General features: G+C 40.9%; 3 protein-coding genes and 1 long non-coding RNA gene across 7 annotated transcripts; 2 read left to right on the top strand and 2 right to left on the bottom strand.

The window, feature by feature from the left end:
• The first annotated feature begins 23,107 nt into the window (after positions 1 to 23,107).
• LOC122493044 (protein FRA10AC1) lies at positions 23,108 to 59,737 on the top strand. Of its 2 annotated transcripts, none has more exons than XM_043597009.1 (15): positions 23,108 to 23,214; positions 23,402 to 23,465; positions 25,205 to 25,281; positions 26,613 to 26,708; positions 26,835 to 26,880; positions 29,250 to 29,326; positions 30,618 to 30,701; positions 31,295 to 31,379; positions 40,404 to 40,449; positions 42,943 to 43,056; positions 44,523 to 44,565; positions 46,820 to 46,938; positions 51,486 to 51,524; positions 57,290 to 57,368; positions 59,568 to 59,737. In XM_043597009.1, exons 3-15 carry the CDS (start codon positions 25,205 to 25,207, stop codon positions 59,608 to 59,610), a joined length of 948 nt encoding a protein of 315 aa, XP_043452944.1. In that variant the 5' UTR covers positions 23,108 to 23,214; positions 23,402 to 23,465; the 3' UTR covers positions 59,611 to 59,737. The 2 variants fall into 2 exon arrangements, with proteins under 2 accessions (XP_043452944.1, XP_043452943.1); XM_043597008.1 differs by having other exon boundaries at positions 23,119 to 23,293.
• Positions 59,738 to 63,402: 3,665 nt separating this feature from the next.
• Positions 63,403 to 108,296, bottom strand: PDE6C (phosphodiesterase 6C). 3 transcript variants are annotated; one of them, XM_043597004.1, is made up of 22 exons: positions 107,468 to 108,291; positions 101,504 to 101,656; positions 101,312 to 101,401; positions 100,239 to 100,379; positions 98,895 to 98,969; positions 97,885 to 97,949; positions 97,714 to 97,780; positions 94,941 to 94,988; positions 92,295 to 92,444; positions 91,570 to 91,713; positions 90,193 to 90,261; positions 85,130 to 85,276; positions 84,783 to 84,890; positions 84,274 to 84,383; positions 78,760 to 78,847; positions 70,859 to 70,959; positions 69,019 to 69,141; positions 68,810 to 68,873; positions 66,591 to 66,665; positions 66,392 to 66,475; positions 65,885 to 66,041; positions 63,403 to 63,743 (listed from the first exon to the last, which is right to left on the bottom strand). In XM_043597004.1, the coding sequence occupies exons 1-22, from the start codon at positions 107,900 to 107,902 to the stop codon at positions 63,682 to 63,684; spliced, it is 2,556 nt and encodes an 851-aa protein (XP_043452939.1). In that variant the 5' UTR covers positions 107,903 to 108,291; the 3' UTR covers positions 63,403 to 63,681. The 3 variants fall into 3 exon arrangements, with proteins under 3 accessions (XP_043452939.1, XP_043452940.1, XP_043452941.1); XM_043597005.1 differs by having other exon boundaries at positions 69,019 to 69,126; positions 107,468 to 108,288; XM_043597006.1 differs by lacking the exons at positions 63,403 to 63,743; positions 65,885 to 66,041; positions 66,392 to 66,475 and having other exon boundaries at positions 66,537 to 66,665; positions 107,468 to 108,296.
• Positions 108,297 to 115,725: 7,429 nt separating this feature from the next.
• LOC122493042 lies at positions 115,726 to 117,518 on the bottom strand. The gene is made up of 2 exons (XR_006299807.1): positions 116,824 to 117,518; positions 115,726 to 116,680 (listed from the first exon to the last, which is right to left on the bottom strand). It is a non-coding gene; the product is annotated as an uncharacterized LOC122493042 (long non-coding RNA).
• A 26-nt stretch (positions 117,519 to 117,544) lies between these two features.
• Positions 117,545 to 126,819, top strand: RBP4 (retinol binding protein 4). The gene is made up of 6 exons (XM_043597003.1): positions 117,545 to 117,675; positions 117,822 to 117,950; positions 118,052 to 118,188; positions 118,334 to 118,440; positions 124,315 to 124,527; positions 126,524 to 126,819. Exons 2-6 carry the CDS (start codon positions 117,840 to 117,842, stop codon positions 126,559 to 126,561), a joined length of 606 nt encoding a protein of 201 aa, XP_043452938.1. The 5' UTR covers positions 117,545 to 117,675; positions 117,822 to 117,839; the 3' UTR covers positions 126,562 to 126,819.
• The last annotated feature ends 364 nt before the right edge of the window (positions 126,820 to 127,183 follow it).

The raw sequence follows: 127,183 nt of genomic DNA, 5'->3' as shown, positions 1-127,183 counted from the left end.
AGCACCCTGAGATGATTGTTAAGGTTTTTCCAGGAAAACAACACTTTCCCTTTTGTCATTTTTAAGGCCCAACACTGAAGTGAGGTGTGACGGACACAAGCCTTGCTTAAGTGGAGTGCCCATCGGCTGACATTTGACTATAATCGTGCCACTCAGATTAGATTGCTGGATTGTTTTTTGTTTTTGTTTTTGTTTTTTTACTCTAAACAAATGAATCTTATTTCTTACTCAGCATGTTGTCTAAGTTCACTCATTCAACACATGTGTGCTAAGTGTGTTTTCCATGTGAGGCACAGCACAGCACTGGACATTCAGCACAGGGCAAGCCCCACAGAGCTGCTACCTTTGAGCATCATGTAGTCTAGAGGAGGACACGAGAATTAAACAAGAGGAAGCACAGTGTGGGAGAAGGCTGTGTCAGGGGACAATCAGGTTGGCGGAGCAGCGATAGTAGCACCGAGTCCTGACTAAAGTGTTAGGAAAGTTTAAACTAAACCTGAAAGGCCCCATCTCTATTTCAGCCCACGCTGGCAGCTTCCTCAAGGTCCCCAGATTCCCTGTGGATGTCAGATGGCTCAGTAGTAGAGAGTATCCCACTGTAGTCCTTCTGCTCCCAAAGATCTGGGAAATGTCTTCTCTCCTTTGCCTCTGAATCCTCCCCCAAATGGCGAAGGCTTCTGAGAAATGGTTCTAGGGTAAACCAGGGAACATTGAATATAATGTGAAACAAGAAAAAAAAAGTACAAGAAGAAAAAGGTTTTATGCCTCTGTAGGGAAGGAAAAACTTTCTCCTCTACTTTGTTATGTTCTGTACCTGAGTCCTGCAAATTAAGCTGATGAAAGGCAGATTGACAAGAGATTTTTAAAAACAGGATTTAATTACACACTTGTGCACAAGAGTTCACAAACAGATGTGACTTAAGGAGGTGTAAGAATTTGGGACTTGTATGTCATCTTAACAAAGGGTGATACTGTTGGGGGAGAAAGGGGAGACAAAGGAAGAGGGGCTTGGGGCTTCTGGAATGTGGGTAAATTATGAGAAGGGTCTAGGAAATGTATGGTAAATAAGACTTGGTTTAGTAAGGTTTGTTATGCAGATAAGTTTCTCTCAGGTGATAAGAATTGTCTCAGTATTTCTTTTCCTGGTACTGGAGAGAAAGGTGTGTTCACAAATGAAAATTTACATTACATTTACAAAGGGAAATGTGTGTTTTATTTTAGACAAGAACTGAAAGGGCAAAGGCTAAATGCTTTCAGCTCAAAACAAACCTTATTTCAAAATGGCATTTTTTGGGTGACAAACTCTGATCCCTTTCACTGGGCCCTGTGTGAGTATAGAGCATTGTGCTAAGAACTGTTTATTTATATTTTGTTTTATCATTTATTTCTCATTACAACTCTCTGAGGTAGGTGTTGTTATGCCCATTTTTCACGTAAGGAAACAGGCTAGAGAGGTGAAATAAATAGGTCGTAGAGCCAGCCAACAGCAGAGCTAGGATTTGAGTCCAGGAAAATGATAAAATTAATTGATCCTTTTTTAGTAAAGACAAATCTTTGCAGGAGTGAAGGTGGGAAACACCATTGTTCCTCAAAAGGGGCATTTAAAAAGAATCAAGAAATGGATCCTTGGCAGGAATTGTAAATCCTCCAACACCTTGTGGTGCTGGCCAAGGAGGATCTCGATGAACATGAACTGAGTAGAGCAGAGGGAAGACATGGAGATGAGAGTAAGAGAACAAGGGAAGCCCCTCAATTAGTATCTCCCAACGCATCAGGACTCTTCTCTCACCAATTCCAGTCACAGGCCAGCTGCCCACACCCTCTTCTCTTGCATTGTCCTGCTCCCAGGAATTTGGAGAGCTTGGTGGCTGGTTTCCATCACTCTCTCTGGCCCCCAAAATCCTGATTCTCAGAGCACTTGATAAATACAGCACTTTAAAGCATTAGCTTTAAACATCAGTGTTCAAGAAGCACAATAATCTACCAGCAGCAGCAGAAGTCGATTCCCTCCACAGGCAGAGTAAACCTGAAGTTGGTTTTCATCCTTCATTGGTTGCCTTCTCTCCTTCTCTCCTTGCCGTACACTGACAGGTCCCTTCATCCTGGGTTTGCTGTTTTATCTCACTGTGTCAGCCAGTAGGAAGTTATCTGATGGGATACAGTGTATGAGTGACACTAAGTGGTTCCTCCAAGGCCATTTGTATCAGAATAGGGGACAGATGCTTTAACCCAGTGGCTTTTAGACTGTACTTCTTGGGCTTTGCATCTACTTCCCTGAGCTTTCCCTCTCCCTGTCTCTCATTCCCATAAATACACTTTGACCAGAACCACTCCACTTATACACTAAGATTCGGGTGAGATTTCATTTGAATGAGAAATTCCTTAGGAGATGCACCGAACCCAAAGAAGCGAAGCTTTAATAATGTCAGAGGCAGTTGTGGTGGGGTCGAAAGAACTCTGAAGCCACTGAGCATATGAAGTGTCCCCTTTCTGCCCTTTACCAGCTGTGTGATCTTGTGCAAATCTCTTGATTTTGTGGAGCCTTGGGGTCCATACTTATACCCCTAACTTGCAGGAGAATTGGGAGCATTAAAGAGATCGTGCAAAGTGACATGTTTGTGAAAGGTTGTTATGAACCACTGGTCAGGCATTGCTGATGCAATGGAGGAGATGTCTGGGGGCCGCAGGAGGAACCCCTGGAGCTCCTCAAATCATGCTAAGTGGCCACCTAGTCACACAACTATTGATTTAGTACCCTGAATTCCTTGAAGTTGTCAGAATTCCTTTTGCCACCCATCTGGTTCTCCAGTTTCTAATCACAATCTGGAAGTTTTGTGAAAACTCAGCAGGAACAGTTTTTATGGACTGTTTTCTCCAGTGGAGCAGATTGTGCTGCTTCTCCAGGTTAGCCCTCAAACTAATTGAACTCTCAGCCCGGTAGCCTTCATACGGAAAGACAGGGAAAGCAGAATGGAGCGGTGATGAATGGTGCCAATTGGACTGCCTCATGCCTCTGACTCATTTCAAAACCATTATCATGTCAACAGAAGCATCTCCTCTATCCTCATAGTTTTTGCAAGGAAATGCTATTAGTAAAGCGAAGTCCAGAAAGAAGTATTGCATTGACATTTTGATCAGGCTTAAAGACAGAGCAGAAATAGACATCCAGATATGCCTTGGTCACTGGCTCAAAGGGAAGAAATAGCATTAGAAAAATGGGAAGGGAAAGTCTACGTACCTAAAGTAGGGTAAATATCACATAATAACAAATAGCTATTACTTACTAAACATTTGCTATGTTCTTGACATTATGCTTGACATTATGCTTGTGAATAAGTTAACTTGTTTGATCTAGGACTGCTGTATAAGTCAGGGTAAGCTAGCCATAACAAACATTCCCTGAAGTTCAGTGACTTCACATATGCGGATTGACTGCTTATTCATATCCCACCCTCCCCAGGACCTTGGACTCCTCCACTGAACTCTGCCTCCCACCAGCAGACGAAAGGAGAGGGAGAGAGTGCACATGGGGAGGTTCTCAAGCAAGGTTTCTTCAAGGCTAGGCCTGGATGTGGCATGTAGCCCTTCTGCCCACATTCCATTGGTCAGAATTCAATCACATGTTCCTTTAGCAGAAGAAAGGGAGATAAGATTTGGTGAATACATAATATCTGCCAGAATAACCATTGTACCCTTTCTCAAAGATTCTTTAAGATTCCCTTGTTTAATAGCCTCTGCTGTGATATGGCTGCAGGGACATCTACCATATTTTAGACTTGGAGACAGCGAATTAAACTCTACACCACTATCTCCATGTCCCACTGAACAGTGGTGGCCCCAGTATGTCACCTGATGCCTCATTTCCCTATTCGGTGTTCCAGGCATGTAGAACTGTGAATATCCCCATAAACTTACCCTGTTCTCCAGGCCTTCCCACTCGTTGCTCCGTAAGCCCAGTTGGGTCTAGAATCATTGGTGTGGGGTCCAGACATTGGGAATTTATTTTAAAGCTCCCTAGGTAGTTCTACTTTACAGCCAGGGAAGAGGACCAATGAAAGGATTGGTCTAAGCCAATCATGGCTAATCACACTCTCTTTGGCCAGATCAACAAATGAATATACTCCTTACCAATCTAGATTGGTAGGATTTTGAGGAGTCCACTCTCATGACCAGGATTATTTCTCTGATTGTCCTAGACTGACTTGGATATCTTTTCAAGGGTCTTTAACACCTTTAACCTATTTCTATCATAGAGCTAATTAGTCCATGTTATGCGATAGACCGACATGGGCAATGTTACCCCAAATGTTGGGAAGACTGTCTAATCCCAATATGCTGTTGTAGTTCTTTATGGCCTCCCTGGAACCACCACTGATTTTCAGGATGCTGAAATGATGGCAGTAGGTTCTAGTTTTTGCCCCAAGTCTAAAATGTGGTACAAATAGCATCTTTTAAGGTATATTTGCATTCCAAGGAAAGAATGAATGCTTCTTTAAATCTTGACACTTCTCTATTCCACCCACCCTTGCAATTGAAGAGCCCCAAAATGGCCCTTCCTTTCTATGGCATCTCCTACCTCCCTACCCTTGTATGAATTCTGTGTCCAGACAAATGAAGGTTCCTTGAGGCCGAGACCACCCAGCTCCTCACCAAGGAGAAGGCCCAGACTCCCCGTGGGCAGCCCCTGTGAGGTGCAGGTGCCTAGGCAGCCCGCTGCCATGGCACAATCATGTACATAGGACTCACAGATTTCAAACCTAGCTACCAAACTGGCACCCACTATAATGAACACGTAGAGGAAAGAGATGACAGTGTGAATGGAAAATGCTACTGTGAATTCTGGCCAGGTACAGTGCCTTCATCAAGCCATCAGTTGTGACAGTGGGGGACTTCCCTGAGGAAGACTATGGGCTGGATGAGGTGTGCTGCCCCAAAAAAGGCATCCCCCTGCTCCAGCTCCTAACTTGTGCACTTCTTGCCCCTCCCTGCGTGTGCCCATGGCCCTCTTCCCTGACTTCATTTTTATTTTATTCACCTTGCCCTTGCAAAATGCCATTGCATTTTGAGAGCTGTGCATTAAATTTGCTAGAAACCTGAGGGAAAACAAAAAACAAAAAAAAACGACTCTGTCTTTGGAGATACTGTTTGCTTTCCTAGTATGCCTTTCTCCTCTTTTCCTTTCTATCCTTGATGGTCTGCTCAGCTGTTACCTTCTTGAACTCAGACTCAGGGTTTCCAGGCTCTGCAGGGGAAAGACTAGTCAAGACAGCTGGACCTGCTGATCTGGCCACCCAGGTACCATAGACATGCCTTAGGGACAAACTGGCTGTGTGTGTGTGTGTATGTGTGTGTATGTATGTATGTATGTATGTATGTATGTGTAAACCAGCAAGTGATATAACACTGCAATCACTGACTTGTTTGGTGCAGATGTTCCAAGGGTGGGCATTGTCCCAGAGAGAGAGAGAGACACCATCTCCCCACAGTCCCTAAAAATCTCTCAGGATTGTCAATGGCTGTCTGTCTTGGTAGTGAAGACCACTATATCTTAAAAAAAAAAAAATAAAGGCTCATTCTATACAACTTCCTTTCTTTTGCACCAGTGTAAATCTGTTCCAACAGCAGATGGCAGAGCCCTTTAGTAGAATGACCAGACTTTCTGTTTTCTTCTTCAGTGAGGCCGTATTAGCTAATTAACAATTAATAGGTTGACCACTTTGGACTATGTACTCCTGGAGCTCTTGCTCTTAGTGATGGGATGAGCACACCAGTAAGACTAGGATGGACCCTTGATCAAGACTAAGACTTTGGAATCATTATGTTTTTCTTTTATTAAAGTATAATTGCCATATGGCATTGTATTAGTTTCAGGTGCACAATATAATGATTCACTATTTGTGCACATTGGGAAATGAATACCATAGTCAGACTAGTTCCATCCGTCACCATGCGGAGCTACGGAATTGTTATGGTCTGAGCCCTAACACAAATGTGGCCTCATTCTGAACCAAAGGCAGAGGAAACAAGAGTACCAATACATTGCTGAAATAAAGCACCTTTAATTTGAGACCGTATTTTCTTCCTCACATCTCTGATGTGCTGAACTCATTGAATGAATGTGCCCTGAGGGATTGTTAAGCTCTGGGTACTCCTGCCACCTCTGGGTCCTCCTGGCAGGTCCCTGCCCTCAAGGAGCTGCTTGTTTGCAGCTGGAAGTTCTTGTTCCATTCTCAGAATCGCTCTTTTGTGGGTGTCTGGCTATGTTAGAGGGACTTCAAAAGCAGCTTTAACGTTTCCCCCCTGGAGAGCAGAGCACTAGTAATCAGTATGGGAAGAAAGGAATGGATACTTTGGCATCCATGAACTGAAGGGTTAATGTCTTGGTTTCTCCATGTGAAAAGTAGTCAGCTTCCTGATTCCATACTGTTGAGGGTGACCTTTTTTCTCTCTTGGAAACGATTTAATGCGGAGCATCTATTGGTGGGCTGCAAGTACGAAGAATTCTCAGGATCGTGTGTTCAATTTCCCCTTGAAATCAATTCACATTTAAGTGTTTTTTATATACGAGGCATGGAGTAAGGTGCTTCATATACATTATCTCATTTAGTCTCCTGTAAGCCTCCCAATCTCCTGCGAGTGAGACATCATTAGCCAGCTTTTACAGAGAAGATAAAAGGGGAAGGAGGAAATGGTAGCTCAGGGCTCTGAAAGGTGCTAATTCACTTCCAGGGGATGAATATGCTTGCTGTCTAGTTTCTATTCGATGGATTTCAATAAGCGTGTTTAATATTAATACCTGCCTCTCATTTGCATAATCTTTTCAACTTTTCAAAGAACTGTCATCTCTTTCATATGTTGTTTGATGCTCTTGCTAGCTCTGCCCTGATAACAGTCTAGAACTACTTGATGGCGTCTCTTTTCAAGCCTGAATCTCTGCAGAGAAACTTGCTTTTGAAGCCAATAGAAACCTTGCTCCCAGAAACCAAATCCACATCTTCATTTGCAGGGTCTCCCTGGGGTGGCATAGTGTGCTGCTTTGTACAAGCAGCATACGTGAGCACTCATACTGGAGCTGATTGCTATGGTTACATCTGCCCCCAACATTGTAAGAAACTCTAGATTTTAGAAATTTAAGTGCCTTTACTACCCTGCCTTTGTCTGGATCTTCCTGCCACTCGGTTTGCCCCAGTTAATGATAGCCAAAGCAAATAGAAAGAAAGAAAAAGAAGAGAAAAGCACATTTGTGTGCTTGTGCACTGAGGTGCATTTATTCTCAAAAAACCCAGAAACCAGCCTAAATGAAGCCGGGAGGGGATGACGGGAGATGAAACACAAAGCAGGTGCTTGCTTAATTGCTGCAGCTGGTGTCAAGCGTTTGGCATAATTTTTCTCCTCGTTTTGTTGGCACTGGTGCTCATTTAACTTTTTAGCTGAAGCATTGGAGAAGAGTCTAGGAACCCACTCTGTTCTTAGTTTTACAGAAAAGCAAGCAAAGCAGTTTTCTGAAGTAAACACAATCCTGAGGACTTTTATTTTATTTTATTTTATTTTTTTTGGCTTCAAAACAACTCATTGATTATAGAAAGGGAAATTGGCTTTAATGCAGTTTGACATCTTATTTGATCCTGCCCAATTTGCCATGGGTCAAATTTTTCATTCGTGTCCAAAGACTTGATTCAACTGTTCAGACCCAACTGTACGATATGGATTTCAGAACTTTATGTGTGAGCCCAGTGCTTCCTAAGGTGTTTTCTTTGGAAAAACAAGTTGTTAAACTCTCCAGTTAATGTGGCATATTCATTTTGCTGTTTGACTTTTCTTCTTTCCATGGTGAAGGGACATGTCACAAAAATATTGGCTGCAAGTTTTTTATACACTGTTATCCCACAAATGTTTATAAAGCCTGAACGCCATGCCCAACCCCTTTGAAGAATAAACAATGTGCCAAAAACAATATAAAGAATCATGAGGCATGCAAAGATAAGGTCTTTTCCTTTCAGCAGATTGGGCCACAGAAGGAAAGGGAAACAAGGACAAGGAATAACATAACGCAGTCCCGAGGGAAGTAACAGTCACGTGCCAAAGAGAAGCACATGTAGACCAGTTCTTTTTTGTTTTTAAGTTTATTTATTTATTTATTTATTTATTTATTTATTTATTTTGAGAGAGAGAGCATGAGGGGGAGAGAGGCAGAGAGAGAGAATCCCAAGCAGGCTCTGCACTGTCAGAGTCGAGCCCCATGCAGGGCACAAACCCACAAACTGTGAGATCATGACCTGAGCGGAAACCAAGAGTCAGACCCCTATCCGACGGAGCCACCCAGGCGCCTCTGGACCGGTTACTTCTGATAGCCAATAGAAACCTTGCTCCCAGAAACCAAATCCACATCTTCACTTAAATCCACTTAAAGGAAGAAATTCTTCATTTTTCTCTTCCTTGAAGCAATTCAACTTAAAGAATGCTATTCAATTACTGCATTTAAGGTGATATTTGGATTTCTACACATTTACCGTAACTTTTTCCACCTTCTATTGATTTTAATCTGTATATATACGATGCGTATTTGTATATTTTATGTATAAATACATAATTACATTTTACATAAATGTATTTCTATTACATACCATCTGTCTATATGATTAGTACAGTTTTGAACTGAAAAAATTTTTTTTCTTTTGGAACTTTATTTCTGGTTGCATTTCAGGGATGGGGAAAGACAAGTGGTCGTTCAGAGGGGGCTTTAAGAGACCTGGGTTCAGTCTTGTTTTCTCCTTCGCCACTCAAGTTCCAGGTCCCTGAGGGATTAGCCTGGAAACTTGACCTTTCAGTCCTCATGTTAGCATGATGCCTCCTGTGGTCCTGGACAAAGCCAGCAGCTGTGCATGGAGCGAAGGAAACTGGAAACTCGAGGGAGCATCAGAGGTGCCAGAAGTGGAAGTGGGAAAGGAAGTGCGGGATTTGGGGGAGACGTTCCAGTGCCTGTCTGCTCTGTCAGCGTCTGTCTTAAGTACGACAGTATATGTAGAAGGCCACGAGGTCAGGGCCACTTGCAGTTTGTGGTGTGGGTGATTCCTTGTAACTACCAGTGGGTATAGCCCTGGCTCTGGAAGGTGTGGAGCATGGCATAGCAAAAAGTCTCTGAAAGACCTACAGGGTAGCTAATGTCTGTGCTGAGTGGTGTCCACAAAGCCTTGAAGGCAAATAAAATGAGTTCTGAGGAACGGACAGAAGGAAATTGGGGAAAGTGTGGAGAGAGGAATGCCATGGCTCTCTGTGGTTCTTTCTTAATTTGACAGCCAGCAATCTGTCCAGGCTGTAACTAAACACATGCCTAGAGGTTACTGCTGGTCCCTCAGTGATCTCCTTGCTTCAGACTCTTCCTGCCCAGGTCACACGTCACTGCCTTTCCTCAGACGCTCTACTCCCCATGTGCCTTCCTAAGCCATGATTTATCATGAATCCCTGTTACCTGTCACATCTCGTCTCAACTTTTTAGCTCAGGGTTTGGTATTTTAGCTCAGGAAGCACGGTATTAAAATAGGAGCCTAGCTTTTGCTTCAGCCTTTGCAGCTCTCAAGCTGTCTGACTCTGGACATGTTGTTCAACTTCCCTTGCCTTCATTTACCTTATCTATAAAATGACTGGGGACTGAGGTCTCCAGATATAAATGATTTCCTAGAACTGCTCGTTCAACGTGACCGCCCTGGTCTCACACATTTTCCAGGAGTTCCCAGATTCAGATATGCTGGCCCGCACTCCCAATAGAATCTATACTCAGCTATCCCCCATCACTTCTCAGCCTTTTGGCTAAGATTAAGTGTAAAAATGTCATCCCCCTCCTATTATTCTCTGTAACATTCCTCTACTACAGACAAGTGGGTGGCCTCAAGGACTCTGAAGCAACTTAAATGATTCCATCCTATCTGCTCTGGCTCTGAGTCACTGCTACTGAGGGAAAGCAGCTCCTGGTCCCTGCACCACCCCATGACTGTCAACTCCCAGATTAAAGCCCATCTTATCCAGAGGCCCTCTCTGACTAGTCATACAAATGGCCCAGCTTCTATGGTGGCAAGTTTAATAGCTCTATCTTTGGATCCAGTGGCCTTTGGCAATCTATTTTAAAATTCCAATCATCCCCCCCACCCAAAGTGCTTTTTTAAAAAACATAATTGTCATTATATATATGAACACTATTGTAGGCTTTTTCCCCCCCGTTGTATCATAGATATTTTCTCTCATTTTCTCATAATCTGCACAAGGTGTTAATAAATGCCTTGGGGCTCTGTTAACCCTTTCCCTAATGTTGGGCAATTAAGTGTTTAGTTTTCCCATATTATAAATATGTTGCTTTCGAATATTTTGAATTATTTTTTTAGTCACCTCAGATGTGTTGTTATTGTAGGACAGAAATGTTCTTACCTGCTTATAGCATCTTGTGGTTTGGAAACCCTTGCATATATCTTATCGAATCTTTAGCACCCTCCTATGATAGTTGTCCCAGCCTCCTTCCCTGCTCCTTCAGCCTTCGCTTGTGCCCTCTGCCACCTCCATACTCAGCGGATGGCTTGCACAGGGCACTACATAACTTTGTCTCAAAGATCCCTACCTCTTCAACTCTTGCCTAATCCAGTGGTTCTCAAGCTTCAGGTACATTGGAATTGCCTGGAGGGCTGGTTAAGGCAAAGATTGCCCCATCCTCCAGAATTTCTGATATAGTAGGTCTGTGATGGAGCAGGAAAACTACATTTCTAACCAGTTCCTGGTGGGACTGATGCTGCTGGACCAGGGTTCACACTTGCTAAACTCCTGTTATAATTCTTTCTTCTGATGTCAGGGGAAATGGTATAGCTTCTCTAACTAGTACCACCCAACTACCCATCCTCTGAACCTCCTTCTAATCTTCTCTGAGACTGGGCTCTTCTGCTTGTTTTCTTCTAGTGCCTCCTATATTTGTGCCATTGAACTGTCCTTACCTCATCCTTCAAGCACCCTCCCATCACCGCTCTTCCAATAGTAACCTTTCTCTCACCAACATCACCCAGTTCTGACTACCAAGCCAACTGTCTTTCCTTCTGCTGCACATTTATCTGAACTTGAACCTGATCTTCACCTACTACTTCTACTTCTTATCCATGTATTTGCTTTCTAAGTACCAGAAATTTCCCAGGGCACCTGGGTGGCTCAGTTGGTTAAGTGTCTGACTTCGGCTTGGGTCATGATCTCGCAGCTCATGTGTTCAAGCCCTGGGGACTATGTGCTGACAGCTCAGAGGCTGGAGCCTGCTTTGGATTCTGTGTTTCCATCTCTTTCTGCCCCTCCCCCACTCACGCTCTGTCTCTCTGTCTCTCTCAAAAATAAATATTTAAAAAATTAAAAAAATTAAAAGTACCAGAAATTTCCCAAGCTGCTCTATTGAGACTATCTGGAAAATTGAAAATCACCCTTCTTCCCAAATATAGCGGCCTTTCTTTATTAGGTACCCATAGCAGTTGATATTCATTGAATTCCAACGGCATTCCAGGCATTGCGCTAAGCACTGAAATATGTAAGCTATATATATAAATATAATCTCATTGTGAAGATCATCCTCAGATCCACCCTATGAAGCTGGTATTATTTTACAGATTAAAAATACTAGGCTCTGAGGGGTGCTCTGAGAGGTGCTCAGTTGGTAAGCATCCGACTTCAGCTTAGGTCATGATCTCACGGTTCGTGAGTTCAAGACCCGCATCAGGCTCTGTGCTGACAGCTCAGAGCCTGGAGCCTGCTTCAGATTCTGTGTCTCCCTCTCTCTCTGCTTCTCCCCCACTCACACTCTGTCTGTCATAAATAAACATTAAAAAATTAAAAAAAAATACTAGGCTCTGAGAAGTTCAACAACTTGCCCAACAGCTTAAGGGAAGAAACCAAAATCCAACCCAGTTCTGATTCCACATCCCATGTATTACATATTACTCCAGAACATGCATCAGAATTCCTGTGCACCTGTTAAAATGCCAATTCCAGGTTCTAGTGCCAGAGGTTCCAAACAAGGTGTGGCTGAGACCTTAGGAATCTGAATTCTTAATCATGCCCCAAATGATTCTGATATGAGTGTTCCCAGAACCACATACATTTTGAGAAACAGTCCCTCTGTATTGACATAATTGGCCACTTCCTTTCTTTAAACATTTCCTTTGGTTGCTATGATACAACATTTTTTTCTGGTTCTCTGGGCTCTCTGAGTGTGTTGTTCTCCATCTCCTTCTTCCTCTCCTGCCCGGATCAGTGGCCCCAGATTCTGCCCTCCGCCTTCTCCTCCCTCTGCTGTCTGTCCCCATGAGCCCATCCACCTGCAGCACTCCAACTCAGGCAGATGGTTCCCCACCCAGCCATTCTGGTGCCAACATCCTGGTGAGAGTCATGGAGCAGCATGAAATGATTTTGGAACAGCAATGAACTATTGCCCAGGCTCTGGATAAAACTGTGAGGCAGATGATACGTCGATTTGGGTGCCCCATCACCCCACATCACCCTTGGGTCTTTCCTCTTGCCCCTAAGGGCCCTGTGCTTTGCAGATTTGTAATCCAATCAGTTCAGCAAAAAGCCGATCATGTTACACAGTCACACTAACGTGTTAATTCTGCCGCCTATTTTCATTTTTAAAGTCTTTTATCTTTTTATGTGGGTTCAACCCTTGTTCACAAGTGGAAGACATTTCAGGCTTCACTTAGCAGATGGGGGTAGTTCAGAGGGAAACTGGGTCAGAGGAGGAAGGAGGGCAAGCTGGTTTGGGAGGGACCCTTCTCTTTGGCATTTTTTGAAACTTAGACTCAAAGGCAGCCAGTAACACCATTGGCTGGGGTGGTGGTGGGGGGTGGGGTGGGGCAGGACTTGGCCTTTCTTGCCTCCTGAACACCCGGGCAGGGATAAGCAATAACTGAGCTGCTTGCAGGCCCATCCCTAGAAGCACAGAGGGTGAAGACAGACTGTAGCGTTGGCTGCTCTGCTGGCTTCCTGCCACCGTCCACACTCGGAGTAGCTGCTCCTCTTCATCTGTCAAGTCTCAGCTTAAATGTTCCCTTCAGAGCGGCCGCCCTGATCGCCCTACTTACCCAGGCCCCTCTTGGTGATTCTGTGTTGGCAGCTATTTTCCTTCATTGCATTTATCAGTTTATAATTATTTTATTTGTTTATTTACTATTCTTCCTGTTCCCATTTGGACAGTAAGGCTCGAAAGGACTGAGATCAGTCTGCTTGATCCCCACTGTGCTCATAGCATAATGCCGGCTCAGTGTAGATATTAAGTATTTGTAGCAGGAATGGCTGGATAGCTGCACCTTCCCCACCTGGCACCCAGTGAGTAGTCCCTGAGCTCCAATAACTGTCCCCAGTAGCCGTCCCAGGGCTGAAAGACTTGAGGCAAGCTGAGAGCTGCTGGTTCAACATACTGGTGAGATAGTGGTGGTAGGGGTGCTCTGAGAGTGGCATCAGGGAAAATTATGAAAGACTTTGAAATAGGCATTAAAAAGTTACTAGGTGCTCTGTCTAGCACCCTATTGAGTTACTGGGACTTTCATCGTCTTTGAACTCTTTTACAACTATTCAGGTTGTATAAAACGGATAGCAATACAAATGATTTTTGTCACTAGAGATGTGAATGAATTTTGTCTGGTGGAAGTGCAACTGATTATTGCCCTTGGATATTGACCAGTTTTGCATCTATTCATAAGTTCATTTTAGCTTTCCTGATTGCCTTTATGCATGGATTCTTTGAATTCTTCTTTGAACTGATGGTAAATTCTTGCTGGTTGCCTCATAAAATAGGTAAATAAAATCTCTGATACGTGTTTTTATATTTGTACGAGAGTCATGATTTTGGCTTTTTAGAAAATTATCTTTTTAAATTGGACTTGTCAAAATCACCTTTTGTGGATTAAAGGATACCATCAAGAAAGCAAAAAGACAGGGGCGCCTGGGTGGCGCAGTCGGTTAAGCCTCCGACTTCAGCCAGGTCACGATCTCGCGGTCCGTGAGTTCGAGCCCCGCGTCAGGCTCTGGGCTGATGGCTCGGAGCCTGGAGCCTGTTTCCGGTTCTGTGTCTCCCGCTCTCTCTGCCCCTCCCCCGTTCATGCTCTGTCTCTCTCTGTCCCAAAAATAAATAAACGTTGAAAAAAAATAATAAAAAGAAAGCAAAAAGACAGTGTATAAAATGGGAGAAAATATGTGTGAATCATACACCTGATAAGAAATTAATATCTGGGGGTGCCTGGGTGGCTCAGTCAGTTAAGCATCTGACTCTTGATTTCGGCTCAGGTCATGATCTCATGGTTTGTGGGATTGAGCTCTGCATCAGACTCTGTGCTGACGGTATAGAAGCTACTTGGGATTCTTTCTCCCTCTCTCCCTGCCCCTCCCCATCTCACACATGCGTGCACACTTGTCTCTCTCTCTCTCTCAAAATAAATAAATAACCATTGGAAAAAAAGACATTAATATCTGGAATCTATAGAAACTAAAACTCAACAACAGAAAAAACTAAACAACCCAATTCAAAAGTAGGCAAAGGACTTGAATAGACAGTTCTCCAAAGAAGATATAAAAATGCCCAATACGCACATGAAAAGGTGCTCAATATCATTAGTCATTAGAGCAATAAAATCAAAACTATAATGAGCTACCACTTCATGCCCACTAGGATGGCCATCATAATAATTTTCTAAAATAACATGTATTGATGAGGATGTGGAGGAGGTAGGAATGTAAGATGGTTGCTGCTATGGAAAACAGTTTGGTGGTTTCTCAAAAGGTTAAACATAAAACTCCATTATGACCCAGCAATTCTACTTCTCTATGTATATCAAAAGAATTGAAAGCAGGGACTTGAATAGGTATTTGTACACCAATGTTCATGCCATCCTTATTCACAATAGCCAAAAGGTCTAAACAATCCAAATATTGGTCAACAGATGAATGAATGAACAAAATGTAATATATATGCAATGAGTATTATGCAGCCATTAAAAGTATATAAACTGGGCCACATCAGCAAATAGATGGACCTCTGAGCATGGCAGTGTCTGATATTGCAGGTAGTGAAGAACACCCAGCCTTAGCCCTGCAGAACACCAGGAGCCTGAGAAGGCATAGACTCTAGGGAAGAGGGAAAACAGAGTGTGGTGTTGCAGAAGCCAAGGCAGACTAGCGACCTTACCCTTGACATCTAGTAACTAATTCACTGTCCAGTGACTGGGGGCCACATTGGCCACCGTCTAATTCTTGTCATGTAAGAGGGCATCATCACCCAGTAGAGTAATACGTCTGGTCATAAAGAGAACCTTGTCAGTCACACACTTTATTTTCAGAAATTGTGCTAAACAGTCTAGCCTGCATAAGGTCATTGTCTAATAGAAAACAAATCAGGACGTAGTTAGGAGAGACTTTTTTTTTATTCAAAGATTATTACAAAGGAGGAAAGGGACTATTGCAACAGAGAGAACCTGCAAGTGTCTCAGAGGTCAGGGCAAATAAATGTCTTTTTTTGAAAGGCATGAACAAGGCTGGAAAGAACTGAGTGTGGGGAAATGGAGTGAAAGGCTGGCAAGATCAGATGGTAGATCAGAGACGATTTTATGCTAAAAGGCCAGTCCGTTCTCAGGAGGGGCTCAATGCTGGCTCATGCTGCAGGTGGGCCAAAGTTCAGGGACTTGGAAAAAGGAAAGAAGCTTAACCAAAGTTTGGTTAACAAGCATTGAGTTCTAATTGATCAGTGGAGTAAGCAGTTCAGCTCATCATTTCTGAGGCAAAGAATGGGAATTTGGAAGGTCTGGGTGTAACTTTGTCATAGGTTAAACAGGGGTCATCGGAGGCTTATCTAAGTCATATGGGAAAGAGTCATTCTTTGCAGTAAGCTGTTTTCCAGAACACAAAAATGAGGGGATTCCTGGGGCACCTGGGTGGCTCAGTCAATTAAGCATCCAACTCTTGATTTGAGTTCAGGTCATGATCGCAGGTCAGGAGATAGAGCTCCACATGGGACTCCATGCTCAGCGTGGAGCCTGCTTAAGACTCTCTCTTCCTCTCCCTCTGCTCCTCCCTGACTCTCCTCTCTCTCTCTCTCTCTCTCTCTCTCTCTCTCAAACAAACCAAAAACAAAAATGAGGGGTTCCTTTAATCATCACTATTTTCTAGGAGCAAAGAGCTCAGGTAAAATTCAACATTGTCAGCATGCTCTGGGATGTGAGTTCCATCTCCCCAATCTGAGGGTCACACTGGTCCTCTCAGCCAGCATAGATATTCCTGCTCAGGAACTTAGGGACCACCCTTTGCTGGGGCCCGAGCTGGAACCCCTTCAAGCCCCCTTTCCTGAGTGTTTAGTTAAGGCTTTTGATTCCTCCCTTGAAAGAGTCCTCCTGCTTGACATGCCAGGAACACATCTTATCCCCAAGACTTACTTACCTCCAAGATAGCCTCATAACCTTTTCTTCCAGACCACTGGCTCCAAAATGCCGTTCTGAGGATAATGGACCACTCCTTGGAAATTTGCTTCCTATGGGCTGAATGCAGTTCACAGAAGTGTTTTGCTCCAAGTGATGTTTTGCTTTGATTTTCAAACGTGAATTCGATGCCAATACTAAAAATCCGAATATTGAATCTAAAAATCCAGATTTCCAACTTCTCAAGAAAAATGGGGTGCGCTAGCAATTCTGGCCTGCATCTCTATTGTATGTTTCCTACAGTATTTAACAGAATTCCTGACAATAAACTGTGCCATTGAAAAAGTTCTATTTATGGATCCAAATATTACTTTGGGTGCTGTTGCTTTTTTTAAAGCCCTAGTCAGGAGAAGCATGAGCTCTCCATTTCCTGTTTACCATTGCTCCTCTGAACCTATTCAGTTGTTTATATTATTGTGTATGTTTAAGTGTTTCCATTTCCTACCACCAATGATCACTTCCAGTACCAGGACAACCAGTCAAAGAGGTTTTACTTTCAGAGAATATGTTAATTAAGGCATCATTTTGGAAAATTTCTTACTATTTACATATGATTGCCTGCCCACATAATAATGCTGACATGTATCCTTAACCATCCAGTAGACCTACTTCACTGGACATTTCACTTGATATACTAACATGCTGTCTACATGATCAACTTGTGTCCATACACTGAAATCATACGATTTGATCAACTCGTACTTAGTTCTTGCTTACACCTTATGAAGAGAAAGAGGCTGTTGGGGGTCACTGGTGAATGTGAGAGGTCTAGGAGGACATACTTCCCCTTCTTTTGGATGCAAAGTTAGTCCGATTTGTAGATAGAGTTAAACCTGTGGTTTAAGCATTTGGAACATAAACATCAAGTCTTCCGTCTCCTAAGCATTTCCAGTCTTCCTATTCTTAGGACTAGAGGCCCCTCCCTGGCGCTTCCACAGCCTTTTGGGTCTATTCCTATCACTGCCCACAGCACTGTACTCTAATGATCTGTTTCTGTGTCTGTGCCTCATGTAGAGCTTGAGCCTTGATGGGGGAATTATGTATTTTCCATGATTATAGGTCCCAGGCCTAGCCAGCTGTTGAGGCAGAATGCAGAGATACAACACCCATCCACCTTCATTATTATAGTGAGTCTCTCCACTTCACACGTTCCTGAGTGAGGCATGAAATCTTTATACCCATAGATATTATATGACAAAAAATAAGTGCACCAGTTTTCCGGTGACATTTAGTGTTCCTGGTGTCTGCTTCTCATCTCGCCTGATCTGGTGTCTCCCTATCTGTTAATCACAAGCCTCCTTATCCACGACTGCCTCAGGGAGGGGTTTTATAGACATCCTGTCTCTGTTCTTGCCTCCTGGGAGCAGGCCTCAAAATGACAATCAATTCATTTGGTAATTGATATATTGCTCAGTCTCTCCGCTTCACTTCCGTCCAACCACAGTGTTCATGCTCTGGCAGTTTCCTTCGGGCATGTACACAAGCAAGTGACCGACCTTTGACCAGCTTGCAAAAGATACCTATTGGACTGTGTCTCTGTTCATGGACTGAGCTCTACTTAGGGAGGCTGTACAGCTGCCTTCTGCCAGATCCTGACTTAGAAATGTACGGTAAATACAGGCTGACCTTGCCAAGGGATCTAGGCCTGGGTTCTTTCAGTCCTTTGGGTACTGACTAGAGTCTTTCTCAGCACTCACAAAGCTCCCCCTCCATGATCCACCCCTCTCCCCCAGTTGCTCCCATCTCAGTGCCTAGGAAATCTGTCTTTGACTATCTAGCATTTATATGACATGATTTCTGGGACCCCAGGAAATCCCACCTATCTACTCCCCAACCTGTTCTATTGTGCCTGACATTGCTTTGATCACCAATACTTGCATTTACCCATTGGAGTCAAAGTTTTTAAAAACCTCTGGGAGTAGTTAAATTTTTTAAATGTAAACTTTTTATTGACGTATAACATTCATACAGAAAAGTACACAAACCATAGGTGTAAATGAACCACTATGGTTCAAGAATGCAAGGATCAAGAAACAGAATATTGCTGTCTCCCCAGAAGCCCTACCCACCATGGCCTTGTGCCCCCTTCACCCCCCCTTCACTCACCAGGGAAACCATTATCCTGACTCATAAACAGATTACTTTCGCTTTTGTTCTTTATATAAAGATTGTGTTATATGTATTCTTTTTGCACAGACTGATGAGGGACACAAAGGCGAAAGAAATGTGCCTTAAATTAAATCTCCTTACAGCTTTGTAGCCCACTGATAGACACCTGAAACAGAAAGCATGACCTTGCTCAAGGAACTCCTGGTTGTCTTACTGCCTTAATGTTTATGTTTTGTTAAAAACTAAAAGTAACCTTACCTGAACAGCAGCTAGCCCCTCAAGGTCCTGAAAGCCTTGCTTCCAAAATTCCTTAGAAACTTACTTTATCTCTATCTCCCCTCCCTCCACCAACTTAAATATATATAATCAGTCACTCCTCACAACCCCAGTGCAGCTCTTTCTGCCCACGAGTTCTGTCCCCATGCTTTAATAAGATCACCTTTTTGCACCAAAAAGTCTCAAGAATTCTTTCTTAGCCATTCTCTCACAAACCCCACTTCAAATTTCATCATATACAACGTTTCTTCTGCTCAGCATTATATTTATGAGATCCACCTAAGCTGTTGTGTATAGTTGTAGTTTATTCACTTGTATTGTTCTATAGTCTTCCATTGTGGGAATAAACTATAACTTATTGAACTGTTCCATTGCTGAGGGACATTTGGGTTGCTTCCAGTTTTTTCCTTATAAATAGCGCTGTTATTTATAACTAGTGTCTTCTAGTTCAGGTCTTTCAATGAACATACGTACACTTTTCTGTTGAAAATACGCTGAGGAATGGAATATATGAGACATAGGATATATTCATCAGCACTAGATCTATCTTTTCTGTTTAGCCATTCTGGTGGATGTGTAATGGTATACCTCCTGTTCTTAATTCCCATTTCTCTGATAACTGGTAAAGATGAGCACTTTGTTTGATATGCATTGGCCATTTGGGTGTCCGATTTTGTTAATTGTTCAAGTCTTTTTGCTAAATTTTCTATTAGCTTTCTGGCTTTTACTTAACGATTTTTAAAGTTCTTCATATAACCTGATAATTTGTTGACTGTGCATACTGCAATATTTTTTCCCACCCCATGAATCAACTTTTCATTTTTAATCGTCTTTTAAATGCACAGAAACCTTTGTTTTATTTATTATTAATTGGTTGATTAATTAATTAATTAATTTAAAGTTTATGTATTTTGAGAGAGAGAAAGCACGTGTATGCGTGCAGGGGAGGGGCAGAGAGAGGGAGAAAGAATCCCAAGCAGGCCCTGGGCTGAGTACAGAGCCCCACATGGGGTTTCAATCCCAGGACAGGGAGATCATGACCTGAGCTGATATCAAGAGTCAGACGCTTCACCAACTGAGCCAATCAGGTGCCCCTATTTATTTAGTTAGTTTTAAAGATTTATTAAATAATCTCTATACTCAATGTGGAGCCCGAACCCACAACCCTGAAATTAAGAGTTGCTCACTCCACTGACTGAGCCAGCCAGGCATCCCTAAACAGAAGTCTTTAATTTATTTATTTTTTCCTTAATGGTTAGCCCCTTGTGCGTCCTGTCTAGGAAATTTTTTTCTGCCCTAAGGAAGATATGAAATATCATGAAGATGTTTTCCTGTTTTCTCTGAAACTAATTTTTTTTGCCATATTATTCGATTGACTCATCACTACTTATTGAAGAGTCCATACTTAAAACCATGCCATTAATCATGGGATTATGTATGTGTGGGTTTGTTTCTGGGCTATCTTCAAGAAGCAGTTAAATGTTAAGCTTATTCTCAAGAAAGAATGCTTGTAATCTGATTGTTTCCCCAAGTAGCATTTATTATGTACTCATTGTGAATTAGACATGATGCTAAGCATGTAGCTGCCTCATTTCATTTTAAACCTCATTAACCCCCTAGGAGATAGCTGCTATTTTAATCTCCATTTTGTAGATGAAGAAATTAAGACTCAGAGATTAAATAATTTTCCCAAGATCTCCCAGCTAGTAAGTGGAAGAAAATCTGGCTGATTCTGAAATGTGGCTCTTTACTATGAGCAGCATAGAGCGGGGAGGGTAGGCAATAAGAGTATGTATGTTGAGAGTGAAGGGTGATGGTAACGGGGAGGCGTGACACTAACTTCCCTCACTCCACCACATACTTATCATAGTATTTTGTTGCTTTGTTTGACTTACATGGCACTGGTGCACATTTAAATGTTCACATTCATTGAAATAACACATTTTATAGATTAGGAACCATTGGTTTATGCCATTTACTATGTACTTGGCATATGATAGAGTATATTGTTCTTTAAGGATTTTATTTGTTAAGTAATCTCTACACCCAATGTGGGACTCAAAGTCACAACCCTGAGATCAAGAGTTACATGCTCTACTGACTGAGCCAGCCAGGTGCCCCCAGAGAATATACTGTTGTCATTACACTATGTATTCTTTCTTGATTAGTAGTCAACCTTTGAGAGGAAGGAGTGACTTTTACATATTTGTAACCCTGTAACTAGAATAGTGCTCTGCCCAGAGCAAACAGTTAATAAATATTTGTGTTTTTAGAGTTGTTGAGCTGTGATTGCAAACTTGAGATTTTCTGTTCAGGGAGGTTTTCTATCCTGTATAAATTGTATTTAGTTCAGATCATGTGTTCTATCCCTAACATATATTTCCTATTTTTTCTCTTTCAATAGCTGTTGCCTCAAAGGGAAAAATGCAAATCTTTGACAGAATGGTCTGGAAGCAACAGATCTGAAATTCTTAAAATGTTAGAACCAGGAGCTACTTCCCACACAATGAATGAGTTAAAAAGAGAGAGAAACTGACAGAGAAAGACACAGAGACACAGAGAAAATTGAGTCTTGTAGAGAGACAAGCACTCCAAGTTCTAGACCTTCACCAGGTCTGTGGCTTTAAGTTCTGTGCTTTTATTTCTCAGGTGCAAAATGGGGCTTATTTTAAGAATAAAATGAAGCAACAGACAAAATGGACAAAAACATACCAAGAATAGTTGAAAAATGCTATTAAATGTCAAATACTGTGGGGGGGGGGGAGCACCTGGGTGGCTCAGTCGGCTGAGCCTCTGACTTTTGGTTTTGGCTCAGGTCATGATATCAAGGTTCATTAGCTTGAGCCCTGCATGGGGCTCTGGGCTGAGAGCACAAAGCCTGCTTGGGATCTCTCTTCTTCTCTTTTTGCCCCTCCCCTGTTTTCTTTCTCTCTTTCTCTCTCTGTCTCTCTCATAATGAACAAACATTAAAAATTAAAATAAATGTCAAATATCGGTAGAAAGTAAATTGAATATAAGGTACAGGTGTGCTTGGTTTTAATAATAAAAGAACTAAATATAGATTTTAGATATTTACTAAAAAAGGAACTGCTTGACAAAGTAACTCAATATAGTATAATGTTAAATTGTGAGGCTACCTATTGCTTTACATTTTTTGAATAAATGTTTTTATTGCGGTATAATCTGATTGTATTTTGAAATAATCGAATTTACAGTAATTTAACTTACAGATTTTTGAGATCACATTCACCGCATTGAGTAAAAAAAGATCTACAATTTACTCTCAGGAATAGAAGGGGGCCTTGAATATCATTATCTTCTGTTTAGTGCAAAAGATGTAAAAATGATATGTATGTTAAGTGCCAAGGTTTTCTCTAAAATGGGCCCGCTGTAAAAGTCAGTGGCATGCCAGTTCGATTCAACAAATATTTAATTAGCGCTTGTGATTTCCAAGGAACTGTGTTGGGTGCTGAGAGGAAGCAAAGATGAAAAGCATCAATCAGTTAGCTGGAGGGAGACAAGACGTGAACCCAGTAACTGGTCTGCAAAGCAGAATGGGGCATCATAACGTAGAAAAGGTAAAACACAGGGAGAACCTGGTGGAGCTCAAATAATTTAAATTTTCCTGCCTACGTTTTTGTCTTTTTCTTCTTTTGAAAAGGAAATATTTTAGATTCCTTTTCACGTGTGCCAGGTGGTTGCGGAGAATCTGCGACCCTGTGAAATCTCCCCTATTCCCTGTTCTTCCTTTGCTCCCATATTCCATGAGCTCCTCTGCCGCCAGTACTGGAATGGCATGTATTGTGTGGGTGGTGAAACGATGGAAAGTTATTTTTGTTTTAATTATGAGAACTGTTTTATGGAGGGAGGAGGAAAGGCAGATCGGAGACAGACGCTTCAGCGGGGATGCTCCGAGGAGGCGTTACTAAGGTTACTAGAAAGAGGACGGCAGGTGATATACAGGCAGGATTTTTTTCTAAAACAAAATATTTTCAAACGGGCGTGGGCGTAGTGCGAGCAGTACCACACGACATTAAAAGCTGCGCTCGCGAGGGGAAGGAGGCCGAGGAAAAAAACTAACGGTTCCGACTGTAGAAAGTAGATAGCCTTTGCCTACTCTCCCGGCCCTGGTTTCCGCTGCCTTTGTTTCCCGGGGCTGTTCTGGCTGTAGCACGAGGTCGGCGCGCCCGAGGACGGTGTCATTTAAGTGTGACACGCGGCCGAGCCGGACCGGAAGCGGCGCCCAATCGGGACCCGTAGAAAGAGGCGGGGAGCGGGCGGCGGCGGCCTTCGCTGCGGGGAGGCTGCGCCGCGGGGGTGAACCGGGCTGGCCCTGCAGCGGCTCGCTCAGGCCGTGCGTAGTCGCTGCAGCCACCGGGAGAGGGGAAGCGACTCCCGCGGGCGTACTTGGCAGAGCAGGGAGGAGCGAAGGGGTGTGTGATAAGGGCCTTGAGTGTATTTGGGGCTGGCTAGAAGGACTTCCAGAATTGTTCCTCATATGCTACTCGTTGATTATCTTTTGGTTGTTTTTTTGGTTCTAGAGAACACCCGGCGTCTGCCGTCTCGAATTTCTCTCGGCCCTTGTCATTTGATTCGTTACCCGAAGTGAGTGAGAGCTTTTCAGTGCAACCACTGATTTGAGATGAGTATGGGATGGATGAAGCCGCCAGAGGGGGGAAAATGGGAGAGGGGGAGCAACGGTAGGAGGTGGTGTCGCGGGCTGTGGGGTCAAGATGACATTAGACTCTGTTCTAAAACTCTTTATATGCTGTACCACATTTAACGTACAGTCCTATGAGATAGGAGACCGGCGCTCTTATTAGCCTTGTTTCATAGAAGGGGGAAAGAGGGAACTGAGGCTCAGAGAGGTTAAGGAACATGCAGAACAAAAGACAAATGAAAAGTTCAGAGCCAGGATTTGCACTCTGGTAGGTTGATGCCAGAAATACATCTCTAAGCTCCGCACAATGATTGACCCTCATCAAGATGTTTGGAAAATGAGGACATAAAGGGTGAGAAGTTGCTGAGATGTGGTAAGACAGCTGGAGCAAGGAGTTGACATGATAAAGGGTGGGAGATCCAGGTGATGACAGATGTTAAGGGAGGATAGAGTTGGAACTGTGGCCTTCTAACCTGTACCTCCAACCTTGGCTAGCACCTTCCTCTTTAGAATTTTGTGGGACAGAGAAGAGAGGTTTTCACCCACACACCTAAGTTTGAAAATGGAATCATAAAAATTCACAAATATGTAAGATTTAAGGTTTACATGATGTAGACACCTTATTTAGCAGATGAAGCCTAAAGAGATAAAGTAATTTATTCAAGGTAGCCAGGACTAGAAAGGTGTCTTGTCTTAGGTCCAGGGCAGTAAAGTTTAGGGAGTTCTTTCCTTTTTGTCCTGCTGCACTTGTAATAGTGAGTATTAAAGTTTAAAAATTTCGATATATCATTTGACCTGGACTAATTCCTTGTAGCCATATGAATTGAGTGTGACCTCAAAAGTCAAATAATCCACTGATTCCCCATTAATGTGTGTTCCAAATTCAATGTAATGCTGAAACCAGAGGCTTCTTCAAGTACAACTGAGTGACAATTGAGATCTTCCTGGATTTCTAAGAATTTCAGTTAAAAAATGAATTGGAACAAAATAAAGTTTACTAGACCAAAGGGCAAGGTTGTTTACTTTAAGAAACTAGGAAATCTCAACGTATGTTGTAAAAAGGCAAGTTTTAATGAATTGATAGTGTACTCTTCACAAATAGAGTAAGTCTAATGGAATATAATAATCAGTGGTAGCATATTCCGTAAAGGCAAATTGGAGTAGTTGAAATCGTGGGCTTAAGAGTCAAGTAGATCAGCTTAGCCACTTATTTGCTCTGTGACTGATTTACTTAACTTTGTCTTTGATTTCTTCATCTGTAAAGTGGAGATCATAGTTTCTAATTTATGGAATTAGAAGCAGTGTTTGTTAAGGACCTACCATAATGTCTGGAACAAAGTTGGTGATAAATACACTGAATCAAAGGTGAAGCATCGCTGAATCTTGTGTGCAGTCACATGGCAGGTTCTATAAAAAGAACCTCGTTTTCAGTGAAGAGGTCAAAGAGTAGCTTCCCTGGTTGGCTTAATAGTAATTAAGGTGGAAAATGTTGATTGATTCATTTTCTGAAGGGTAAGTCTGTTAATTCAAAGTGAATGAAAATTTTAGTTGGCTGGTGAACAGTGATATACCCACCATGATCCTTTACAGTTACTACAGCTTTTAAAGATAACTCATTTTTGAACTGTTTCCTGAACTATGAGCAATTTAGGTTCTAGGTAACTGACTTTATACTTCTTTACAGATGCATGGTCATGGGGGCTATGACTCTGATTTTAGTGATGATGAACACTGTGGTGAATCTAACAAAAGGAAAAAAAGGTAAGTAATTTATTGATCTGTGTTTCAGTCCTTTGGAGGCTGAGATGACGTATAAATAATACTGAAAGTTTCTGGATTATGTTTACATGTGAAGACAACGATGCTCTACTCAATGAATTTTTGTTCATTAAACTATAATGAATTGACTCGAGAATTTGAGAACAGTTATGTGAAAAATAAGAAAATGATGTTTATGCTGTGAAGAGATTTATGGAAGTGGAGGTGGGGGAAGAAGGAGACCAAACAAAACTTAGATTTCTCTGTTGCATCTATTTTTCATGCAACCGTTAAGGTCTTTTTACTTGTGAATGTCATAGCTAAGTACGGGCTTAGTTGGAGGTCCCTTTGCAAGTACTTGACCTCAAAATGAAGTTCATGTGGAGGGTGAGACTGTGCAATTTTATGGTTTTGTGAATGAGCAGACTAAGTGTTTAAAGGAAGGAGCTCATGGAAGTTTTTATTGAATTGGAAGGGACAAGAACTGTCAGCAAATAAAGCCTATGCTTTATGAGGACTCTGCATCCGGTGATATTGCTGTGTTTAGGTGCATTGTTTTCAGCTTTCAGTGGTTAGAAATTGATTTCAACTGTTAACTTAGAAGTGATTGACTGATCTATATTAACCAAACTTATAAAAGTTGTTTTACTATTTCACACTGAGAGCAATATGTAAGGCATACTGAATGGAACCGAACATTTTTGTTGGGTTCAGTATTCATGGGTGACCAAAAGAATAGAAATGATTATAACAAATTATGTTGTATGGTTCTTTATGTTTTTAAGATTTTTCACTTAAAAGTATTACTTTGTAAGAATAGAACTTGAGCAAATCTAGCTGAATAGTCTGTACTCTTCAGTTATATCTATCTTTATAACTAGGGCTGATCATCTATAGTCTATTATATCATTTATAATCAACCCTTATTCTTTTTTATATTATTGGTTACCAAAAGCATCAGTATCTCTACAAACAGGAAAATTGTGGCGCAAAGAGATTAAGTAGCTTAATCTCATTTAAGATTAAGATGGTGAAAAAAAAAAAGATAGTGAATGACAGAGCCCAAATTTGGATCCACGAATGTAGGTGGTCTAACATCAGAACCCATGCATTTGTTTGTTTCACCTTCTCCATTTTCGAAGTATTAAATAAAGTTAAGATATTAATTAAGTGATTTAAGGAGACCTAAAATGTCTCATTAAAGATCAGTGAGTCATTTTTAAGTTTAGACTTGAAATTTTAAAACATGTTCCAATTAGGAAAATAAAAAGAAACAAGAAACACCCTTTAAGAAAAATGAACTCTTTTAATAATTTTTCTTCTTCATAAACCAGGACAGTTGAAGATGATTTACTGCTCAAAAAGCCATTTCAGAAAGAAAAACATGGAAAGGTGGCCCATAAACAAGTTGCCGCAGAATTGCTGGATAGGTGTGTACTTCAGTGTAAATGTCCTTTTTTGGTTTAAGATGTTTTTGTAAACTCAGGGACTTGGGGGATTTAATTGTATTAATTAGAATATAGAAATTTGAATTTGCTAAAAATTTGTCTTAACAGGGAAGAAGCAAAAAATAGAAGGTTTCATCTGATAGCTATGGATGCTGTATCCTTTTTATACTTCTAGATTTTTATAACAAATAGAATATTTTTAAATCTACTTTTCTATTTCATAAAATCTTGTGAAGTCAGATAGACCTATATTATGTTTTTAAAGGTAAATGTTTATTGATGTGCAATCTTGTCATTTATACTTTTGAGTACAGTTCTCTTTTATTGATACATAAGAAAGATTTAGAGACAAAAATAATAAAACGTATTAGTAATGATCTATAAATAAGTTTATAAAATAGTCCATGAACTTGCAAATATTTTTCCAATCTGTTTTTGTCTGGCTCTCAAAATTTCTCATTTTAATACTGTTCTTACCTTTAATCTCATTTTAACTCTTATTCTCTTACTACCTGGTTCTTGGCTATGGAAGTTCTTTAGGTGTCTAAAGGTAGATCTGTCTGTGGACTGTCCTCAGGCTTCAACTCTTAGGTTCAACTCTTGTAGTTGCTTCAACTCTTAGGCATGACTTGGCTGTCTTTAAGCTCTTTCTTGCTTCCCTATTATAGTCATGTCTCACCTCAACTTTTTGGTAAGACTGTGGCTTATTACACTAACTGCTACCACTATCCATCCATACTACTGTTTGGAATATTGGGAGAATGAAAGAGAGGTCAAGCAAGACCTGAAGTATTCCTGGATGTTTATTACTATGGGCAGGATTAAGAGGAGACCATGGCAATTAGATACATCCCCTATCTATTGACGTCTCTTTCACTTTATCATTCCTAATCCTTTTCTATAAGTTATAGAAATCCTCTTATCACCGATTTATTTATTCCTCTTATCTTCTAATCCAATATCTCAGCTTTCCCATGGATTTATTCTCATCTGCCACTTGTTCCTTTAACATTTTGGCATCTATTGTGCCTTCGGTGACACCACTCTTTTGGGGGTATTGGGGCATCTAGTTACAGCATGGTAAGAGTGAAAGTGTAGGTCCCTTTTCTGGCATTGGTGGAGGTGGGGCCACAGTTATTTCTAGAATTTTTGGCTGGAGTAGAGTAATCGTTGTCTAAAGTTATCTGTCTTGCTAGGCTTCCTCTCTCTTGGTTATTCAGAGAGAACAGGCTTTTGTTGGGACTTTCCTTGTCTGTGCTTGTTGACATTTCCAGGTTGCCAGCTTCTTCACTTCCAATTCTGAGTTCATGAGGCAAAAAGAAAACCTGGGGAACTTACCGCCGTGTCAAACCATGGGTCTTGAACTCCCTAGCTATTAATGGATTCTCCTCCTCACTTTTAGAGTCTTTTTATATTTGTTTTAGATATAATTTCCAAGGCTTTTAGTTGTTCTTAATGAGAAAAATAGGGAAAAGTACAACTTTGCTCCATCTTCCTGGAAGCAAAGTCCCACTCAGCACCTGTTTTTATAAATAAAGTTTTATTGGCACATACCTGTGTTCTTTCATTGAGGTGTTATCTGTGCCTATTTTCATGCTAAAATGGCACAGCCAAACAGTTGTGACAAAGACACGTTTACAGGTGACAAAGAGACCATTTATAGAAAAAATTTGAAATAGACCAAAAGCTGGAAAACCCAAATCTCTGGATGTCTGGATTTTCTCTTTTTTCTTTTCTGGAAGGTTAACTGCTTTATTGCCAGTATCATATTCTGATTCAGTATTCTATCAGAACACATTGTAATGAGTTAGGTCATTATTTATCTTTGATATAATAGGATGTAGTCAGACAGTATTATGGATGAGGTTAATTTTATTTGCATATTCAGCTCTGGAGAAAATACCTTTGAGCTTTTTAAAACAAGTAAAACGGTCATATATCTTGTTGTATTGTGTTAAAAATAAACATGACTGAATTCTTTAAATATTAAAAGAAATATAAAAAAATAACATTGTTTTTGAAAGCTTAATGTTAGGATTTAATATTACAAAAGTTGTATCTTCTATTTTAGAGGCTTTGTCATTACTGGAATAACTAGATCTTATAGTGATCAGAGTTAAATTGTATTCCATATCTTTAATTTTGGACACTATAATTTATTTTTCATAGTATTATGTTAAAATATTGATGTGAGGCTGTATGTATTTCAGCAATAGGAACAAGAAGTTTTCCTTCTTCCCAGTTGGAGATGATATTTTATCACGAGTAGTATATGCTTGAAAAATGTTCAAAACAATATAAACAGTATTCAGTAGAAAGTGAAAGTCCTTCTACGCTACAGTGTTGACTCTTAACAGTTTAATATTTACCCTTTCAGATATTTTTAATTCATAAACATATATAGTATGTATTTACATATTTAAAAAACTAAGTAGATTCATACTGTTTGTCTCTACTTACTAGTATGTCATGGACACAGAACAACTCCTGAACAAATAAAATCCTTAATTTTTTGCATTTCAGTATCAAAGGCATACAAAGTTTGTAAATGACTACATTTTGTACTATGGTGGCAAAAAAGAAGACTTCAGGCGATTGGGGTAAGTGTCATGAAGTTTACATAGAATGGGAGGAAGATATGGATGTCTTTAAAGACCCACAGCTACTGTGTCTTCTGATTCTGTCATTCTCTCCTGCTCTCCATTCCAGTTTCCTTATCATATCCTGAAATGGAGAGGCTATCCATAACTTTTGGCTAAGTAGCTCATCATGAAGCCCATTATCTGGCAACAGGCCTCAGGTAGCCTGTGGAGCCAGATCTGCCTCAAGCAGTAACAGGATATGTGAGGAATACTCCGATGCCTGATTATGCAGTAATTTTTTTTTTTTTGGTAAGGATTTTTGAGATCATTAACTTTTTAGACCTCAGTGTTTGGGATTGCTTTTTAAAAGGTAGTGCAAACAGGAAAAGAAACAAAAACAAAAAGCAACTCCTCCCTGTAGTTGAGGCTCTTCTATCAGAGCCTCTTCATGGTGTGTGTTTTTTTTCTCTGACTTAATAATTTTCTGAGTTTGATAAAGCCCTAAAAAACTTTGTATTATCTCATCTACCTCAAATTTATCTCCCCTCTCACTTTAGTCTGTATTCCCCAACAATCCCTTGTTCTACCTCCAAACTGTTAACACCTTTTTTTGTAAGTTTATTTATTTATTTTTTTTGAAAGAGAGAGTGGGGGAGGAGCAGAAAGAGAAAGGAGAGAAAGAAAGCCAAGCAGGCTCTGCACTGTCAGCACAGAGCCTGACACAGGGCTCAGTCTCACGAACCGTGAGATCATGATCTGAGCCAAAATCAAGAATTGAATGCTTAACTGACTGAGCCACCCAGACACCCCCAAACTGTTAGCATCTTAAAAATATCATCCCCTCTCTTCTGTTCTGCCATTACTCAGTCTTTCTAGGAAGCTGTAGTAAAATGAGGTATGGAAAACTCTTCCATTTTTAAAATTTGATCTCTGTGGCATGGTGTTACTGACGTTTTAGATTCTAAAACTTACTTTCACTCATTTTTCCTTATCCACTTAGTGTTTATTTAGATTTCTCAAACTATCTTTGGTAATTTAGCACCATTTGTATAATTGAAACCAGTACTCGAGATGGATAAATGCCTTATTCATTTAACTTGTTTGTGTAGCAGCTCTCTTTATCAGTGTCTTTTGAAAAAACTGAAATCATTTTTATAAGTTTATGAACATATATACATATTCACACATAAAACTATCTTTATCTTCATGTATTTATACTCAGCTGTTAAAAAATCTCACAGAACTGTTTAATCTCCTAAATTTGACAAATTTTGTGTTTATATTAAATTGAAATAGTTTTATTTTCCAGGGAAAATGACAAGACAGACATGGATGTTATACGAGAAAATCATAGATTCCTATGGAATGAGGAGGATGAAATGGACATGAATTGGTAATTTTTGCCATCCAACACATAATACATAAACTGCTTTAGTCCTGTCTCTCCTGCTTGCTTCCTGTTTTCTTACCCTGTCACCTGTCCAGGTCATTCAGCCCCTGCGTGGAGGAGTTCTGAGTGGAAGACATAAAAACATGCCTTGGAGTAGTATTAAGTTTGGTTTGGTTCTTTTGGTAATTTTTAGCAGTTTTTACTGACTTGTCATTGCTTGACTTTGTCTTGAAAATATAGTTTATTACATTTTTAGTGTATCGTTTGTTGTTCCATAATGTGCTTCTTTTTAAATTTTTAAAATATCTTGGGAAAAAGTAATACCTGAAAGTAATACCTGAAATGCAAACATAACAAAAGACAAAAAGTGAGGAGTAAGGCTCCCCTTCTCTGACTGGCAGCCTTGCAGTTACCCTCCCTGAGAGAGCCACTATAAATAGTTAATATTCAGGTATTCTATGCACATGTAAGGAATAGGCCTCTTTTAAAACATTAATATTTATATCATATGTGTTATTTATTGACATTGCTTCCAAGTAGTAAACTGTGGTTGAATTTCTAAATGCAAAAGATGTATATATTTTTTATGGATCTAGGGAGAAGAAACTTGCAAAGAAATATTATGATAAATTATTCAAGGAATACTGCATAGCAGATCTCAGTAGATACAAAGAAAATAAGGTATGCCTTCCAAGTATTTATAGAAGGTTCTTATTTAAGTACAGTATTATTATTATTAGTAGTAGTATTATTATCATGCCCCACATTATTCTTTTAAAGGTGCTAATTCAAGTCTAGGTTGAATTAGTCCTGCATCTATGAAGAGTCATTTGGACCGTTTAACCTCTACAGCTATGAAATTTACAAAGGGTCTCTTAGTCAAGGGTCTCTTAGTCAAGCTTTGTGAACTGAGGCATGAATAGTCTAAGATTAAACACAAGTGGCTACTGGATCCTGTTTTATCCTGACTCTGGCCTAGAGCCTCTAGTGATTATAATGAATGATTTGACACTGCAGAATGATGTCTTGTCTCACAGATGATGTTTGAAATTGATAGACTTTTTTTTTTTCAAATAAATTACCATCTGTAAAGAGGCAGATGCACATCTTCTTTTATATAAATGTCTATTCTAGTAGAATTAAATCTTACCAGTGCTAATTAGTAATGGCAGATTTCTGTTCTCACTGCATCTTACTCTAGTTGATATTAAAGTGATTTTTATTCCTATCTCAAATTTCACATTTGTAACTAGAGAAGGTGACCCAGGAACAGATGATGTCAGTTTGAAATGGGTTGGTGGGGGGTGGGGGGGAGGGAATGTTGCATAAATCTGTATGTTTTGGCTAGTGTGCATTTGTATTAAGAAAGATAATCTATTTAAAAAGTTGTTTTAGATTTATTTATTATACGAATTTGTTTTTCATTTAAATAATTAAATCTCAGAATCATGATTGGTTTAATTTTTTTTTTCAGTAGTGGCTTTAATATGTGAGTTGCTTCACAGTATTCTTATAGGTAATAGTATCTGTTTTTACAGACCCTTGGTTTTTTTTAAAAACCCTGTTTACAAACCCATGCATGACATATATCCCAAAGATTTCCCCAGTTTCTTAGGAACTAGCTCTCCTGTCTGTACTAGTTATTGATCACATTAAATCCAAAAGGCATCACAGCAATTGGAGTTACTCAACTGCAAGTTGAGTATGAAATATAAATCTTTCTAAAAGCACATAATAAAGCAGCTTTTTCAATGCTGACTCATCTGTTGATTGTTTTTCAGTATTTATTAAGGACTGGGCAAGGTGTTGTGGATTAAAATGTGACTGCCCTTCAAAAAAACCTATAGTAATAATTGAGGGGAGAAAGTGTACATAAATCAATGTTAAATATTTGTATTCTCCATTTAAAAAACACAGTATATTACTAGAAATCATGCTTGAAAGAGGATAATCTTGAAATAAATTATATTTTCCTATTAGAACATGATGAGTAGTTAGATATGAGGGTAAATCCAAGTAAGAAATCAGAAATAGGAAATCTGGAGGGAGACAGATGTGTTGTTTTTTTTTTAAAGACTTCATTTTTTAGGGGCAGTTTTAAGTTTACAGCAAAATAAAGGGGGAAGGTACAGAGATTTCCCATATACCCCTCACCCCATACACAGGGGGATCTTTTCTTGGAGGAAAGATGACTTTTTTTGGCATACCACATTTGAGGTTCTGGAAAATGTTAAAAGAGTAGTGCCTTTGATTTCCTTACTAGGATGCATTTTCTCATAGTTTTATTTATACAAAGACAGTGTTTTATTGATTTTTAAAAAATCAGCTCCTAGCTCAGTGCCTAATATATATAATAGATGGGGCATTTTAGTGAACTCCAGCTTTTGTCCCACACACCTATTCCCTTCCTTATTACTTCTTCCCTTTCATCATTGAGAATTTGGTTGGATCATTGCATCAGGATTAGATTCAGCTGGAAGGACTGAAGCACTCCTACATAACACTGGCTTAAATGAGATATAAGTTTATTTTTCTCCTACGTAGGAATCCAAGTGGATGGTCACAGACTTTGTGTTTTCAGGAAGTTAGGATCTGTCTGTCTTATTACTTGCATGTGTGATCCCTTGTGCTAGTAGGTAGAGTAAGAGGCAGTGGCTCAGCACCAAATCCTTAGTAACTAACTAACTAGTAGGACATACTGTATTTGTTACATTTTTTATCCCCCTATAAGATTGTAACCTTCCTGATGACAGACAGTGTTTTTAAAAAAATTTTTTTAAATGTTTGTTTACTTTTGAGGCAGAGACAGAGTGTGAGTTGGGGAGGGGCAAAGAGAGAGGGAGACAAAGAGTCCGAAGCAGGCTCCAGGCTCTGAGCCATCAGCACAGAGCCCAATGAGGGGCTTGAACTTACAAACCGTGAGGTCATGACCTGAGCCGAAGTCGGACACTGAACCGACCGAGCCACCCAGGCACCCCTGACAGACATTTTAATAATCATTTTATATCTTCAGCAGAGTTCCAGGCCCAGTAAGTAGTTGCTTAATAATTATTGAATAGATTGGGACACCTGGGTGGCTCAGTCGGTTAAGCGTCCAACTTCAGCTCAGGTCATGATCTCACGGTTTGTAAGTTCGAGCCCCATGTCAGGCTCTATGCTGTCAGCTCAGAGCATGGAGCCTGCTTCGGATTGTGTGTCTCCTTCTCTCTCTGCCCCTCCCCCACTTGTGCTCTGTCTTTCTCTGTCTCTCAAAAATAAATAAATGTAAAAAAAATTTTTTTTTTAAAAATAATTATTGAATAGATTAATGAATGGAAGAAAAAGTTGGGAAACTTATTTTCATTTGACTGTGCTTCAGTGGACATCCTAACATATATGTTTTATGACAAGCAATCCTCACATACATGTATGGACTTAAAAGTAGAATTAAACAAACTTATTTTGAATGCTTCATTTTTTTCCTAGACTGGAGAGATTTTTTTGGGGGGGGGGGGATTTTAATGAGAATATTTTCAAATATTTTGAGCCCTCATTTGCATTTAAAATACAAAATTGCCTGATTCAAGTAATAGGAGATTAAAAAAAATAGGCAAAGTTAAACAGGCATTGAACACTTCATCTGAATTATCTTAATACAACAACCTATAATATTGGGGTTTTTATTCATACAAAGGAAATAGACTGAGAAGTTAAGGAACTTTCCAAGGTCACAGAGCTAGTTAGTGAATGGTAGAGCTTACATTGGGTCTGTATGATTCTAGAGCTGAGCTTTTAACCATTACAGTAAACTGAATAGAAAACTAAATAATTTACTATAATTTCAGGAAATTAACATGTGAATATGAAAGATCTTAAAAAGGCAGTGGAGAAAAAACATTTTTTAGCTAAAATACAAAGGTATATTTAGGAATCTGGAGGGAAGTTTAATACCTTTCCACTTTAGGGTCCACAGGGTCCCATTTCTCTTTCTTGTTCATTACTTTGCCATTGCAGTGAGGAAAGAGCCATTCATGAATGAATGGTTGTGGTTGTGTTCTAATAAAACTTTATATGTAAAACAGGCAGCAGGCCTGTGAGCCATAGTTGCTAACCCTTGGGGTAGTATGTACCAGGTACTATTCTAAGTACTTTATGTGTACTATTCCTATTTAAACCTCTTAAACCAAAGAAGAAAGAACTGTGTTCTCTCTGCATTACGTATGAGGAAACTGAGGTACAAGAATATTTAATACCTTGTCCAGTTATAACCTGTTAAGCGGTGGGGCTAAGACCTAAAACCTGGATAATTCAACTCTTTTGCACTATAGTATATTGTTTCTTTACTGTACTATAATCTCTTTTTTTTCTGTCAATGTCATGAAATAATATATATATTTTTTATTAAAGGAGGCATCTTGTGGCCTAGCACCTGTACCTTTTAATAAGTAGTTTAAAAGTAAAGATTGTTCAAGGGGCACCTGGATGGCTTAGTTGGTTAAGCATCCCACTTCGGCTTGGGTCATGATCTTGCAGTCTGAGTTCGAGCCCCGCATCGGGCTCTGTGCTGACAGGTTAGAGCCTGGAGCCTGCTTCAAATTCTGTGTCTCCCTGTCTCTTTGCTCCTCCCCAGCTCATGCTCTCTCTCCTTCAAAAACAAATAAAAACATTAAGAAAAATTTTTTTTAAGTAAAGATTGTTCCTTAGCATTGTTCAAATATATCTTTAAATAACTGGAATCCTATATGGAGAAAAAAAGCTATCATGTTTAAAATTAAGTTTGCTTTTTTTTAACTCTTTATTTTAATCACTTGTTGCTCATCACAAGTGCACTCCCCATCATATGTTTCATCTACCCACCCCCACCTCCCTGCTGGTAACCATCAGTTCTCTATAGTTAAGAGTCTCTTGGTTTCTCTCTCTTTCTCACTTTCTCTCACTCTTTCTCTCTTCCCTTTATCTGTTTTGTTTCTTAAATTCCACATGAGTGAAATCATATGGTATTTGTCTTTCTCTGACTGACTTATTTCACTTAGCATAGTAGTCTCTAGCTCCATCCATGTCATTGCAAATGGCAAGACTCCATTCTTTTTTATGGATGAATAATATTCTAGTGTGTGTGTGTGTGTGTATTTTTATATAACACATCTTTATCCATTCATGAATCTATGGACACTTGAGCTGCTTCCATATTTTGGCTGTTGTAAATAGTGCTGCATAGGGGTGCATGTATCCCTTTGAATTAGTGTTTTTGTATCTTTGGGTAAATACCAAGTAGTGTTATTGCTGGATCTTAAGGCTGTTCTATCTTTAACTTTCTGAGGAACCTCCATACTGTTTTTCAGAGTGGCTGCACCAGTTTGCATTCCCACCAACAGTGCAGGAGGGTTCCTTTTTCTCTACATCCTTGCCAACCCTTGTTGTTTCTTATGGTTTTTTATTTTAGCTATATTGATAAGTGTGAGGTAATATCTCATTGTAGTTTTGATTTGCATTTCCCTGATGATAAGTGATGATGAGCATCTTTTCATATGTCTGTTGGCCATCTGTATGTCTTCTTTGGAAAAATATCTGTTCATGTCTTTTGCCCATTTTTAATTGAATTATTTGTTTTTGGAGTGTGGAGTTGTATAAGTTCTTTGTTTTTTGGACTAACCCTTTATTAGATCTGTCATTTGCAGATATCTTTCCCATTCCATAGATTGCCTTTTAGTTTTGTTGATTGTTTCCTTCACTGTGGAGAAACTTTTTATTCTGATGTACTTCCAATAGTTTTTTGCTTTTGTTTCCTTTGCCTCAAGGGACCTATCAAGAAGAAGTTGTTATAGCCAATGCCAGAGAAATTATTCCCATTGCTGTTTTCTAGGATTTGTATGGTTTCAGGTCTCACATTTAGGTCTTTAATCCATTTTGAATTTATTCTTGTGTATGGTATAGGAAGTAGTCCAGTTTAATTCTTTTGCTTGTTGCTGTCCAGTTTTCCCAGTACCATTCATTTGTTGAAGAGATTGACTTTTTCCCATTGGGTATTCTTTCCCACTTTGTCAGAGATTAATTGACCTTACAATTGTGGGGTTATTTCTGGATTTTCTATTCTGTTCCATTGATCTATGTGTCTGTTTTTGTGCCAGTACCATAATGTTTTGACTACTACAGCTTTGTAATGTAACTTGAAGTCCAGAGTTGTGATGCCTCCAGGTTTGCTTTTCTTTTTCAAGATTGCTTTGGCTACTCATGGTCTTTGTGGTTCCATACAAATTTTAGTGTTATTTGTTCTAGTTCTGTGAAAAATGTTGGTATTTTGATAGAGACTGCATTCAGTGTGTAGATTGCTTTGGGTAGTACAGACATTTTGACAATATTTGTTCTTCCAGTCCGTGAGTGTGGGATGTCTTTACACTTCTTTGTGTCCTCTTCAGTTTCTTTCATCAGTGTTTTATGGTTTATGGAGTACAGGTCTTTCACCTGTGTCTATTTGGTTAGGTTTGTTCCTAGGTATCTTATTATTTTTGGTGCAATTATAAATAAGATAGTTTCTTAATTTCTCTTTCTACTGCTTCATTATTGGTGTACAGAAATACAACAGATTTCTGTACGTTGATTTTGTACTCTGCAACTTTACTGAATTTGTTTATCAGTTCTGGCAGTTCTTTGGTGGAGTCTTTCAGTTTTCTATATGTAGTATCGTGTCATCTGTAAATAGTGAAAGTTTTAATTTTTTTCTTACTGATTTGGGTGCCTTTTATTTCTTTCTGTTGTCTGCGGTACTATGTTGAATAAAAGTAGTGAGAGTGAACACTCTTGTCTTATTCCTAACCTTAGTTAGGGGAAAGGCTCTCAGTTTTTCCCCACTGAGAATGATGTTAGCTTTGGGTTTTTCATATATGGCCCTTACTGTGTTGAGATATGTTCCCTCTAAACCTACTATTTTTGAGGGTTTTTTATCATGAATGGATGTTATACTTTGTTAAATGCTTTTTCTGCATCTATTGAAATGATCGTATAGTTCTTATCCTTTCTCTTATTGATGTGATACATCATGTTGTTTGATTTGCAAATATTGAACCACTATTGGCACCCAGGAATAAATCCCACTTGATTGTAGTGAATGATTTTTTAAAATGTATTGTTGGATTTGTTTTGGTAGTATTTTTGTTGAGTATTTTTGCATCAGTGTTCATGAGAGATGTTGGCCTGTAGTTTTCTTTTTTTGGTGGTGTCTTTATCTGGTTTTGGTATCAGGGTAATGCTGACCTTATAGGGTGAATTTGAAAGTTTTCCTTTTTGTATTCTATGCAATAGTTTGAGAAGAGTAGGTATTAACTCTTCTTTAAATGTTTGGTAAAATTCGCCTGTGAAGCCATCTGGTCCTGGACTTCTGTTTGTTTGGAGTTTTTTTGATTACTGAATCAATTTCTTTGCTGGTTATCAGTCTGTTCAAATTTTCTATTTCCTTCAGCTTCAGTTTTGGTAGTTTATATGTTTCTGGGAATTTATTCATTTTTTCTAGGTTGCCTAGTTTGTTGACATATAGTTTTTCATCATTATTTGTATTTCTGTGGTGTTGGTTGTTATTTCTCTTCTCTCATTTGTGATTTTATTGATTTGGGTCCTTTCTCTCAGTTTGGCTGGAGATTTATTAATTTTATTGATTTTTTTCCCCAAGAACCTGCTCCTGGTTTCATTGATCTGTTCTATTATTTTTTTAGTTTCTATATCATTTCTGCTCTAATCCTATTATTTCCTTCTGCTAGTTTTATGTTTTATTTGTTATTTTTCTAGCTCCTTTAGGTACAAGGTTAGGTTATTTATTTGAGATTTTTCTGGCTTCTTGAAGTAGGCCTGTATTGCTATAATCTTCCCCCTTCGAACCGCTTTTGCTGCATCACAAAGGTTTTATTTATTTTATTTTTAAATGTTTATTTATTTATTTTGAGAAAGAGCAAGCAAGCAAGGGAGGTGCAGAGAGAGGGGGAGAGAGAGAATCCCAAGCAGGCTCGAACCCACCAACAGTGAGATCATGATCTGAGCTGAAACCAAGAGTAGGACAATTAGCTGACTGAGCCACCCAGGTGCCCCATTTTGTTTTTTTATAAGGGTTTTTAAACTGTTGTGTTTTTATTTCATTTGTTTCCATATACTTTTTTCATTACTTCTTTTATTTCCTGGTTGGCTCATTCATTGTTTAGTAGCATGTTATTTAACCTCCATGTATTTGTGGTCTTTCCAGAATTTTTCTGGTGGTTCACATCTAGTTTCATAGCATTATGGTCAGAAAAGATACATGGTATATGACTTTGATCTTCATGAATTTATTGAAGCTTGTTTTGTGGCGTAATACATGATCTATCCTGGAGAATGTTCCACATGCACTTGAAAAGAATATGTTCTGCTATTTTAGGATGCAGTGTTCTGAATATATCTGAATATATATCTGTTAAATCCATCTGTTCCAATGTGTCATTTGAAGCCATTGTTTCCTTACTGATTTTCTGTTTAGATGATCTGTCCATTGATGTAAGTGGGGTATTAAAGTCCCCTACTGTTACTTATTACTGTATTATTATTGATTAGTTCCTTTATGTTTGTTATTAACTGTTTTATGTATTTGAGTGCTTTCATGTTGGGTGCATAAATATTTACAGTTGTCATATCTTCTTCTTGGATTGTCCTCTTTATTAATATATAGTGTCCTTCTTTGTCTGTTGTTACAGTCTTTGTTTAAAATTTTTTTTTTTAATGTTTATTTTTGAGAGAGACAGAGACAGAATGAGAGTGGGTTAGGGGCAGAGAGAGAGGGAGACACAGAATCCAAAGCAGGCTCCAGGCTCCGAGCTGTCAGCATAGAGCGTGATGTGGGGCTCGAACTGAGGAGCTGTGAGATCATGACCTGAGCTGAAGTCGGACACTCAACTGACTGAGCCCCACCCAGGCGCCCCAACAGTCTTTGTTTTAAAGTCTGTTTTTTCTGATATAAGTATTGCTACTCCGGCTTTCTTTTGACATCATTTGCATGATAAATGTTTCTGCATCCTCTCACCTCTCACATCCTCAAAGCATGTGTCTTTAGGTCTAAAATAGTCTCTTGTAGGCAACATATAGATGGGTCTTGATTTTCTATTCATTCTGTCACCCTATGTCTTTTGATTGGAGTATTTAGTTCATTTACATTCAGTGTAATTATTGATAGATATGTATTTATTGCTATTTTATTACTCATTTTGTGGTTGTTTCTTTTGTCTGATCCTTTCTCATCTTTCTCTCATAAATGGTTTGCTGTTTTTCTTTAGTGGGATAGTTGGATTTCTTTCTCTTTATTCTTTGCATATTTAATGGTAGTTTCATTTGTGGTTACCATTAGCTTTATGTATAACATCTTTTATATATTGTGGTCTCTAGTAAGTTCATGGTTTAAGTTTGAATCCATTTTTCACTCCTCTTCTCCCTATGTTTTAGGTATATAGTGTCATATTTTACATGGTTCTTTAAGCCTTCAGGTTGATTTCTGGGGTATTTAGGATAATTGATAGTTATCTAGTAGTATTCATTGGACAAGGTGAGCCTAAGGTCCTCCTATTCCCTTGCCATCTTCCCCTCCTGGTGAATTAGATTTGCTTTTTATGTTGGTAAATATCATTATTTCAGTTACTGGCTCTGTGTTTAGATGTACATACAATTTAAATAATGTTTAAATTTATCCTAACATAAATGTAATTTTTTTCTCATTAGTTTGGATTTAGGTGGCGAGTAGAAAAAGAAGTAATTTCAGGAAAAGGTAATTCCTTTTTGAAATTTTACTTTTTAATAGGATGAGGTTATTTTGTTATACTATTGAATTGAAGTCATTTGGTAAGATTATTCCTGATTTATACAATAAATGCTTATCTATAAAAGTAAAATTACAGACAATGTATTTGTGATACATTAGCAAATGTCAAAATATAATGCTTTAAAGATTTTTCCCTCTAGAATTTTTGCTTTTAGAACATTTGATAAGAGTATAAGTAGAAAATGTTTATTTTTTACAAAACTTTTAAAGTGTATTTATTTTGAGAGATAGAGTGCTTGAGCAGGAAAGAGGCGGGGGGGGGGGAGGGAGAGAGAGAGAGAGAGAGAGAGAGAGAGAGAGAGAGAGAGAGAATGCCAAGCAGACTCCACACTGTTAGTGCGTGTCCAATGTGGGGCTCGAACCCATGAACCGTGAGATCGTGACCTGAATTCACATCAAGAGTTGGACACTTAACTGAGCCACCCAGGCACCCCAAAAACGTTTAAAGAGTTAAAGGAAACTAGTAAAGGATGAATACTTGAGTTTTTCTTTTTATTAACTTTTGGAAGAATGATTTGGTATTGTATTTCAGTCTAATCACATTTTGAAAGTAGAGATTAACTATCACTTTCAACCTAATGGAATTTTTGGATAGGCTAGTTCTTATTTTGGGATATCATTGAGATTGAGACCAAATATTTAGTCTTACAGCAAAAGACCAAACATTTGGGAGGCAGTTATTAAATGCTTTTTTAATGCATTGTTGTAATCTACTCATAAGTCTCTGAAAAATTAATATCTTTATCCTATTTCATGCTGTAAAGTTACCTCTTTTTTGATAATTGCATTTCAAACTGTTAATGCTTCTGAAAACTGCATAGGAGCATTTAGGAAATCATTTTAAACTAATAACTTAAAAACTTTAAAAATAAAGGTTGCATTTTAGAATGATTAAACTTTGACGCCATCCCTGTGGATCATTTCCATCTTCCATAAATTCGATGTCTGTGTGAAGTGTAAAACTGGATATGCAATAAAACAAAATTAAAGAGTAGGACTTTTTTTTTCTTTAGATAAAGGATCAGCCCTGAAGATACTCTAAAGGAGAAGGAAAAAGAATAAGTTTAAAGCTATTTTTAACTTTTCTTAGTATTACATTTTAGTTCATGTTTTTACCTAAACAATGAGAAATTTTGAAATGTTTCACAGTTTTAAAATTTTGTACTTTTATTAAGTGGAATTTTCAGGTGATGGTAAGTAATGCTGCTTTTAAAAAATTAAAGGGCATTCTCTGAACTAATATAAGTGAAAAAAGGATTGGTTGGTGAGAGAAAGCTATTGCTATGATTTAGAATTATAATTTGGTTGCCATTTTAACAATAGAGCCATTACTAAACATGCATACATTTCATAATGTATTCACTTGGAATGAGTGAAAAATGCCAATTTAGAAAAGTTACAGGTTCTTTGGACTGATAATTTTCAAAATCCATTTTGATAATTTCTTTTTAATGAAAAGTTTAGATTTGTTCCTGTTGGTGCAGATTATTGAGATATAAATTACTTTTTTACTGCACAAATAAAAGGTTCATTCTGTGAAAGGAAATAGTAGTTGGGTAGTTCCTTTCATTTTTTCCTCTTGGATTGTCAGTATCAGTCCTTTTATGCAGAATGTTTTCATACACAGCAGATATGATGTGTTGATTTTATTTTTTTTTCAACGTTTATTTTTATTTTTGGGACAGAGAGAGACAGAGCATGAACGGGGGAGGGGCAGAGAGAGAGGGAGACACAGAATCGGAAACAGGCTCCAGGCTCTGAGTCATCAGCCCAGAGCCCGACACGGGGCTCGAACTCACGGACCGCGAGATCGTGACCTGGCTGAAGTCGGACGCTTAACCGACTGCGCCACCCAGGCGCCCCTGATGTGTTGATTTTAGAGTCAAGTAACTCTAAAACATAGAACATTATTATTCTACTTAGTCATTTCATCTCAGAGTGCTACCATCTAAAACCTGCTTTAAATGCCATTTTATGCTGGTATTTAAAATAGATGGCATAATGTTAGAATTTTAATCAAGTTAAAAATTATTATTAAATATTAAAAGGGATTCGCCAACATATAAATACATGTATTATGGAAAATATATTTATTCTTTTAGGGTATTATTGAGTATACTCTTTTAGTACTTCCATTTTCCAAAGTAGAAGATTCCCTAACAGGGAGTTAGTAAAACTCTGATCTAAACAGTTTATCTGTTGAGCAAGAATTCTGTGACTGATTTTTTTTAAATACTTTCTTTAGCTCTTTGATTTAATACGTATTTACACATTTGTTGAGCATACTATAGTTATTACACTCAGTTATTTTTTAATGCTGACTTGCTAGAACTAGATTATATGTATGTTAAATTTCAGGAGTAATTCCAAATTGATATTAATATTCCAGATTAAAATTGTTTCCAACTATCGTAGCTAATATTCCTTTCTTTTTCACAGGCCAGTTTTTCTGTGGAAATAAATGTTGTGAAGAAAAAGAAGATTTGAAGAGTTGGGAAGTTAATTTTGGTTACATTGAACATGGTGAAAAGAGAAATGCACTTGTTAAATTAAGTAAGTTGATTTTAGGTGTTATATAATTGCTTTCTTCAAAGTTTATCTAATTGCTTAGATTTAAAAATATATAGGCTAATTTAAGGTTTAATTAAAAAATTTTAATGTGTCCTTCTGGAAGCGCTCTTTTTTCTGAGAGCTTCCCAAAGTGATAGATAACTTTTGAGGCTAAAATTTTTATGTGGTCACCATTATGGTGACATTTGGGTGAAACGGTTCTTTTTCTTTTTTAATTTTTTTTTTAAACGTTTATTTATTTTTGAGACAGAGACAGAGCATGAATAGGGGAGGGGCAGAGAGAGAGGGAGACACAGAATCTGAAACAGGCTCCAGGCTCTGAGCTGTCAGCACAGAGCCCGACATGGGGCTCAAACTCACAGACCTCGAGATCATGACCTGAGCCGAAGTCAGACGCTTAACCGACTGAGCCACCCAGGCGCCCATGGGTGAAACAGTTCTAATGACAGATGTAAACCGATAATTTGTAAAGTTAAGACCTCTTCCCATTAACATGAGTATGTCACCAGTGCACAATGAGATGCAGAGTATCAGAAAAGTCAGCATAAAATCTCATGTTACCTAGTAGCCATATTGTTATGGTGTGGACAATAAATACACTCTCTTTGTGTCAATAAGGAAAAAGATTTAGGTGGGCATAACTGTTTGTGACATCAGTCTTAAAATCTTGAGGTTATACCCCAGAATACAGCAACCTCTTGTAATATGCATGTTTTAGAATCTTTCATTCTTTCTTTCTTTCTCTTTCTTTCTTTCTTTCTTTCTTTCTTTCTTTCTCCCTTTTTCTTTCTTCTTTTCTTTTCTTTTCTTTTCTTTTCTTTTCTTTTCTTTCTCACTAAGCTACTCTTCTGTGTCAGCTTCTTCTCCTGTCATGTTAATTACCTTACCTAAGTAAACTCCTGGCAGTTTTCTACCCACTCCATATAGAAGTCAAGAATTTCCTCATGTGCTACTTAATGCTCACCAGTGCAGAAGTCCCTCCTGGAAGTACTCATGGGGACAATTCAGCTGGTGTGAACTGAAATTAAGTATAAGGCGAAAGAAGAGCCCACAACTGGAACTTTTTGAAATGCTCTTTTCTATTTGAAAACTCTTAGAGCACTTCAGACCAAGTGACTATACCCACACTATTGTTATTAGATACTTTTGATGTGAGACACACATTAATGCTGTGTATGAAACAGAGTTTGCTTTTAGAATAAATTGACAGCAGTTTTTTAAAGCAATGTTAGAATATTTTTAATTTCTCAAGCATTCTAATACCATTTTTACTGTGCATAGGCATTTTTTGAAGTGGAATCAGATTTTTTTTTCAGAGTTTTGTTTCCCCTCTTATAGTAAAGGGATATAAGGAAGAATGAGAATGTATGATATTAAAAGTAGAGTAGCACTACAGTTATTCAAATTCAGCCTTTCAGTGGTGTCACTTTTTTATTTTTATTTTTTAGGATTATGCCAAGAATGTTCCTTTAAATTAAATTTTCATCACAGGTAATATTATCTTTTGAAATGCTGTTGTTATTGTTTAGTAGTCTTGTATACTCACTTACCTGCACTCAGTGTCAAAATGTAGATTTAAGTGGTTGATGGTTTAATTAATTGATTGTGTAGAATGTCTGGGATAGACTGTATACATATACCAGGGAACTGGAAGTTTGCCATGCCTTACTCTAGCCAAGCAGTTTTAAATATGAAGGCCTGTGCAGGGTGATAGATATTAGAATTTTTAGTTTGGAGTCAGTGTTCAGATGTCATAATATTCTTGGAACTGTATTATAAAGCAGGTCTTCATAAAGTGATTTCATATGTCTCATTTAAACAGTGTTTTATTTGGAGTTTGTCATTCTTACAAGGGATTATATTCCTCTGTTCTCATTTCAAATATCAAAATCAGGCTCCTGTTGAGTGAGCTAGAATGTGCCTGTCATATTCAGTGGGGGAGGAGTATCCATGTTCTGCAATATGCAGTGTATATATAAATAAGGTCATGGGCTTGGAAATCAGACTCCTGTGTATTTCTCTCAGCTTCTCCACTTACTAGTTGTCTGTTTTAGGCAAGGTACTTAAGCTCTGGGGGGCACCTGGGTGGCTCAGTTAAGCATTAAGCCTCCGGAATTGATTTTGGCTCATGTCATGATCTTATGGTTTATGAGATTGCACTAACAGTGCAGAGCCTGCTTGGGATTCTCTCTCTCTTGCTTCCCCTTCCTCTCCTCCTCCCCTCTTTCAAAATAAATAAATAAGCATTAGAAAAAAAGGTACTTAACCTCTGTAAGACTCAATTTTATCAACTCTAAAAATGAGGATGCTAAGGATACACTAGTGAAAGTGCATGTAAAGTGCTTGACATGGTGCCTGGCATATGGTAGGTCAAGCATAGAGGGGTCCCTGATATTGAGGATGTTCAGACAAAATTGGTGACCTGCCATTATTGTGATGATCACATTTCAGGGCCTGAATAAGGCCCTGAATAAGTTAAAAGTTTAACAATGAGATTCTGCAACTTTATAAAATATATATGTCAGTATATTAAAAAAATTTTTTTGACGTTTATTTATTTTTGAGAGACAGAGCACGAGCAGGGGAGGGTCAGAGAGAGAGGGAGACACAGAATCCAAAGCAGGCTCCAGGCTCTGAGCTGTCAGCACAGAGCCCAATGTGGGGCTCAAACCCACGAACCATGAGATCACGACCTGGGCTAAAGTTGGACGCTTAACCGAATGATCCATCCAGATGCCCCAGTAGATTAAATTTTAAATCAGCTATGCTATGAATGTGCTGTATCTAGTATTTTAGTTGTTAAAAATAAATATTAAATAATTAATAATTTTTAAATTATTCAAATTAGTAGAATTTCTTAGATTACTTGAATAGCCTAACCTTTATTTCCCCTCTCCATCAGTGATACCAGAGGGTTTTTTTTACCTTGACTTTCGAGCTTCATTTCAAAATTGAAATGATTCTTATGAAAGGCAGAAAGTGATAATTGCCTTAAAAAGTATTATAGCATTTGGTATAAGTACCTTAATTTGGAAGGTCTGATGAGTAAATTTCTTGAAACTAATCCCCTGTTGTCTCTTCATTCTCCTTCTCGGTCCTAATTTCAGCATTATCACCTTTTCCTATCTAGTGTTTCCTTTCTTAACCAGTTAATATCAATTGCTTGCCAGCCATGGTACCAACAGCCTTGTAAACATGGCCTAGAAGAGATAAAGCTACAGCAATAAAAGGACAAATGGTCTAAAGTAGACATTTGAGTTAAAGTAAGCCCCTCCATCCTCATTCCTTTATGCCTTTACTGTATTCCTTTCCTCTTAGCAGAAGAATTTTCTATTTACAGATGATTTGGAACTGTTAGAGTGTTTCTTCTTGTTTTGTGTGTTTTTTCAAAGTATAAGTAGATAGGAATTATGTGGAGGGAAATGACATTTGTTTTTCTAATTTAAAAAATGGCTAAATGATAGAAAACAAGTAGGAAATGAGGAAACTATGATTTATATTTACTAAGGTTTGTATACAGAACTTACAAAAAATAATTTGTCTTAAAGTTTTAGGCTTCCTTCAAAATTGTCTCAATTAATATACTAGCCTGAAATATTTACAGACTCATTTAAGGGTTCCTTATGTAAATTACATTGTAAAAATATGTACTTTAACTGATTTGACTGTTTTGCTCATTGGTTCTTATTTTTCATAAAGGTCAGTTGAAAAAGTTAACTTTAGTTTTATATTGTTCAACATAAAGGAGAAAAGAAGTCAAGTCAAAAAAAAGAAAGGATAAATCCAAAAAAGATCATGAAGAGTCATCACATAAAAAATCCAGATCATCTTCTGTAGAAGAGACGTCTCAGAAAAAAGCAAAAGGTAAAAGGGAATTCAAATATAATACCTACTCACATTTTTAAACATGAAATGTAATCTGCTGTATGTATCAAATGTAGAATTTAATTGGTGAATGTATTTAGATTTCTGTTTTATAGTGGATGAAAGGAAACTGGTTGGGGAATTTAGATAGGAATTTATAGTAATTTACAGGAGTTTCAAAAACAAGTATGGTTTTAATTCATTTTGGGCAGACAGTAATAGTGTTGCAAATAGCATTCTCCTTCCTGACTTTGTCTCTTAGACACCTGTTACCTTGGGCAAGTTCCTGAGCTTTTTGAGTTTTACTTTCCTCATGTAAGTAGGGACGATGTGAATAACGGGCTTCTGTGCTGTTTGAGCTTATTGTGGAGAATCAAATAAGAATGTGAGAGGCACTTTGAACATTGTAAAACAGTACATAATCTATAAGTCAGTATAAAATTATAACACTGTGATTTCAATTACCTTGGCCTGTGTGATTTTCTTACTAGCTTATGAGCTTCTTGAAATCATAGAGCTTGATATATATGTGTCCTCAGAACCTAGCATGGTGCTGTTCACATACACTTAGTAAATAATTGTTAAATTCAAATCCATCAGTCACTTACTTCTTCCTCAGTAGTCCTTGGGCTCTCTAAGCCTTAATTTCTTCATGTGTAAAATTGTCATGATGATAGTACCTAGATTATAGGATTGTTCAGAAGTTCAAATGAGATAATGCATATAAGCTGTTAGCACAGTGCTTGGTGCATAGTTAGCTATTATGAAGGTTACTGCTAGTTTATTTTTCAGTCCATAATAGAGTAAATTGGCTATAACTTAGAGTGAATTGAACTTAAATTACGTGGTTAATGGAAGATTACATTAGATTCAGCCAAATGTTAACATAATACTTGGACAGGAGAGGGCTCCCTTGCTCCAGCTATGAAGATTATTAATAGGTTTCATTCTTACATGTATTTTTTTTCTTGTGAATCATAACATATTCAAGCGTATAGTATCACCAACTTACAGAGTTGGTGAAATTGATAGATGGTGAGAAGAAAATACTGTTCTGGGGTTTATTGAGAAATGGTATTTGAAGCAGAATTCCTTTTTGTGTCTATCTCAGTCATTTCCAAACTCCAAAATAAATGTTAATAAATGTGAAAATCCTGTTTGTGTTTAAAAAATTGTTTTAAAAATATTTAATGTATCATACTTGAGTTTTGTTAAATTCATTATTATAGTATATAATATTGTATTCACATCATAGTATGATACCATGTTAATCACTATGTATTCCAAATTAAAGAAGAACTAATCCCTACCTTGTAAAAACTTGTTTAGTACATTCAAAGCAGACAGTCAGATAGCTGGATACTCAGGATCAGGTATGGGGTTGGAACGCTCGGATTACACATAGATATGCGTGTGATCTTCCTTACAGATGTTTTTCCTGTAGTGTTCCATGTTTTAGTAGATGACATCTCTGTCAGCCTAAAAGCTAGTATCATATCTGGAACTTATCCTTGATGCCTTCTTTCTTCTCATTATTTATGTTTAATTTGTTACCAGATCCTGTCAGTTATACCCCAAGAGTGTATATTTCTCAAGTTCTCTCTACTCTAGTTCAAACCACCATGTTTTCTCATCTAGACCACTGCTGTATTATCCTCACTAGCTCTGCCACTATCTTGCCCTCCCCTTAATCCATTCTCCATAAAGCAGTGATTTCCTATTTTTCTTAGGATATAATCAAAACCTGCATAAAACCCAGAGGCTTTATATGATCCAGCATACAAAACTTGTGGTTCTCACCATGCTTCACCTCACTTTCATACTCCACTTTCACAGCCTTTCAGTTTCTAGACAATGCCAAACTTCTTTCCATTTAGAGGCTACATAGATGCTGCTTCCTCTCTTTCTAACCCCTCCCCCCACCACCAGATGCCATCCTAACTCATCCTCCAGGTCTAAGCTTAAATGTCACTTCCTTAGGGATCCTTTCCTGATTCCGTCCCTGACCATGAATTTAAGTTAATACTTCTAGTTATAATACCATCAACATTATAGACCTGGAACTTTTTCATTACATATATGACAGTTATATAAAAGCCCCAGGAAGGCAAGGGTTCTGTCTGCTGTGTTCATTGCTGTATCCCAGCACCCCACTAGCACATGTAAGGTGTAAGAAAGAAAGAATGAGAAAATGAAAGACTTTGAAGATTGTTTCGGGACAACTTCAGGGACAGAGAACCAAGGCAGAGTAGAATTGAGAGATGTGTTTCATATTTAGTCTTTATTCAGAGCCCCTGATAGCATAAAATATAGTTACTTTTTTTCAACTTCTGTGGCATAGAGCAGAAAATGACAGCATTTTAGCAAACTTAGGAAAACCATGTGGAACTCTGCAGTATCTTTGTATCTGGGATCATCTGGAACTAGCTTGATTTTTATGTGATACTTTATAGCCAGACTTAATTTGGCCCAAACTTGCATAATAATAAATACTTAATATCTCAGCCTCATTTTGAACTGTTGACAAAACTTCTTCAAAACAATCTACTTTCTTGATTTTCTTCCTGTCTTTCTGGCCTTTCCTCCACCTCTTCATTATAGGTCCTCCTCAGTCATACCCTTAGGTGTTGGGGTTGCCTAGGGCTCTTACATGACTTATCTTCTTTCTCTATGTTCTCCCTTTGTGGTCCCATTGATTCCCGTGGTGTCAGATTACTATCATACAAAATGTTAAGTAAGTGGATAGATGGATGGATAATTGGATAGCTAGATGGTTGAGTCAACGGATAGAGAAAAAAATCTAAAAGAGATCCATAGCTTGACTTTGAGGACTAGTCTGCTTTGGCAGGTCTGAGCAGAACACGGTACTTAGGTAGAGTGTCTTGGCAGAAAGTTGAAGATATTACCTCTCCCCCACTACCAGTCAATCCCCAAGCTCACTTTCTTGGGAAGGCCTTTCCTGGCACCCTTCACCCCACTCCTCCAAGCAAGGTTAGGTCCCTATTAAACATTTCAGTAGCACCATGCACTTCTCCTTTGGACATACATATCACCCTTGGAATAATGTGTTTTCTGTTAAGGAAGGGGCCATGTAACTTATTTAATTCTTTATCCAATTTCTAAGCACAGTGCTTTCTCCATATACTAGGTGTTCAATAAATGTTAGGGGAGTGAGTGAATCGGTGAAACAGTTCTCAACATTGAAGGGAACATCAGAGATCCCAGCCCTGGGATCATGAGCAAAAAGATGCTCTGTGGTTTTCTTTTCAAAATATGGTCCTTTGGTATTGTCATCTCTTGGGAGCATGCTAGAAATGCACAGTCTCGGACCCTTCCTGATCTCCTGAATAACAAGTACACTTAAGTTCCGGGATGATTCATAGGCACCATAAAGTTTGAGATGTACTGCTCTATATCAGGTACTTGTTCTGCTTTCACTTTGACACCTTCAGGGAAGAACTTAGTACTGCCCAAAATATTCTTTTACATTTCAGTTAGTTGTAATTGTTAGCAGATTTCTCCTTAACTAATTTAGCCCAAACCTACGATTTCTTACCTTTGGTTCCAGTTATGTCCTTAGGCCTCCAAAGTAAGCTAACCTCTTTTTGTACCTATAGACATTTGGAACCTGGTACTGTGTTCCTCATATGACAGAGAAGAATCATTTCATTTGTCACCAGCTTAGCTATGTTTTTATTTGCTTTCTGATAAGTAGGAAATAGGAGTGAAGGAACAATAACCTAAAAAAGAAAAGAAAAGAAACAATAACCTAAAGTGGTTACCACAGTCCAGGCCTTGGCTTCCTGTGGAGTCTTTACCCTGTGGTTGTGACACCCTCTTCATTGGGCCTGAAAGGGGCTATTTATGCATCAGCTTTGGCTTATGAGATCTTTGATCCAAGGAGGTTAGAGGGATTGTTGCTCTCCATCTGTTATCTGTCATTTTCTGATTTATCAGTCTTCAGAATTATTTTCCCTCTGGTCTTACTGCAAAAGATTCTATAGAGTTATGATTTTTAAAAATTGTGCTAGTAGATTTTTAGTACTTTTTGCTTTCTGTTTCCCTCACTGGATGACTATTGTAGAAATGAAAATGTTTGTTTTATGTAGTTAATATTTTGTGTGAATTTTAGTTACTAAGAATTCTCATCTGTATATGAAAAAGTATTGTGAAAAATGAGTATTTGTAAACTGCTTTGAAATGTTAAACATCTCTTGATAAAATATGATTATGTTGCAGCTAATCTGCGAGGGGTTTTTTTTTTTTTTGCAACATGAATTCATGTTGTTTTTTTTTTTTTAAAGGTGTTTATTATTTGTTTAAGCTTTGTGCTGTATATTTCAGGCATAAAATACCTCTACCTAAAAGACTCTAACATTTTAATTAGAGAGATAAGTCTGAGAAACATGAAAGATTAGAAGACAGTAAGGTGCTTTTCTGTAAGAGTTTAAAGTAAACCAGGCTCTTGGGAAGAATTCTGGTCACAGGTATAACTGTTACACTGTTGCAGAATGATTTTTAACAAAGCAATGCTGTTTTCTTTTCAGGGCATTCATCCTCAAAGAAATCAGAAAATTCTGTGAACAGTAAGTATTTAGCATTTTTTTATTTAACACAAATATATAGATTCAAGTGATTTGCAGTTTGGGTTTCCCATCAGTTGTGACTTGCTCATATGTATATTATTTTTTGGTTTTGTACTATGTGAGAAAAATCATAGAAAAAGTGCTAGAAGTGTATGATTTTTCCCCCAGTTTTAAACATTTTAAAGTTTCTTATTTTAAAATGGAAGAGCATAAAATTTTTTTCAGTAAATATAATGGATACACACTTTGATTTCACATCATGGAATATGAAGGAAGAAAAACAGATGAGGTTGGAATGGAAAAAGAATTGGGAAAGTAGATTAAGACTTAAGAAATGTCACTTATAGGGGCACCTGGGTGGCTCAGTCAGTTAAGCGTTCCACTTTGGCTCAGGTCATGATCTCACGGTTTGTGAATTCAAGCCCTGCGTCAGGCTCTGTGCTGACAGCTCAGAACCTGGAGCCTGCTTCGGGTTCTGTGTCTCCCTCTCTCTCTGCCCCTTTCCCTCTCACGCTCTCTCTCTCTCAAAAATAAACAAACATTAAAAAAAAAATGTCACTTATATTGTACGAGACTGAATTATCTCCGTTATCTTGTGGTTTTGACTGATCAAGTGAAATGTGTGGTTTGTGTATGGAAAGTAGAATTTGGCAGCTGGTTACTACTGATTCGTTTTTTAATAAGTACAGTGGTTTTCACCAAATTGTATCAAACCAGATTGGATTTCATTGAATATTTGCCACAAATTTTATTGTTCTTTCCCCGCAACATTCCAAAAAACATTCAAATGACTTACAGATATATATACAATAAAATAAGATTTTTAAAAGTGAAATCAGAATAATGGAAAAACAAGATAGAACAGCAAAATAAAGCTAGACAAACGTTTACCAAAAAGCCCTGCATAATTGCAAAGGTAGATCACACATTTGTCACTCTTCTTCTATACAACCAAACCAAATAAGGAAGCCACCAGTAGAATGATTAATTGTACCCATATAATCACACACAGTGTGTTCATCTTTTTCTAGGCTGAGTTCTGAGAGTGAGTAGACTCTCCTGTAGATTCATAAAAGGGGCGTCCATCTGTGATGTAACAAACAATAGCGTTGCATCTCAGTAGTAATACAGTGTCACATTTCTTAAAAGACATTGCAGTAGGGTTAGTGTAGTTCAATAGCATATCTAATTCATTTAGGCCTATTTTATAGAAATTCAGAAATTTGAGACTTGTAGGCTTAGAAATTTATAAACTTAAGAGTTAAGTTTTTTCTGATTTAAAGTAATACATATTACTGTGACAAAATCAGTAAAAGTAATTACTCCAAATCCCGCCTTTCAAATAGAAATATTACTAGTATTTTAATTCTTTTTTTTTTAAGTTTATTTCTTTATTTTTGAGAGAGAGAGAGAGTGAGCAGCAGAGGGGCAGAGAGGGAGAGAGAGAATTCCAGGTGGGGCTCCACGCTCTCAATGCAGAACCTGACACGGGGCTCGAACTCACAAACTGTGAGATGATGACCTGAGCAGAAATCAAGACTCAGATGCTTGAGTCTTGGCAGGCTGAGCCACCCAGGCACCCCTTAATATAATTCTGAAGGAGAATTTTTAAGCGGTCAGTAATCAGAAATTTTGCACTGGGAAAAATAGAGGAGTTTTAAGATATTTACTGTTTAAACATTTAATGGAGAGGGAAGTGTCAGTGGAGGCATTCCTCTAGTTTAGGAATACAACATACATCTTATAAATTAGTTTGCTGATACCTGTTTTGTTTTCAGCATTTTTGAAGTGTCCTAAAGCACTGATATTTGTTTCTCCCCACGTAAATCCTCATTGATGTGTAGCGCCTTTTCCTAAATTAGGTAAAGTATAGTAACAGTTTCTAGAACGTAGCCAGGCTTGATACTGAAAGACTTCTGCTATCTGGGGCGGAAGTAGTGTGTATATATCTATATCTATATATCTATATATCTATATCTATATCTATATTTATACATACATATACATGTATATGTCTATATAGAGAGATATATAGATATATGGGACATATATATCTCTATATATAGATATATATGGATTTATACATACACACACACACACACATATGTATATATACACACACACACACTATCTTTCATTTTCACTTGGATAATGTTTAGTTACTTTTACTGCTATTTAATATATGGATTATTAAAACCAAATCCATGAAGAAAAACCCAATTTCTGTGGTGAAAAAGAATTTTAACTTGCATTTGTTGATTATTTATTCTGTCAGCCACAATGGCAAGTGGTTTAGTTGTGTTACCTCATTTAATCTTAATAATGGGCATATAATAGCCCATTTGGCAGACAGAAGAACCAAGACCCAGAGATTTTACATAAATTGCCTAAGATCTAGTTGTTGTTTAATAGCAGATCTGGGATTAAACCCAGACTTATAACTCTACAAAGTCTACGCCCTTTTACCTTTATCATCAATAACTATTCATCAGTGAATCAAATGTAAGTCCACTCTTTATACCCCAATTTTGGCAGATACATTCCACAAATCTATATTAAATGGTTTGATCTGTGTCTCAGTTCTATCTGTAAAATGGATATAAAGAAACTTAACTTTGTTTTTTTATTATCAGAGCCAAATGAGACAATATACATGTAAAGCATGTGTCCAACACAAAGTTAACTTCTTGATAACCTATAGCTATTATTGTTGTTCAGGAAAAGAAAGAAAACCAGACATTAAACAGATTCTGTGTTTTGTTCTCTAGAATTGATCAAATCAAAAATTAAGTCTATAAAAGTTTGACCTATCCATTATGTTATCATAAGTGGAGACTTGCCACTTCTTCAGTAAGCCCAAGTTATTTAGTTATCATAATATCTAGAAGAACCAAGATGACAGATCTGTTTTCATTATTCAGACATATAGGGAAAATTGTATGCAGTTTGTACCACATTCTAAAAGGAACGTTGAAAACCAAGAGATTTTCGCATTGAGAGAACTTGAAATTGTCATAGGAAGAAGGTTGAAGGAACTATACATGTTTAGCTTGGAGAAAAGTGAAGGGTTGGGAGAGAAGGGATAAGGAGTTAGACATGGAAACTGTGGATGTTTGTAAAACTGCTTTTGTGTAGACTTATTTTTGGTGAGTATTTGGCAGAACTAGAGTCTATGGATAAAAATTGCCCAGAGACAGATTTTTGCCTTAATTTAAGGAAAAACTTCTCAATTAGAAATATCTGAAGAAGGCAATGGGGGAATGGGCTGCTTCAGGAAGTAGTGAGGTGTTTAAGCATAGATTGGACAGCCACTTGTTTGGGGAGATACTGCAATAAGAGATTGGATCACTGGATAACACCTAGATTAAAGACCTCTAAGATCCCATACAGAGAGTCAGTGATTTATATTTTGATCCTCACTTGGTAAAAACGGCTGCGTAGATTTGACACTGATACAAGAGTACCATTTTGTATTGCCTGTTCTCTTGTTATTTCCTTAGCAGTGCCCCTCCCACCTCGGGCAGGCTGTATCAGTTACCATAGGAATGGTTTCTAGTTACTGCCACTCTCAGGGAACTAGAATATTATAGATTCACAGGGTTGCACCTAAAGGTCATATAGCCCAGTCTTCTGGATTTGATTCTCTAATAATATTTGGTCACTTTTTTAGCTTGTGATCTTTCAAAGAAAGTTATTTTATAATACTCTAAACTGATTTACTCTTTTAGCAAAAAACTGGATTGTCTGGTATCATAAACCTGGTATAGGAAAGCTGGCCTATGGGAAGTACTCTTGACAGGGAAATTAGCTGCCCATTTTCAAAGTCCTTGTAGGTTTTGTTCTCTAACAACATTAACAGGGTAACACTGTAGTGTTAACTGTTAGGCCTGACTGGTTTTTCTGTGCTTTCTTTATCTCATGTTAGTGAGTTTTCATAAAAATAAAAAATAAGAGTAGAAGACTTTTATTCTCTTTTCTCTCATATTTGCTTTGGGACACTGGCAGTTTCAGTGCTGGTTGTAATTGAGTGGGAATCTTGTTCCCAAGGCTTTATAATTTTGTCATTTTTTATTGTCTTTGTATGTAGATCATTAAAAGTACAACCCCTTCCCCCACACCCCCCCTTTTTTTTTTTTTTACCATTTTTGTCAGAATTTGTGCCAGAATAGATTTCAGTTAGAACCGAAGTTCAGATATACATATTGATTCATGGATCAAAGTCCAGCAGGTAAAAGGCTAAAACCACTGTGGCAGATCAATGCTGTTTTATTTTTGTGTGTTAACTAAGGGACATTCTGTATTGACAGGCCAAATTTGTGTCAGTTCATTTTAAGACCAACTTATTGGAGAGGAACTATTTGCTATTAAAATTACTTTACGACATATACTTTTATTGTATTTTTCAGTATTTGATAATTTTTAGTTCACCAATATAGGGGGATTTACAAGAAACATGTCTGTTTTGTTATATTTTAAAAATAGAGTATATTCATTGTTTTGATTGATTTCTAAGGCAATACATGATCACTATTTAAAATATAAAATATTTGGGGAGCACCTGGGTGGCTCAGTCGGTTAAGCGTCCGACTCCAGCTCGGGTCTTGATCTCACAGCTCGTGGGTTCAAGCCCTGTGTCGGGCTCTGTGCTGACCGCTTGGAGCCTGGAGCCTGCTTCCGATTCTGTGTCTCCCTCTCTCTCTGCCCCTGCCCTGTTCATGCTCTGACATTCTGTCTCCCTCAAAAATAAATAAACATTTAAAAAAAATTTTTTTTTAATATAAAATATTTGGAAATGCTTGAAGTAGAAAGTATCCCAGGCCCACAGGTAATGTAATGACTGTTAAGTTTGGTTGGACCTTACAAACTTACAGTATATGTAACTACAAATTGGATTATACCATGCATGCTTTCTGTAACTTTTAAGAAACTTGATATAGCACAGATGTTTTTCCATGGTCATACATATAGATATGCTACGGTTTTTTTTTAAAAGTTGTATAGTATTAATTTAACCAATCCTTAATCCCTAACTGGTGAGGATATAGGTTTTCTTCTTTTGTTGTTGTTATAATGAACATCTTTGTACATGTATCTCAGGTGCTTATTTATTCTAAGTAAATAGTTAAATTCTTAAAAGCAGCATTGCTGGTCAAAGTGTATGTACATTTTAAACTGATCTATATTGCTAGATATTCCTCAAGAAAAAGGTTTATAGAAATTTTACTCCAGCAATGTATTATTAGTATGCTTGTTTCTTTGAAACGGCTTCTTCTAATTAATTTAATCAGCATTAATTTTTAAAAGTGTCTGACAATATTTGTACATAATTTAACTAACTTGTCCTACACACTAGTTCAATTCTTCAGGTCATGATCCTAATGTAAATAAACTCTCTACAAAATTCTTAACCTGCGTGTCCTTTGTATGCTGATAGAAAGAAGAAACTAAAGCGAAGACAATTATATTTCAAGAGATCATTCCTTTATAAGAGTTAATATTGGAATCACTACTTTAACTCAGTGTAACTTAGGGAAATTTCCCTTGAGACTTTCCTTGGTCTTTTTGCTGAGACTCTGGTATATCTCAGCTTATTTATTTATTTTTAAAAAGAATGTTATTGGTCTGGAAGAGTAAATTACATATTCAGAGCCACAAACGTTGAAGCTAAATTGCAGTTAACTCTGAAGTTAATTAATTGCATTGGTGGGTAGTTCAAAACATGTTTTAAATAAAACACATTTTAAAAATCTCTTTTAAATAAACAGGAAATTCTGATGAAGATGAAGGTACTTCAGAATCTGAACTTTGGAAGGGCCCCCTACCAGAGACAGATGAAAAATCACAGTGAGTCCTGATATTAACAGATAATGCATACCCTTTACATCAGTTAGGAAGCTGCAGCCACAGCCATTCTTGATAACAATTAATGAAAAAGCTCAGCATCATGAATGTCTGTTTAATTCCAAGGACTCTCTAGTCTGGTAAGATCAGAGTTTAATTCTAGTCATTGCTTATGGCCATAGACAGCTAACTCATCCAGCTTCCTCTCTGTCAGTAAATTTTTCTTCAGCTCACCTTGACAGATGGCCCTCTGGTCTTTGCTTAGAATCCATCAGAGAAGGGTTGTTTACTAGTTCCAGAGCAGCCTATTCATGATATTCTGATTATCATAAACCTGTACAGGGGAGCTCCTTGAAGATACGGATGGGTAAATTTCCAACAGCCACCTTAGCGCCCAAAGACAGATCATTCAGTGTGTACGTTGTTATCTGCTTTGGGTTGGAAGAGCTATCTGGGTATGGGCTGGGATGTTATCAGCTCTTGTCATATACTGGGAAGTTCAGCACTAGAGCTTTCTCTCCTAAAAGAGGGTAAAATAATACCTACTGCATAGAATTTATTGTGAAGATTTAATGAAATAAAGAATGTAAAGCACTTTGTGCCATACCTACAAATCTAAGCGCTCAATAAATTTTAATCCCATTTTGTTAGTCTTTAGGCATGTTGGTTCATAATGGAAAAACAATGAGCCAATCATTATTCACTAATTTAAGCTGATTACAAAACATCTTGCCAATTATGATATGTTCCCAGTGTAATAGAATTCAAGTGTATTGGAAAGAGTTTTTGTTAAATAAGATTACTTTTATTCTGTGACCTTAACTTTTTTTTCCAGCCAAATAAACAATTCCTACATGTAAAAGTTATTGCTATAAATAAAATATTGCTATCCTAGTCAAACTATTGACTAAACTTTCAACCGTGTAACTTCCCTTTGAAGAGCTTTATAGCTGAAAGTGATTAGACTAGGTCTTAGGATCAGCTCACCTTTTTAGGCAATGAAGATACTTGAGTAAATCCTAAGAAGGCTTTCATAATCCAGAACTCTTTGTGACCTCATAAATACTTGACATTGATCAAGTACTCAACATCTAAGTCTAACAGAGATTCAGCTAATTTCCCATATTTAAGTTTTGACTACAATTTGTAAATTTTTACTGCATTTTGCTGTCATGCTGGGGAAAAAGGGACAACAGCAATGGGGAGTGCCAAATTGCAGATAATTCTTAAATCAACTTTAGCTGATTCTGTTTGTTTGTTTTTTTTTTTATTAATTTGAACATGGTGTAATAGCTTTTTGCATTCACAAGTATTTAAAATCAAATGATGAAGGCCCATTGTGAATCCCTGATCTAGAAGAACTTTTCTGAAGAGACTGGTAGACTGGTGACTTTCCAGTTTGATTGCCTGTCTCAGAAAGAAAAAAGCAGATGTGTATACATTTAATCCTCTCATAGCACCTCTGTGAGGAAATACAATATCCTCTATTGCACAGATAAGGAGACTGAGCCCAGAGAAGTTAAGTAACCTGCTGTTACTAGCTAGTAAGTGACCGAACTGGAACTTAAATACCATCTGACTTGAAAACCTGTACATTTTCCTTCATCACTCTGGTTCCAAACATTAATTTTGTACTTGACAGTTTTCATAGTATTTTAACAATTTAATATCTCCTTTCAGACTTCAATTCTTTGTGTTAGACATGATTTTTACAGCTACAAATATATATTGACTATTCTCAGAGCAATAAAAACCTATAGCCTAAGCAGATTTTTTCCATTCCTAGGAGCAAGACGTGTATTTTGCTGAAAATAGTTTTCTTTTTCATTCATTTCTTGATCAGACTATAAGTTGAAATGAGAATGAACAGAGAAACTATAAAGTCAACCAAAAAAGTAAAGAGAAGCAATAACATTTTATAAAGTATGCACTTTAAAGTAAAATCTTAGGTAATAAATACATTTAGGGGGAGGTGGCTACATATGAAACACTTTATATTTAATCAGTCTGGGTATAATTGTGATTATTCAAAAAGTTAAGAATTATTTGATGGATGAATCATGAAATACATTGATATATAGAAGAATCAGCAAATTACATTGAGTGAAAATATTTTATTTTCATTAATCTCCTATTACGTGTCACCTAATAATTTCTTTTCGGTTGGTTTTAATCAATATGTATACTTTTTCTTTTAAATAGAGAAGAGGAATTTGATGACTATTTTCAAGATTTATTTCTGTGAGATGGAAGAGAGAAGCCTACGTTCCTTAATGTGAAAGTGCACTTTGAAACTCTCCACAACAATGTCATCTACAGGTTGCAGCTTGAGCGGTTTATCTTTGGAAATAAAAATCCAACTACTGTCAGGATGTCAGCTGCTTTGAAAGTTTTTCAGTTCCATTGGAGACATGTTTCCCTTTCCCTTCTGTGTCTTTTCAATTGCTTATATACAGCCGCTCCGCCCACAGCTCCTCAAGGGTGAAGCTAGTACACTGTACAGAGAGTCTGTTGTTCCTGTAATTTGTAGTTTTTGTTGTTTTACTCATTCATATTTATCTTCCCTTGCCTCAGTTAGTTTAAATTATTAGAATTATTGGTATCTCACAAAAAATTATAAAATAGAGTAAGTATGTCTCTCCAGCTTATTTATTTACTTTCCTTTCATCCACTGGCACCCTCTTTTTAGGCACCTGCTTTCCCATCACCACCTGTTTCTAGCTGCCTTTTTTTTTTTTTTTTTTTTTTTTTTTTTGCTTACCTTTCTCTTGCTTTCTTCTCCCCTATACTACTTAAGGGAGTTTGTTATGATCAAACTTGACTTCCCAGTGTGTGAGCAGTTTATTATAAAGTAAGTTAATACTATTGGGGGAGGGGGGCAAATGAGGTCCCAGAAGTCAAACCAGTAGATTAGGTTAAAAGTTGACTCGGGGCACCTGGGTGGCTCAGTCGGTTAAGCGTCTGACTTCGGCTCAGGTCACGATCTCGAGGTCTGTGAGTTCGAGCCCTGCATCGGGCTCTGAGCAGATGGCTCAGAGCCTGGAGCCTGCTTCTGATTCTGTGTCTCCCTCTCTCTCTGCCCCTCCCCCATTCATGCTCTGTCTCTCTCTGTCTCAAAAATAAAATAAACGTTAAAAAAAAAAATTAAAAATAAATAAATAAAAGTTGACTCTCCAACAGAGCAATTTTCCAGTAAGATAATTGAGCTGAGTAATAGTAGGTGCTAGAACTTGTCCCAGATATAGTCATGCAAATATGGGTGTACTTCCATGCCAAGATATATTATAAAATGTAAATCTTAATTTGAGGATCATACCCCTCCCAGTCACTGGATCTAAGCACTCCTAGAATCTGTGTAAACTTCTGTGATTGTGTGTATTTTGGGGGGAAAAGGGTCTATAGTTTTCATCAAATTTTCACATGGATGTGTTGATATTTTTAAAAAAAGGTTTTAACCCATTTTTATAGAGCAAGAGCCAAAAGATAGAGGAGAAGATGCATGATTTGGTGAAGAGAGAGGACCTGTAGAAAGTGATCTAATAGCATGTCAATTATTTTGTTGAAGATACACTTTTTTTTTTTTTAAGTTTATTTATTTATTTAGAGAGAGCGTGAACCGGGGAGGGACAGGGAGAGAGGAAGAACAGGAATCCCAAGCAGGCTCTGCGCAATCAGCACAGCCTGACATGGGGCTTGGGGCTCAATCCCATGAACCTTGAGATCATGACCTGAGCGAGATCAAGAGTCAGATGCTTAATTAGAGCCACCCAGGTGCCCTGAAGATATACTATTTTAAATGACATTTAAACATGGAATGATTGGTATTCAATTGCAGAATAAGTAGTTTAGTATCTTTTTTTTTTTTTTAACATTTTTGAGAGAGCTTGAGTGGGGGGGGGCGGGGGGGGCACAGAATCTGAAGCAGGCTCCAGGCTCTGAGCTGTCGGCACAGAGCCCAACATGGGGCTCGAACCCATGAACCATGAGATCATGACCTGAGCCAAAGTTGGACACTGAACAGTCTGAGCAGCCCACGCGTCCCTAGTGCCTTATTTTTAAATGGTTATCATCAGAGATTTTCCTTTTATTAAACAGTTCTTATTCATTGTATTTGTCAGACTTCTATATGTGAGGCATTATGCTGGATATTGCTACAAAGGAACTATCTACGAAATAATTATGCAGTCATTTCTAAACTATCAAAAAACGGTAAATCAGTATTGGTTTATTAATATTGAATATTGTTTTCATACCCCCTCTTAAAGAAACTGTGTTTTTTTTACTATCTCACTACTTATAGTGAATAAAAAGGAACCTTGATTCCTGAGGAAAAAGTGTTGAAATGTTCAGCAGCAAACTGAAATTAGGAAATATGTAGCTAAAACATTTTTATGATAAAAATATATTCATAGTTTGGCGATCATCAGAAAATAAAATTCCTGTAAAATTAAATGATGACTAGAAAAACTAAAGACTTTTTAAAAATAGATCCACATATTTGGTATTGCAAGTGTGGTTTATGGACATGAGGTTCATTTATAAATTCAGATCATTACATATAATCACAATACTTAATCTGTTCATACATAATGGAAGTCATATTTTTAAGGTGTCTTTGAAAAGGCCTCAAGATGATGAGTTTAAAGATTAATTCTCCAGCAGACCTGTCTCACATTTGGCTCTAGTGCAGTCAGTTTTCAGTGGACCACTGTTTTGGGATATGAAGTTATGCTTTCTTCTACTAGCTCTTAAACAAAGTTCCTATTTTTGCAGACCTTCAATGGTGGCACATCTTTGCTCCTCAGTTTGCTTTCTAGTGAATAAGGAGGGGAAGTTGTTTGAGCTGATATTTTGTTGTCAAAAATTACATAAAGGAAGAGTTTCTTAGGCAGTTTCTAAAATCATAAAAGTGGACTTTCAAAATTATTGTAAGTAATGGAAATCAGGTATACATGTATTACCTACTCAAGGTGATGAGTTTAATAGACAACACTCATTTGGGTGTATATATTCAATGAGTTTTTTACCCTCTAAATATATTTTTTTAACTTTTGGGCACTCCTCATTTGTACCTGTTTGTTATGACATTTATTCAAAATATTATTCATTCATATTTACTGAGCACCTACCTTGTACCAGGCACTACTCTAGGTGCCAGGATAGACTTAGGAACAAAACGACAAAAATAGACAAAAATCTTTTCCTCTCACAGACCTCACATTTTAGTGTGAGAGTAGCAATCCTAGGATTCTAAATCTTAAAATTTTTTAAATTGTCCTTAGTTTCTCTTGAGAAACCAATATTTAGAATGCCTAATACATAGCTATAGTAATCATTTTTTAAAAATAATCTCTGTTGAAGATTGTCACAGACTGTTACAACTGTCTCTGTTACAGATTTGCCAAAAGTGGGTGTGATGTTCACCTTTCCATTGTCAAGGATAAAAAGTAGTGGAAATAGATGATAAGCATTTCAGATAGAATAACATTTGATGTCCTTTTATTTTCTAAATAGTATTTACAGGCATTATAAATTCTATACTGTATTTACTCTTACCTTAAGACACGTTGATGAGAGATTTTTAGTTTAGGAAGGAATTTGAGGTATGAATTACAATTATTAATGTTATGGGGTGAATTATGTCCCCCCCCCCCAATTCATGTTGAAATTCAAACCCCCAGTACCTCAGAATGTGATTCTATTTGGAGACAGGGTATTTAAAGAGGTAATTAAGGTAAATGGAGATCATATGAATGGGCCCTAATCCAATACGACTGTGTCCTTATAAAAAGGAGATTAGGATGCAGACACACAAGATGGAAGGCTTTGTGAGGATACAGGGAGAAGATGACCATCTACAAGCCAAGTGGGGAGAGGCCTCACAAGAAACCAATCCTGCCAACACCTTGGTTTTGGACTTGGAGCCTCCAGAACTGAGAAATTTCTGTTCGAGCCACTCAGTCTGGTATTTTGTTACGGTAGCCCTAGCAAATGAATACTATTAATAAGAACCTTTAAAAAAAGAATTGGTGACTGGTTTCAGGATTGTATATTTTTAATTTAAAGCAAATTGGCACCAAAAATGCACTTGTTTTCGTCTTGTATTTTCCACTTCTGTTGAACTTTATTTTACCCTCGGGGTTTCATGCTAGCAATAGGTTTTCTTTTGGTGGTCACAAGGGTAGTTTATCTGAAGATCCTTTTACTCTCTTAGTTCGTAGTTTGCTGAATGAAATTCGCTGAAGTTCTTTTGCATGTTTTCTGTTTTTCTTCAGAAGTAGAAACAATATTTGAAATTTAGACCAGTTGGATTATATTACAACATTAGACATGTTTTGGACTTTTTGTCATCACTGCCACCTCCTGAATCTTCTGTGGCTAGCAAAAAGAAAAACAGTAGTATTGGGAATCAGTGGACCCAGAGTATTTTTCTCCTAACCCTCTCATGACCAACTTAATAGCCTAATTAATAGTTTTAACTTATAACAAGTACCAGTGGTTTGATCATTTAAAAACTTGAAATCACGTTCAGGGTTGGTCCTTTTGAAAAAGAGAATCTAATAAATGATTAACCAATTAACATCTGGTTCTCAAGGAAACCACTGATCTGCACAATCTGGGAGTCTAAGTTGTTACTTTGTGCCAGGTACTAATGTTGCCTGAGAGTACAAAATTATGTTCTTGGGTCACAGAGACTTCTCAGGGTAGCAGGAAAAAAAAATTCAAAAGGAATTTTTATGCAAATAAAGTATAATAGATCCATATCCAATATACTGAATACTAAAAGAAAATGTCAGGAGAAACTTAACCTGATATCCTGTTCATCATAAAATTGAGATAAGGATTAAATTTACTTGTACTAGGAAATACCTTTGCTTTTCACTTGGATAGTAAAATTTACCACTTCTGTTATCTTTTTGAAGTGCAAATCAAATCTTAATTGTTTTCCCATTTAAATCCTTTTAATGATTCCCCCTTGCTCCTGTAGAGGACAAATCCTCAAGCAAGGCCTTTAAGGCCACACTTTCCTGCAGAACTGTCTTACCAGTTCCCCAGACTCCAGTTACAACCGTTTTAAGTTCTACAATTGCATCAGGCTTCTTTCCACCTCAAGGCCTCTGTTCGTCACTTCCTCCCCAACCCCACCTCCTTTCTTTGCTTAGCCAAAGCCTGCTGTCTTCAGAATTTAGCTTAAGCATCCTTCTTCTGGAAAGACTTCCCCTGTGGTAGTTATAGATAGATAATTGTTCACTTATTGGTTTAATGTCTAGCTCCTCTACCAGGTGGTAAGCTCTGTGAGATAAGGACCCCAACTTTCCCCAGGCCCTGCCTAACACGGGGCCTTTACAGAGCAGATGCCCAATAAATACATTGCTGAATGGATATCCAGAAGTCATAAACTCCTACTTTTATTGTGTTGAAGGACCTCCTTAACCTTTTAAGCAAAATATTTTCTCCCTCTATGAATTTTTAAAAATACCACTAAACACAGTAGAATCATCTAAAAGGTATGTTGTATCTTTTGTTTTACAAGGCTCTTCCAGACACAGATGATTTCTTTGCTAAACAGAATTTCTTACAAAATCTTTTGAGTGCTGTCAAGACAGAATACAAAATCATGATGTTAGCATTCCAATTTCAAGATGACATTTGAGTCATGTGATAAACTCATAGTTGATCTCAAGCATCTTAACAGTGGTTTCCTGAAGATAATATTAAACCGAACAGAGTGACTTTAGGAGTAGAAACTTCATTGGGAAAAACAGCACAATATGAGAACATTCGAGGCATAGTCTCAAGTCACCCCATTCAGCTGTCCAGCTTTACTTCCATGTAGGGCTTCCTTAAGTCTGGAAGGGAGGCTGGAGATAAATCTCATTACATACACAAGAATTTTGAGCTCAGAGAGGTGAAGCAAATTGCCCAAAGCCTTATAGCTAATGCATAACGTTAGGACTAAAGTTGTTTTTCTCACCTAACCCAGATCCCACTGGTTCCATGACTCTTGTATTTCTAAAAACTCAGTATTCTGTGGATGTACCCAGGAGCCACCTACTAGAGTGGATAAAGAAGCCTAGCCCCAACCCCTACTTCAACTGGACCAGTCAATTCCTCCTGGAATTATTCATAAGATCTTGTTTTGGGGGAGGAAAAAATCTCTCAAAAGCACTAATCAATTTATTATTACTGGGAAAGCAAGTCTCCTGTTTGCATTTACTTTTTATGGTTTTGTCAGTTGAAATTAAGCTCAGCCTGACTTCTGGCTACTTTACAACGAGCAAAAACAGATACCATCTTGGGGTGCCTGGGTGGCTCAGTTGGTTGAGAGTCCGACTTCAGCTCAGGTCATGATCTCACAGTTTGTGGGTTCGAGCCCCGCGTCGGGCTCTGTGCTGACAGCTCAGAGCCTGGAGCCTGCTTTGGATTCTGTGTCTCCCTCTCTCTGCCTGCTTGTCTCTCTCTCTGTCTCTCTCTCAAAACAAACATTAAAAAAAAAAAAAAAACAGATTCCATCTAACCTTTTGCAGCCATGTTTCCTTCTTCCTGCTTTTTTGTCTCCTCTTCAATTACCTTCATCTTTGCATCGTATTCATCAGCTAGGGATTTCCATTCTACTCTGTTGTTCTGAAGACCAGTCAGCATTGGTGTGATTTCTTTGTGAAACCGTGAGAACTCCTAGCGAGAATTTTAGGTCAGAAACATAGTCATAGTTGATTTTCAGTACTTTTCATATGCAGAAAAGGAACTGTAAGGAATTATTACAGTGCTCAGAGCTGCTAGGATGAGCCTAACTCAGGGCCTTGGGAACAGGAAAGACAGGTGCTGTTTTCTAAGTACGTCTGGGTCTGTTCAGTGTGCTCACTTCTAAATTCTCTTAGTTTTTATTCCACCCCTGAATGAGAGATTAGGATAATTCCTCAAGCTACTTTGGAGAAACAAGGACACCCCTAATGGCTTTCCATGTGGGAGACTCAATTTTGGTAACAGTTTGAAAGAAAAACCCTAGTCCAAATTCGTCCACTTACCTTGTATACAAAAGTACAAACAAAATCAATAAATCCAACTTGAAGTTTGGGTAGTTCGTCTTTTTTGTTTCTGTCCATCATAGGCTAGAAAGAGAAGTACATTCTTTAAGGATAGTTTTCTAAGACTCGGGGAACAAAAGAGACTGATTTGTATCAACAATTTGTAATAAGTAGTGTGTTTCTATGTCAAAGTCTTTACAATAGGCTGTTGCTGCAGCACAGTCCTCTCCAGATCTCCTTGTTCCCAAAATTCATTTGCAACCAGAAGTGCCACCTGCAAGTAAGAGTAAGACTCGGTTCATGAAAGTGACTTATTAGTAGAGAATTTGCATTTTATCAGTGTGCGTGACATTTCAGGATAGCGTTTATATTAATGCTCAAGGTGTTGTCACACCATATGCTCTTTGGTATTAAAAAGATGTCATCTACAGATTATATTGAAATGGCAAAGGGGAATTCCTCTTCGTGCGTCAGTGTTCTAGGCCCATTCTTGGAGTACCTGTCTCCTATTTGCTATTGCCACCGCTTCTCAACAATAGAAAGGGGAGATGGGAGAATGTTTAATTCCATTACATTTTGCTCCAAGCTCTAAAGCTTCCCACGCCCTCCTTATGTCCTGCTTCTCTCTTAGCATCTAGCATTTGTGTGCACATACACGCACACACACGCACACAGATTAGAACACAGCTTTACTTGACTATAGTGTGAGGACATTTGAGGGAAATTTTATATAGCTTTAAAAAACCCAGTATCTATCAAGTTCAATGATTATCCACTAGCTGCCTTACATTGACATGAACCCAGCTTGCCAGGAAGAATAAGATGTGACCACCTTCTTTAAGATGCTCACAGTCTAGTAGAGACAGTTCTGTGAACTATGTGGGGAAGTGCTGTGGATCAAGAAGGGAGTAAAGAGTTTCAGAAAGGAGCTTGCATTTCTGTTGTATCATCAAGGATGAATAGTAGTTTTAGGTAAAGAGGAGGGGAAGACGATCTGCTGAGAGAAAATTGAACATGCAGAGCTTAGAGTGTGAGGCAGTGAAGGGGAGAGAATGACAGGAAATAATGTGGTGACTGTGAGTTAAGGACAGGTGGTGACAGGCCATGTAAGCTTTGTTAGAAAGTTTGATTCTCTAGACCAGTGATGCTTATTCCTGGAGGGGTAGGGTTCCTCCAGAATGCACTAGTGGCCCAGGCAGGTGGGGGCCAAGAGAGATTTAAGCGAAAGTAACTTTGTTTTTTCTTTTATATAAAGCGCTCTTTGTACAACTTCTGGCGGGAGGTGGGGGTGGGGGGTGGACAAAGCTTGAAAATCTCTGGCAAGGGGGAATTTAGAAGGCTTTGAAGCATGGGAGTGGCTGAGCAGAACTCTGTAAATAATCCCAGCAGCCACTCAGAGGAAGGCTGGGCGGTTCAGGATGAGGAAGGATCACTCAGGAGGATCCCTGCCACCACAGAGCTGATGGAAGAGGGTGGAAGTCTGACCTGAGGCTGTGGCAAGGGTGACAGGCAGGAATGGGGGAGATGAACTTCAAGCAAGGCCCCAGGTTTCTGGCCGGGGTGACTGTGCAGATAAAGAATAAAGGAGAAAGAGCAGGCACGTCAGGATGGAGGAGCACCAGTGTATGGTTCGGGATTTGATGGTTCCAATGATTCTGTCTTTACTAATACAACCCACATTTATAATTGGACCCAGTGAATTCTGGCCTTTCTTCTGCTTAGGGTTTTCCCTAGATGTCACTGAGGGAAAAAGAAGCTTCTTTCATCCAGTTAGTAAGAAATAAGTAGTAAACTAGTGGCTCCTGACTCCCACTCCCCAAGGTTGGCAGAGAACTTCCAGGGAGGGCACCCTTAAACATGAACTTATTACAGATGGTGCCTTGTGATAATTGACAGCACAGTGAAGAAGAGGTTGTGGGAGCAAACCACCCCTGCTAGGGGAAACCACTGATGATTCATCTTTGCCCTGTACTGATTGATTCTACTAAAAACTCAGACATTCCCTGAATAATTTTATATAGTTCTTGCAGCTTGTTCAGTGATAAGGAATTCTTTGCAGAAAGTATTTCTTTCTAAGGTCCCTTCTCTTTGCCTTGTTCTGGGCAAAGAGACCAAATGACCTATCGTGTTATTGACATCTGTGAGCTCTTGAAAGCTATTTGCCTTTCTTCATTAACAGAAATCCAACAGGGAACATTTTATTTTTGTCTTAACTTCTCAAGTTTCTTTTTTCTTTTCAAATTATAAACTGATGGTTTGTTCCAGGGTAATGAAATATAGTTGTATACAAAATACATAGTCATATAATTGCTAGCTATAATAAAATTCCGAGATTGCCAGAATCTTCACATTCACCCTTCCATGGGACCTAGACTGCATCTGAGAATGTGACAGAAAAGGAAACGTAACTGTACTCGCCTGACTTTGTACCTCCCAGGGTTTGGTTATAGCTGACAGATCACATGCAGTCATCATCATTGCCCTTGGAAGAAAACAAAAGTTGTTAAAATAGAAAGACATAAAAAATAAGGTGGGTTTTTGTTTTGTTTTGTTTTGTTTTGTTTTGTGTGTGTGTGTGTTTGTTTTTTGTTTTTTGCCAAAAGAGGAATAAAATTCTGACTACTCACATTATAACCTCTTTTTTGGTTGGATCAATAGTTACATATTTGACGGCCTCTTCCTCGGTTTCCATTTTTTCACAGGCATCAACAATTTTTTGAAACATGGTTCTCTTCCTAAAAAAGATACAGCTGTGCAACGATTATAGCATATAAGACCAGAGATTTAAAAAAGTATCTTTAATATGCGCTTCTCAGAGTTAAAGTTCCCACTTTGCATCAGATGTTTACATAGTGGATCTAAAGGGTCAGGGAATAAGAGACTAAATGGCTGCTAACCGTTGGCACAGAAAGGGTTTAAGACAGGAAAACCACCAGCCACAGAAAGGGAAAAAATTGGTAAGTTTGAATACATTAAAGCTAAAAGATACATGTGACAAAAGAGATCATAACATAAACATAAAGGCCACAGGCTGTGATGAGACGTAATGCATAAAAGCAACAAAAAAAATCAGAACCTAAAATACATGAAAAGATACTCAACCTCACTGGTAAACAAGAAAATACAAATTTGAACATCAATAAGAAGCCATCTCACTGTCAAATTAACAAGATAAATAAGTGTGTGCAGATCAAAAGTAGTCCAGAGAAGAGGTAACAGGAACTCTTGCACACCACTGGTGGGAGTTTAACTACTCAGGAGTGCAGTTTTGCAATGCAGTATAAAACTTAAGATTTGCAAATCTTGTCGCAATCCCACTTCTAGGTACGCACTTCAGAGAAACTCTCACGTGTACAAGGACATACGATGTGGTATTGTCAACAATAACGAAAAGTAGGAAATGATCTAAATGTCCACGAATAGAAGAACGGCTAAATTAATTACGGCATGTTCATAAAGCTGAATATACAGTTCAAATGAATGAACTGGATCTTCATTTACCACCAAGGTAAATCTTTAAAACATATTGCATGAAAAAGCAAGTTGCGGAAAAGTATGTACAAGATGAAACCATTTATGGAAAATTTTAAAACGCACGTAACAATACCATATGAAAACGTGGATGGAAAGGACAGATACACAGCATCAGGATGATGATGACTGTGAGGGGAAAGGGAGGGGTTTTTCATGGTAGAGTGGGTTCGGATGCCTCGATTGCATTTTTTTTTCCTTAAAAAAAAAAGACCTCAGGTGTGGCAAAATCTTAGCATTTGTTGAATCTGGGTCATGGATATTTGGATATCAATTATATTCTTTCAAGTATCTGTCTTCATCTTTGAACTATTAAATAGTTTTTTAATTAAGAAGGATCAGAGAGGCACAGTTTGATACTACCCATCTAAGTCATTAAATAGTTGGATATAACTAGTTCACCTTGTCCTAATCCATTTTGCCAAGCAACTCTATAGTTCACTGACAAAACGGGCAGAAGCTTGGAGTATCTGGTCTCCTTGGTCATTTCTGTAGTGCTCTGCTGTACATAACTCAGAATTATGTGAGTTTGGTTAACGTGCATCCGTATGATCAAGGTTTTTTAGCTCCGAGTCTCCAGCAGAATCAAATGTCTGAGCCTGCAACTCTAAATACCAGACTCTGGACCATGATGACTCCACCAGACCAAAATGCTCCTCAAAGGCTTTGCGGCATCACCCTTCTGGCAGGTACACCAACTTCACCGTGCATTCCTCAAACTTCTTCAATAACAAACTAATCAACAGCAGGGATTCGTTTTTTTAAATGTATTTTCAGATGTCTAGTAAACTCACTGTCAGTACCTTGAAGGTATTCTACTGATGTTCCAAAAGGAAAATGAATAACTGTGTGTGTGAATAAATGCCTTTTGACTTGAATGCAGTGGATCATTTATGTGAGGCAGAAACACATAGTGTAGGGGCGTTCTGTACTTACTTGAAGTATAAAGCCAGGTCAGTTGCTATTATTGCAACTTCAAACAAATGAATAACCGTTTCAAACTGGCGTTTATTTAGGTTCTGGAAGATGTTTAAACTCTGTAAGATAAAAATTCACAATAAAGTGCAATCATGAATTTGTCTTGGTTCAACAAATAAGCCAAACTATGTTTAACAAAATAAAGATTATTGGCACAGAGAGACGAAAAACTAGGTCTTTCTCTCACGTTTTTTGTTTTCAGCTTTCTCTTGGATTAAATTACCACTCTACTTTGAGTAAAGTAATTTAAACTATAAAAGTAGATACTATTAGCAAATATTCATATCAGCAGTGTATAAGTTTGGGGAGTAAATAAAAGTGTTTTCTCCCAGGATCACTTAAAAATATAACAGTAGACTTAAATTTTGCTTGTATTAACTGAGGAGATTTAATAAAGAATATGTGGTACATCCAGTTGTTAGACATGCTGAATTATCCAACGGATAATTTTTGAGTAATCACAGAAGTTGCTGGATGACTTCAGAAACTATAAATTATACTAGTACTCATGTATATATGGGAAAAGATAATGAAATCTCTCAAGTTGTTCTTTTTTTTTTAATTTTTTTTTAACGTTTATTTATTTTTGAGACAGAGAGAGACAGAGCATGAATGGGGGAAGGACAGAGAGAGAGGGAGACACAGAATTGGAAGCAGGCTCCAGGCTCCGAGCCATCAGCCCAGAGCCCGACGCGGGGCTCGAACTCACGGACCGCGAGATCGTGACCTGAGCTGAGGTCGGACGCCTAACCGACTGAGCCACCCAGGCGCCCCTCAAGTTGTTCTTAAAATGTTTTCTTGCAATTATATTTTACAAACAACTAGACCTTTCTTCAGAGAGTTTCCCAGTAATAATCTCTTCACAGATGGATCAGCTTAATAGTGTGATAGAAAATGAGAGTAAATTTGGCAGTGTGTGCGTGTATATATATGTGTGTGTGTATATATATATATATATGTATATATGTATATGTGTATATATATGTATACATATGTGTGTGTGTGTGTGTGTATATATATATATATATATATATATATAATGTTTTTAATTTATTTTTGAGAGACAGAGCAAGAGTGGGGGGAGGGGCAGAAAGAGAGAGAGAGAGACACAGAATCCGAAGCAGGCTCTAGGCTCTGAGCTGTCAGCCCAGAGCCTGACGTGGGGCTCAAACCCACAAACCATGAGATCATGACCTGAGCCAAAGTCGAACACTTAACTGAGTCACCCAGGGCACCCCTTGGCAGTGGTTTTTAAAAGGTTTCATATTCCAATATGTATCCTTTTGATGATTACATTATTTTAAGCAACAAACTACACCGAATAACCACTGATAATATGGAAGCCTAGTTAATAGCAGTGTAATAATATGTATTATTTGAAAAAGGTCTCATATTCCAAATAAATCACTTTAGGCATATAGGCGAAAGGACAGATGTATAGTAGTTTTGCCACATGAAGTTGATAGTCATGAAATACATACATATACCCGAATTGCATTCTTGTCTTTTTTTCCTCACTCATTTTGACAGTCATCTAAAAACATGGACAAGTCTCCAAACTGAAAAACCTGTCTTAATTCTATACTCTTTCTTTTCTTTTTTTTTTTCTTTCATATCTAAGGATCATAAAAGAAGAGCTTCTATGTGGTTTTTTTCTTTTTTAAGTTCATTTATTTTGAGAGAGCACGAGCGCATGAGCATGGGAGGGGCAGAGAGAGCTGGAGAGAGAGAGAATCCCAAGCAGGCTCGTCACAGTCAGCACAGAGCCTGACACAGGGTGGGGGGCTTGATCCCATGAACCGTGAGATCATGACCTAAGCCAAAATCAAGACCTGGACACTTAAGCGACCGAGCTACCCAGAGGCCCCTAAGTGGTTTCTTTTTAACCTATAGATACAGATTCATATTAAAAACCCTGCTCTGATTTATATTAGTTGGTAGATAGCTCTTGACCAAATTTGTGGCCCATCTCTTGTCCCTTTCACTGTACACATTTTGGCCTTTACTATGGCTTCGTCTTCGTTTTATTTTTCCAGTAACCCTATTTTATTTTTTTTAACCTGATATGTATTTTTGAAAGCTCCGATAAAACCTTTTGGGAACAAATTGAGTAACATACACACATATACACATGCCTTTTTTTTTTTTTTTAAGTAAGCTAAGGCAGAGCCAGTGATCAGAGCAGGAAAGATGATCAACACCAAGACATCAGATGACGTTACTAAAATATGAAGAATTAAGTATCAGATGAGAATCTATGCAGAAAAAACAAGTCACATGTAAGGCAAAAAGATTGGCCATATATACCTCTTCAGGGCAACACTTCAATGCCAAAAGACAGTGAAGCAACGTCCTCCAATTTCTGAGAATAAGTGTGACACAAAACTATATGTCCAGTCAAACTGATCTTCAAAAACAAATGTAACAAACAGTATTCTTTTTTAAGCATGTACTTAGATTAGCCTCTCTTAGAAAAACTACCATTTGACAAAAGTCTAGCCCATCAAGAGGTGAGTGAAAATAAGATACACAGGAATGGAGAAACCATAATAAAAGGATTGATTGTAAGTATTGGGCCCATTTAAATATAGAATTATGAATAAACAATTGTGTTAGAGCTAGAGAATATTATGCTAAGCGAAATAAGTCAGAGAAAGACAAATACCATATGATCTCATTCATATGCGGAATTTAAGAAACAAAACAAATGAGCAAAGGGGAAAGAGAGAGGGAGAAAGAGACAAACCAAGAAACAGACTCTTAACTACAGAGAACAAACTGATGGTTAACAGAAGGGATGTGGGCTGGGGGACGGATTAAATATGTGATGGGGATTAAGGAGTGCACATGTGATGAGCACTTGGTGATGTATGGAAGTGATGAATCACTGTATTGTAAACCTGAAACATAAAACACTGTGAACTAACTGGAATTTAAATAAAAACTAAAAAAAAAAAAAAGGTTAGGGGTGCCTAGGTGGCTTAGTCAGTTAAGTGTCTGACTTCAGCTCAAGTCATGATCTCACAGTTCATGGGTTTGAGCCCCACCTTACGCTCTGTGCTGACAGCTCAGAGCCTGGAGCCTGCTTCGGATTCTGTGTCTCCTTCTCTTTCTGCCCCTCCCCCCGCTCACAACGCGTGTGTCTCTCTCTCTCTCTCAGAAAATAAACATTAAAAAAATTTTTTTAAAGGATAAACAACTCTGGAAATTATTGAGCAACATATGAATTTATAAATATATAATGGTAAAAAATACTAATGATAATAAGTACCTTACAAAATGGAGGTGAAGATGTTGGAAGCAGTATTTTAATTGTTTCATGTTTCATAGCAGTGAGTTAGTACACAATATAAAGTTAATACATATAGTCTAAAAATATCAAACATCTAAATGCTGAGCTATGGTTTTTCACAATTTCTCATAGTCCTCTGTTCATTTTAGAGGGTTCTTTAAGAACTAATATGTCGTGGGGCACCTGGGTGGCTCAGTCAGTTGAGCATCTGACTTTGGCTCAGGTCATGATCTCATGGTTCGTGAGTTTGACCCCTGCGTTGGGCTCTGTGCTGACAGCTCAGATCCTGGAGCCTGCTTCAGATTCTGTGGTCTCCTCTCTTTCCTCCCCTCCCCAACTCAGGCTCTGTCTCTCTCTCAAAAATGAATAAACATTTTTTTTAAAATCTTTAAAAAAAAACACTATTTCTTGTGATAAAGACACAGTATCTAAAGTTCTGCAATTACATTTCTAAAATGTTTCTTCCATTAAATTTAAATAGAAGTACACAAAAATAAATGGAAAACTACTCAACAATGAAAAGGATTCAATTGCTGGTGTATACAATACTAATCTCAGAATTATTACTTTGCATGAAAGAAGACAGCACAAAAGAGTACCTGTATAATTGCGTCTATATAAAATCTACAAAATCTAAACTATAGTGACTAAAAGCATTTCAATGGTTGCCTAGGGCTGGGAGCAGAGAGAGGCCTGCACTGCAAATGGGCACGAGGAGTGGTTTGGGATCATAGGAATATTTTATATCTTGATTGTGGTAGTGGTATCCTAGGTACATAAAATTGTATAAACTCATATAATTGTACACACTGAAAGGATGCCGTTTATTGTACATATATTATACTTCAATAAAGCTGATTTTAAAAACATAACTCTGGGGGTGCCTGGGTGGCTCAGTCAGTTGAGTGCCTGACTTCGGTTCAGGTGATGATCTCACCATTGGACCCCCAAGTTGGGCTCTGTGGTGATAGCTCAGAGCCTGGAGCTGCTTCAGATTCTGTGTCTCCCTCTTTCTCTGCCCCTCCCCTGCTCTCTCTCTCTCTCTCTAAAATAAAGAAACATTAAAAAAAAAAATAACTCTCTGGGGCACCTGGGTGGCTCAGTCAGTTAAGCGTCCAACTTCGGCTTGGGTCATGATCTCACAGTTTGTGAGTTCAAATCCTGCATCAGGCTCTGTGCTGACAGCCAGAGGCTGGAGCCTGCTTTGAGTTCTGTTTCTCTCTCTCTCTGTCCCTCCATTGCTCATTCTCTGTCTCCCTGTCTCTCTCTCAAGTATAAACATTAAAAAATTAAAAAAAATAAAAACCATAACTCTGACTTTAAAAAAAAAGCTTGAATACTATGATCCCATGTTTCTAAAATTGTTTCTCTCCATCCTGCCTGCATACCTTCACAGGGTGGCTGATTAAAGTTCATTAAGTGTTAATGAAATAGCTATTTTTGAGTCATAGAATTTGAAATGAATGTTTTGTATTTATTTTTAAATTTTTCCCTGTCATTGAGTTTTCATAGTGAGGAAGTGTAATTTTTACAACCAGTATTATTAATTTTGAAAACATAGAAATGTATAATATTCTATTTGTTTTCCTGAGGATTGTGCTGAAAACCTGAGGTAGGGACAGGCGCACCACCACAAGAGAAGGGACCATGTCCCAGCTCATTCTGGCGGGGCCCCCACTTGCTCAGCTGGTTTCACTAGCTCACAGAGAGTCTATGTTCTCTCCTACTATTACAACAGCAGTAAACATATAAATTCCCAGTAGTGCATCCAAATAGGTAGGAATGACTCCAATTCATCCTGATTAGAGCTTCCTGGTGAGGTGAGGCAGGAGAACATATAGGCTATTCTAGTCTTCGGTGTGGTACCTGTGACACCCGTGGAGGAGACTGCTAATGTGTTCATGATTCACTGTGACCATACATTGGATATTTCATTGCTTCTTCACTCTTTTTATAAGATGGGGTTGATATGAAAAAGCATAAAGAGGATTATCATAAACTCTGTCAAGAAGTGTTTGAATAATAACAGGGGTCTGTTATTTATGCTGAGCCATTTGTGTTGTCATTTCTACGATACATTGTAGCATTAAGATGTATGCTCTTTCTAATCTGACTAGCAAGCTTTCCATCTATTCCCTCAGGTGAAAGGGTTGACTGCTGTCTGCTTTGGAATGCAGGTGGTTCTTAACCCTCAGAACGGTGAATCCCAATCTACTGGGATATAATGACATTTTAAGGCAAAGCTTCATAATATACAAAACAAAATACCAAAATTATCTAAATCATGAGGATTTCCCTTATTTAAATGCTTTTAATGCAAATATTTTCTTTATACAAAAAAAGTAAATAAAAGAGCAACATTGTTTCCCAAAGTGTAAAAAGAACATTTGATGGTTAAAATTTTTTTTTTTTTTTTTTTTTTTTTTTTTTTTTTTTTAGCGTTCCATTTGCCTGCTCATAAAAATCTCTGTGATTGCATTGCCTGGCGACTCTATTTACAGGCCTTCTAAGTCTGCAATTAGCAGGTTGGATAGCATGGTAGACAAGTCCTTGCCAAGGTGGTATGGATTACCGAGATGCAGTATGCCTTTTGAGAAAGAATAATAAGCCTTTATACAGCCATCAAAACCAGTTCAGACTCCAGAGTAAATAACATTTAAAAAATTAGGATGGAAAGCCACAAGTCCATTATAAACCCTTAAATCCCAGAAAGGAAAAACATATGAGTACAAGTACCACCCAAACATTTGTTTGAACTCACGACACTGAGGTCAAGACCTGAGTTGAGATCAAGAGTCGAACACTTAACAGACTGAGCCCCCCAGGCGCTCCTTGGCTGAAGTTTTTAAATATATTTTGCTTTAGTAGGTAAATGTAAAATTAAATAATAAATTATATCTGACAGTACCTGTTTACGATGTCACATAATCAGTGACACCACTGATTATGGAAAGTGGAGAAAATTCTTACTCGAAAATGTAAGATTGTCCCAACCAGTAAGAAAAAGACTCATAAAAAATTAAATAATAGCAATTTACTCTTATCTTCCCAAACTACTTTCAATTCCACTCCTTTTAATTTTCATAGAACAGATATTACCATCATTTTTATGTTATAAACCCTACTGCAGGGAGAGGCTCTGGCTATCCACCAGAATTATTAGCAGTCTTATTAAAAATGCAGATTCCCGGGCCAGAATCCCTGAGAACCCCATCAGTAAGTGTGAAATGAAGCCCAGAGTCTGTTTTTAACAGCCTGAGTACACTTGCCTGGTGAATTCTGATGCACTTGTCTGGGTCCCTCTCTCTGGGCGTGGCATCAATCACAGGTGATAACAACACTCAAGTATTGGGGCGCCTGGGTGGTGCAGTCGGTTAAGTGTCCAACTCTTGATTTCAGCTCAAGTCATGATCTCACAGTTTGAGAGATCCAGCCCCATGTCGGGCTCTGCCCTGTCAGCTCAGAGCCTGCTTGGGATTCTCTCTCCCTCTCTCTCTCTGCCCCTCCCTCGCTCTAGCGTGTGCTCTCTCTCTCAAAAATAAATAAATAAACTTTAAAAACAAACAAAACACAGTCAAGTACGTTTTTTTCTTTTTCCAACTTTTGGCCTGATCTCTCTGCCTTACAAGTTTCCCCACTTGGCTTCTCATTATTTGGGAAAATGTAGTGTTATCTCTAAATTTGGACATATTTCTGTATGTTCCTTCCTGAGACTTTAATAAAAGATTATCACAGAAACAGAAAAGCTCCACTCCCAGAGGGCTTATTTCTCCTGAGCATGTGTGATTCTAAACAAGGTCTCTGCTATGACAAAATTGTTCCCCTCCATCTAATAAAGACTCATTTAATTAGTTTTGATTTGGAACTTTCTCAAGAGATTTTTTTTTTTTTAAGTCTAACTAGATTATATCCACAACTTTTCCACAAGCCTATATGCCCCTTAAGTAAAAGTGTTAAAAGAAAGAATGATTGCTGCCTATGGAATGTTCGTAGTACCTGACGTGTGCAAATCCAAGTGAATTCAAGACCACGCCCAAGCCACTTCCAGCCCAAAGCTGTCGGTGACCCCGCCCCTCTGCTCTCCTATGCCACGCCCACTCCTGAATGTGGCCTCTCCCTGTCTCTCTGATGCCAGTTGTCTGTCCCTGTCTTGTATCCTGACTTCATGCTTGCCTCCACTACCAAAGCTTGCCTTCCTCAAAGATATGGACAATTCCTCACAGTGCGTGCCCCATGAATAAGAAAATCACTGGCTACCTAGCCTCGTTTCCCCTTTCCATGGATATACACGTTAGGGTGCACAGAGCCCTCTCACGTCCACCGTAAGCTTTTGCTTCTCTCTCCACAGACCCGCTGAGATTTTGCGACTTTCTATGCCTCTTTTCTATCTCAGCTCCTTCTAACTTGGTTGCTCAAAAACTGTTGCAAAATAGCTATTTCTAGCAATTGACCTCAGAGTATAGACTGCCAACTGCCACAACTCAAGGCCATCCTCTTTCTAAGCATTTTCCGTGGGTTGGTGCTTTGATCCAGAGCTTCTGGCTGCCCCTGGGAAAGCCTCACGTACCTCATCCTGCAGTAGAGTCTTACTGTACTCCAGGTGGTGCCTCTCCAGAATGGAAGATCCATGAAGCTTTGCTAATGGAGATGTGGATCTAGGAGGAAGAGGATATACCATAATTTTAAAGACTACACATATGCCCATAGAGAATAGAGTCTTTACCCTCTGAGGATGTTTTCCATTTCTCCTTTCTCCCTGTCCTCTAATGGCTGTGAAATGGTCGAAAGTAACATATTGGAATAGATTTTTTAGGCTTAGAACACGAGAATACACTCTTAAAAAAGTCTTTAAAAAACCTAATTTGTTGAATGCATAAAATGACTGAATTATTTAAATAAGGAAGTTTGGTTCATCCACTGCATCTTTCAGTTTAAAATCTTTAGGTTCCCTGGAGCTTATGGTAGTGGCCTATGACTTCCAGAACATGTAACAAGTCTGTTGAAGCCTCATCGACCATTTGCATGGAAAATGTTTATTAAGAATTTCCAGGAACCAAAATAAAAATGATTGTAAAGCAATCATTTCTTTCCTCCTCAAAGACAGGGACACAGAGTTTAAGTTAAAGTTCCCATTTGTTTTTTATTTTGTTTTGTTTTTGAGACAGAGAGAGAGAAAGAGGGAGAGCTGGGGAGGGGCCGAGAGAGGGGGACAGAGGATCCCAAGCTGGCTCCTCACAGACTGCAGTGGGTCCAATGCAGGCCTCGAACTCACGAACCATGAGATCGTGACCCCAGCCAAAGTCTGATGCTCAACTGACTGAGCCACCCAAGTGCCCCTTGAAGTTCCCACTTGTTAATGATTAGGTCACAGCTTTATATAAGTGGGGACCTCAGTCTTTGGTGCCTTGTCTTTCTTCAAGTCTTCCTGTTTAAGGAATGGGAAGCATCTGAAGATAAAAAGGTAGAAAGAGGAAGTGATGGAGAGAGGCTAAGGTCAAAGGCCTACACAGATAATGTGAAGACTTTGCTATAGAAATACAGAGTGAATAAATAATTTGAAGGGAGGAAGAAATCAGAAATATGGGTGGGAGCCTTAGTAGAGAAGTTTCATCTTATTTCAGCAAGAACAGAACTTTAGGGAGTAGAGGAGACAGTAACAGGTCACGAACAAGTCTGGTAAACCAAATGCTCCAGTTAGGGAACAATCAGACTATGCCTGAACAATATTATAATTGATTATAATTTTAGCACATATTTACATACATACTCTGTGTCAGCACTGGAGATTAAAAAAAAAAAATCAAAGCTTGATTCCAGTCAGAAAAGAGTAGTATCTTTAATTCCTTTTGTTTTAAAAATATCAGTCAAAAAAGGTTTCTGGGAGTTAGAGATACACCCAGTCTCAAAATAACACCTCACAGATTACTTAATACAAAGGAGAAAATGTACCTTTACATAAAGAGATCTCCTGGATATCACCCATAAATAATTTAACTAAACCTCATAAATAATGGGACAAATTGCTCTCATCGGCCTCCTGAAGAGCTGAGGAGGGCACAACATCATCAATGTAGAGTTCCTGCCAAAAATGTTTACTCTGGGCGTAAACTGAGCCTGGGTGGCTCAGTTGGTGAAGCGTGTGACTCTCGATTTCGGCTCAGGTCATGATCTCGCAGTCCGTGAGTTCGGGCCCCACGTCGGGCTCTGTGCTGACAGCTTGGAGCCTGGAGCTTGTTTCAGATTCTGTGTCTCCCTCTCTCTGACCCTCCCCTGTTCACGCTCTGTCTCTCTCTGTCTCAAAAATAAACATTTAAAAATTTTTAAAAAATAAAGCAAATTTCAGAGAAGTTATTAAAAGTTTCAATGGGATATTGAGGGGAAAAAATGTTTAAATCACACCATCCGTCAATAATTCTCTGTATTTTGGATGTCTGGCAACAGTAAGCTTCAAGTATGGAAAATAGCCAGTGTAGACTGTGATACTATCCAGGCACTCAGGGAGAAAATAACCAAAGGAGAGAAACTCAAGCAATAGAGATTATGGTATGGCTTGACTATTGAACCTATCAGTTTCCCTGGAACATTCCCCCAGAATGATTTTTGAAAATTAGAACTCCAGCAAGGGCAGTGTTGGTAAAGAAGCACTAAGGGGTTCTTTTGCAGTAGACTAGTAACATCCCAATTTCCTGAAGAAATTTGAGGATTGTAGTATGGGGGAACACCACTGTCAGTATCCCCTGGAGAATTCTGAGGTAGTGGAGGAGACGATTAAAGACTGGATCCAAGTAAATTTTACCCTAAAATGTAAGAAGTAGAAAATGGCACAATCTGTAGATGACAGAACAGGAAGATTGACCTTTATCTCTGAAACAGTTTAAACTGTTTTAGAGTTTGTGAGCGCTTACAGAATAATCACAAGGAGATTCCAGAGAAGGTTTACAAGGAGAAAATGATGCCAAGTTGATGTTATGGCACCTTCTGTGACAGGGCTGGTGGGAGCGGAAGGCCAGGACCTCATGTGTCTGGATTTCAGCCAGGTAATTGACAGGACACCTCACGATATCTTCGGTACAAGCCAGAACAGCAGAGCTCAATGAGTGTACTTAATTGGCTGTCTTCAACCCTGGGGGTACGTTTCCAGCCCTGGGCCCCAAAACAAGACCCTTGCTCTTGTCCTGATGCATAACTTTATCAGAGACTTGAATGAATATTGATGGAAATCATGAGTAACTTTCCAATGACAGAAAACTGGAAAAAAACAGATAATCCACTGGCTGACAGAGCGTGACAAATGAAGACTTCAAATAAGAGTGGAATAAAGAATCAAATTAAGAAGATGAAATTTAATGAAGATTAAATATAAACCACTTCAGGTCCTGTCTGGATTACTGTGTTAAATTCCAAGACCCGCATTTAAAGAATGACATAAAAACACCAGACAGGATTCACAGAAGAATAACAAATAAAATTACATGTGTGGAAACTGTTATATACGAAATGATTTAAGTAACCTGCTGTGTTCAACCAGGAAAGGCTGGGGGAAGTGATAATTCTCCTTAATATGAAGGAATGGCCTGTGGTTGAGAAATTACATATATTCTAGCAGCTCCAGAGACCTGAACCAGGACAAACAGATGTTCTCAGGAGACCGATTTCAGTTCAGTATCATGAAAAACGTCCAACCGTTAGAATCATCTACAAATAGAACTGTCTGCCCCGTGGGCCACTATGGGAAAAAAATCATATGTGGACTCAAGGAAATGGGGAAGGAGGCAGTAGAGAGGAGAGGTCTGCATTGAATGGGGGATGAGATAAATTCTAAAATTCTTTGTATTTTTGTCCCAATAACATCCTGTATTTCTTCAGGAACAGGATGGGGGAGAGTAAAAAGGCAGAAAGACAAGAGGGGTGAGAAACTAAACAAGGAAAGGGGGTAAAATGAAGAAAGAAATCAGTAAGCTTAGAAATGAGGGAAGCAGAAAACAAACTGGCTAGCAAAGTGAAGTGAACACAGGAGCACAAGAGAACTGGAGGGAATAATAGAAATGTGAAAATGGCCAGGTTTTTAGGGCATTGTCAGAGGGTAGGCTAGGGCTGGGGGATGAGGATGGAAACCAGAACCAAGAGGGCCAGACATGTTGGAGACAAGAAATCAGACCAAGGGCACAAAGAAGTGGACTCCAGCTGGGAAGTGGAGTCATCTCTGTCCCTGCTGCTTCAAGTCACCCTAGGCAGTGACCTGATTTGTAGCCATCAATGTGAGAATAATAATACTGTTTTATTCAAACTTGTAGTGAACTGCTTTTGCCAATTAATGTCTCCATGTCTTTGTGGGCTCCTGGGCGGCCTCCAGAACAATAAGGATGTGAAGAGACTCATCGAGCATCACTACTGAAGGACAGTGAGCAGAAAGACCGTGTTTGATCACAACGGTGCAGTGGAGCTACCAGAACCAGGAGCACATCTGTGCTCAGGTGCCTGCGGTGGGGAAACCCGTGCACGGGTCCCAGGCCTTCCGTGGCCACATATTCCTGCTGTCCGGTCTACGGAGAGAAATGCTGGGAGAAGTTCACCGTGCCCCCCCCCCCCACCAGCTGACAGCCAGGGGGACCCGCACAGACTCTGAATGCTGGACCAGAGCAGAGACCTCAAATATGGCTGCATCCTTCCTGCAAACTGGAGGCCAGACACCACATCCAATGTGGCTGCTTCCTTTCATGTAAGGCAAATTGGACTTCACCTTTTGGAGCTTGTTTCTTCATCAGTAAAAGGTGGAGTGCAGCAAAGATTAAATGAGACGATGAGTGTCAAGTTCTTAGCCTGGGTCAGCTCACGATAGGGGCTATAAATGTGAGCTCCTTTGGAGCTGAATTGGCTAATGCACCAGTGATCAGAGGAGAGGAAGGGGACCCGGCGACTGTCAGGAGACTTGTGAGTGAGGTGCGGAATAGCCAACGTGGGCCCGAGTCTCTGGGGAGGAAGACATCCCTTGCCCGAAACCAGGGTGCCATTCCTCTTTTCAAGGCAAAGCCCCATACGTGAGAAGTCACTGCTCACGATGTGCTTTTCACTCATTGAACACATTTTTCTTAAGCATTTACTATGTAGTTTCGTCTACATGTAATTTCATTTGATTCCCACAAGTCTTTGCGGGTAGATATTGTGCCCATTCTACCGTTAAGAAATTGAGTCTCAAATAGACGAAGGGATGTGCCCCAAGCTGCCTCAACCAGGAAGTGGTTGGACCCCACAAGCCCAAACTCCAAAACTTGTTGTCTCTAGAATACCTAGTGCCTCCGGTAGCTAGTGTGTCAGAGGTGAGGATACAGTATCTAAGGCACACAGGGCATCCTAAAAGCCATTATCAAGGAGCAAGGCTGGCCATGGGCATTGCTGATGAATTTTGAAGGGTGTCAGTGACATAATAATAATACTTACTACTCATTTACTGCCAAGAGGCTACCATGATATTCATTTGTTCATTTCATCTTTACAACGACCTTACCTATTAGGTACCATTATTATAACTCTTATTTTCCAGGCGAGGAAGTCGAGGCTTACAAAGTTTAAATGACTTGTGAACCCAAATCTGTCTGAGCTGAGAACCTGCACCCTTACTGTTTGCACATTGTCGGGGCAGGAGAATAAGGTGCAAACCAGCTGAAGGAGAGCTGGGGAGCAGCAGAGGAGCCAGGGGAAGGGAGGGGAGTGAGCCCAGGAAGAAACGCCCCCTGGCTTAAGCTGGGGGCTACACAGGTGTATACAAGTGTAAGCCGAAGGCCTGTGCACTTTCATATACGAATCTGATACTCTGGCTAATCAAGTTGAAGAAAGGAGGAGTGAAGGCATTTACAGGTAGGGCAGGGCATGCCTGGAAGTGGAAACCCAAGGGCAAGGGGGCTGCAGGGCTGCAAGCTTCCCGGGAGAAAGCAGACATTATCATGAGGCTGAAGCTCAGAAGGAACAGAACATGGCCCTGAGAGTCCTAAATGTGATGAAGAGTTGCTGACAGGGCCAAGGGACAGAGACAAGTTCTCTTCTCCCCCGAGGTGCCTTCAAACATCATCAGTATATCACTTACTTCATCTGATACAAATTATTGGTGCCTCTGTGGTCAATGTCATGGCAGAAAGCAGCAGCAAGCATGGCAAAGGCTTCAAGATCCGTATAGTATTTCTTTAGTCTCCCTGTCTAAAAGAATATATTTATATACATTTACTTAGATAAATACACCTCCGAACAAGTGCAGTGAAGACTGCCTGCAAAGGAGAAGACGGCCTGCTGTGTTTTTAGACCAAGTTGGCTTAATTTCTTGCATATTGCAGCTCCTTCTGGGCAATTACAAAACCCAGCAGGTAACCGAATTTTCCTTTAAAGAGGTAAGTATGTGAATGTCAAGGTGATAATCCAGCCCCATGCCCAGGGATACCCATGTTCCCTGGCATCATCCACAGGGAAGTTTGGGATTTACAGGATTGTGTCCATGAATTCCAAAATTACTGACCTAAAATGGTGGACCGTATCCATTTCTCATCATGCCTAAGAGGGAAATGTGTGGGTTGACAATTATTTACAGCTCTCTGCACCTACCATCAGCAAGGTAAACATGGTCTGCCCCACGTTGAACCCGTGCCTCCAGTTGTGGTAAGTGATGGACCGGTACCCTTTTCTCACGGTGTACATCCACCTGGTAAGAACCTGTCACCCAAAGAAGACAACACCGTTCAGACTTTGGAATAGAATTCTAAAGGTTACAAGGTCTGTGACAATCTTATCTAAAAAGATAGGTTGGTCTTGTTGACAGGGTTTAAGCTGATATATTTACAAAGTTAATAATAATTGAAAATCCTAACTGAAGTTAATCTTTTGAACCACGGGACACATTAGCGAGTACAGCAACAGAATCACACAGTATTTTAAATTAAATGCGATCTGACCTCTACGGGTACTTTGAATTTCTCCACCACGTTTATTTCAAAGAAGAGTCGCAGCCCACACCTAATCAATTCGTGCTCTGTGATGGGGAAGTCACTGAAGCGGAATTCGTACAGGTCCACCATCTGTGGGTCTGGCAAGTCCTCTTTCTGTTGGGACAAAGACAGATGGTTTCAGGTTACATGCATCTTCTTTCCCTTTGGTCTCACACATTCAGCCCTGGGCGTAAAACAAAATTACCACCAAAGGATACCGCATGCAACCCCACTGAGCCTCAGTGGGACCGGCTCTGGGGGATGCGGTTTACGTGTGTTATTATCCTCACAACAAACCTGCACAATTATCCCCATTTCCAGATGGTGACACTGAGACTCAGCTACATTAAGAAACTTTCTGAGTGCTGGAATTCAATTCCAAATCCATCTCCAATGGCTGTTTTCTTTCTTTGCTGCTAAATGAAATGTTTAGTTGCAGCAGCCTTACCCGTTTTCAGTACTCGACTTTATTTTCCTATTCAAGAAATGTTTAGTAAATAGTATGTGATCACTTAATTCATTTCTATTGTATTCTTTTTTTTTTTTTTAGTTTTTATTTTACACATATTTATTTTTGAGAGACAGAGTGTGAGCAGGGGAGGGGCAGAGAGAGAGGGAGACACAGAATCAGAAGCAGGCTCCAGACTTCTAGCTGTCAGCACAGAGCCCAATGCGGGGCTTGAACCCACGAACCGTGAGATCGTGACCTGAGCTGAAGTCGGACGCTTAACCGACTGAGCCACTCAGGCGCCCCTTTTTCTCTCGTACTCTTTATATGCTCAGTAGACTGTGGGCGCCACAGTGTGGGAGCACGCGTGTCTTATTTGCTGTGGTAGCCCAGAGTTGGCAGGGCCTGTCCCAGACAGGTGCTTGGGACATGTCTGTGGACTGAATGAACAAATGCTCTGTGGTGCACTGGTACACCTGCAGACACCTCACTTACCCCCACACCTTGTTAGGATTTAGGACTGTAGATAGGTTAGAGAGTGAACTCAGCACATGAGTATTGACATGGCTGAGGAAACAAAATTATGGATCTTGCCCTTAAAGAACGTGGTCTATTGAAATGGTTATGCAGTATAGATCATTGAAAGGTGAGAGCTTAGAATACTCACAGAGCATAACATCCAGGGCCCAGGGCTGGGGGAGAAATTGAAGGCAGGTTGGAAGTGGGATTGAAGAAGGAGAGATTCAGGAAGGATGTGAGTTCAGCTGATTTGTTGGAAGGCAGGGAGGAGGAAATCCCAGGGGAGGAGAGAAAGCGCCAGGAGGGAGAAGTTAGCAAGAGCTATGTGGGTCCACGTACAGGAGCAATTCAGTGCATTGGGTATTTACTGAGCCCGTGCTGAGTCCTGTGCACTGTGCTAAGGCCATGTCCCTCAGCAAGTTTAAGGTCTCCCAGGGGATAGTTCACGCTCTACTTTATACAGATTTCAATACCAAATGGTATATGGTTGTTTTAAGTAAAATTATGGATTTTCATCCCCTAACCCCTGAGTCGGAGTTGACTTCTCACACCCTTGTCCTTCTCTCTGTTCCCCAGGTCTCCCAGTGACCTCCTCTGATCCCTTCTCATCAGTCTACTCTTGGACTGGTCACTTTAGACAGAGATTTTTTTTTTTTCTTTTTCCCTGAAAAGCAATGGTTTGGAGCCAGGAGACTAGGGTTCAGTTCTGGGTTCAGATTAGCTTCATTTCCCAGACTGAACTAGCCTGTGAAATGGGAACAATAACGGTAACATTGTTGTCTTCATTGTCTAGCAATGCCAATTTCATCTGCAAGTGCCACAGAGAATTAACGAGGATTCAATTCACAAAACTTTTCTCTATTTCTCACAGGACCCTGCTATATCCTTGGCTACTCCTTCTTGTCATTTTCTTTCTTTCTCCAAACCTTCCCGGCTTCCTTGCCCATGTGAGTTCTTCTGTTTCTTTCATTCATTTATTGTTTATTCATTCAACAAACACTTATTGGTTCCTATGTGTGTTGTAGCCATTATGGATGAATAAAGTAGACATTATCATTGCTCTTGAAACATGCATTCTCACGGAGAGGCAGACAATAAGCACATCTTTTAAAAATCAGAGTAAGAGAAGGTTCATGGGCTGGGGTGGGGAAAACTCCATGCCACACAGACTCCCCACTAGAGGCTGTCTCAGTCCTACAGTTTGCAGAGTGAAGATAAAATGTGAAAGTGCTTTTTAATGCTTTCAGGCTCAGTCACACTAAAGTGTAAATGTGCATTTTAGCAGGAAACGAAGGAAGAGGTTCGCAGAAGAATGACTCCCAGATCCCATTTGCAGTAACAGGCAATCCAATAAGATAGTAGTTTAGTACAAAGATGATAGGTTTTGAAGAACAGCCATTTAAAACTCTGTGACACGGAGGGTTTGTAAGAACAAAGGCTTTTGGTTAGTCCGCTAAGTGGGAATTCTGGGCACCCCAAGGCCAGTTTTCACCTCTCTGAGGAATCACACAGTTAAGCTGCTACCCCAACTCGGCCATGAAATGGCTCTGATGGCCACCTGTGTCGAGGCTGGTTTGCTCCGTCTGTTCCCAGAAGGGTCCCCCTGGGCCCCTGAGCGGGCCACTTCACGGGGTACTATGAACCAGGCGGTCATGCTGCCCCGCCTTCCTGCTGGGCCTCAGGGCTCCTCCCCTGTGCTCCCTGGGGCTCTGCTACACCAGCTGGCCTGGGGTTCTCTAAGACAATGTGCTTGCTTGTGTCTCCAGGCCCCGTTCTGTACCGTCTTGCTTCCCCTTCTCACCTCCAGCCATACCCAAAACCCTTATCTGCAACTCCTGCTTTCCCATCAAGCCTCATTGCCACGGCTATTGTCTCATATTCCACCACCATCTGTGAGTAGAATCAGGCCCTTGGCCTCCCCGGGGCCGTTGGTGCCCACAGTCTATGAACTCGTCCATCTGGGGCAGTGTCACTGTTTGTATTTTATCTCCCCAGTAAATGGGGCCTCTTGAACCAGATAAGACCAGACCACACTACCTTTTGTCCTCAGGATGCAGCGCAGCTCCTTGTATTATAGTACCTCTCGATAACTACTGCATGAATGAGAAAAAACTGAATTAAGGATGAGTGACGAAGGTACTTCTTTGGGAAATCCTCTCCAGATCTACGGTGTGGCGATCGCGAGCTGTAGGGCCTCCTGATTTGTCTTGGAAAGGAGGGAAGGTAGGGGGATTTCTTTCCTCATCAGCGCACCCCTACCCCAGTCCTCCTCATAAAACAAAACTGCAGTTGGCATCCTGACACTGTAGAAATTCTCTAGTTCTCCACCTAAAGGACGAAGGCCCTTACATTGAAGAAGCAACAAAATGGGCAAAGAACCAGTAGCTTTACAAGGAAATGGACTGTTTTGAATGTAAAATCTGCTCCAGGCTTGTCCCAAATCATTACTGCATAAAACTGAGGAACTCAAAACACAATCAAATATTGCCGAGTTCTCCAAAAGTCATGCGTCTCCCCTTGCCATGATTGCATCTTCACTGCAAACATTCTTGCTGTGTAACTAATTAATCGGCTATAAGGTAATTTTTGCCATAAAAATAAAATCACAAAAAAAATGAGAGGGACATTCATTAAAAAGGATGTAACATAAAACATGTAACATTATGTAACATCTTTACGTAACATAAAAAAATGAATAACACAATAAAAGAGACCTTATTGTCAAATTTTTTAAAAATTTGAATATATTTAGAATGTATAGCATAGATTCATGGCAGTACTGTGCCAATAACTGATTTCATTCTGTGGATTGAACCTCAGCACTTGTCTTCAAAGTCTTTCATTTAGAATATTACACTCTTTTTTTTCTTTCTTGTTGATTTGTCTCCTCCTTTGGCATCACACTTTCTTTCTTTCACTAAAATTTCTTCCTTTGTTAAGAGGGGCATCAGTTTCCAAATACTAGGAGGCATATTTGCAACAGAGCTCTGTATTGTGCTGTGAAAGCCTTCTACACCATTGTTTGTTCCTGGCAGATTGTCCCACGTCTGCTGATAGACGTTCCTAAGTTCTATGGGGAATGTGGAGGAAATGCTAAGGTTGTAATGCGTTTGTAACTGAGCTTTGGCCATTATGACTGGCATGTTACCGTTGTCTAGTACAGCCTGGTGCACAGTCTGGCTTCACATTCTACTCCACACTTCCAGTGAGGTTTATCACCGTATTTTCTATCAAGTCCGTATACGGAGTTGTCATCACCCCCTATTTTAAGACCACCCCGTGTACTTGTCACAGCATAGACCATTATGAGGGCTAGCTAAGGTTTATATAGACAATTGTGAGGGTTAGCTGAGGTTTACATAATATAAAGACGAGAGTTTTACTGATAACTAGCTTCAGTAGATTAACTCTGCTGAAGGCAGTCAATTCATCAATGAAGAAAGCAAACCAAACTGTCAAAAGAATTTTCTCTTTTACAGAAAAACTGCCTTACAGATCACTTAGTTATGTGGCAAAAATATTTGCCACGAAATGGTTGTGGCAAAGGTGTCTACAGCAAAGAAGTTTCCGGCAAAACTACCTAGAACCAAATATAGGATTAATAACAGGAAGAGAAGTTATTTCAACCATTTCAACTGGTGGCAACAAGAGGAAAGAACCACATTCCTCCAAGTTCCAGAAAACAGAAGCGAGAGCTGGCAGAGGACAATTGTGCCTTGAAGGGTCTTTGTTCTACTGTAATTCTGTCGTGTCTTCGGGGTGACCACAGTGTCATCCAAAACTATCAAAATAAACAAGGCCATGACATGCCTAGAATCTGTGCCTGCGTTCTTTTACGCAGAAGCCTAGTTTTTGATTCTCTATTATCTTTATGGATTGGACTGTAGGGGGCACAAGGAGGAAAAAAATGCAGAGAACTAAAAGGTCACTCTTTATAAGAAATCTCTTTTCTTTTTAGTCTTTAAAGGTGACAGAGAAGAGGAAACTCTTACATGAGAAATGAGAACATGTATCCTAATATATTTTATTTAAGCGGCATTAAGGATAGAAGTAAAACACTTACCAAAATTGTGACAAGTTGTTTTTCTTCACAGTCTTCAATTACATCTATATTTAACTTCTCTTTAATTTTCTAAAATGTAAAAGCAATTGAAGTGTGAAATTCCCATAAAGTAAATTTCTATCTGACTCCTCTACTCTTAAGATCAGTTTAAATGTATTTAAAATATGCTGTAATGAGTTCTTTGCAAAGATGTATTCTAGGTACAAAAAAGACCTATAGCATTGATTATGAAGAATTTTCTCCAAAAAAAATAATGTAATGATTTTTTTTTATTTCCTGAAAATGTAACAGTGGCTGTCAGAGAGAGAGAAGGGGAGACAGAAAGAGAGAGAGAGAGAGAGAGAGAGAGAGAGAGAGAGAGAGAGAGAGAAATGTGGGTTATTTATATGTAGGCAAGAAAGAGAGAAAAATGAGTGGCTTATATTTGTTTTTCTATTAGTTTATGGAAATTTCTCTTCATCCTCCTCAGGTTTTCTCATTTTTAACATCTCAACTGTCAAATAAAATTTCTCTTAATCCTCAAGCAACTCAGCAAAACCAAGACCAGAAAAAACAAAACACACCCCAAGAAAACTACACCTACACACACACTCTGAAAACCAGGGAAATAAAAGGAATAGAGATAGGGGATGTGTGATATTTTCCCTTCATTTGGTGGTGATTAGAACACTGTTAATAAATATCTATCTACTTGCTTCCCCATCGTCCATGATATTGGTCTTGGCCACATTTGGCCAATGAGAATTTTAGTGAATGTGCCATGAGGGAAGACTTGAAATGAGCTTGCACAGTTTGGCTTGCTCTCTTGCACCTTTGACCTCACCATAAGAAGAGCATTTATCAAGTGGCTTCTGGGCAAGAAGGATGAGGTATGCATGAGCAAACCAAACTCACAGCTTAGAGCCAAGCCCAACTAGAAATCAATTTAAGACTAGTCAACCCACCAATGCATGAGTGAAAAAATAGGTGTTTAATGTTGTATACCACTGAGATGTTATGGTTGTTATACATGGCAATGTATATGGCAATAACTGACTGATACACTTCCCTTCCTGGAAATATTTTTTCCTTGCTAACGTACTTGAATCTAGATGTCACTCCTCCAGCTCCTACAGACCCAGGAGTTGTGTTGTTGTTGTTGTTGTTTAAGCAAAGTGCTATTCCAACCAAGCAGCCAAGAAGTCCAATAAGGCTCTGTGTCCACTGGGCCACCCAGGTCCGCAGCCCCACCCCACCCCCCACCAATCTCCCTGTCTCCTCCTCCTTAGCCTAGGACTAAACCTATTCTCATTTGTCAGACCTCTAAGTAATTAGGCAAATTCCAGGAGCTGTGCTTAGATGCCACCTAATGTCCACAGGACTGAATTCCCCACTTACCAGAATAGACTTGACTTCATCAGGAGTAGCTTTGGTCTGGTTCATGAGCATTTCCTGAGCTATATCCTTTCTGTTTTCTAGCTTATTCATTTTATCATAGGTGTCAGTATTTAAAAGAGACCATCCAAGAAATTGTGTGAGAGTCTGAAATGGAGAAAATGTGATTCAATTCTCTAAAACTGAAAAACTGATTTGGAGGCAACCATCTACATTCTTTCCTCTCAATCAATCTCCCTTCTACCATCAACAATTCAGCTTCGTATTTCAATCTAAGAACAAAAACGTACTAATAATCAGCCCTAGACAATGAAATTGGCTAATCCCTTGCTTTTCAAAGTGCACCAGGCACCATGAATATTTTATTAGAGCAAAAGAATTACAATATCCAGTAGAATAAAGCACAGCCTGAAACTCAGAGGATTGAGGGTGACAGCAAGAAACATAAGGAATAGAAGGGGTGGGGAAAGGAGATAGAAAATTTCTGTCCAGTTGCCTAATATTGTAAAGAATTTTGATTAAGCCAAAGTTCAATCTTTGGAAGAAAATGTTGCAGTTTACAGAAGCCAGGAAACAGAAATGACACAATAACCACATATTGACCGCAAACATATGTGACTCATGCCTTAATGGCCCTTCAAAATATCACTCCAGAATAACAAATAATTGCACCACCTCTATTGTTTCATGAATTTCATTTGTCTTCATTAGTTTATGATTGCACTTACCTCAGTAATGTGTTCATCATATTCATCAAAAGGTTTTCCATCTTTCCTGTTGTAAAATGTAGCTACTCCCACAATATCTTCTTTCTTGTTGACAATAGGCAGGGATAAGACATTTTTAATGACCCAGCCAGTTTCATCTACAGGTCCTTTCTACAAACAGGAAGGACATTTAGATTATTTTCTTAACTTTTAATTTTGAAATACCTATAGATTCACAGGATGTTGCAAAAGAAATGTATAGGGAAGCCATAGGTACCCTTCACCCAGTTTCCCCAGAGGTAACAGCTTGTGTAACTGTAGTGCACCATCATATCCAGGAAATAGATACTGATACAATCCATGGATCTCAGTCAGATTTCACTAGGTTTATGTGTACTTAGTGTGTGTGTGTGCATGCATGTGTGTATTTCTATGCAAGCTCATCACATGTGTACATACGTGCTCCCACCACTAGGATCAAGATAGAGGACTAATGGAGCATCACAGGCTTCCCTGAACTACTACCCTGTCGTAGCTACCTTCCCCCAACTCTGGTTATCTTTAAGGAAGAATAATCTAATCTCTATGTGAGCTGTACAATTCCTACACTGGGTCAGAAATTAGCTGGGACTATAGAGCCATAAAAGTGTTCTAGGCCATTTGATGCAGTGTACTGGAACCAAGTGTCTACACTGTAACAACCCTAACGGCTTCTCTTTTGCCCACCACTATAAGGATCAGAAGCCTCAGTGTTCCCCATTCACTTTTTCTGTCCCCCAACACCTGCTTAACTAATTCCTTATATTAAATTCTCTCTGTTGAAATACCTAGTGTGGTTTCTGTGTTCCTGACAGATCCATCAAAACCGTCTTTTATGTTCCCCTGTGATGTGCCAGGACCTGGGCTAGTTGCTGGGGCTACTAACCACAGGCCCTAATCTCAGGTTGATAACATTCTAGTGGGGGGATACAGACACAGAAGTGTAGGAGCATTTCTCAAAGTGTGGCGTAAGGTCAATGTGCAAGACTTTTTTTCTTTTTTTTCAAGCTTGTGTCATAATTTGAGGATGTGCATCTTAAATAAGCTCCCCGGGTAGCTCTTCTGCTTCCTTCACAGCAGTGAGCCATCCCCAGAGACCCAGGCTGGCCTGCCTCTCCTGTGAAGCCTTCTCTCACCTTTTCCACCCATACGGAACTTTTCTTTTTCAGAATTCTAACAGCACTTTTAGCCTGGAGCACACAAGGTAGCAGTTTAGATGATTTCCAAATGCTTCGGAGTTGTTGATTTTTGTCTGTGAGGCTATTTCCTAATCCTGTGGAAGAGCATTTCCTACACTGTTGGCTTCCATGTAAGTGAGGGGCTGGTGCTGGGCATATGACCGGTGCTCAATAAACAACTGCTTATTAGTTGGCGAGCTCGTCTTTATACTTGGCATGAAAAGCAGAGAAACCAAGCCTCAACTTATTGTGTCCTGACATTCAAAGCTTTGGGGAAAAAGATTTGAGTGGTTCTCAAAATCTTTATCCTCGGAGCCATGCGTGGCTGCCCCCAAATATCAGAGCAGAGTCCGGGCTCTCCCGGGCCAGCTCCCCCCCTCCCCGTTCCAACAAGGACTGCTTAGGGTCAGACACTTTAGAAAGTGCTTGCCCCCTTGCTCCTTCCTGTGTACTCTTCCCCGGCACCCGACTGCCGTAAATGTAGGGGTCAGGGCCAGCACAGCATGGTCACAGTGAGGCTTTGGCTGCAAGGAGGGAGGAACAGGAGCAAACGCGCCATATGGTGTTTGTGTGTTTTCCACATCAGTGAGCAGAGGGACGAACAAGGAGATCCGAGGGAAACCTTCCAGGAAACAAAGCAGGCGCCCGTAGGTTTCCCCAGGCCCGGCTTGCGTCTGCTGCTGCTCGAACACCGCTCTCGCCTGAGGAGGCAGCCTGTCCAGCAGGCATAGCTGGGGCTCTGTGTGTGTGTGTGTCTGTGTGACAGACAGGAAGACACTGGTGGCTCTCTATTCCTGACCGGAACTAGGGCTCTAAGTGGATGTTTGTGACAATAGGGACACAGAACACGGACCAGAAGGCAGAAAGGGAGGGGCCGCAGAGATAGATGTGAGTTTCTCCCCAGCAGTCACGTGGGGAGGGGGTGCCAGAGGGGACAGGGAGGGAGGGGGATCCCAGGATGCTGCAGGAGGAAAGATAAAACCAAGAGTCTGACAGGAGGAGAGGCCCCCGAGGACCCGATAAATAGTTTTTCTTTTCTAATAAGCTGCAGGGAAGGGCCTGGGAAAACCAAAAAGGGCTGAATCCAGGTGGTAGACCTTGTGCAGCTGATCACTCCTGCGAAGAACACTTAGTGAGCACCTATGATGTGCCAGGCGCTGTTTGAAGCACTGAGTGACCAGGAGTGGGAGGGCATGGAGAAGGGGCAGGGTCCCCCCGCTTCCCTGCCCAGTGCTGGGGTGATAAACACCCTGTCTTTCTCATCCCCCTGCACCTCCCACCTCTTCTCCCTTCCCTGAAGAATCTGCTACTTGGTTGGTGACCCTGGTCCCTCCAGGGTGAATGGGACGTAAGCCTTGTGCGTGCCTCCCGGCCACCTGAGCACAACACAGACCCTGAGGATGGGGGAGGGGGCAGCAGTGATAGGAGGCCTGGCGGAGGGCAGAGTTACCTGAAAGGTGAAGTACTCATCTGCGGGGGCGTTCAGCATGTTACATATCTGTAAAGCAAGAGGACATGAAAGTCCTGAAACATCGTGCGGAGGGGGGACCATCAACCCACAGAGCAGTGTAAGAAAGGATGCATTTGAGGCGAGGGTTTCTTCTGTGGCTCTCCATGGTTTGCAGGCAAATTATTCACACTGAGCCACGGCTGGGCCAAATTTGCTAACAACACATTGAGGTTCTCTTCTGCTAATTAAGTCATTGTGTGACATTTAGCACAATCTCTGCTTCTGCCTACTCTTCCCAGCCTCTAAGGATTCTTCTTCCAAATTCAAAACTTTTAGCTGTTCAGACCAAGGAGTGGAGGAAGCTGAGGAGAAGGTCATTCTGCTGGGGCAGGGATGACAGAGATTCTGGGAAGGTTCTATTTCCTTCCTTCCTCCCTCCTTCCCTCCTTCCCTCCCTTTCTCCCTCCCTGGCCCAAGGTAAAGGATTTGCCAAGGGATTTGCCCAGGGCAGGACCGAGTCAAGGCACCCAGGGCTCTTGAGTCATAGAGTGCACCACCATATTACAGCAGCCCCCACCCCGCCCCGCCCAGGAATGCATTGTTCTGGCTGGGTCTGCTGAAATGTTTGAAATCATCCTCTAGGCTAGTGGTTCCCAGCCAGGGTGGTGTAGAGCATCTGATGGGTAGAGGGCAGTGATGCTGCTGAACATCGTACAGTGCACGGGATAGTTCCCCACAAGGAATTGTCTGGCCCCAAATGTCAATAATGTCAAGTTGGAGAAAATCCTGTGCTAGACACAAAATATGTTTTTAGTGAGTCCTGCCTCTTGTAAGTGCATATGATAGGGTGATACCTTTGGGAGTGAAAGGGAGGACTATTGACAACTCAAGCACAACAGGTGTGCGTGGAAGCTGGCCCAGGCAAACTGGATGTATGTTCACCCTAATCATAATTAGAGTCCCAGGAAATGGCTCAAGCTCAATTCTCTGGAAATCACTTTGGGAATGCCAATTTGTCTAATGAGCAATTTTGTGAGAAATACCTTAAACTAGATTTACAACAGTTTGCCGCCAGTCTTGGGCTCTCAGAGAGCAGGGATGGGGCCCAGGGAAGGAGCTCCGATGTGGAAGGCAGCAGTGAAGCATGTGCAGTAGGTCTGTGATAGAACCAAAACCTGGCGGAAAATCCTCCCCTGCTTTGGGAATCAATCCCTTGGCACATTGGTAATATGGCAAGTTGATGACTTGGCAAATTAACCATTCAATGAACTGGCTTTTGACACAATCGTTTTCTCCAAACTGATTTTTGGGGAAACCCTGTTTCCCTAGAAAACTGCCTAGGTGGCCTGCAAGGAAACAAAGGATGGGGGTCAATGGTCGAGCAATCTGGTTATGTACAGACGCTGAAAAGTTGTGGTATCTGTGGACTCAGGGATGAATTGGAATGTTTTCGTCATTACTACTAAGTCAGGAGTAACATTTAAAAAACACTCCAATTATTTTGGAGTGATTTTGAAAACATGATATTTGTTAGTGTAAAGTGCTGTTTATTCCTAAAAGAAATAAAATTGTTTTTTCTCTTCGTTTTCTTTTCTTCCCCTTTGGCATGTCTCTGCCTAGAAAAAGGGATCATGTCACCTGTTTGAGGCCACCTGGTCCTGTACCCAGTGACCCCAGGGTTTAGGCCTCCTGGAAACCCCAAAGCAAAGCACCCTGACATAAGAACGTCCTGCAGTCACATCTGGAATTTTCCTTACTCTGCTACTGTTCCAAACCCAGCAACTTTCACACTAAGCAGAGGCAAAGTTGTGACAGTGAAAGAAAACAGGAGCTAACCTAGGTTTTATTTCTCCTTCCCTCTGACCCTCGAGTGACTCTATTAGTCACTATAATTCACATGCCCATTTACTAAATAATGAAGATGAATGAACACTGCTCAAAACACAAGGACAACGCTAAAGCAAAATCAAATATGCAAGTAAGTGCTATAAATACATTACAGAAACTTGGATTCATAACGGGGAAGATAGGAAAATGCCAACACTAAGAAATGTTGGAAGCATTGAACTCTCGCAGGGAGGAATCTTGGTGCCAAAAGATGACACAGATGGTGGAGAAGCCCAACAAGGGAGAGAAATCAGCCACGAGAAGGAAGGAAAGCATGGCTGAGGCAGAGTGGGAAAAATATGGTGACTCTGGTTCTCTGGCCTGGAGACCTGTGGGACCTACCAGAGACCTCTTGCTTGTTGTCTGCCTATATCTTGACCTCTCTGAGCCAGACCTGCCCTGCTATCTGTCCATCCCATCCCACCCCACCCCACGTGATAGACCGGGGCAAAGATCTTCACTTACTTTATCAACCCACTACATTTTGCATTGCAATCAGTGGCAAAGTTCCCCATTTATTCATTTTTCTCTCCTGTCAGTAATTTCCCATGCTTCACAAGTCTTGACCAAGGTAACTGTACTTGAGATCAAATTAAACCTAACATGAATCATGGTCACAGACTTCTAAAGGATGTCTGAAATTTGCATGGCTAACAGAATAAGAAGTTGGGGGAATGGATGAATCTTTCTCACAACGACTAAATATTTTTGTGTAATCTGGAAGTCTCCAGTCAACCTACTTTCAACTGCCAAGATGCCTCTCCCCCACGTCCTGTGTGGGCATCTCACATGTGTGTGCATTTTACTTTCACAACTGCTCCCACCCCTTAGTTGATAAGGGCTTCATCCAGTATTATTCAAGGTTTAAATGTGTTCAATAACTTACAAATCCATTTTCAGCAACATAGGTCGGCAACCCACTAACGAGAGTCCAGTGGTCTGCAGGAGGTGTCCTTGAGGAAGATTAGAAGAAAGAAAATCATTGTCATACAGAGAAGAAATGCACTGTGCGCGAAAACAAAATGGCAACTTCCTGGCTGCTGAGGACAGTACTCACGGGATCACTTTGATCTCTTCTTTTCCATGTAAAATGTAATCGATGATTTTATAAAAGATGACTTCCTAAGAGGAAAGAGATTATGAGAGTGATCTCATTTCCCAAAGAAAACACTTCTTATAAGCGAGCTTATACTTTAAAACTCATTTAAATGGTTCCTTACATTCTAACCGCATTGCTCTGCATAACTACCACCAAATTACTCATGTCCTGATTACAAGCTTGCAACACAACTAGAAAATACTATTGGCTATTTATCTACATGAACAAGCCTGTTAAGCTAAATTTTAAAAGTTGAGTTTATCCAAACAGCTTTCACGGGAATCTTGTTTTACTTTTAGCTGATCCCTTTCTATTGTCCAGAAATACCTGACTACTAACTTCAGTGGAACAAACCATGTAATTTCTCAACCTCAGTCAATGTTTTCTCTTCCCCACTGTATAATGAACATTTCCCACCTTCCAAGCTGGAAGGGACTTGAGAACTAATCTCTCTACTTCTTTGGGCAGATGAAAACCGCAAGGCCTGGACACATTCTATCCCAGTACCTTCACTTTCCTGTGTGTTTGGGAACATGGTGGTGAGACATCGTTCCTGCCCTCTGAAGCTTGTGTCAAGGGGGACACAACTATCCAACCCTTGCCTGGAGTCTCGAGTCCAGCAGGTTTGAAGGAGGGCCTGGGCATAGTGCACTTAAAAAGCTGGGCAGGTGGCTCTGATGTGTCCCTCCCTATTGAGATCTATTGATTCACTAAGCCCGGCTTTACAGAAAAGGAAATTGAGAGGTTAAACAATGAGTTAAGGCAAGGAGCATCTAGCTGGCTAGGGAAGACCTGGGACTTGAACCTCAAACTCCTTGTCCAGTGTTCTTTCTACTACTCTGAGGTCCCCCAGAAACTTACAGGACTAGAATCCAGGGCTTCTCAGGCCAGCACTCTTCTTTCCTCCCTACTGGTTTTGGCACCCTGTACCATGCACACATATCACTGAGGAAGACGTTTGCACTTACTCTGCCATCTGGTGTCTTTGGACCTTTATAAGGCTCGACTTCTCCAAGTTTGATTGGCCACTCATCATAGAATTCCTGGAAGCAATTATAGTTAAACATATTAAACAAACTGTTCCACGACCTACTACATCTTCTATGAGTTTCATGGCTTTGCATATTTTATTTACTTATTTATTTTATAAATCCAGAATTTTAGAGCTGGAAAAGACCTACGATTTCCAGTAATATCGCTTACGAACTTGTGAGTGTGAACAAGTCACTCAAGCGTTTTCATCTGTAAAACAGGGATAACAATAGAGTTTACGCTGTAGGGTTGTGGTGAGCGTTAATGAACAATATGTACAGAGAACTTGCCCTGACACATAGTCAAAGGGACTCAATAGCTAGTGGCTCTTTTATAAATAAATAAACTAAATCTAAATAGGTGAAGAGGCTTGGCCAAGGTCATGCAGCACGACCAACAGTGTGGCCACCTTACCCAACATCTTTTCTCTCCCTCTTCCTCTCTAACAGACCCTGATTTTATTTAGGTGCCAGGTGGTCATTTTTCTCAGGGAATATGGGCTTGTACAGCCCCTGGGTGGCCCATATGAGATGCCTGGGATTAGTCTGAGGGCAGGCACATGGCCCAGTTGTGGACAGTGAAGAAGGGGGAGAAATCTGCAAAGGCGCTTCTGGGGAAGGGTGCTCCTCACATCACATGAAAGGTGATGGTGACATTTACAGGAAAAGCCTCCCAGTTTGGTCCTGTCCATGTGCCATGCCTTGAGCTATAACAGCCATCTTGCCACCCCAAGAGGAGACCTTGCCCCCATGCTGAAGGCGGCAGAGACCCTGCCGTGGGAAAACGGGAAGCCCCTGGGGCCTTGATGACCGTGCTGCGTTCTCAATGAACCAGACCTAGAACTGCCCTTCTTCTGCCCTTCTTCTTCCAGGAAGAACTTGGGACTTCTTGTTAAATGAGATAATAACTGTCTTATTGTTAAAGATGCTTTTAGCTGGGTCTGATGTTACTTGTAGCCAAAAGCACCCTAACCCAAATACACTCAACTACAAAGTCCCAGAGCCAGGATCAGAACCCAGCTCTCCTGACACTTGGTCCTGTGTTTATCCACTTAGAACAATTACTCTGAAAAAAATAACTTCAATTCACAAGGAGAATAAGAAACAGAAACAAGACAGTGTTCATTACTTATGCTGAGCTAGGAGAGCTCCAACCGAATGAATGAAACAAGATGAGAAATGAACATTATACATTGTGTGTGAATATTATCCATTTTTTAATGGATCACTGTCTTGTATAGACGATTTGAGGTGAGACAAAATGTATGGAAGAATGAGGACCTTCTCCTTGGTCATGTCCAGCAGTCCGATGGAGTAGCGTTCACAGTTCAGATATGTTCTAATTGTGTAGAGTGCTTTGTGAAATTGCCGCTCAACATCTGTGAGCTCTTCAAATACTTTATTGGCGGACCATATAAGGATCTGAAAGGATGAATTAAAGAGAAAACAGAACAAAATACAGTGAAGACATGGAGCATTAGCCAAAAGAAGGGAGAAGGTGTCTCAGACAAAAAGAACACATATCAGTAAACAATGCAATTTCATTTTTGAACGTGTACCTGTCTGACAAACTACTCAGATGCAAGGGTGTGGGTTTATGAAAGTGGTAACTCATGATTGGTCCCCGTGCCCGAACGTTTTGGCTTCAAAGGGCAAGTGACCTAAAATTGGAGGCAGAGGCAGTTTTGGGGGAGAGGGTCCAGTATTGGGGGCCCTCTGGCTCGTGCTGGCAGTTAAGGGGAGAAAGCCATAGGCCTTGTTCCATGCATCTTGAGCTACCCAGAGGTAACCTTACCTGGACAGTTGGATGGGAAGGGATGTGGAAGCCCTCCATCCCCACCACTCTCCCCCACATTGTACTGATGAAGAAACTGAGGTTCAGAGAGCAGCCTGGACTCAGGTGCCCTGGTTACCAATGTTGTTCTTTATGCTTCTGGCTCAAGGAGGCAACAGACTTCAGAAGAGTGATCTGCTCCTCAAATTAAGGACTTCAATATGTAGCAGGCACCGCTAAGAGCTTCATGTTACAAACTCATATAATGATCATTTGATAGTTACAACAAGCATGTAGGTAGGTAGGTTACTCTAATTATAGCCAACCCACAGAAGAAACCATGGCTACCCGGGATAAAGACTGAAGAAAGGCAAGCCAGTGGTACCTACAGACGGAGAGGCAGGGAAGGGAGGTGGGAGGCAGGAGCAGACCACGAGAAGACAACTGGGACTAAAGTTTGGGAATCTGCTCCGTGTGGCTTAAACCCCCATGAGTGATAGGAGGGGTCTGAGCTTGTTGCCTCTGGGTCCCTCTGTCAGAACAGGTCCGCATGGAGTGATTAATGTCACCTTCCTGTTACCTGGCTTCTCCGGGATTCAACACTGTACAGGTACTGGGTGTGATGAAGTTTTAGGATGACAGAAACAAAGCTGAGGTATTTGGAAAAGACCTATGGAAGGCAGAGAAAACCAAATCAGGTATGATATCTTTCTCCGTTAAACAACAAATCAGTTTCCCAAGCCTCTGACTTGATGCCCAGGGTTAGTGTTACCTCTTCGTCCTCTTTGGAAAATTCAGATGCATTTACTTTGTTAACTGCCATAACCACAGCAAGAACTTCCTTGCCTATCATGATTGGTGTTGCCAGCAGGTTCTTTGTGACATAGCCAGTTTGTTTGTCCATGAAGTCAGAAAAATGGCTGTTCTGAAAGACACATTCACATGTTTGCCACAGCAGCACAGAACCACGCAGTGTAGATCCGGGAATGGCAGCAGACCACTCTCTCTAGTCCAAACCGTACAGACAACCGGGGCCCCGGCACAGTGGTCCCGCACACACCCCCATCCCATGATTGCACAGAATGAACTCACCGGTCTCAGGACGAGCATCTGCCACCTGAGCTATGGCCTCTCTAGGCGAGGCTGAGGTTGGGCCAGGAGAAAAGAGGTGATGTCACGGCAAAGTGGAAATGAAGTGCTATGAGGAAGCAAGGTTACAATGGACAGAAAGTGTGCTGGGAAGGAGCACACAGCTGGGATTACAGGTATAGGCCACCGAGCTCTTCTTTCTAATTATGACAATAAAATGTGCACTTGGAATCAGACAACCAGTATATCATAACACAAAGAAAAAGATTAATACTCTCCACCTGATTCTAATCTCACCAACTTGAGAGAACCAGTGTTAACTGCTTAGTATGTTTCCTTGTGTACCTTTCCCTAATGTTTGGACAAAAGAATTTCTTTTTCCCTTTTCATAAAGTTTTCTTTTCGAATTTACGCATGACATTCATCACATAACAATATTTTGTGGACGTCCCTCCGGACCAGTGCATATGGATGTGAATTTACCCTCTAGAGTCTTGTACAATAGCGCAGTGTGGGAGCCCCGTGGTCCACTCGACCATTCTGTATTGACTTAGCCTGTTTATAGTTTTCCCCACTACAAACAACGTTGTGCTAATCATGCTTGCTTTCGTTTTTATGCGATGGATTCCCCAAAGTGGAAATCCCTTTTGCTGGATCCACAGGTGTATGTGGTTTTTATTTACACAGATTACTTTCATAACAAGTTGGAAATCTTACTTCCACTGGTCATGTGTGAGAGGACCACTCTCTTGCCAGCACGAGATGCTTACTAGTTTTTAATGTTCTACCAACCTAATGTCTTTCATGCATTTTTTTTTTTAATTTCTCTCTTTGGGAGAGACGAAGAGGATCTTCCCAGATACAAGCCTCATGCAGTAGACGCGAGAGATGATTCTAATACCCTCACCATGGGAAGGGCACAGTGATGAGTATGAAGAGGCCCATAAATGGAAGAGCGTCAGAGGATCAAGGATAGTCGTTCTTATCAGCTGTAAGTTAGAGGATCACGCACTCTAGATGGGTGTAGACTCAGCCTTTCGTGGCTCATACTATCTCTCCTTTGAACCTTCAATTGAACCTTCAACTGAACCTTCAATTGAACCGAACTTTCAGGCTGACTCCGAGACTCACAGGCCAAAATTAATGTGGTTTTCCTTTCATAGGTTGTATTATTTTCATTTCCCTGTGTTGATGGTGCTTCTAAGAACAGCACAAACCCCTAGAGGCTGGACTCTGTTCAGTTTCCCAAATTAAAAAGGTGGGAGTCCTCTGGTGTGAGACTTCTGGGCCGGAATCTACCAGGGAACAGGGCCACTTGGTCAACAGAAGTCACAGCTCAGCTCAGAGCAGTAGACCTGGGCTGTGCCTCACAACCACCTGCAGATAAATGCGGATCTTCAGACCCACCAAGTCCTAACCTCTTAAAACAGATTCAATCTCCCCTAGGAATCTGTACTTTCAGTGGGTGATTCACTCCTGTGGAGGATCCCTTAGAAGCAGTGAGATGCTAAAGGAGTCAAATGCAGCCCCTTACCCCAGATCGCTTTTCTACCTTTCCTACCGTGGACCCACACAAACCAGCCATTTACTTAGACTCTGGAGTCAGAGTACCCTGGCTGCAACCAGGCCTCAGTTTACCAGCTGTGTGATCCTGGGAAGGCTACTTAGCCTTTGTGAAAACAGGAACACTGATACTCTGAACTGTCCAGAGTTCCTGACACATAGAACAATGCAGGATGGGTAGAGCACTTAGAAAAGTCTCTGACACATAATCGATGGTCAAAAATTACTGGGAAGAGACACCTGGGACTTCATTGGGCCTCCCTGGATGAGAAGTAGTTCTCTCTTGTGATTACCGTTCTGCCTCATTTACACACTGATCTCGGCCACTAAATGAATAATCAAAATACCAGACACACGCACCAGGGGATGATGGAGTCAGGCAGTGTTTCTTTGCAAACACACTTCACTCTGCAGGTTCAAACCTTGATGCTATTTTATCCTAGATTCTAAACACAAGGAAATATTCTTAAGTTTAATCGGCTGTTTTGAGAAAATGACTTACAAGTTTCAAAATGTAATGCTTGCTTATTATTGTATCTGAAAGCCCTAGATAAAACCAGCCGTCAGATTACACGGTAGGCGAGGTGAGGCTTTCCGATTCACCAGCTCAAACAGGCCCCAGTGAGGTATGCTTGAGTAATTCCTGTATTTCTTGGATTCACAAACTCCCCTTGATGGCCCTTCAAAGAAGCCACTGAAGGCAACTGGAGAAATTAAGTAGAGCAGCAGACTTACTGTGTCCCTCATCCAATCTTCCCGTTGTTAGATTCTGATGAAACACCATTATCCCTTGAGACCAGGAGCCAGAAAGAGAGAAGAGAAGGAATACAGAGGAGAGAAGTACGGCAGCTATAGGCAACCTGTTAATTATTGAAAACTTAGGACTTCTCCGTGGCTTTCGTTTAAACCACGTTCAGAATGAAAGCCACCCATAGAGTTGATCAGCAGTTTGCCCAACAGAGAAAGAAATCATTAACCTGAGGAGGATATCTCTCAGTTTCCTATTATTAAAAGTTTTCCTGTCTTCAACCTGTTTTAAAAACAAGCAATAATCATTGACCCTTTTTTGGCCACCTAAACACAGACCCCAAAAGCCCGTTGGCATAAATATAGTATTATTGTAGTTGTAGTTTATTGAGTACCTACTAGGAACCAGGCACTTTACGTACATTGAATCTGTATATTTATTTGCCTCTATGTCTCAGGTGCAGAAAAGCAATCTATCACACAATTACCTGGTCTCAGGCCTGCACCTGCTCTGGGGTCGGGCTCTCACCCTACACCACGTGGCTTCCCTGCTATCACTTTCAAGGATCCCCCAAGGTCAGGGCATCTGGCTTTACCTCTTTTTCTAGGTGTGACACGTCCTTCCCTCACGTGTGCCAACACTGTCAACCAGAGAGAAGCCATGTGTGGTCAGTGGTGTGGTGAAAGAGGGAGACCTCAGAAGACCCAAGTTATGGTCCCAGACCTGTCACATGCTGCCTAATTGCCATTGAGAAGATTCTTACATATATGGGATGGAAATAAAAACATGGCCCCTCCTTCCTTGCAGGGTCTTTGCCAGAATCAAATAGATTACAAACGTGAAAATGCCTAGAAATTGTCAGATACAAAGAAACAGTAAAGAATTAGTAGAAATTTCATTAAAACATTGGTTTCCATCTTTCCCTTTGCAGATTTTACCACAGTTGATTAAAGTCTGGCAAAATTGCAGGGATGTGTGGCAGGGGGAGGGTAGAAAGATCATTGGACACAGAGTGGGGACACCTCATCTAGTCCAGCCCTTCTCACTCACTGACCATACCATGGACTGTAGGAAAGATGCAGCCTCAGCTTCCTCTTCCCAAGGAAGAAGTCAGCTCCAGACTGCCGGAGCCCCTTCCGTCTGGTATCCCATGCTTGCCTTGGAATCCACTTTTCCCTCCTGCATCTGCTCACCCAACACACCAGTGGTTTTCAATATTGACTGCACTTTAGAATCGCCTGGGGAGCTTTTAAAAAATACTATTGCCTGCATCCCAACCCCTGAGAGTCTGGTGTATTGGTCTATTAAGTCTTGCATGGTATTTTTTTTAAAGCTCCCACTTCGATTTCAATGTGCATTCAGAGTTGAAAAGCACTATTCTGCCAACCATGAGAAAAAACGCTTAGAAGCAGTAGAAATGGAAAGCAAACGAGCTGAGCAGGGTGTCTCTCTTCAACATATACTTCTCTGTTCTTCCCATAACAACCAGGAGTCCTTAGGTAAAAAAAAAAAAAAAAAAAAAAAAAAAAAGGAAAAACACGACTCCTGCCCACCTCCACCTCCATTACTGTCCTATTCATGCAGCATTGCTCACCATGGACAGCAACAGACCAAGGCTGCCTGATCTGTTAAGTAGCTCTCTGCTATTCTCTTCTCAGCATGTGGAACTAGGCTCATTAATAAAGCATTACAACAGAAATCATTTTACCTGTCTCTTTAAGCAAGTTTTTTTCCAGAAAAAAAAAAAAAACAAAAACAAACTTGCATGTCACTTTAAGTTTGAAGTCCTAGTAATTTTGGAGATGGTGGAGACTGGCAAGAAGCATATTCCCGTGAGAAAGCCTCAGGGTGAGTGGGCATAGCCTCCTAATTGGTGTCAAGAGAATTTTGCTGAAAGGGTGCAAATTGTTTTAGTCACTGAAGCGGGGGAAGTCAGCCCCAGAAGCTTAGACCAGCTTGAACTCACAGAAGGGAGGGATCAGAAAGGACTGAGGGACTCTGTGCTATCTGATGGCAACCCTTGCACCTAAGGGCTGTGGTGTGGTTGTTTGCAGAGTGTTGCTAATGTTTGACGACTTCTGTGCTTTCTGGATCCATGCGGCTGTCCCCCTGTAATCAGCTTCAGGAGGCATGAAGGGGATTATCCTCCTGTGACCAGCTGCCCCCATTCACGACCCAACAAACCTTGGCACAGAAAGCAGAGAGATTTTAGGGACCACTTCCCCATCAATTCCCTTCCATCATAAGCTACTGCTTCCCTTTGGTTAGCAGCAAATCATACTAATGGGGCGTGCGTATAGAAAAAAAGCAGGAGAAAGTACAGGCTGGTACCTGTGGTTATTGATGAGCAGAACAATTATGAGTGATTTATATTTCCTCCCTTTTGTTTATTTGTATTTTATAATCTTTTTAAAATGAATAAGCACTGGTGGCAAGAAGAGTGATTTTTTTTGTTTGTGTGTTTGTTTTTAAAAGCACGTAACAATGCCTTGTGTTTGTGCAGGACGCTGTGGGTCTTCAGGGGCAAACTACATGACTGGAGTGGATTCTTTTTTTTTTTTTTTTAAGTTTAAGTAATCTCTACACCCAACATGGAGCCCAAACTCACCACCCGGAGATCAAGAGTCACACACACTCCCCGGACTGAGGCAGCCAGGCACCCCTGGAGTTGATTCTGAGTAGAGCTGAGTTATAGGGGGTTGGGATGGTCAATTGCACTTATCACCCAAATTTACACTTTTCACAATCCAAATGTGAACATCTGAACTTTCAAATGGTATTATTTTTTCTTTCTGCACATCTGGTCTGTAGGTGAAAGTGTTCACTTGTGAGCCAGTCCATCCCAGAGCACAGAGTGACCTGAAAAGGTTGTGAGTGAGAGGTGTGTATGTGTGTGTGTGTGGCGATGGGGGGGGGGGGGGGGTGCAGTTCACAAGTCTCAGCATCGAGGAGCTTGCTGATCTCCCAATAGCACCACTGTGCCGCGCTGTTCAGAAGGAAAGTTCCCAGAGCAGGGACGAGATGCAAGGAGCATCCGTAGAATGCACCAGGCCCAGGTGAGTTTGTCCGACAAAATGCAAAACATTACAAGGGACACACACTAAAAACTTACTCATTGTTTATCTGAAACTCAACCTGAACTGGGCATCTTGTATTTTTATTTGCTAAATCTGGCAACCCTTGGCCTGGCGGATCCTCTCCCCACCGTTCCTACTCAGGTTATAGCCAAACCCACGCTACAAGGGTGGCCGTCGGTGCCCGGCTCTCTCTCCATTTCTTCCTCCCCACAGCCCCGCCAAGACGTCCGGTGGGCCCCACCGTCATAAAGCCACCTACCTTGTGCACGTCTGGGACATTAACGGCTTTCTTCGTGTGAGCAACCCAACCCACTATCCCAATTTCCAACGGGAACACGACTTCTCTGTCGGGGCCCACCAGGTTGTCCTCAAACCTGGAGGTGGGGGTGACGTCGAACAGCCGGGAGGCCACCTCAGGCGTGCCGTTGCGAGCCCGGCAGGCGAACAGGCTGCAGCGGTCGGCCTGCAGCAGCTGCGCCAACTTCTGCAGGGCCCCGTGCACCGCGGGCTCGGCGCCGCGGGCCTCCTCCTGCACCGCCCGCAGCAGCTCGGCGCACAGGGCCCACTCATCCGCCGGCGACAGCGCCCCGCTCGGGCCGGGGGCTTCCGCCAGCCTCTTGGCGAAGTACTCCTTGGCAAACTGAGGGTTGTCTTCCAGGTATTTCTCCACGGCCTCTTGGCTGATCTCGCCCATGGTGTGGTTCGCTTTGCTTCTCTGCTCTCTTTCAGGAAGGGACACCCTCAGAGCACCGCCTGGGACCCAGTGCCAGCGAGGAGATACATCCTGGCAATGGCACCTCACAAGATCCCCCAAAGATGGAACAGAACGGTTGCTCGCTTGGAAGAGCTTTCAAAAACTGCCGGTAACTCTTGGGCTGTGACAGAAGGTCTGGCTTAGAGTAGGATTCGGAAGCACAGGATTAAAGAGTTCTTCGGGACACGAAATCCCTAAGCATTATTAGCTCATAAGTCCTCGGAGAATCCTCAGAACATCTTAGATCAGCCAGGCAAGTGGCAAGTCGAAGTGATTCTTCCAGAAAAATAACGGAACACGAGCCGCCATCCACAGCAAGAAGAATCATCGATAATATATCCATTAATGATATTACATTAGCATCGATTGACAATTTGACTCATTTTTTCCATGACAGCTATATGAAGTGAGACTATCAGACCTTGGAAGTGTCTCCTTATTTGTACAGCAACTTTAATGAGCACGTAGGGGAGATAGAAGCATTTAGCATCCATGCAACATAAAATGGAATCTTAATCTTTCCTTCTCTTAAAAGTCCTATGATCAAACAAATTGCCTGGCCTACTTTCTCTAAAACCTTCACCTCTCAATTCCCCTCATTTAAAAGCTTGACCTCAGTAGTGTTGTAAGGGAACAAACCTTAATCTTATTCTAGAAAGGTGAACACGGCAAAACATTTGCCTGGGATCCAAGCCTAATCAAGCCACAACTTAAGCAATAATCCTTGTCAACAGACATGATTGTAAAAAGCAGCCCATGCAGCTGCTAACTGGGTTTTCCTGCCATGCATATTAGTGTGGATTTTGTTTTGAATAGTAATGGCCAGACTCGTGCATTTTTGCTCCGAGACATAGTCTGTTAAATCTAGTGGATAAAACCTGTCTTGTCCATTGCTTGGATCTCCAGCATCTCGGGGGAGGGGGTGGGGGTGGGGTTGTGCATGGAAAAACACGTAGTACTACTTAGTTTGGCTTAATGTTCAGTTTATTAAACTTTTACATCCATTAAGCACACTTTCCCAAATATTTAAACACTGTTATACAACTAATAAGTCAAACAATATATTTCATGAACTGATTTCCTTGAATTTTCTTTTTTTCTTTTTAGAGAGAGAGAAAGAGAGAGAACTCATCACGAGGAGGGGAGGGGGCAGAGGGAGAGAGAGAATCTTAAGAAGCCTCGACGCCCAGGTCGGAGCCTGACTCGGGACTTAATCTCACAACCCTGGGATCATGACCTGAGCTGAAACCAAGAGTTGGATTCTCAACTGACTGAGCCACCCAGCCGCCCCCAATTTCCTTGAATACTTCAATGCTGATTTCAAAGGTAGCCAAGGTCTTTTAAGCATTTAAAAAAAAAACTATAAACTTTGTAACAGGTTCTCTTGAGTGAGCCCCCATGTTACAGTGACTCTAGAAGTTACCGTTAGACCCACATTTAAGTCTACTTCAAAGATAGCAACCCTGTGCATTTCATTTACTGTGTTAAACTTAAAGCTTACCTTGATAGAGTGATAACAGTCTTACCGAAAAAGGAAAACACATCCACTGAGGTCACAGGTTCTACGTCAGGAAATGAGAGGGTCCTGGTTGGAACATGGTTTTCCCAGAAGAACCCAACTCAGACTGGCACTTGTTGAGCTATTGGCTTCTCATGGAGTTCACTTGCTACCTCGAGGGGCCCTGCAGAGCACACACCTTCTGTCCTCCTCTGCCTAGTCTCAGGAGAGTCCTCCTCAGAGTGCTGTTTACTTCAACATCCTATTAGCATCTCATTATAATCAGACGAATGCAGAGGTTTACCTCTGAAGAGAAAGGAGCTGAGTCAGCCCACCCGTCTCATGGGACCATCACCTTCTCACAGTTTGGACACTTCCTACTGAAAGAGCAGACCTAGGCTGGCAGACTGGTAACTATGTCCCCGACATGGCCTCAGAAAGAAGTTCCCTCTCAAACCTCAGGCCACGCCTCCTCCCCTTGAGTAACTTATGTTTTCTAAGAAAGCAGGCTATCAATTGATGCATTCCTCCGAAGTCTAAGGTGGGAGGAAGGGGAGGGTGAGAGGCATGGAAAGTGTGAGTAGAAGAGGGAGGGCTTCTCTCAGGTAGGGGCCAGAGGCAGGAGCCCTCATCCCTGTCCAGGCTTAGAACGACCTGGGAGCATTTTTACCCCTCCCCAAACCAATTAAATCAGAGTCTCTGGGGATGGTGTTTGGTGCTAGGTATTTATATAGCACAGCAAGGCTGACAGCCAATGGTTAATAGGTGACCAGTGAGAAACGTTCTGTACACACTGAGGCCAAACATGTTAGAGACCCTCAGACACAGTGGTTCTTAAACTTCAGGTGCATCAGAATCTCCTGGAAGACTTGTTCAAACACAGATTGCTGAGCCCCACCCCCAGAGTTTCTGATTCAGTGGGTCTGTGACCACCAGGCCCAACATTTGCATTTTTAACAAGTTCCAGGTGACGCTGATAATTGCTGATCTGGGACCACACCTTGGCAGCCATTGTTCTATCCTCCCCCAGCCAATCGGCTGAGGCCACAACCCTTCCCCAGCCAATCGGCTAAGGCCATGGTCCTATAAAACCTTTGTGCTCTTGAAACTCCCTCCCCCTCCCCCTCCCCCTCCCTCATCTCACTGCTGCATCGGTGCAGGTAGGGGATTGAGCTCGAGCTAGCTCGAATAAAGGCTCTTTGCTTTTGCATCAGACTTGGCTCCCTGGTGGTCTTTGGGAATCACAGATTCTGGGCATAACACTACCTAGTTCTTTTGTGTGCCTATGGCACAGCTCCAACTTCTACCAAAAGTATGTTGTGTACTCACAGTTCCCTAGTTCCATCCTTCCCTCATAAGCAGAGAGGAAAAAACACATATCTATATTCCATATGCAGATACATACTTAATAGGAAAAACAAAATACCCACAGATGTTAACATTCCTCTACTTATAAAAATAAAAATTAATTTAAAAATGAAACACATTCTATTATTGCCACCATTCTTTATTTTTGCTTTTATAATTACTCCTGATTTGTGATTTGCTCATTCTTTCAACATGTCTATTGATTGTCCATCACAAGCCACCATATTAGCCTCCGTGGTAGAGACTTCATGTTCCTCCTCTTCTTATTCTCTCCTCCTCCTCGTTATATGAGGTTATTCTTTCCTGCCCTCCTCCCCTATAGGGCCACGTGATCAACTTTGCCTATGGGTTGTGGGCAGAAATATCTCTTTCAGGTAAGAACGATTAATTGCCAGCTTAAGACCCTCTACTCTCCATTTTCCTGCTGCCACATCAGTTCCAGATGGAGGGGCCTCCTGATTCCAAGTGAGGATGTCCTGGAACAGAGCCTCCTGCTGACCTGAGATGGGATGTGTAGCATGAGTGAGAAATAAACCTTTCTTGTTTTTAGCTCTGAGAGATGAGGGCTATTTGTTACTGCAGCACATCCAAATCAATCCTGACTGTTACACTTCTACTCAGGGGGGATGCAGGCAACAAGTAAGTCTTGATCCCAATTTCACACACACTTGTGGTATAATACGGGAGTTAAAAGTAATACATAAAGAGTTGTAAGACATGGAACAGAGCAAGATAAATGCCAGAAATGAGGTACATACGTACAGCTATGAGAGTTCAGAAAAGGGATTAATGGGTGGAGATGGGGAGGAAATCGAGTGTGTTCCAGATGGTAGTCACAACAGGAGCAATAGCATGGGGTGTAGAGTAACGGGGAAGAGTGAGAGCTGAATATGAAAAATCAGGTTGGGCTCAGATTACAGGAGTCTCAAAGATGAGGCTGAGGATTTTGAACCCTGGTAAGTTTGGGGGGCAGGAAAAAACATTATGAGGGTACTTTTCCACAAATCTAATCTAGTAGTGCTTAGAAAGATGAGGTGGAGGAAAGAAATACTGGACATAGGGATACAGATTAAGCAGCTTTATTGCATTTTGTTCATTATCAAATACTCTAAAAATGTGTATAGGCTTTGACCCTGCAATTCTGCTTTTATGAATTTATCTTGCAAAAATAATTAAGATTGTATGTGATTAATGTTGTGACAAGGGTGTTCATGAAAAGTACAAATATAAAAGATCAAAAATAGATATTCAACAATAGGAGTTTGAGTAAGTAAATGGCATTGTATCCACAGAATAGAAACTACATTTATTAATAACCCTACTGTAAAGGCCTGTTTATTGATATGAAGAAGTATTTACGATATGTAGTAAACTGCAAGATAGTTTTGCCATACAATTCCACTTATATACACATACATGGAGGTGTGTATACCAGCATGGTAACGGTGATTATTTCAAAGCGATGGGATTTATCACATTAAACTTCTTTTTTTTGCCTATATGATTTTTCTCAAGTGTCTATAATGAACATATATAATTTGTGTAATAAATTCATGCATTCGTAAAGTTAAAAAAAATTTTTTTAATGTTTACTTGGTTTTGAGAGAAAGCAAGAGTGTGAGCAGGGAGGGACAGAGAGAGACACAGAATCCAAAACAGGCTCCAGGCTCTGAGTGGTCAGCATAGATCCCAACATGGGACTGAAACTCACAAACCACGAGATCATGACCTATGCCAAAGTCTGAGGCTTAGCCAACTGAGCCACCCAGGCACCCCAAAAAACAAAATTTTTAAGGTTATTTTCATAGGCTATGGGTGAGGTTGCTTGGGAATGAAAAACTGAGACCCAATTCTAGGCATCAATTGACGGGAGCAGGCAATTGTTTAAGTTAGAAAAAGCAAGTGAGGGGCACCTGAAGGGCTGTCAGTTAAATGTCCGACTCTTGATTTCAGCTCAGGTCATGATCTCACAGTTCGCGAGATCGAGCCCCGTGTTGGGCTCTGTGCTGACAATGCGGAGCCTGCTTGGGTTTCTCTCTCTCCCTCTCTCTCTGCCCTTCCCTTCCCCCCAACTCAAAATAAATAAACTTAAGAAAAAAGCAAGCAAGGAAAGAGGGGTCACTGGGGACTACTTTGAGTACTGCATGGCATTTTATACAAAGTTTTTTTTAAGGGAAATTCTGAAAGCCTGCCTATCTCTCTCCTCCTGTCTTTGACCAAGTCCTATTGTCTCCACTGCCCTTCTTGGTCAGGGTGGTTCCTGCAGAGTCCCTGGCCAGTGCTGACAAGAACTTTGTGTTACTTATTGGCTGCTCAGTACAAGGCACTGAAAAAAACAAATGTAAGAAAATAACAATATTTTTTTAAATCACCAAACATACTACTTAGAATGAATTAAAAATTTTTTTAAATGCTTATTTTATTTTTGAGGCGGGGGAAGGGCAGAGAGGGAGCGAATCCCAAGCAGGTTGTGCACTGTCAGCACAAAGCCTGATGTGGGGCTCGAACTCACAAGTGGTGAGATCATGACATGAGCCGAAATCAAGAGTCAGACGCTTAACTGACTGAGCCACGCAGGCACCCCTGAGGTTTTAATACTACACAATACTTGTTGACTTTTTTGAACTTCATTGTTTAATTTTTATGTCAACATTTCTAAGATATTACAGACATTAATTATCATTTATTTAGATAAAACATCTCTGAAACAACAACTAGGTCAATGTGAAAGCAACATTCCACTTAGAATAATTTTAGAAATATAAGCCGCAAGGTATTGATAATAAAAAAGTGATCATAAGAATCTAACATCATAATATATAATCGGTGCCAGGTACTCTTCTAAGACCCTTACATATATTAACTCATTTAATTCTTACAAGAACTTAAGGAGGTAGGTACTGTGATTGTCTGTATTTTACAGGCGAGAAATTGAAGCACAGAGAAATTAAGTTAACTAGCTCAAGGTCACACAGCTAGTAAGGATAGTGACCTACCCCCAAACTGCCAGTTTAAATAGGATTAAATGAAAAAGTGTACCCACTGGTACACAAGACATCATACTAGCTGCTGTAGGGGAATATACGAAGACACTTCCTTTAAGGAATTATACACACACACACACATATATATATATGAAAATGTTATTAAACACCAATTTAAAAAAAGTTAAATAAAAATTCCAGGAACTCTTTTAAAAGCCTACAGATGTACAAAAGAATGGTTTCACTTCCTTAAACTTTCTGCTTAACAAGTTTGCATTTCTCAGTAGTACACTATACTAATAAACAGATGTAATACTTCTATTGTTGCTAACATTTTCTACTGCAGTTGACTTATTTCTACAGGAAGCAGTGCTTATATAATAGCCAAATCATATGCACATGAGATTGAAGCACCCACACAAAACTAGCAACAATACCCTGGATTAACCAAGTACGTTTCAGATCATTATACTGAATACACTCTTCAGTTCCACCTCAGCCAGGTTCTCTGTTCCCACTATTGGTCATCACCAAAAGGCACCCCCCAAAGGCAGGGATTTCAGTTACATCCTGGCAGCCAAGTGCAAAGGGCTCCTTTCACCTACACATCTGCTCACAGGAATCTCTGTACACACCGAAATGATGGGTGGGACCAGGTGTCTCAGGAATAATTCACTTGGTGGGATCCATGTTATTTTCACCTAAATTGAGGACACTGACTGATGACTTTGTAACCACTGAAAAGAAACCTGTTGAAAAAATCAGTTTGACCCTTTGCACCTGAAAAAGTTGGCCGAATAAGTAATCTTTTCATTTTCCCACCAATTATTTTGGCATCTTTTAAATGTAGTCGGAAGATAAACGCTACCCAATTTCCTTGTTTTTCATTTTCCTTGGCCTTTCTGTCAGGATGTGGATGTAAATGTCAGTTTGCATGAAATGGAGTTGGTTTGAAATGCTTAATTGTTACGAGGGTAAGGACATAAAGTCCTTTGCCTTAGCTTTTCTTTCAATTATGGTAAAACATCTTTCCATATTTCCTAGGAGCTAGTGACTTGCTTGTTGCTGTATTCATTAAGGTTACACTATTCTGTTACAGGTAAACCCCCCAAATCTCAGCAGCTTAACCCAACGGAAGTTTATTTTTCATTCACAAAAAGTTAGTCACTGGTGGGGTCCCGGGTTGTGGTGTCTCTGCCGGCTGGCAGATGAGGGAAGAGAGACGGCACGGATGATTGGACAGGCAGCTTTTACAAGCCCTGTCTGGGACTGACACACAGCACTTTTGTCCACATTCCATCCACCAGACTTAGGCATGTGGCTTTATGGAGCTACAGGAAGTGGGGAGGTGCCTTCTGGCAAAAAAGTCTCTTCTCCACAACTCTCCACTATGGAAGAGGAATGCACATTTTTTGCTGGAAGACTAGCTCCCACCTCTGCGATAAGCACTGAATCCTGAGAAATTATACTGTAGAAAGAATGACCTCTGGCCAAGTCTTTTTAAATAAATCTTTTATGAAGCCTACCTAAAGTGATTCATTTCAATAAAACAAATGAAGTCAATGTCTGTTAAGTGAGTACCTACTAAGTGAAAGTCTCTTAATAAATCTCATGGAAAAGTTGGGGGAGGGGCAGATACCAAGATGAAAGACTCATGGTCTGCCTTTTCCATGAAGTATGGCAGCAAATGAACTTTTGTGTATATCATCTATGATCCATAATTTAAAACACAACTTTACTTCCGGGGGGAGGGAGAAGAATGTTTGTAATGAGAATATTTGTTTTGTTTTCTGATTAAACATTTTCACTCTAGGAAACTTTGGAAAGTACAAAAAGGTACAAATCAAAAAACAAAACCAAAAACAACCTTCAAATGTCCTTAAGCCTATCACACAGAGGTAATCACCATGAACATCTTTTCCTGTTTTTATTATATAGATACACGCATATTTGAAAAAAATTACTTTATGAGGACGAATTTCAAAGCACCGATGTTAAAAACATCAGTTGACCTGTATTCACCTATTTGCAGTCAGGAAGAAATTTGAGAGAGAATGCCAAAATAAACTGTTTTTCTTTGCTGGTATCTGGGACACCAAGGTTCACGACAGATCAATAAAAGAGAGAGAGGAGAAGGAACAGTTACAGCACCTCTTACACATCTAACACATGAAAAAACATGTTGCAGAAACAATCGCCATACAGTGCGCTGAAATTCCCTGCATTTATTCAGCATGTAGCGTGTGCAAGGACCGCCAGCACATGTTCTAGGGAAACAGATGAAAGGGATGCGGTTCCCGGGAGAACTTTTCTGGTAGTAATAACCATCCAAGGGCAGTTACACTCGGCCAAGAGCTCTCCCTCCATCACTGGACCTGTTGGAGAAGAAGCTGGAAGGGCTTGACTCTGGAATGTTGAGGAGGGGGTCCAAGCACTGATTGGACAGGAGAAAGATGCCCGAAAGTCATTTCCCACCCAGGGTGCACATACACTGCCACGTGTACCTTCCCCCACACGGGCCCTGCAGGGGCAGCTCTTATTTGAGCTATTTGGGATGATTCGTCCTGTGATAAAACTGGCCTAACCAGAATATCTCCTAAGTAGCCGGTTGGCCAGAACAGGGCTTTCCTCCCTCTGGGGCAGTAAGGAGTTAAATGCATCATCATTGGCTCTCCAGAGACACCCTAAAGAGTCAAGTTGGGGGAGGAGGCAGGGATGGAGGGCAAGGTGGCAGGTGGAAGCAGAGAACCAGGCAGGTGGATGTCCAGAGAGTTCTAGGAAGGCGCCTGCTTCTTCGACACACCACTAACTCTCATTCAATCAAATGCTGCATCCTCTGACTTCTTTGACCCATGCGAGGAACGCTAACTTTGAAAGATATGACAAAAACATGGTCAGTAAATGGTACCATCAGGCAGGCAAAATAGCATAACGAGTCACAGCATTTTGCCTCAATTGACCATAGAATTTTGTTCGCCTCCCAGCTCCTGTCCACTCTTCAGCGAACTCACCTTAGGTATTTTGAAGACAAAACAAAATTTCACTACGGCTTTGAAATAAAATTGCATCATAAACAATTGGTAGACGTGTTTCAAAGCGGTTTGAGCGAAGTGCCACAGAGTAAGTAGGCGACCACCGAGGTTGCTCAAGTATTTCCTGCTCTGACCAGGGTTCGTTTCTGGAGAATATTTAACAGGGAGGATTTTAATGCTTCTAAAGATGTTGAAACTAAAGAACAAATATTGACCCAGAAAGTACCACAACTCTCCCGAAAGAGAGTAAAATACGTCCTTTATAAAATGAAAAGCTCCTTGGCCGAAATATCCCCAACCCCCTGCACAACTGGCCGTCGGAGGTTAGAGAGGCCAATCTGGCACGGGCCCGGGGCGCGGGCGCCGAGGCACCGGCCAGCATCCCGGGGTCCCCCCTCCCCCTGGGAGAGGCCACGGTCTTCCCGCCAGGCCGACCTGCGCCTGCAGGCAGAGCCACCGGGCCCCGAGGCCACCCCAGGCCGCAGCTGGCGGTCGCTGGCACGAGTGCCGGGTGACCAGGCCAGGGCTTGTATCCGCGGCTCGGCCGAGGCCACCCCGCGCGGCAGCTCCACCGCCCGCGGCGGCCCCGGAGGTGAGGCTCCCGCCCAAAGGGACCCTCCCTGCCCCGGGCGGCGGTGAGTCAGGTCGCGTTATGCAAGTGCTGGCCTGCCGGCCCGGCGCCTCCCCTCGGTCTTTCACCCCCGGCCGTTACGAAAGCGCGACCCCCCTCCCGCCGGGGCTATAAAGCGCCCGGGCGGCCCCTGCGGCGCGCTCGTCTCCCTGGCTCCACGCGCACCACGCTGCCACCAGGCTTGCGCGCATCTCCCGGCGGTGAGCGGCGGCGGGGCGGGGGCCGGGGCCGCGAGCCGGCCGGGGGTCGCGGGCTGGCGGGCGGACAGGGCCGGGGGTCGCGGGCGGGGGTGGCGGGCAGGGCCCGGGGGTCGCGGGCGGGCGCTCACGGCGTGCGGTACCCGCAGGACGGACTTCTGGACACGATGGCGTGGGTGTGGGCGCTGGTGCTTCTGGCCGCGCTGGGCAGCGCCCGGGCGGAACGCGACTGCCGGGTGAGCAGCTTCCGAGTGAAGGAGAACTTCGACAAGGCTCGGGTAGGTATCTGCCGGGCGGTCCCCGGTGCCCCGCGTTCTCCCTTCCCGGAGGCCGGCCCTGCACGCCGAGCCTCCAAACCCCGCACTCGCCTCTTTCGCAGTTCTCCGGGACCTGGTACGCCATGGCCAAGAAGGACCCCGAGGGCCTCTTTCTGCAGGACAACATCGTCGCCGAGTTCTCTGTGGATGAGAATGGCCAGATGAGCGCCACGGCCAAGGGCCGAGTCCGTCTTTTGAAGTCAGAGCCTCCCTCAGCCCCCCATCTCCAGCTGAGCACCCAACCCTGACTAGGGAGGGCGGGGGGGAGGGGGGGCAGCCTCCGGGTGGGATGGTGGGAGGAAGCCCTTTGTCGGCCTGGCTCAGGATCTCTTTGGCTTTTGCAGTAATTGGGACGTGTGCGCAGACATGGTGGGCACCTTCACAGACACTGAGGACTCTGCTAAGTTCAAGATGAAGTATTGGGGCGTAGCGTCCTTTCTCCAGAAAGGAAGTGAGTAGTCAGTTCAGTAGGACTCTCAGGGGATGGGGGGTCATACCTGGCCAGATTGCCGAGTTTCTTCTTCAGCGGCACCCTTGGAAAGAATGGTCTGTAAGTGGCAGGAACCCTGAGCAGGGCTGAGGTTGGGGAGGTGAGATTGGGACTGACCAGGCCCCCTCCCTGCCCACTTTCCCTACCTCCAGCTCAGAAAACCTGGCCCAAGCTCAAAAGGACTTTGGGCTTGTTAGGTGACCTCCTTCTGCCATTTTCCTATCCAGCCACTGTACCAAGGTGTGTAGCCTTCTCCATGCTCAGACTTCCCACCTCCCCAAGACCCATCCCACCTCACCATTCACCCTGGTTTTGTATTACCTCCATTTCATTGGGCTGAATCCCTGAGACAGCTTGATTACTTGGGGCCCCAGCAGAGGCTGGGAGACCTTTATCCAAGGATGTGGGGAGCACTGTGCATAGGGTTGGCTGACTCCGGGGTGCCCTGCCTGCAGATGCTGAGATTCTGAGCCAGGCACAGTGTTCTGGGTGGCACTGATCTCTCTGCTTTCTCCCAAGCACCAAAACTCAGATGGGGGACAGACAGGGTGTTGAAGACTCAGAAAAACATCCTAAAATCTAGGCTGATCATAAGAACACAACATTTACCTGCCTTTTTGACTTTCTTTCCATTTCTCTTAAATTTCACATCTGGAATCCATTTGGTACCCAGGAAATAATGCAGGCCAAGGGGGACATATCATGGGATCTTAGGGAGTTACCCCTACAAAGGGGGTTCAATATACAGATGAATAAACTGAGACCAAGAGAAAGTACTGATTTGCCCACGGTCATACAAGTTTGTGGGAGCCAGTGTCAAAAGCCAGGGATTCCAACTCCCAGGTAAGTAGTAAAAAAGTATTTTAAATAATGCAGCAAAACTTTCTAGAGTGATTCATTTAGTATGAAGGATATGCGTTTCTGGTAATGAATTACAAAAATCAATACTGGGGGTACAAGATTTTTTATTTTTTATTTTAGTAAATGTAAACACATAATGCTCTGTTGCATTTTGAGATCCACTGTGGAAAGAACTAGGATTCTGCTGGTAGTGCATTTGGGAAGAGTGGGAGAGAACCCGATGAGGAGGTGGGGTTTGCCTCTTGTGTCCTACCCCCTCCTTTGCTACCAAACCAGATTAGTCTTGCTTTTACCTCTGGTAGGTTGAGATTCTACCTAGGATTTCATCTGGAGGCAAAAAAACAAAAACAAAAACAACTTAAAATCTTTAAAGCGATGGCTATAGATAGTCAGTGAGATGACTACAACATGGAAGGCTCAGAATTCAGTTCCTTGTGCGATTCCCTTTCAGGAAGGAAGCAGTGCTGGATAGTGGTCAACATGCAGGGTTTAAATTTTTTTTTTTTTTAACGTTTATTTATTTTTGGGACAGAGAGAGACAGAGCATGAACGGGGGAGGGGCAGAGAGAGAGGGAGACACAGAATCGGAACCAGGCTCCAGGCTCTGAGCCATCAGCCCAGAGCCCGACGTGGGGCTCGAACTCACGGACCGTGAGATCGTGACCTGAGCTGAAGTCGGACGCTCAACAGACTGAGGCACCCAGGTACCCCGATCCTGCAGGGTTTAAAAGTTAGACTGCCTGAGTTCAAATCCTAACTCGACCCACTACCTGTGGGAACTCAAGTGTGTTCCTTATCCTGTCAGTGCCTCAGTTTCCTCCTCTACAAAAGGAGGTGATCATAGCCCTTGCCTCATGGAGTTGTCTTCTGTGGATGCAGTGAGTTGACCTGCAGAAAGTTAGAAAAATGCCTGAGATGTGTGTTCTCTGCAAGTGTAGATTATTAGTGCTTCGTTTTCTCCCCAGGCATGAGTTATATTTCATCTTCTGGGCACGGGATGGGAGGTCCCACAGAGACCATCAGTTCAAGCCTCTCATTTTACAAGTGAAGAAACTGAGGTATCTTTTAGAGAAGTGACTAGCCCAGGGCCACGTGGCTACTTAGTGGCACTTAGTGATACCTCTTTGCCCAGGGCATGAGCTGCCCCAGTGTTTTCTAAGTGTCCCACAGACCGTATGATTTGTTGCTTCTACCTTCCTGTATCTTACATGCTTTGGGGCCTGGGGAGGTGGGGGGCTTTTACAAACTCTACCGTCTCTCCTTGTGCCAATTTCTTTCTTCCTTGATCTTGGTCTGGCATTAAACCCTGACTTGGTCAGGAGGGTCTGAAGCCTCAGAGAGTGACCTGCGTTCTTAGCCTCTCCCCCTCTTCACATGCTGCATTTCACCAAACAGATGTGTTTAAAACGAGGTACACTTATGCAGAGAAAATAGCTCAGGAACAAAGGCTCGCTAAATTTGTTGTCATGTTATTTTAAAAATAAATGCAGTAAATCTCTCAAGTTGAATATTAAGTGTCAGTGTCAGCAGACTCCAACATGGCTTGCTGCCCCAGCCTTGGGCGTGCTCTATCCTGGCCTCCTTCTGCCCCAGCTCTGCCAGCAGCAAACAGGACGTCTCAGGGGTTAAGGAATGCCATCATCAACCGATCTCGGTGGAATGTAGGCTTTACCATTGACTAGCCTCTCTGAACTTTGATTTCCTTAACAGAAATGGGGATAAAGAATAGTTCCTATTTCATAAGATTGTTGGAAGGACAAATTAAGGTAATGCATGAAAAATGCTTAACCTGATGCATAATGAGTGCTCAGAAAATATCAGCTTTGGTCATTATTGTTTCCGACCATTCCTGAAAGACCTGGACAAAGACTGTCCTTTGTGTGTCTTCCAGATAAAGTCTGTCACTCTGCTGGTAAAGGAGCCTGTGCAGGCTACATAACAACGTTATGTACATCAGTTCTTGAAACCTGGGTCCCCAGACCACCTACGTCTGGATCAGCTGGGTGCTTCTTAAAAGTGCAGACTTGTGAGCTCAAACCCAGACTTTCTGAATCAGAAACTCTTGGGGTCGGGCCCCAGAGTTGGCAGTTTTGGTATGGTCCTTAGGTATGCTCCTTCTGTACAGTGAAGCTTGAGAAACTGCTCTAGATAATTCAATCCAAAGATTATCTTTGCTTACTCAGGTTTCAAGGTCTCAGACTCCATTCACTTTGTCAGGGCCTGCTGGACTTTGGTGGGGGGTGGGGGGGAGCAATTAGAAATAGCATCACACCCACCATCCGGCTCTACTGGACTATTAGACCGAGAACTGGAGGGAGCTTTTCACCTGTTTGTTCACTTTCGATGATGGGAGGACACAGGTGTAGGATGCTGAAGGGACCTGATCCTGGCCCACTGCACTGAGCAACAGATCTGCAAGGGAACCAGGTTACCGAGACAGCTCCGTCTACTGAGTGTTTTCTTTGTTTTTTGGACTGGCATTTAGTTAAAACCTCTAAACCCGTCCATGTGGGTACAGTATAGAGGCAGCTGCGGGGGCTCCTGGCCATATGGCTGTTGCCTTGATCACTCTCCCTCCCCAGCTCTGTTGCATGCAGACAGCTACTATCCAGAAATGTCTGGGGGATTCTGGCTCTACAGGGTGACCCACCCCCAGCTGCTGGGAGGGAGGAGGCTGGAGGACCAAGTTTATTCTTTCAAGTGGCGCTCAGGCAGTTCATCTCTTGCCTTAGGAGGGAGAATCTGGCAAGGATTGTTAGGATTTAAATTCTTCTTCTTTGAACTATTTAGCCAAAAAGAACCTGGAGATAAACCAAACCAACTTAGGCCTTTTAAAAAAAAAAAAAAGTCAAGAACAGTAGTCAATTTTCTTAAAACCAACCATTGAAAACTATTTAGTTCTTAAGTCAGAATTCACATTCTGGCAACAATCTTGGAAAAACAAAATTAAGCTGCAGATTTGCTGAGCTGACAGCTGCCTCGATCTCGAATTGGGGCAGCATTTCGAAGGAGAGCACATTTGTGTCTGAGGGGTTGGCCGCTGGGGCACCTCTGACAGACACACTGAGCCCCATCACCAGGGAAGAAATGACTTCATTTGCAGAGGAAGAAGACTTTGCCCAGAGGCTGGGGAGCCAGTGAGGGAAGGCCCTGGTCAGGGTGAGGCCCAGCAGGCGGCCCCATGGCTTCTGTTCCTGGCCCAGCTCCTGTGTCTGGGCACCCTCAGCTGTGGCCTCGGACCCTGTCCCGTGGGAAAGCCTGGAGGTACAGCAGTGGCTCACTCTTCCTCCTGGAGAGCCTGGAGTGAGCTGAACTGCGGGTCTGGATTCACACTGAAGCTGTCCTGCGGGTCTGGATTCACACTGTCCTGTGGGTCTGGATTCACACTGAAGCCCTCCTCAGCTGGCACTCTCAGGGTTCTCCGAGCCGAGAGGCACACCCTGAGGTGGCTTAGGTGGGTAGTAGAGGTCCCCCTATGCTTTCTGAGGCCAGGGGACCCGGGTTCCTCTGCATTCCTCTCGTATGGAACCAACATAGAACAGGGACCATCACCTGCTTCACGGCTTGGGCAGGAAGGAGATGGAGACACAGAGGCTTTTCGTTTCTTGTTTCTTGTCCCCTCTTTCCCCAAGTTACCTACTGCCTGGAATTAATGTGGTGTAGATGTTAGGCCTGTGGGCTCCAGCTCTGTCCTGCTCTTTGTGATCTTGGGTAAATTATTTAGTTTCTCTGTACCTCAGTTTCCTCATCTGTAAAATAGGAATAACAGTGTAGACTTTTGGGTAGACGGGAGGAATAATTGTTTACACAGTGACAGATGCATAATTAATTGTTCAGAAAGTCCTAGCCATGGCTACATGTTAATGAGAATGTTAAATTAAGTAGAGATGTGGCACTTTTTAAAAAAGTTTTATTTTTAAAATTTTGTTCCTTTTTTTAAAGTTTATTTATGTATCTTGAGAGAGAGAGCATGCCCGTGCACACAGGAGAGGCAGAGAGAGGGAGAGAGAGAATCCCAAGCGGGCTCTGAGCTGTCAGCATGGAGCCCAGCACAGGGCTTGATCCCATGAACTGTGAGATCATGATCTGAACTGAAATCAAGAGTTGGATGCTTAACCAACTGAGCCACCCAGGCACCCTGGAGATGTGGCACTTTTTACCAAATATAAGGTATTCAGGTAAACCTGAGCATTCATTGCTGTTTCCCCAGTCCAAATCTCTCAAACATAATTCTTATTAATGTTATTTCTCATCCTGCCTTTGTTGACATTTATACCACTTTGTGTACACTTCTTCATGGCTTATTACCTCCCAGCCTTAGGGCTAAACAAAATCTAAATTCTTCAAGGGGTCAGCTCTGCCTCTGTCAGGGGAGATCTGAAAAATACAAGCTTCTAAGAATGAATATGTGATGTCAGAGGGTGGGCACCTTGTGTCCTCAACACAAAAATTACTCTCTTTTGCCAGCATGAAGAAGCATGTCAGGTTTCTAAGCCAGAATTAGGGTGAAGCAGAAAAGCCGTGAAGGGGATCATCAGAATGGCATCCTCCAGTGGATCGGGGGGCAGCAGGGCAGCGAGAAGATATCAGCCACAAAGGCACAGACATTGTTAGAAAATGGATGGAGAAGACAACAGTAGAAAGGTCTATCTTGTGGTTTTCGATGGGCCCACATTCTCTGTGGTTCTTTGGATAGGTACAATCACATTTATTGTCAGGGTGGGAGATAATCGTTGAAGTGAACGCGGCCCCCCACGCCCTCAACTCCAGGGTTCTTTTCTGCAAAGGAGAACAAAGGCTTTCTTATTTTCCCAGCTTTGTAAAAGCCATCAGAATTATTTGTAGTCTCCTGTTTCCTAATGAAATAAAACCAGTTTCAGGAAGTCACCAGTTTCTTGAGCCTGCTCGTCAGTTTCCCTGGCACCTGAGTTGGCTGAGGGAGCGGCACTGGCAGTGTGGCTTTCTGGCTTGCAGATGATGACCACTGGATCATCGACACCGACTATGACACCTACGCGGTGCAGTACTCCTGCCGTCTCCTGAACCTTGATGGCACCTGCGCTGACAGCTACTCCTTCGTGTTTGCCCGCGACCCCAACGGCCTTCCCCCGGACGTGCAGAAAATCGTGCGGCAGAGACAGGATGAGCTGTGCCTGGCCAGGCAGTACAGGCTGATCGTTCACAATGGTGAGTGGGTGAGGGTCAGGGCACCGCACACTCTCCTGAGGGGTCAGTGGGCAGTGAGTTTGGGCCACAGACCAGTGAAATACGGTGCTTCTGCCAGAGAGAGAAAACAGGGAGTCTCAGGAGCCCTGTTGGGCCCAGTTTGGTCCTTCTTGACCACATCTTTCACTGGCCTTATCGTGGGGCTGTTTCAGGAGGGATGGGCAAAAGCCCTTTTCCAAAACCCTGGCACTTTTAATTAAATCAAACTGCAGAGGACAGGCTCTTCCTTTATGTCTGCTACCCCAGGCCCAGTCTGTGTGGCTACACTGCCCAAAAAACCATTTTGACAAAATTAACATTGTTTAGGGAGTCAGTAGCCCCAGTGAAGAGCCGGGCAGCAAATAATGGCCATTGCTGCCAAAGTTAAAGGGAGGGGTGCCTGGATGGCTCCATTGGCTAAGCATCCGACTTCAGCTCAGGTCGTGATCTCAGGGCTCGTGAGTTTGAGCCCTGCGTTGGGGTCTGTGCTGACAGCTCAGAGCCTGGAGTCTGCTTCGGATTCTGTGTCTCCCTCTTTTTCTGCCCCTTCCCCACTCACACTCTGCCTCTCTCTCTCTCTCTCTCTCTCAAAAATAAGTAAAAACAATTTTTTTATAAGTTAAAGAGAGACCTCACCATAGCAAGTTTGAAACAGAACCATTTCAACAAATGCTCTTTTTCTCATATGGAACTAGAGTGCCATGAAATTGACTAGCTGGTTTTCCTCACTTATGTTTTTTGAGATTCCCCAGAACAATCGTTGAATCTTTTTATAGATGTTACTCTTATCTGATCTTTTTTTTTTTAGCATATGTGCTGCCTAAGCGAGCACTACCCCTGCCTGATCTTGCTTTAAAAACCAGTAACATTTTGGAGGAAAGTGTGCAGTCTATTTTGAAATGATACTCACTCCCACGGGAAACTGAGTTTCAAAATCCAAATAGGGTAATGTTAACATGTAGAAAAAGAGAACAGAACTGAACTCCTCCATCAGTCATCTAACTAGCTGGCCCATGCCACACCAAACAGATATGAACCTAAACCAAACACATTAAAAAATAAGATTTTGATGCTCTTCCCTGGGGGCAGCCTAAATGGAGGGTGCGCAAAGGATCTCACCACAGCCAGGCCCCACACCAAGCCCTTTCCCTGAATTATGTCACTTAATCCTCAGAGACACCTCATGAAGTAGATACTCTCATGATCCACATTCTACAGATGAGAAAACTCAGGCTATGGAAGATTACACAGGTTGCCCCAAACCTCCCACAGGTAATTGAGTTGGATGCAAACCATGGTTGTTCTGTGACCCCGACCCTCCTTGTAGAACCGCCTGCTGACACATGACAGAGGACATGGTGGACATTCTATAGAACCACCCACAGAGTGACTGGGGCCAGGCTGATTTGGCCTCCACTTCCTGAGATAGGAGGATATGCTCCCAATCCTTTGAAATGCAGTGAGGCAGGGCACCTGGGTGGCTCAGTCAGTTAAGCCTTCAACTTTGGCTCAGGTCATGATCTCATGGTTGTTGAGTTTGAGCCCCATGTTGAGCCCTGTGCTGACAGCTGGGAGGCTGGAGCTTCTTCAGATTCTGTGTCTCCCTCTCTCTCTCTGCCCCTCCCTAACTTGCACTCTGTCTCTCTCTCTCTCTCAAAAAAACAAAACAAAACAAAACAAACCACTAAACATTTTTTTAAAGAAAAGATTCAGTGAGGCAATTTAAGGCACGTAAAAGGAAAACTTTAAAACAGCAGCTCCTATGCTGTCCCCTCTCTCTTGCCCCCGGAGAAATTCAAAGGATTTCAGAAAGCCTTAAGGATGCCAATGAATTACAGATGAATTACTGCCATGTCTAGCTGTAACCTTACAAGAAACATTTGAATAAAGCTGAGCCCTAAGGCCATCCTGACATACCCCATGTACCTTTAACATTGGGTCCAACTTTCTGTCATTGACTTTGTTTTCTGTATTTCAGGTTACTGTGATGGCAAATCAGAACAAAACATTTTGTAGCAACGTGGAGTTTCATTGGAAAAGTTCCCATTAACTCACTCAGCCTTCAACTCTGTCTTACCTTAGGAGTTTAGTTTCCCTGCTCTGCTCCCCTCCCCTCAGCCAACATGGAACCTTAGTACACATAAAAATATATGAGGTGATAAGTGAATCTGCACTCGAATGAATGTCTGCCTTCCTGGAGTGTCCTAAGGAATCGTTTGAGGCTTAGGATTCCAGACTTTGATTTATTAAAATATAGTCACTGGTTTGCTGTGATCTGGGTTTTTATTTGTGTTGTGTCTGTGTCAAAGTGAGAAGTCCTGCAGATGGTTGGGAACGGTGTGCTTTAATATACCATGAGGGGCTCTTGTCTCCCAGCTCTTCATGACTTTTGGCCTGTTCTAGTGCCCAATCTCCATTATTAATGACTGTGGCTTCTCTTGACTTCCTGAAAAAAACGGGTTTCCCCATTAAGTGAGAAAGGCCTTAACTACTAGCCTGGCCAAGGCACTGAGGCCAAAAGAGGTGAGTGTTGGTAGGCCAGGCCAGCGAACCCAAGGCCTCAATGTACCCAAGGTTCATGAGGTAGGTAGGATGGTGGGCTCACCACCAACCCTTCATTATTTCTAGCACTTAATTT

Source organism: Prionailurus bengalensis, chromosome D2 (genome assembly GCF_016509475.1).
Source record: "Prionailurus bengalensis isolate Pbe53 chromosome D2, Fcat_Pben_1.1_paternal_pri, whole genome shotgun sequence".
NCBI lineage: Eukaryota > Metazoa > Chordata > Mammalia > Carnivora > Felidae > Prionailurus > Prionailurus bengalensis.
The sequence above is the reverse complement of the archived record's forward strand: the minus strand, read 5'-3'. Positions and strand labels throughout refer to the sequence as shown.

Excerpts from the sequence above, each read along its gene's own strand:
- LOC122493044 (XM_043597009.1), top strand. The coding sequence starts at position 25,205 with ATGCATGGTCATGGGGGCTATGACTCTGATTTTAGTGATGATGAACAC. Across the intron at positions 31,380-40,403 it reads GTAGATACAAAGAAAATAAG|TTTGGATTTAGGTGGCGAGT; the intron begins GTATGCCTTCCA and ends TTTTCTCATTAG. Across the intron at positions 44,566-46,819 it reads AAATTAAATTTTCATCACAG|GAGAAAAGAAGTCAAGTCAA; the intron begins GTAATATTATCT and ends TTCAACATAAAG.
- PDE6C (XM_043597004.1), bottom strand. The coding sequence starts at position 107,902 with ATGGGCGAGATCAGCCAAGAGGCCGTGGAGAAATACCTGGAAGACAAC. Across the intron at positions 91,714-92,294 it reads ATGATGAACACATTACTGAG|ACTCTCACACAATTTCTTGG; the intron begins GTAAGTGCAATC and ends TCTCCATTTCAG. Across the intron at positions 68,874-69,018 it reads ACCAAAAAAGAGGTTATAAT|GGCAATGATGATGACTGCAT; the intron begins GTGAGTAGTCAG and ends TTTTCTTCCAAG.
- RBP4 (XM_043597003.1), top strand. The coding sequence starts at position 117,840 with ATGGCGTGGGTGTGGGCGCTGGTGCTTCTGGCCGCGCTGGGCAGCGCC. Across the intron at positions 117,951-118,051 it reads AGAACTTCGACAAGGCTCGG|TTCTCCGGGACCTGGTACGC; the intron begins GTAGGTATCTGC and ends CCTCTTTCGCAG. Across the intron at positions 118,189-118,333 it reads GGCCGAGTCCGTCTTTTGAA|TAATTGGGACGTGTGCGCAG; the intron begins GTCAGAGCCTCC and ends TGGCTTTTGCAG.